The 144,179-nt window shown below is 46.4% G+C and overlaps 2 protein-coding genes and 1 non-coding gene across 3 annotated transcripts; 1 reads left to right on the top strand and 2 right to left on the bottom strand.

Annotated features, from left to right (window-relative positions):
- The first annotated feature begins 56,412 nt into the window (after positions 1 to 56,412).
- WASF3 (WASP family member 3) lies at positions 56,413 to 96,767 on the top strand. The gene is made up of 9 exons (XM_068984310.1): positions 56,413 to 56,477; positions 64,903 to 65,045; positions 76,301 to 76,435; positions 78,475 to 78,628; positions 82,280 to 82,397; positions 89,767 to 89,933; positions 90,742 to 91,005; positions 92,546 to 92,913; positions 93,721 to 96,767. The coding sequence occupies exons 2-9, from the start codon at positions 64,913 to 64,915 to the stop codon at positions 93,876 to 93,878; spliced, it is 1,497 nt and encodes a 498-aa protein (XP_068840411.1). The 5' UTR covers positions 56,413 to 56,477; positions 64,903 to 64,912; the 3' UTR covers positions 93,879 to 96,767.
- A 37,264-nt stretch (positions 96,768 to 134,031) lies between these two features.
- GPR12 (G protein-coupled receptor 12) lies at positions 134,032 to 135,036 on the bottom strand. The gene has a single exon (XM_068984727.1). It carries the CDS (start codon positions 135,034 to 135,036, stop codon positions 134,032 to 134,034), a length of 1,005 nt encoding a protein of 334 aa, XP_068840828.1.
- A 4,431-nt stretch (positions 135,037 to 139,467) lies between these two features.
- On the bottom strand, positions 139,468 to 139,540 carry TRNAG-CCC (transfer RNA glycine (anticodon CCC)). Its single transcript has one exon. It is a non-coding gene; the product is annotated as a tRNA-Gly (tRNA).
- Positions 139,541 to 144,179: the final 4,639 nt, after the last annotated feature.

The following is a 144,179-nucleotide window of genomic DNA, read 5'->3' as shown; positions in this document are numbered from 1 at the left end:
CTGGAGGAGTTGCAGTTTCTCAGTTTCTCCCTCTGTACAATAGGGAGAGTAGTCCCTACAAAATGAGGACTCTCGGGAGCCCGGACCTTGTGGGAGGTGCTCAGTCTGTGGGAACTGAACTTGACATCTATGGTGAAAGAGACCCTGACTTAACCCACCAATAGGAATTCAGAGGTGGGTACTCCAGACAGCACACCTCTCCCTTCTGTCTCTTAAAAAAACAAAACCAAACCAAAAATAAACCCCAAAAATTTCCATTCAGAGCCTGCTCTGTGCAAAATTTCAAAACAGACATTTCTTTTTCTCTTTCACTACCCTTATTTAAAAGAAAACCCATAGCATAAAATTTCCCTTCCTAACCATTTTAAAGTGTGTTGTTCAATAGCGGTAAGTGCTTTCACACTGTGGTAGAACCAGTCTCCAGTACTTTTCCATCTTGCAAAACAGCAACTCCATATCAATTAAACACCGAGGCTCCACCCCCTGCCCCCAGCCCCTGGCAACCACCATCCTACTCTCTGTCTCTACGAGCTTGACCACACTCGGTACCTCATGCAAGGGGAATCGTGCAGTGTTTGTCTTTCTGTGACTGGCTTATTTCACTGAACACAATGTCCTCCAGGTTTATCTCTGTGTGGTGCGTCAGGATTTCCTTCCTTTTAAAAGCCGAGTGGTATTCCACTGTATGGATGGACCACTTATCCTTTATCCGCTCACGCCCTACAGGAAACTTGGGTTGCTTCCACTTTTTGGTTGCTGGGAATAATGCCGCTCTGGACATTGGTATACAAATACCTCTCTTTTTCTCTTCTCCCTCCCTCTGTCTCCCTCTCCTTCTTTTTGATTTGTAATCCAAGTTTCTGGCATTTCACCCTTTACTCTACACTCTGTCATCAGGAAAAGAGATCTGAGAAATCATTAACACCTTGGTGCAAATGTACTTAATGTGTTACCTCTAAAAGTGAGTGTCTGAATTTTAACAAGAGGACTAAATGGGAAGGCACACGAGGAAATGAATATCAAACTGCTGGGTTTCAGGGCTGAGGTCCCTGGGTGGGGACTGTGTGGGCCCGTGGATGGCCCCCGCACCCCTCCCCCAGCCCCTCGCAGAATGTCTCAGAGCTGACTTGAGTTCTCCCGCAGTGAATACACCGCTCTGTTCCAATCAGGCCAGAATTTCCTTGTCTTATGAGCCAGTTCCAAACTGAGTCCTTATGAACCATCACACTCACAGAGGACATCTAAAAATTAAGCATGCACCCTCTTAATCATTTCATTTTATACCAGGAGGGAAAATCCTTACAATGGACTCCTTCCGCTCAAATCATGGCTCAGGTCAAAGCCTGAAACCCTTCTCCACGCCGAACCTCGGCCTCGCTCTGCCGTCTCAGGAGTGGGAGCCCCCGCCTGCTTCTAATCCCCGCACTGCGGCTTTACTAATCTTCTATCATCTTTTCTCCTGATGGGCTCCAGCTCGGCTCTCCACACCTGTCAATTCACCCGCCTCCCGTTGTCAACCACCACGCCTGTGTTGCTGCCGGAAACACACACCCTCCCACAGCCCAAGACGTGCGACGTAGGAGATATTTTTCCTCCTACAGACTTTAAACTCTGTGTTCTCAGCAAATGTTAATCAGCTGCAGGAATTCATGGCTGTTCAATGAAATCTTGCTCTTCTCTCTTCAATTGTAGCCTGTCAGCTTCAATCAGCTGCAGAGCCCTGAGTGTTTCCTTTTGTAATGCCTCTCACATATACCACCCCCTACACACACACACACACACACACTCCTATCTGCTGTACATGGTCAGGGCGTGCGGGCTTGCTGGGAAAATAATGGCCGATTATATCAACTGTGGAGGCAAACACAGAATCTAGAAGCATAGCCTGGCCTAGCTACTGAGCGTCAGGGTGGCCTACCCAGCGTCAGGCGAGTGCGGACTGGTTAGCAGAGGTGAGGGTGGCAGGGCCTGAGGGTGGCTACCAGATTCAGGAACTAATGCAAAAGTGAGACCAGGAACCAGGACCCAGGGAGGAACGCGTTCCCGGAAATAACTTTCTGCCGGCTGCTTTTGGAAAAAAATGAGTAGGCCACTCAGCTGTGTTTTGGGGATCACGTCCTTTCTTTAAGACTCCCCATTCCCAGTTAAACCACTCACGGTATTTAACAAATACCTCCCTGGGACGACTTACGTTAGAGTCTCTGAAGATGGGCAGCCCAGCAACTGCCCAGGTGATGCTGGAGAAGTCAGAATTAAGCACTGCTTGGTCATCTCCTCCATCATCCATCCTCCATGCAACTGACAGATGAACCTTTCAGGGCCGATGCTCTGGAACCTTCTGTGGCTCTCCTTTTACTTCTGAGGTGAACAGGTTCCTTGTCCCGCTATTCAAGACGTGGTGGGGCATCCTTGCCTAGCCCGCCTGCACTCTGGCATTCTCCTGCAATGTCCTTGGATGTGGTGGGTCAGCCTGGCTGACTCCAGCTGTGCAGAGGCCCTGGGAGGGATGGATGGGTCCAGGTAAGGTACAGGTGTGGAAAGGACAGCTCCCCGGCAGGCAGAGCACGGTGTCTGACGCCTTGTGAGTGAACACACTGAGGCCTGGAGCAGGCTTGGAGGGGTCCCATGAGAGGGTGTGTGGAAATGTTCAAGTTGCAGCAGACAGGAAGTCTGCAGACCAGAGCGGGCTCCCAACCATGGATCTGTGGGCTTCCAGCCCTGGCAGGACTACCTGTCAAGCCCAGATGGGTGCCGAGAATAAGGTGGAACGTCGGTCCTGGCCCCAGTCCTGCTCCATCTCGGTGTTTCGTAATCAGCACTCAGAAGTCTGCCAGCCGCACCTGCTCCCAGGGCAGCTCTGAATCAGGCTGAATTTACCATGTCCTCTGTCCTCTCTGGACGAAGTCGATAGTCCTGAGCCCCTGACCACCTCTGCTGCCTCTTCATCATGCGTTCCATCGGTTCCAGGGCCTTCTTCCCTGCTTCAGACCCCAAACAACCCCTTCCCCCCACCCATGTGCTTTACACCCAGCTCCCAATTAGGAGATGATAAATCAGGCTAGAGATAAATATTTATTGATCCAGACAGATGTTTGTGTTGGTGCTAAGTGATAAAAAGCAGATTGCAAGGGAGTTTGTATCTGTGCAATAACCCCAGGGGTGTGGTATGTATGTAGAGAGAGAGTCTTTCAGGAAACTCAGCCATATGTTATGAGTGACTGTCTTGGGGTGGGAGGTGGTGATAGTCTGGAAGTCTTTTACTTTTCTTCTTTCTCTCTATCATCTGATTATTTTTCAGTAAAGAAGTATTGTGTTTTTAGTAAGAAAAACAACCAAAAGACAGTATTTTTATAAATTAAAAATGTAAGGTATTTCCAAGAGTCCCGATTCTCTGATGCAAGGGTAAGGTCAGCTGTGAGCCCTGGCCCCAGAGCAGAGTCAAGCCAAGTCCCCAAGTGTGGGGCCCAAGCTCCCTAGGGCAGGGGAAGGGGTGCTTAAGACTGTGACTGTTAGCAGCTAGCCTGGTTTTTATTCAGCCCATCATCTGACAGCTGTGCAATCCTGGGCCAGCTGCTTAACCTCTCTGTGCCTTGTTTGTCTGATAGAAAAAATGGGGTAAGATTATCTTATGGATAATCTTAGGAGTATTTTGAGGATTAAATGAATTATTTATGTAACACGTACTTTGCATGGTGTCTGGTATGTAGTAAGTATGCAACCAATGTTAACTCCTATGGGGAGAAGGCAGATAGGATTGGGTGGGGGTGTGTGTCTCACCTGGCACTACAACACCATTTGGGTTCCTATTTTTTATATCTCCAAAGTCCCGCCTAGCCTTTCTTTCTCTTTTAAAAAAGAAATTTAGTTCATTTTATCTATTTTTTTTTTTTTTTGGCCAAGCTGCCCTGCATGCAGGATTTTAGTTCCCTGACCAGTGATTGAACCCGTGCCCTCAGTGGTCAAAGCACAAAATCCTAACCATACAGGACTGCCCGGAAAGTCCTCCATCTAGCCTTTCAACTCCATCTCAAACCTCACATCCTTTACTCAAGATTTCCTTTTCTGAGCCTCTGACCTGGAGTGGCTCCACTCTCCCCTGTCACTCTGAACCAGGTTCCCTGAACATGCCTCCCTTCTGTCGGTTAATCGGGCAGTTGTTTCACTCCTTTCGGGAACCATATGTCACAAAACTATGCCATGCCTTCCACGAATTATCTGAGTTGAATCACACGTTTTGAAGACAATCAGTTTGCCCTACAAAAATGCTACTTGGAATCTCCCGGCTGGGCACCTTCACTGCTTCGTGGCAACTGTCCTTCACTTGTTGCTTCACACCTGTGAGGAAGATTGATTGCACATTCAAAACATGATCTTTTGGGGAAAAATATGACCTTTGGTTATGTGTAAAGTCTCACCGTTTCAAAAAGTTCCACCATTAACTTTGTTTTCTGCAAGGTCAGTTGTAAGTAAGATTGCAGGTTGTCTGAAGAAGCCAGTATCTGGCACAAACTCACAAATGACTGGGATGGCGTCTCATTGCTGAGCACTGATGGTTGCCGTTCCAGGCACATTTTAACATGAGGAAGTGTGCTGATCAGTGTGAGGCTATATTGTTGGCCCAGAGTCAGCCACATTATATTTGGAGACGGAAAATGCTAAACTTGGTAGGGTTTTGTTTTAGACTCACCTCTACACATCTTGGCAAATAAACTGTAAATCATCTCCATCTAGACCATACTTGCTTCTCTAATGTTTTTGTCTTCTGTTTGCTGGGGAGCCACAGAATCTTAATTGGAGGATGGCATTGAAACCTGCCAGCAAGCTGGTGGGAATGCAAATTGGTGCAACCACTATGGAGAACAGTATGGAGGACCCTCAAAAAGCTAAAAATAGAATTATTGTATGATCCAGCAATCCCACTGCTGGGCGTATATCCATACAAAACTATGATTTGAAAAGATGCATGCACCCCTATGTCCATAGCAGCACTATTCACAGTAACCAAGACATGGTAGCAACCTAAATGTCCATTGACAGACGAAGGAAGAAAATGTAGAACATATATATACAGTGGAATACTACTAAGCCATAAGAAAGAACGGAGTAATGCCATTTGCAGCAACATGGATGGACCCAGGGATTATCATACTAAGTGAAGTCAGAAAGAGAAAGACCATATGATATCACTTACAGGTGAAATCTCAAATGTGAAACAAATGCACGTATCTACAAAACAGAAACAGATAGGTATGAAAAGAGACTTGTGGTTGCCAAGGGGGAGGGATGGGTTGGGAGTTTGGGATTAGCACATACAAGCTATTACATGTAGGGCGAGTAAACAACGAGGTCCTACTGTATATCCTGGATATAGTGCTGCACCGTCATGGAAAAGAACATGAACAAGGAGCTATATACATGTACAACTTCTCACTTTGCTATACAGTAGAAGCTAACACATTACTATAAATCATCTATACTTCAATAAAATAAAAAGCAAAAAACAAAACCTGCCAGCGAGAAGTGGTTGTCGAGGTGGGCACCTCTTTGCCCAAGGCTGTGTTAACCTCACACACTGATGTGAAGATGAGGGTTCAAGGCCTCATATCAAGGGTGTTTCATCTGGGGTAACCAGCCCTCCCCACCTCCTCCTGCCCAAAGCCCATCGAAGGCTAAAACCCAACAGCAACGGGTGTTGTTGCCCTGGGCGTAGACCAGGTGCTCAGCAAATGCTTATAGATTGGTGGCCTGTGACATTTATTTAGTGTCACTTTAGGGAAGGCAGAGAGTAGAGTACAGCATGAGGAGCCTACAGATTTAACGGGATAAAGAATTTCTGAATTGGGCTAAAAGACTGGAGTCTGTAAAGCAGGCAAAGAAAATGAAGACATGAAGGGGAATAGCACAGGGCTTTGGGGCATTATGGCCCATGGGTCCCTGTGTTGAGGCCTGAGCCCCACTTCTCTGAGTCACGTCCAGGCAGTGGCATGCTGGGGTGATACCGAGGTGGTGGGAAGGGATCTGCCCTGACTTTGACCTGGGTCTTTGTTTTTCTGGAAGCATTCCGCCTGGGCTCTTGGGACCCCTCTGTGCATGTGGGAGGAAGTAAAGCATGGATGAGTGGACAGACGGATGGACATTTGCTTAGTTTGAAAGCAAATCTGGAAAACTATGTGGGTCAAATGGGAAAAGTTGTTGGAAATGAGGGTGGATTATTTATTGATTCAGAAGACCTTTAGCTTCCAGATAGAATTGAAAAAATATAATAGAGATCATTCAAAGAGACAATGACTTCATTTTGAATCTGGTCCAGAGTTGGTCCATAAAGAAAACTGAGCACCAAAAAATTGATGCTTTTGAACTGTGGTGTTGGACAAGATTCTTGAGAGTCCCTTGGACTGCAAGGAGATCCAACCAGTCAATCCTAAAGGAAATCAGTCCTGAATATTCATTGGAAGGACTGATGCTGAAGCTGAAGTTCTAATACTTTGGCCACGTGATGCAAAGAGCTGACTCATTAGAAAAGACCCTGATGCTGGGCAAGATGGAAGGCAGGAGGAGAAGGGGATGACAGAGGACGAGATGGTTGGATGGCATCACTGACTCAATGGACATGAGTGTGAGCAAGCTCCAGGAGATGGTGAAGGACCGGGAAGCCTGGCTTGCTGCAGTTCATGGGGTCGCACAGAGTTGGACACAACTGGATGACTAAACAACAACAAGAACTATCCCTAATGCATGGGGGCTGAGGAGCGGGGAGTAATAGATTCATGCAGTTGTAAATGTCAGATCTAAACACCCAATTCTAGGACAAGGAGGAGAAGCGGTGTGTGGACTCCAGGTGGAATGACGGGGAAGCACTGAACAAAGAGAGCCCACAGTCCCAGAGCCTTGGGGCCTCAAGTCCTCTGTCCTGGTATCAGAACCATGTTTAACAGCACCTGCCTGACAATTCTCTCTATTTCAAAAAACCTGGAATTACAGAAAGACTGTGTGGCACTGTTGGTTTCCCCAGCCTGGCTGAGCCTGACCTCTTCTCCTGGTTTCCACTGACAATTGAGTGAGAAACAGCTTTTACAGGGCTGTTATACTGCAATAATCTATAAGTCATTAACTGTAGCTATATTTAAGCCTGCCAGAATCAATCTCTAAGATCCCAGCAATTGTTATTGACATAAAGGCTAGTTCTGCAACAAATCCTTAAAAAACGATTCTAGATCTGGGACTGGGGATTGGCACTGCCCTCACCCTCCAATTCTACTTTGTTTCCTGGGGCTGGATGTAAACCGCACCCCTCCCCTTAATATCCTTCTTAAAAGACTCTGCCATTGGAGGGTGTTACAAGCAAGCCTGTGGTAGATCTTAGATATTTCGTATATACTTGGGCAGATATGAGATTAGAAACTGCTGAATACAGTATAAGCTGAAGCCAATGTTTTCCAGTTAGACTTTATGAATGATGCTGTGATGTGCTAAACTGTGTCTCCCCCAGTTTCAGGTATTGGAGTCCCAAACCCCAGTACTTCAAAATGTGTCTGTATCGGAAGATGCAGTCACTAAAGAGAGGGTTAAGTTGAATGAGCCCGTTGGGGTGGGACTCTAATCCAAGATGACCCGTGTCTTTGTAAGAAGAGGATGAGACACCAGGGGGCTGGTGTATTTGTCACTGGAGCTAATATCCAGGATAAAAAGCAGGTGTGAATAGTGCTCATTTCTGATCAAGATTATAGTTTTTTTGTTTCCTGTATTTTATATAGAAAATATATTTCTATATCTTAAAATTTTACAAATGAATTGGTTTGGTGATAGTGGGAGAAGAGTTAAAACAAAAGGCAGCGATAACGAAAACACAACGCTGGCCAGCCAGAACACCTCTGCTGGGTGTATGTGGGTGTCCGGCTCCCATGCTGAGTTAATCCCAGATGGCAGGAGAGGAGCCCGGATGGCAAAGAGGGGGCGGGAGGCCTGGCTCCTGACGCAGCCGCCCCCTCAGCCTCTCCTCCCGCTTGGTGCCTTGCAAGGATGGTTGTCCTCAGATCTTTACTTATCTAGCTCCATGTTCCTATCAGCAAAACATCTACCCTGTGAACCTTCAGGAACCCTCTCTACATTCCAGGCGCCACTGTTTCTTCTGAGCCACTGAATTCTTTTTATTTAATCAACTTTGTGAGTCATTCTTCTTTAGGTTGGCAGCTAGGAAACTCAGAACCAAATAAATGGTCCACCTTTAGCTACTCTTTGTGATTTCACCCTCATCTCACGATCTCCAGGCCTCATGTGTTCGTTCTTCAATTTCCTCGTTAGTTTTTTTTTTTAAGATTTATTTATTTATTTGTTTCTGGTTGCACTGGCTCTTTGCTGCTGCATGTGGTTTTTCTCCGGCTGCGGCTTGCAGGGCCTACTCTTCGTTGTGGTGTGCAGGCTTCTCATTGTGGTGGCTTCTCTTGGTGCTGAGAATGGGCTCCAGGCACTCGGGTTTCAGTAGCTGTGGCACGTGGACTCAGTAGTTGCAGCTCCTGGGCTCTAGAGCACAGGGTTAGTTACTCTAAGGGCTTAGTTGCTCCAAGGCATGTGGAATCTTCTCGAATCAGGGAACAAACCAGTGTCCCTTGCATTGCGAAGCAGATTCTTAACCGCTGAACCACCAGGGAAGCCCTCCTCATTAGTCTTTTTACCTTGTTTTGTGGAATATTTGTTATGACATCCTTTAAACCTTCTTTGCCATCATATAATGTGTAAGTAAATAATTTGGCTACATGAATAGGACCTGCCTTAGTTTGCCTCCTGCCTCATTTCTGTATAACCTTTCCACACCTCTCTCCTATACCTACACTGATATGGGTGTGCACACATACACACACTTTATGTACATCAGCTTTCTGGGTCTGTCCGGTGTTAACAGTAATATTTACCTGAATTCACCATACACCCTGGTACCTTTGCTTTTGCATCAACTTTGCCTACTGGTGGCTCTTTGCTTGAGCTTACTGATTCCTGCTAATCCTGAGTCTCCTCCTCAAGAAGACTTCTTGCATCAGTTTCCCTTTTTCAGCCTCTCTGCTTAAGATGCTTCTCATAGAACCTTCTGGAAGTATGTGCACACTAACTGCCATAGTCCGCTTGCTTCTCCTGATATTCTCAACTAAACTGCAAATTCCTCAGCAGCTGAGACTTTTAATTTTTTGAACATTTTCATAAAGTGCAAGTAAAATGCTCCCGACTCTTGTCCACATTGGAAAGAGTGACAAAATAGAAACCAGCAAGGACACCTCAGAGAACGGGCCTTTGTTTGGGTGAATTAAGATAGTCTGTGTAGGTTTGGTGAAGTCACTCAGTCTTTCGTCAGTGTCAATCAATGACGCTATCTAAAATTGCTTGATTTCCCCCGGAGAGAAAGGTTTCACTCTATTAATAGCTGTCATAATAGATCACTTGGTTTAACACACACTGACCTCATATTCAGTTTTGCAGAGAGATGGGTCAGGTTTTCAGATTCTAAAAAGTCAACTTCTGTGCCTATATATAATATATACATACATATGCTGCTGCTGCTAAGTCGCTTCAGTCGTGTCCGACTCTGTGTGACCCCGTAGACGGCGGCCCACCAGGCTCCGCTGTCCCTGGGATTCTCCAGGCAAGAACACTGGAGTGGGTTGTCATTTCCTTCAATGCATGAAAGTGAAAAGCGAAAGTGAAGTTGTTCAATCGTGCCCGACTCTTAGCGACCTCATGGACTGCAGCCTACCAGGGTCCTTCATCCATGGGATTTTCCGGGCAAGCGTACTGGAGTGGGGTGCCATTGCCTTCTCCAATACATACATATATATATGTTTAATTGAAGTATAGTTGATTTACAATGCTGTGTTAGTCTCTGGTGTACAGCAAAGTCATTCAGTTACACATATACAAGTTCCCTGTGCTGTATAGGAGGACTTCATTGTTCATCTATGCACCAATGTATTTTTTTAAAATTGCCTTTTTTTCTGTTTTTCCTCTTGCAGAAAGGAACTACTGAGTAAATGGTATAGATAGGTTTTATTTGTTATTTATTTTTTTGGCCTCACCGCGAGGCATGCAGTTTCCTTATTTCACAACCAGGGACCCAACCTGCAGCCCCTGCAGGGGAAGCCCATTGTTAACCATTGGACCTCCAGGGAGTCCTTACACCAGTGTATTTTTGATTGTAGATTTCTATCTTTTCGATCTATACAGGACCCAGTGAATTTCCTTAGTGTTCACCGTGAAACTCCAGATATGTCTTCTAGCCTGCCCTTTCTCCAGCCTCCTCGGTTTATAATAACATCCTCCTGGCTTCCCCAGAAACTTGAAACCTTGACTCAATCCCTGACATCTTAACCTCTTCTCTTCCTCCTTCCAGACCAGGGCTAAACGCTGAGGGCCAGACCACTGTCCACACCCCACACCTGCCATTCCTCTCTGTTCCCTCTGCTGTGCAACCTCTGAATCCCTGTTACCTGTCACAGCTGTGAGAACTCAATAACTCACCTCCGACCCCTCCTCTCCAACCCACCTCCCCTCCACAGGACAGAAGTCCTCCCAAAGCGCAAGTCCTTTCAACCCTTCCCTGGGTTGCTGGCCAGTTTGCTCACTCGCACATGTGGCTAGACAGACCGACTGCCTCCAGTGGGTCCTCGCCATCTATGCAGTGATGTCTGAATTTCTTAGCAAGACCTTAATGACCCAATGGAGATAAGGCCTAATCTTTTCCTCTGGCTTCTCCACTACTTCTGCCCATTTCTTCCCAACTCTGCCATTTCCAAAATGACATCTACCCTTGAAGGATCAACTTGAACGTTATCTCTTACATGCTTCCACTTGAATGAATCTATATACCCTTCTACAATGTTCCAATGGAATTTAATTTATAACTGACATCTCCCCTAGAACTAACAACCTTTCCTCCTTGACTTTCAAGGTTTGAAGTTGATAACACGCCTGGGTTTCCCTCCCGAGATGCCGCTCGTGGGCAGGAAGGAACATGACTCTTGGCTTGCCATCCTTCAGAACACCTTGCAACTTACATCTCCTTTTAGGAAGGTTGTTGAATATCTTTAGTGCTTTGCAGTAACTAAGAAGACTTGATGATTGTTTATGAGTAGTGAGGGCTAGTGAACGTGATGTGGGAATCACAAAGAGGGGGAAAAACACAGCCTTTCCACCTAGGATGACTCAGACTGGCAGCTAAGGCAATTAGGACATCTTCTGAGGTTTATTAAAATAAAAATCCTCTATAACCCCAGGCAAGATATTTAACTTCCCTGAGCCTCCCATGCCTCATCTGTCAAATATCTTACCTTCAAGGGCTTTTCTAGGGAAAAATATATTTTTTAAAACACCCAAATCTGTTAAGATCTTTTGGGTCTCCTGCATTGCAGGCAGATTCTTTACCATCTGAGCCACCAAGGAAGCCCTTAAATTTTATAGGAAAAGCTATTGCATCATAACACACATATAAATGGGTTTGCAATGGTTAACTGGCAAAACTCCCAGCTCTGATGGTCAAAGGGAGCATCTGGAAATGAAGGCACGTCCCTCAGGTAGCATCCACCTGGGAGCCAGTTACTTCCTGTTAAGGACCCAATGTCTTATTTAACTCGACCTCACAGATTTGGAAATGGCCCCAGCAGCTCTAGCTGGTCACTGTGCAGTCTGCAGCGCACGAGAGAGCTGTAAACTTGTTTCAGGAGCAAATTAGGCACAGTAATAACCTGAGCAGTAAAATGAAGACTGTCGTTTAATAACTGAATTTGAAACAAGCGCTCTTCAGTTTTTGTGATGATACGAAAATACGGTGCACGTGGATCTATTAATAAAAGAAGCACCCATCCCAGCTAGGGATTAACACATTCCCTATGAGTCTAATTGGACCAGCCTGTACCCTCAGCAATATCAACTACAGGGTTGATAAAAGAAAAAAAAAAAAAAAACACCTCCTTATTGCAATATCCAGGTCCATCCTGTACCCTACTTCCTGCTTGTTTAAATACTTGCCATTAACTTGAGTCCACATCATAGGTTTGGCTCAGGCATTTCCAAGTAACTCTTTTGCATTGTTTGTAAAATACTGACTTAAGACAGGATTCCTTCAGGTCGCGAGGGGAATAGAGCTGATAAATCGAGTGTCGTCTGGACATAGAGAGGGTGGAGAAGAGGAATAATTAACATTTCCTGAGCACTGGCAAAGGTACAACCACTTTTTAAAAATTTATTTTTATTTTATGCTTTAAGTTTTCTTGAGTCAGCTGTGAGTATACGTAGGGGAAGCAGGTTCAAGAGGGAGGGGACATATGTATACTTAGGGTACAATCATTTTTTTAAGTTATTCATTTTTGGTTGCACTGAGTGTGTGCTTTCTCTAGTTGCAGAGATCTGGGGCTACTCTTTTGTTGAGGTGTGTGGGCTTCTCATTGCACGGGCTTCTCTCCGTGCAGAACACAGACTCTAGCGTGCATGGGCTTCACTAGTTGGGGCTCCAGAGTACAGGACAGGCTCAGTAACCATGGTGCATAGGCTCAGTTGCCCCTTGGCTTGTGGGATCTTCCTGGACCAGGGATCAAACCAGAGTCCTTTGCCTTGCAAGGCAGATTCTTAACCACTGGACCACCAGGGAAGCCGGTACAACCACTTTTATGCACATTTTATATGAGGCAACTGGGGCTCAGAAGCATGGTTACTGCCCTGAGTGAATGGGGTTCAGGAGTGCAGGTCCCGAGTGGTTAATTCCGGAGCTCACACCCTTTGCAGCCCATCCCTGCTGCCTCTGCAGGCTTCAGGGCCCAGAGTGAGCCCACAACAAATGGCTTCTAGTTATGGCCTGTGCTTCTCTTTCGGGAAAGCATTTGGCAGCCAGGTAACTTCAGATCCACGTACTTTCCCTGCAGCATTGTCAGACTGTGAGGCTAGCAGACGAGGGTCAGGAGAAGGTGACCAGGGCCATGGGGCTGGGGCAGCGCTGGAGCAGGCGGGAGCCCCAGGCCATGCGTGGCCAGGCTGCCCACCACCCAGACACCTTCACCCTCCCTGCTCCACTGCCGTCAGCTTCATGGCCTTCATGGGGGATGGAAGCCTGCTTTCCACCCACTCACCATGGAAATGTCTAAGCCCATTGCCTCGGAGCCCTCTGCCCTTAAGTGCTCCGTGGATCTCTAGGATGTGAGTTACTCCTCTGCTGTCATGAAATCCATTCAACAAGCATTAGTTCAATGCCTAGCATGTGGAGGGGCCTGGGATTCAAGACATAAGAATGAGCTGCTGCCCTCTAGGGATTCCCTGGTGGGGGTCAGTGAAGTAGCTGTGGGAGGAAAGGAAGGGGAAGGGGTACACAGGTGAGCACAGAGGCGGAGGTGAATAAGCGCCAGAAGGATCCAGAGAGGGTGACATCAAGCTGCCTGTGAAAGGCGAGCTTCCCAGGGGCAGAAGGGAAGGGCACCACGGGTATCAGACAGCCCGGGCATGCAGGCGAGTGCAGGATGCTTTAGGAAAACCAGTTGGAGCCAGAAAATGATTTGACTTAATCTTGTAGACAGTTGGCGCCTCAGAAGGTTTGTGAGCAGTGAAGAGATACAATCAGATTCATAGGAATTTTAAAAACCACCCACAAAATTGTGTGAAGACAGAAAGGGACTGAAGCCAGGGGACCAGTATCAGAAATACTTCTGTCACACTACAGAAGGCGGTGGCAGTGACCTCAGCTTGCATAGTGGCACTTGGAAAGAAGGGCAGGGGACAGATGGCAGAAGTACTGGATGTGGTCTTGGGAGAGTGTGTGCACGTGGCAGTTTTCACCATTGTCCTGGCTCACTGGAAAAACAGCTTTAGCACTAAAATATCACCCCAGGTAAATGACATAATTTCTCCATGATCATCTGTAAAATGGACATAATTCCATGTACTGAACAAGATGTTATAAATGTTAAGGATAACAGGCACATCACACTGCAAATAATGAATTGTCAATACATGTTAGTTATTATTACCGTACGTAATTCCCCTCACTTGAAAATAAGGTTGATATCAATATACCACCCTGTTCTCACAAGATAATTGAGCTAATATTCCAATGTAAGATAAAGTGCTTCATTTTTCTGGGGGTAGATTTTATTCTTGTGAGATATGGGCACGTAGATATGTGTATTTATCTCACTGTAGTGTCAAGATAAAAATAGATACTATCCTTCAACAGAAAGCTAGTGTAAGTGAAGCATGTTTATAAAGATTTATGTATGGAGCTACATTAACTCTTGAGAACTGAGGTATTTATAGTCATTATTACACTTCATTCTGAGAACAAGGACAGATGAACATGTCAAAAGTGTTGACAATCATTGCGCTCTTCTAATTTGATTTCTTACATATTCTAATCATGTTCTTTTAATTAGTAACCACTCTCATTCCTTGGCTTTGCACAAAGAGAGACTGAACTCACTTCCTAATGCAAAACAGTTTGTAATTTTTATGTAAGATGACATACTCTTAAGTAAAAAGAATGACAATTGTTTTTTCACTAAGGACTTAATAATCATAAAGAGAACTTAAGCACATCACCAAGCAAGTATCTCATTTATAAAGAGTCTCACAAAATCACGGTGTTATCACTCTCAGATTCGTCTGATTCAAAGTAAAGAGGACACTAAAACTGCCTACATTTAACTTTGGGAATTTATCCAAGAATTTGACCAGCAAGGGTAAAGAGAAACGAAGATGGCACATTTCAAAAACTTTGAAGAATATAGCTGTGAGGATCTCATTAGGAATATACTTGAGAGCTTGTTTGGCTGTCCTGATAATAACACTGGGCAGCGTGTATTCGGCTCACTGGTGGGCACAGCCCTGGCTGCACCACGTGCTCCACACACATCGTTTCATGGAACGTGAACGGCTGATCGCCTCACATCACCAGGATTCTCTTCAGCACAATGCTTTATCATCACCTCCAGTGCTCCCAAACTTAATTTTACTGCTTCAGCAGCATTTCAGTTCCTCGGGATAAGGGCACTGTAGATCCGGTTGGACAAATATTTACAGGGGAAGAAAAAAGAAATGATGAAGTCTTGAGTAGTTAGTGGTGCCTAGTCTCCATGAGCCCATCTTGTAGAACAATCAAGATGTTTTTGTTCCTGGAGATACATGCTGAAGTATTAAGGGTAGAGTGTCTGGGTGTCTGCAATTCACTTTCGGTGGTTGAATGGAAAAAAAGTCACGCATGCTGAGAGAGAGACAGAGATAGAGATAGATAAAACTGGAGGCAGTTCAGGGAGGGAGAGAGAAACTGATAAAGATTGAAAAAAAAATGTGGCAGTGGGCAGACAATCGGTGAATCTTTTACCCAGAACTAAATCTAAAAAAACAAAAAACTATATGTGAAGAATTTTTTAAGATCCAGCAGTAGTTGAAGGGCAATAGAATTTGTCTGTGAATGCATTCAAAGTCCATAAATAAAACAGAGGTGACTCCTTCAAAGCAAATTTTTTCTTTTATTATGTTGACATCATTATATTAACTATGGTTCCCTCTTTTTTTAATGATTAATAGACTTTATTCTTTAGCACAGTTTTAGATTCCCATGATAAGTGGGCGACAGTACACAGAGAACCGTAGATAGAGGGCCAGACATCCACCACCCACACCCCTCCCCACCCGACCCCCCACATGATTTCTACTACTAATAATATCTTTTAGCATGGTTACAATGAATGAACCAATACTGATATATTTTTATTAATTAAAGTGTGTGGTTTACAGGATATTTCACTTTTGTGTTATGCATTGGGTTGTACATTCTATAATGTACATTATATATATATATATAATGTGTCTACCAAACTATAATATACAGAACAGTCTCACTATCCTAAAAATCCTGTGTTCTGCCTATACATCCCATCCTCCTCCTAACCCCTGGCAACCACTGATCTTTTTTACTGTCTCTATAGTTTTGCCTTTTCCAGAATGTCATATAGTTGGAATCATGCAGTATATAGCCTGGCTTCTCTCATTTAGCAATACTGTATGTATTTCAGATTTGTCTGCATCTTTTCATGGCTTGAAAGCTCATTTCTTTTTTATCACTGAATAACATCCCATTGTCTGGATGTGCCACTTTGTTTATCCATTAACCTACAGAAGGACATCTTGGTTGTTTCCAGTGTTTGTGAATGTAAACAAACGTGTGGATGCAGGTTCTTTGTCTCGACTTATCTAGGTAAATACTAATGGGCTCAAATGCTGGATCATGCGGTGAGACTCTGCTTGAGTGAGTGAGTGAGTGAGTGAAGTCGCGCAGTCGTGTCCGACTCTTTGCGACCCCGTGGACTGTAGCCTACCAGGCACCTATGTCCTTAGCTTTGTGGAAAATTACCATGCTGTCTTCCAAGATGGCTTCACCATTCTGCATTCCCACCAGCAGGGAATGAGCGTTCCTGGTGCTCTGCATCCTTTCCAGGTTTGGTATTATTAGTTTTTTGGATTTTAGCCATTCTAGAGGATATGCTGTAGTATTTCATTGTTTAACTTACAGGTCTCTGACATGTAATGAATATTGCCCTCTCTGTTTTGATGAGGAGTCTCTTCAGACCTTTTGCTCACTATTACACTGGGCTGTTTGTTTTCTTATTGAGATTTGAATGACTTTTTTAGAAAAGTGGGTCATCTCATGAATAAATAAAGAAGAGTGAGGAAAGAGACTGGGTAACCATGGCAGAAACTACATTCGCCTTTTCCCTCACTATCAGAGCCCTAACACTGGTGCAGACAAGGTCCGCGGCTTACATTACTTAGCATTTTAGATTCTTTGGCATCCAGGGGCGGTCAGTGAGACACGTCTGGCCAATCAGAAGCAGGCAGAAGGTGGTGGTTGGCACCTCCCAGAAAGATCGTTAAGGGGAAGATTCAGTTGGCAGTCATCTCTTTGCTCTTGCGTCCTTTGCTCGTCCCCCTACCATTTTCCCGAGTACGAGACAACGTCCAGAAGGGAGCAGGCACATGTGAGACGAAGACAGAGTCACGTGTCAAGGACAGCAGAGACAAGGGGAGAAGGAGGCTGACGCTCACTGACCCCCTGGAGCTGAGGCAGAAGCCCCAGGCTGACTCCAGACTTGCTACTACGTGGTTAAGAAACACTCCCTCTCCCCTCTCCCTCTTATACACTTGACTCAAGTTTCTGTTACAGGCAACCAATTGACTCCTGATTTGGCAACATTTTTCAAGCTCTGTTAAGTGTGAGGCATTAGCTCCTTACTGAAAGTGCTCTGAGAAATTTTATCTGAAGGACTGGTTCACAGAAGTACTATATTTGAAGAAAATTTTCTGCATTATGGACACAGCACTAGGGTAGGGTTATATTTACTGAATGTTCCAGCACTGCTCTAGACATTATTCAGTGAGGAAACAGGAGTAGAAAGTAAGTGCCTTTCCCTCATGGGATTTACCATCTAATTTGAGATCAGACCAACTTCTAGGAGACAACCCTGCACATATCAGTTCAGTTCAGTTCAGTCACTCAGTCGTGTCCGACTCTTTGTGACCCCATGAATCGCAGCATGCCAGGCCTCCCTGTCCATCGCCAACTCCCAGAGTTCACTCAGACTCACATCCATCGAGTCCGTGATGCCATCCAGCCATCTCATCCTCTGTCGTCCCCTTCTCCTCCTGCCCCCAATCCCTCCCAGCATCAGAGTCTTTTCCAATGAGTCAACTCTTCGCATGAGGTGGCCAAAGTACTGGAGTTTCAGCTTTAGCGTCATTCCTTCCAAAGAAATCCCAGGGTTGATCTCCTTCAGAATGGACTGGTTGGATCTCCTTGCAGTCCAAGGGACTCTCAAGAGTCTTCTCCAACAGCACAGTTCAAAAGCATCAATTCTTCGACAATTAAGGGCTAAGAGAAGGTGTAAATTAAGTGTAGCAGCACTTTATATACGGTGGTGGGGGGTGGTCACTGAAGCCAGGAGGAGAAAGGCAAATGCGATTAGCAGCCCTGAAAACACACTCTGGGTAATCTATGCCTTCATGTTTTTGAATTCTAAATCAATGACCTAAATATAGACATGGAAGCTACTCCCCTGTGTAAGTGAAGACAGAATGAAGAAAAAACATTTTAACTTGAATGCCAATTCAGCTTTGAATTGAGCAGAAATTTATCACTCGGGTATTAATACTTCAAATACAGAGCACTGTGATAACTCACTAATATCCTGTTTACCTTATGAATGACCAGAATATTTCATGTTGCCATCATATGGAAACTAAATATACGTCACCTTAAAACGGAGCTTCAAAAACCCTTCCTTTGGAAATAATGTAGGTTAATAGATTACACATAAAGAGGGGTGCATGCTTTTTCTTCTGCATTTCCAGTGCTGCAAACATTGCTAAAATTGTTATCGACTATTATGCATTTTTCCTAGCATGTAGTTGCTGTTACCAGCAAGATGAGATGTGGGTAGTTACCACATGTCTGTAAAGACAACCTGAGTTAGTTTTTCTAGAACTCTTTACTGGGATTTGAGCTTGGGATTTAGTGATCCTACTGGTAAATCAAAAGAATAAAGCTGTTGTTCAGTTGCCAGGTCATGTCTGGGTCTTTGCAACCCCATGGGCTGTAGGCACGCCAGGCTTCCCTGCTGCTGCTGCTGCTAAGTCGCTTCAGTCGTGTCCGACTCTGTGCGATCCCATAGACGGCAGTGCACCAGGCTCCTCTGTCCCTGGGATTCTCCAGGCAAGAATACTGGAGTGGGTTGCCATTTCCTTCTCCAATGCATGCATGCATGCCAAGTCGCTTCAGTTGTGTCTGACTCTGTCAGACTTCATGGACAGCAGCCCACCAGGCTCCTCCATCCACAGGATTCTCCAGGCAAGAATACTGGAGTGAGTTGCCATTTCCTTCTCCCAGGCCACCCTGTCCCCTACCATCTCCTGGATTTTGCCCAAGTTCATGTCCATTGCATTGGTACTGCCATCCAACCATCCCATCCTCTGTCGCCCTGTTCTCCTCCTGCCTTCAATCTTCCCCAGCATCAGGGTCTTTTCCAATGAGTCAGCTCTTTGCATCAGGTGGCCCAAGTATTGGAGCTTGAGCTTCAGCTGAAGCTCCCCTTAACGATGAGTATTCAGGGTTGATTTCTTTTAAAATTGACTGGTTTGATCTCCTTGCTATCCAGGGACTCTCAAGAGTCTTCTCCAGCACCACAGTTCAAAAGCATCAATTCTTTGGCGCTCTGCCTTCTTTATGGTCCAGCTCTCACAGCTGTATGTGACTACCTGAAAGACCATAGCCTTGACTATAGGGACTTTTGTCGGCAAAGTGATGTCTTTGCTTTTTAACACACTGTCTAGGTTTGTCATAGCTTTCCTGCCAAGAAGCAATCGTCTTCTAATTTCATGGCTGCAGCCACCATCCGCAGTGGTTTTAGAGCCCAAGCAGAGGAAATCTGTCACTGCTTCCACTTTTCCCCCTTTTATTTGCCATGAAATGATGGGGCCAGATGCTACGATCTTAGTTTTTTTAATATTTAGTTTTAAGCCTCCTTTTTCAGTTTCCTTCACCCTCATCAAGAGGTTCTTTAGTTCCTTTCGCTTTCTGCCATTAGAGTGGTATCATCCATATATCTGAAGCTGTTGCTCTCTCTCCCTGCGAGCTTGATTCCATCTTTTAACTCATCCAGCCCTGCATTTCTCATGATGTGCTCAGTTTATAAGTTAAAAAACAGGGTGACAATAAACAGTCTATCATACTCCTTTCTGAGTCAGTTGTTCCATACAAGGTTTTAACTATTGCTTCTTGACCGGCATACAGGTTTCTCAGGAGGCAGGTAAGATGGTCTGATATTCCCATCTCTTTAAGAGTTTTCCACTGTTTGTTATGATCCACACATCCTTCAAGACCTGGGAGAACATAATTAGCTCTCTCTCTCTCTCTCTTTTTTTTGTCTTTCTTTCCTCCCTTTTCCTCCCCTCTTCTTTCCTTTCCTTTCCTTAGGTTTACCCCTAAGTCATTAAGTCCCACTGCCAGGGGGCTTGGCTGAGTACCCCGCGTTTAATCGATATTGTGGATTCTCTCACATTTGGAAAGAGGGAGACTGGAGTTGGGGGAATAAGAAGGGAAAACATCTGCAGAGGGAGATGAGAAGGCTCTGCAGGGAGGCCGGTAAAGGATTTGAGAAGGGCATAAGACCAACCGCGGGCACGGCTCTAATCCTCTCAGGGCGGGCAGCCCTCAACTCTGCAGCACGCAGGTACATGCATCTCTGTCTGCAAGATCCCTCCAAGCCCGACAAGGTTCGGGTAGGGGAGGACACCCGAAGGGACTGCAGTGCGCCCATCATAAGCGGAAAGGATGCGCGGCCCCCACACTAAACTCTGCCCGAAGCGTCCTCACCTGTCCACCCCACAGCGGGAGGGACTCAGGTCAGAGCCTCATCCCCAAGCTCGGGGCGGAGGACCAAGGCTGAGAGCCACCTCCTCCGCAATGCCCCTCCCCTCGGCGCAGACACGCCGCGCTCCTGCTGCACCCCCATTGGCCGAAGCACCCGCCAATCCAAGAGCCGCGGCCGGTGAGCGGGCTCTGGTTGGTGGAGCCGGCGCTGGGCCCCACCCCGCTCCGCCGGGCCCCCCGCAGGGAGGGGGCGTGGCCGCGGCCGTGGCCGGGCCGGAGGCGGCGTCGCCGGCGCCGCTGCGCGCGGGGCGGTGCGGGCGGCGCGGGAGGTGCGGGGCGGCGGCGGTGGGACCATGGAGCTGGGGGCGCGGACCGGTGAGTGCGCGCTGCGGCCGGCCGGCTGTCTGTCCCCGGCCTCGATCCCTGCCGGCTCCGGGCCGGGCGGAGGCGGGCCCCCGCAGCCCCGCGGCCAAGTGAACTTGCTGCATTGCCCGGGCGCCTGGGCGATCGGCGGGGCCCAGTGCGGCCCGGCGCATCCTCCCCGCCGACTTCCCGCGGTCGCTCTGCGGCCCTTGGCCCCGGTACGCGCTTCCCGGCCGCAGGGCGGGCGCCCGGGCCTCGGCCCGCGCCGCACACAGGAGCGCGGGGCTGCCCAGCGCCCGGGAACCTCGCGTCCCTCCGGGCTGCGCGCGCCCTCGCCGCACCTTGGCCCGGTCCCCGCGTGCCCGCCGCCCGCGGTCCGGCCCTCTCCGCTCGGCTCGGCCCTCCCCCTGTGCTGCGGGAACCCGAGGTCAGGGTCCCGGCCTTGGCCTTCGGGCTGGGCTCCGAGAAGGGGTCGGCAGCCCACGAGCGGCGCGCTGCGGGCCCGCGGGGCTGCGGGGTCGCTGGGCAGGGATGCGTCCTCCAGGCAGACTCTCCCGGCGGGGCCCGGGGCTTCGGCCGGGGGGGGAAAGCCTTTGCCTCTCTCGGTGTGCCGGCTCACGGGCAATGGCGATTTCTTCTTGGTTCAGTCTCTGCAAGGGAGAGTTCCCTGGTGGAGAGCAGAGTTCTTAATTATTAAGAAACTCAGCCGTGGGCTTAAGGGATGAATGGAACATCTCATTTCTTAGCTGCTATTGGGCGGAATAGGAATTCTTTCTCATTTGGGGGTGAATTTTAAATACCCAGTCACTACTAGCAATAATTACTAAGTTTTTAAAAGCTGACACTTTAAAAGGTCTGCTTTAGCTTTTGAAGTGCTTCAAATCAAGTGTCTCCTGGGGCAGGAGATACTAACTTAAGAACTGGAATCCACATTTTTTTAAGGGGAGGAGCCAGCCATTAGAAGTGTTTTGCATCTTAAAAAGAAAAAAAATGAGGTTTCCCAAAAGTTGAAAATGTCTGCTTCTTTATCGAAATTAGGTTCAAAGTGTTATAATTGACTTACATTTCTTTTGCCTCTAGGGCAAATTCCGTTGAAGGTTGGTTGCTTCTTTTTGTATCTGCTTCACCCAACTTTCTTTTTCTAGCCGTGAAACAATGCGGAGATTCTTGAAAGCTAGTTCTTTTTATCTGCTGGAGAGGTTAAACAAAAGGAAGCCGGCCTGGTCTTTCCCATAGGCAGCTCTCATTGTGTGTCTGGGCTCCTTTCTAAGAACAGCCACAGTCAGACTCATTTTTCTTCATTTTTAAAGACCTTCTTAATTTATATTCATGAGAGTTGTGTCTTTTCAGACGTTTCGAGCTCACTAGGTTGGAAAGTTTGGTTGGCTTTATGTAGTTACCATCTGACCTGTAGTCTCTGTTTTCTTACCACAGTGAAAAGCTTGTTCTAGAACTATCTACTTGTAAAAATTGTTCCTGCCCTTCTGGTTGCTGACCTGAAGTTGCATTATAGCATCGTTTTCTCTGTCTGTCTCAGATTTATTGACCAAATAGTCAATGATGTTCTACACTATTTTTACAGATTCTGAATATAAAGGTAGAAAAACACACTTTGCTGAGCAGTCCTGCCAGCATTAGCACATCCCTCCTCTTAAGTGTGCGCATCCCTCTTCTACAAGTGTGTCCTTGTAGGTGGGCTTTACCCTTCTTCCTGTGGGGACCTGCATGTGACAAGGAACTTTTTGGTTATTGGAACATTTTGATTGAAACAGTTGCCTGTTTCAAGTGTTACAGAGTTATCTGAGCTCCTGGGCCACTGCTGCTGATCTTTCAGAGTGCCCAGAACTGTCTCGGAAGGATAGCTATTTGAGATTGTGTTTTCCAGGCATAGGTGACTGTCATTCCTTATATTTTCTTGGGAGCACCTCCACATGGCTGGACAGACCGCAAATGCTCAACTTCTCTTTTCCATCCGTGTTTCTCAGCACCTGGTTTTTCCAAATCCTCTTGGCATTTGGACCTCTGCATTCCTCTTCAGGGCCGGTTCTTTACCCCCAACTCATTTTAGGTAGGTAATACTGGAATATCATAGACCAGCAGGGCATAAATAATGCATATTGTATAATAAATGTAACATCACTCTAGAGATCAGTGGAGTGGAAAGTCTGCAGTCTCCTCTCCTCCTCTTACTGGCGCCCTGGTCCTGTCCTGTTTCCTTCTCCATGGTCAGGTGTGTCCTTGGAGAACGGGCAGCGGGGCAAGGCTGGAGGGAGGGGCGGTTGAGGAGTAGGACAAGGTGGTGTGTGTGTTGGGAGAGGGAGGGGACAGGGCCATGCAGGGTGTTGGTTGGTGGGTCTCTGCTGTCCCTAGACACCAGGTCAGGCAATAGCAACCATTCCCTTGGGGGAAGATGCTGACCATGTCACATTCAAGGTGCCTGCAGGGCGCATCGGTCAGTGGCTGCACTGGGATCCGGATATTGGGAGGTGTCTGGACTAGGAGACACACACTCGGGAGTTCTCAGCACTGGCTCCCAAACTGCTTGCCACAGTGAACTCGCAGGGAGACAGTGGGGATTAAATTGTTGAAGGACCCTCAGCGGTGCAAACACCTGTCCTCCCTGAGCACCCAGGGACAGCTTCCACCAGGGTTTCTACCAAATTCCTTCTGATGGTGTCTTTGCAAAGCTGTGACTTCCCTGCTGCGAGGGAAGGTGTTGGGGGAGTGGTATCCAGTCTGACTCCAGGTGTGAGAAATTGTGAGGTGTTCCACACAGGCACGTGGGCTGTTCATGGTTTATTTAACAGTGAAGTAAAATACCCGGTTTCTCTCAATAGAAGTGCACTGTTTTCAAATGGGTACTAAGTTGCTAGTAGATACTTGTTACTTGCATGTAGCTAAAGGTTTCATTACTCCCTGGCCATTTTCTGGTTGCAGTCAAGAGGGTGCAGTGAGCAGAGAAAGTTCTGGAACCTCTGCCTTTGTTAACAGCAGAGGCTGTGGAGTAGAGCGGGTTATTCAGGAAGCATGTGTAGAGCGAGAAGAGAAGTGAGGAGAATGGACTCTGTGGGGTCTCGTATTTAAAAGGCAGGCTGCCACGTCGAGACTGAAAGAATGGGAGTTGGGGACATGTGTGGTGTCTGGGAAACCATGATACAGCGCAGTGTCATTCCGGGGGGCTGGTAGCAGCCAGGTCATCACAGAGGTGATGGTCGTGGTGGCACAGTGACGGAAACAGGAGCGAGACCGCTGGTTGTGAGTGGGCTTCCTTGTAAGCGGGGGCCAGGGTGTGGTGCTGAAGGGTGATGGAGGAGGGTAGGCGAAGGGGGGCAGTTACTTCTTTTCCACTGGAGGGCTTTGAGCATACTGAAGGACCAAGGGGCAGAAGGTGCTAGACAGGCATGCTGCTGGATGGTGGTTTCAAGGTTTCTGTTGGATTTAGCCCTAGGATGTATTTACTAATTTTGGCAGGAGGCATCTCAAAGGAGCCTCACTGCTGTGGATTGGGGGGTGATGGAGCTAAGGGGGTGAAGCCAGTCAGGGAAGGCTAGATTTTGAAGGTGAGAGAAGGAAGGGCCTTTGCTTAGAGAGGAACCCTAGTGCAGGGTGAGTTTTGTGTTTTGTGACAAGTACAAAACGGGGACCGGCACTCGGGGAGAGGATTATTATGAAATGAACTAAAATGGAACTGTTGCAGTAGATAGTGAAATCTTTGGACTGGGACTTCCGTGCTGGTCCAGTGGCTAAGACTCTGTGCTCCTAGTGCAGGGCCTCAGGTTTAATTCCTGGTCGAGGAACTAGAACCCACATACTGCAACTAAAGACTATGCCTGCCACAACAGAGATCAAAGACCCTACATGCTGCAACTAAGACCCGGCACAGCCAAAATAAATAAATAAAAATAAATATTTAAAAAAAAACTTTGGATTGCACTGTAGCACAGCTTTTAAGGTCCAATACTGTCAGAAGTTTCTCTTGTTAAAAGCAGTCTTAAGATGCTGTTTTCCTCTTAAGGCACGCTTTTCCTGCAGCAGATGGTTCTTCTAAGGGTGGGTATTTGTGTGCACAGCCTTGTCATTTTCCCGGGTCCTGGTGTCCTCGGAGGGTCACATTGTGACGTCCTCTCTCTGGCTGCCCTTTCCTGGCGGTGCTTCCCTGCCCACTGACCTCAAGGCCAGTCTTGTTTGTTTCCGATCAGAGCCCCTCCCCCTTAACTTAATAGATGTCCTTGGATTAGAATATTCTCCATACTCAGATTTCACTCCAGATCTTTGGAGTCACCCTGATCTGTTTTTTTCCCTGGACCATGCCTCTTGTCTCTGAGGTTAGCTCTTCTTCACCTCTGTTGACTTTTTATTTTTAAAAAATTTTAAATATCCCAAACACCCCAGGGTATTTTCTCACTTTTTCAGTTCTGCTAGAGCCTCTGAGCCTTAATTCTGAGCTCAGCATCTGGGATCATTTCTCAGACTTTTTACAAATGAGATTTTTTTCCCCCTCTTATGCCTGTTGTTGGGGTGTTCTCTGACCTTCTGGAACAGTGGTCTTGAAATTGATGTCAAGATGTTTTCAGTTGTGTTCCATATTCTTGAACCTTTTCGGTGTTTTGTTTATTTTAATTTCTTTCTTTTAGTCTTTGCTTTCTGGTTCTATTCAGGAGGTCCCCTTGTGTTTGGGTGCCTGCCATGTATCATGATAGTTACTGGTGGTGACAGGATTGATACAGCCAAACTCCTGTCCTCTAAAGCCAGAGAGGTGAGGCAGAGGGTTATTTGTTTCATTCATCATCTATAAACTCCTAATGGGCAGGAACCGGACAGGTGGTGCCTGTCTTGGTAGATGTGTCTGGCTTTGTCAGATGCCCTCAGGTAAAGACCTTGATAGCTCATAGCCTTAGCTCAAAGGGGTAACACTCATTTGTCTTCCACCAGCCAACTTGACCTTTGGTCTCTGAGTACTTCTGACAGTATTGGACATTAAAAGTTGTGTTCCAGTACTATCCAAAGTTTTTTTTTTTATGTTTATTTTTATTATTTTGGCTGTCCTGGGTCTTAGTTGCAGCATGTAGGGTCTTTGATATTTGTTGTGGCAGGTGGAGTCTTTAGTTGTGGCGTATGGGATCTAGTTCCCTGACCAGGGCTTGAACCTAGCCCGCTGCATTGGGAGCACGGAGTCTCTGCCACTGGACCACGACGGAAGTCCCAATCCAAAGATTTTATTATCTACGGCAACAGTTCCATTTTAGTTCATCTCCTACCATCCTCTCCCTGAGTGCCGGTCCCCGCTTTGTGCTTGTCAACAGTTCAGTGAAATTCTGTTGGCAGTGTAAAGGTATGGATGTGATTGACTGTGAACCAGAGCCCATGTGGCCATATTTTATCCACTAAATGAATGAAATAGTGTATTCCTTGCACATAGAAGAGCCTCAACAAATATTTTTTCATTGACTGAATGTCATAAGTTTTGATTCATGACCTAAGCAGAGCACTACCCCTACTGTGTAATTTAAAAACTTGATTGGAGTCATTTTGTCCTGCAGGCATCACACTTATTTTCTTTCAGCGTCTCCAAATTGTATATGACACCATGGTTTTTGGTTTTCACCTGTTCCTTTATGTAGTGCTGGGTTAGGGAATTACCTGGGCAGATTTCCGCTTTGGCCTGACATTGTAACTCTTTCCTCAGGCTAGAATGAATGCTTCTGGAGAGGCTCAGGGATTTACATTACTCCTTGTGGTGCCTGGAAGGAATAGTGCCTAAACAGAGAGCCAAGCGTCCAGTCCAAAGTGGGATGGCATTAACCAGGAAGTTGCAAGGAGGGAGATGAAGCAGCATGTGCTCCTATTGGTCTCGTCCTGTGAGCGGCTGTCCGTAGCCTGGAAAGGGAGCCACAGAGTCACCTTCCATTCCTGCAGAGTAACATCTTAACTTTGGTGCCATGATTGTAATTTTCTAATATAAGACATTCATCTATTTCAATAGTAATAGAAAACTAATTTGTTTTATAACCAACCTGTAGATTTAGAACATATCTTCGTTCTTGGTTTTCCATAGGATTTGTCTCCCATTTTTGTACACCCTTTAGAGTTAACGACCTTGATTATTGATTTAAAAAACAGCAATACACAGAATCCCCCAAACTCCCCAGTCACCTGTCTTTGGATTTCAATTACACATGGCAAACAGCTTTGTTTCCAAAGGCTTGACTGAAGTGGAAATTGTTCTTTGAGATATCCCAGGGAGGAAGATTATTAAAACATTCCTTCTTTATACAAATTGGCATTGTAATTTTGAATGGTTACAGGCTTGTCAACCTTAGTGAAGTCCCTACCTGAGCCTAATTAAAAATGCATATCTTCTGCACTGTTTGTCCATTGCAATCACATAGGTTAGTTAAAAACTTCTTCCATTTCCAGGATGTCCAGGAACATCCTGGACATTCTATTCCTCCAAAAAAAAAATTATGGACCTGACAAAACCTTAAGGCATCATTTGAAAGAATTGTATTAGGGATTAGACATTAAAGGGTTTAGAAGAGAATTTCTTTTAAGCCACATCTGTGACCACTATTTCCTGCTACACAATTTGGAAGTTTGTGGCTTTATTTCTTCAGCTATTTGGTTGCTAATGATTGTCAAATTTCATTTGAAACAAATGATATTGTGATATTGCCCTGTATTTTAATATTTACTCAGCATTTTTTTTCTTTTTTTTTTTTTTGGACACAGAAATAACTTAGATCCACTGTGTATACGTGAAAATTCCAAGTACAGTTTTGTTTAAATGGAATGTGTACTCTCTCCAAATACTTATTGGGATACTTGATTTTATTGAACAGAAACAGTGGGGGCGTATCTCTCTTGTTCCCCCATTACATAAAGGCTTGAATTAACTTATAGGAGATACTCATAATAATAAAGCTGTTATAAATAATGAGAATCAAAACTCTGTGAAGATCAGAAATTAAAATAACAATACCTGTACTGTCAGTGGCATTCGAGCCTCCCAGGTTGTTGTTTTAGATGCGATGGACTTTTTTGAATAATGCAAGATGTCAGTGACTCAACACGAGAAGCACCTTGGCTTGAGGTGGTGTGTGTTGGAAGCTCTGTTGGAATTCAGTTTATTCCTCTACTTACAAGTAATTTGAAGGCCGTTGTATTCTTCCTTCTCTATTAATGCTGGAAGGCATGGTCATAGGTGGATTTTTCACTCTTCTTATGGATGGTTTGGAGGGAGAATGGGGAGATTTGGAATTAGGTAGACAAAAATCCTCTGAGCCTGGAAGACCTGCCAGGCCAGCATAATTTTAATATCTAATATTGTCAAGGATGTTACAAGGAAAAAAATCAAAGGGCAGTCTCATTCATGAACATGCTTGCTAAATCCTAAAAAATAATAGTTAGATCTGTCACTATAAAAGGACAATACATCATGTGCTATTTGTGTTTATTTTAGAATGCAGTGCTGGTTTAGCATTCAGAATCCAGTGTATATCACCTTATTAATGAAGGAAAAAAAGCTAGACAATCACCATTAGATGCAGGAAACACTAAATTTAATATCTATTTGTGATGAAAAACTTTCAAGCAAACTAGGAAGAGTATCTGTAAGAAAGTGTGCAGCAGATGTCATATTGGTGGCGAAATAATAAAAAGTGACCTTCTGAAATTGGAAATGAGATACAGATGCTTATTATTATCACATTTATTCAGCATTATGTTGTAGGTTCTTGCCAGTGCGGTAAAATAAGAAAAAGAAATGAAAGACACGAGTTGGAAGAGGAGAAAATTTAGTACATGCAGGCAAAACTATTTTGTATGTATAAACATCCAAAAGATTATGTGTAAGCTATTAGACTTAAGATGTGTGTTTAGCCCGCTTGCTAGATTCTCTGTAGCCATAAACAATTAGAAATGGAGTTAATAAAGCTCCTGTTTATAATAACAGTAAGTATCTGAATATACAGGAGTAGAACTTGCAAGTAATTTGCAATACCTTTACGTAGAAAACCATAAAATATTTAGAAAATTCAAGGAACAGGTAAGTAAAGAAGGAATATACTATGTTCATGGAATGAAAGACTAATATTACAGAGATGTCCATTCTCCCTAAATTGATATGGTTCCTTTCAACTCTAGTCCATAGCCTGAAAAAATCTGGGGGTGTGGAAATTGGCTATGTGTTTATGTGTTTCTAGGATTTATGCAAATGTAGAGAGCAAAGAATTTCAAGACATCCTTGAATAAGAACAGATGGCAGGACTTATCCGATGTCAAGAGTTTACAAAGTCATATATTCTAGACAGCGCAATATTGGCACAAGTGTAGGCAAACAGATTAATGAAACTGCATAGAAAGCCCTGAAACAGAACCAGAAATGTGTAGACATTTGATTGTATGACATACAGAAAGTTTGGAAAGTATGGTCTTTTTGAGAATTGATGTGTGATCCAAAAGAAAAATGGGTAAGAGATTTGAATAAGTATTTTACAGATGTACAGGTATGGCCATACAGATGGCCAGTGACCACATGAAAAGAAGCTTAAGTTCATTAGGAATCAGGAAGCACAGATAGAAATAATCCTGAGATGCCACCGTAGAGTCATCAGCTTGGCTTACATGGAAAAGGCCAGACAGAGGCCTGTAGTGTGCAGAGCAGTGGGGCAGTGGGCACCAGTATCCCTGACCCATGGGTGTGCAAACTGTCACAAATATGGAGAATCGTCAGGCGTTATTTACTAAAGCTGACTATCCACGTACCGTGTGAGCTAGAATCTCTGTTCTAGGTGTGCATACATCCAGCAGAAATGCTTGACCCTACCAGGATGCAGGTATGGTGGTGTTCACAGCAGCATTACTATAATAGCCCGTTTGGAAACAGCCTAGATGTTCATCAGCAGTAGAGTGACTGAGTAAATTGTGAATTCACATATTGTTCCGTGATAGAAATGGAAAACGTTATGTTGCATGCAATAACAATGATAATCTCATACATTTAATGTTGGGCAGAAGATGCTAAACAGCAGAATTCATAACTGTGAGATTTCACTTAAATAAAATTAAAAAGAGGTGTTAGTGAGGGAAGTGATTCCCTTTGGGAAGGAGAACGGATTAACACCTGAGCAGGCATAGAGGGCACATCTGAGGGTGCTGGCAGTGCCCTGCTTCATGATCTCTGTGAATTACCTGAGTTTGTCTACTTCATGGTAATTCTGTATAAGTTGTAGGTTTAGGGGGCTGTGAACCTTTTTGTAGATGTGAAATATTTCCAAGAAAAAAAGTTTTAAACATTTAAGTAGAAAAAGAAAAGGAAGACTCCATTTGAGTCTGTTTTAAATGTTTTTAATGTAATCAGAAAGGACCTTTGTTTTCACCTTGTTGTTGTTCAGTCACCCAGTCGTGTCCGACTCTTTGCGACCCCATGGACTGCAGCATGCCAGGCCTCCCTGTCCCTCACCATCTCCTGGAGTTTGCCCAAGTTCATGTTCATTGCATGGATGATGCCTTCCAGCCATCTCATCCTCTGACACCCTCTTCTCCTTCTGCCCTTAATCTTTCCCAACATCTGGGACTTTTCTAATGAGTCGTCTGTTCACATCAGATGACCAAAATACTGAAACCTCAGCTTCAGCGTCAGTCCTTTCAGTGAATATTCAGGGTTGATCTCTCTTAAGATTTACTGGTTTGATCTTCTTGCAGTCCAAGGGACTTTCAGGAGTCTTCTCCAGCACCACAGTTCAAAGTCATCAATTCTTTGGCGTTCTGCCTTTTATACGGTCCGATTCTCACAACCACTGGGAAGATCATAGCTTTGACTGTATGGACCTTTGTTGGCAGAGTAATGTCTCTGCTTTTCAACACACTGTCTAGGTTTGTCATTGCTTTCTGGCCAGGAAGCAGTCATCTTCTGGTTTCATGGTGCCACAGTTGCTTTGTGCTGGTTTGTGTCCTGTGACTTTGTAGAACCTGTCTTTTGGTTTTAGCAATGTCACTGTGGATTCCCTGGGACTTTCTACATATAGGATCATGACATGCTCTAGTCATGAAATTGACTGCTGCTGCTGCTAAGTCGCTTCAGTTGTGTCTGACTCTGTGCGACCCCAGAGATGGCAGCCCACCAGGCTCCCCCATCCCTGGGATTCTCCAGGCAAGGACACTGGAGTGGGTTGCCATCTCCTTCTCCAATGCATGAAAGTGAAAAGTGAAAGTGAAGTTGCTCAGTCGTGTCCGACTCTTAGCGACCCCATGGACTGCAGCCTACCAGGCTCCTCCGTCCATGGGATCTTCCAGGCAAGAGTACTGGAGTGGGGTGCCATTGCCTTCTCTGTATTAATATGACGTGTTGTGCTAATTGATTTTGTGGGGTTAAGCTAACTTTCCATTCCTGGGATAAGTCCAATTTGTTCATGATATGTAACTCTTTATATGTTTCTAGATTTGATTTGTTAATATTTTGTTGAGGGTTTTTGCATCTAATTCACAAGGGGTATTGATGTATAGTTTCCTTGTACTTTGGCTTTGGTGTCAGCATAAAACTGGTTCATAGAATGAATTAGGAAGTGTTTGTTCTTGTAGCAGAATTTGTGAAAGATTGGTATTTATTTCTTTTTAGATATTCACCTGTGAAGTCATTTCAACCTGAGCTTTTCTCTGTGGGAAGATTTTTAATTACTAATTCAGTCTCTTAACTTGCTGTCCATTTATTCAGCTTTTTTCTTTCTAAGTAAGTTTTGTTAATTTATATGTTTCTAGGAATTTCCCTTTTCATCTAAATTGTCTAGTTCAGTGGCAGAAGCTTCTTCAGAGTAGTCCCTTGTAATCCTTAGTAGTGATCAATGTCTGTTCTTTCCTTCCTGACTACCGATTTGTGATTCCTCTCCTTGTTTCATGGGCAGTCTAAAGGTGTATCGGTTTTGTTAATCTTCTACCAGCTAGGTGGAACTTAACTTCAAAACTGTTGAAAAATGATCTATGAATGTGTTTTAGACTATAGAATTTTAGAATGACAGTTGTCTGGAACTGTCTTTTTACTGTGAAACTGTTGTACAGCAAGATGAGAGAAACTAGATTAAAACACAAAAGTAAATAAAATATGCAAGCTAGAGAAGGAGAAAGATGGTGATGATCCATGATAAGTAAATTATTTAATTATAATTTTTTGCTTCCCTTTTATTGAGTAATTTTGGAAATAGGCAAGTAAAATTCAAGTATTTTAATGTTTCGTGGATTCCAGACAAACATTAAATCAAAATACGAAAGATAGGAAATACGTTGAAAATAATAGTTCTTCTTTATGAGGGAACATTTGTATTTTCGTTTGTTTTCCAGATATAACAGAATCTCATATATATTATCACCTATTTACTATTTTTCTTTTGTCTCTGAACTTTTTGGGGGGAAATGAAAAAAAGAAAAACGTGACTCTCTTTGCATCCTGGTCATCCTGCATCCATCCCTCACTATGATCTTTAGAGATGGTGTGTACCCTTGTGAGGAGCTTCCCCAGTGGCTCAGCGGTAGAGTCTGCCTGCAATGCAGAAGACTTGGGTTCAGTCCCTGGGTTGGGAAAATCCCCTGGAGGAGGGCATAGCAACCCACTCTAGTATTCTTAGCTGGGAAATCCCATGGACAGAGGAGCCTGGCAGGCTGCAGTCCATGGGGTCGTACAGAGTCGGACACAACTGAGCACATGTTCTTGTGATGACCCGTTCCAGCAGGAGACGCCGTTCTAACAGTTAGCATGCCTACTGATTATGCATGGTCATCAGAAGCAAATGAATGAGCCCAGAGGAAAATGAAACTGAATCTTGCCCGAAAAACACGATTTCTGGATTGACTGCCTTTCGGAAGCCTTAGCTGTTGAAAATTAGAGATGCATGTATTTCCAGTTACTTCTTATTGTGTATTTTTGGGTTTCCAGTATTTTCAAGGCAATTGAAAATAACCTCTTCAGTTTTTCCTTTTAGAGCAGTTATTAGGATAGGTTCTTATTAATATGAATGTGTCCAAAAGTTGGCTTTCATGTTTTTTTCCCCCCTCAGAAGTGCTATAGCATAATGTATTTTAAAAATATGTGCAGTTTCTATTAGGAACATCTCAAAAAACCTCAGTGAATGGAATCCCTTTCAATGGGCTTTGTATAAAAGCAGCCAAGCATTAGATTCATATGCTTTTGTAGGTCTAGTTAGCTTTGAAATATTATTTCTGAAGTGTTGGATTTCATATAATACATTTCGGCACCTTGTTGACTTTTTTCTGTTCCGTAATTCTAGCGTCAGCCTCAAATTATTTCTGGTAATTTCAGATTTTTTTTTTAAAGATTATATTTGTTTTACAAGCATTGGTTTGTTGGTGAAATGAGAAACCCTTCCTTATCTGGATGGATGGAATATGAATTCTTTTCCTGAATTGAGTGAAATTTGATATATCTCAAGTACTAAAATATATAAGAAAGTACTAAAATATATAAGATTCAGCAAGTTTTATTTAAATTTAAGTTCCCAGAAGTTCTGAAGTGCTGGGGATATGAACAGTAATGAGTTAAGCCACATTTTAGGAAAGTTGAATAAATGTAAACCCAGAGAGGTTTGAGTTGACCGCAACTTTTTGATCTGTTGTCCTTCCTTCTCCCCCGTTGCAGAAACAGTAAATGTTACATCCTAAGGGTATGTTTGTAGCCCAGTTGGTAAAGAATCTGCCTGCAATGCAGGCAGAGAAACATTTATTTCTGCTTTATTGACTACGCCAAAGCCTTTGACTGTGTGGATCACAATAAACTGTGGAAAATTCTGAAAGAGGTGGGAATACCAGACCACCTGACCTGCCTCTTGAGAAATCTGTATGCAGGTCAGGAAGCAACAGTTGGAACTGGACATGGAACAACAGACTGGTTCCAAATAGGAAAAGGAGTACGTCAAGGCTGTATATTGTCACCCTGCTTATTTAACTTATATGCAGAGTACATCATGAGAAACGCTGGGCTGGAAGAAGCACAAGCTGGAATCAAGATTGCCAGGAGAAATATCAATCACCTCAGATATGCAGATGACACCACCCTTATGGCAGAAAGTGAAGAGGAATTAAAAAGCCTCTTGATGAAAGTGAAAGAGGAGAGTGAAAAAGTTGGCTTTAATTTCAACATTCAGAAAAGGAAGATCATGGCATCCGGTCCCATCACTTCATGGCAAATAGATGGGGAAACAGTGAAAACAGTGTCAGACTTTATTTTGGGGGGCTCCAAAATCACTGCAGATGGTGATTGCAGCCATGAAATTAAGACAGTTACTCCTTGGAAGAAAAGCTATGACCAACCTAGATAGCATATTCAAAAGCAGAGACATTACTTTGCCAACTAACGTCCGTCTAGTCAAGGCTATAGTTTTTCCTGTGGTCATGTGTGGATGTGAGAGTTGGACTGTGAAGAAGGCTGAGTGCCGAAGAATTGATGCTTTTGAACTGTGGTGTTGGAGAAGACTCTTGAGAGTCCCTTGGACTGCAAGGAGATCCAACCAATGCATCCTGAAGGAGATCAGCCCTGGGATTTCTTTGGACGGAATGATGCTAAAGCTGAAACTCCAGTACTCTGGCCACCTCATGGGAAGAGTTAACTCATTGGAAAAGACTCTGATGCTGGGAGGGATTGGGGGCAGAAGGAGAAGGGGACGACCGAGGATGAGATGGCTGGATGGCATCACTGACTTGATGGATGTGAGTCTGAGTCAACTCCGGGAGATGGTGATGAACAGGGAGGCCTGGCGTGCTGCAATTCATGGGGTCACAAAGAGTCGGACACGACTGAGTGACTGAACTGAACTGAACTGCCTACAGTGCAGGAGACCCGGGTGATTCCTGGGTCGGAAAGATGCACTGGAGAAGGAAATGGCAATCCACTCCAGTATTCTTGCCTGGAAAATTCCATGGACAGAGGAACCTGGCAGGCTGCCGTCCATGGGGTTGCAAGAGTCGGACACAACTTAGTGACTAAACCACCACTACCACCAAGGCTATGTTTTAACCCTCTCTCGCTGTTTTGTTGTGTTGTTCAGTTGCTAAGTTGTGTCCGACACTGCGACCCCGTGAACAGCAGCATGCGAGGCTTCTCTGTCCATGGGATTCTCCAGGCAAGAATTCTGGAGTGGGTTGCCATGCCCTTCCTTAGGGGATCTTCCTGACCCAAGGATACAACCCATATCTCTTGCATTGCAGGCAGATTCTTTATTGTCTGAGCCACCAGGGAGGCCCATTCTATTAAAAAATATTTGTATTTGCTTTTTAAATTGTGAATTTGTTATTTCCTGCTTTTGTTGTTTCTTTGAGCAGTTTTTCGGGGAAATGGCCCCGAACACACTGTCCTGTGGCTTTGGGCCGCCTCTCCATTCCTCGTCTGTATCACATCTGTAGGATGTCCCTTCTTAGAGCCATGACCGTCTGTTGGAGCTTCTCTTGCTTTCTTCAAGTTTGCCTTTGTGGTTGGGCAGCTAGCTGTGTCAGGACCATTTCAGTCTCCGCAGGTAGTAACAGGCATCAGGAGGATGGCTGTCCCCTCAGTAGCCAGGAAAGGTTGGGTGTGCAGAAGCCACGGCTCACCAGAAAGAGATCTGAGAAAGGTCCTGAGAACTCAGTTCAGTGCAGTTCATTTTGGGCTCAGGACAGTGAATCTCTGACCTCCTGGTCCATGTGCTCAGTCATGTCTGACTCTTTGCAGTAGCCCACCAGGCTTCTCTGTCCATGGGATTCTCCAGGCAAGAATACTGGAGTGGGTTGCCATTCCCTTCCCCAAGGGATCTTCCCCACACAGGGATCAAACCTTGTCTCCTGCACTGCAGGCGGGTTCTTTACTGATGAACCACCAGGGAAGCCCCTGACCTCCTGTAAGATAATGCATCTTTGCCTCCTGATTCCTTACATCTCTAACTTTTAAGTGATACCTCTGGTGCTCTCCTGTCATTCCCCTCCCTTCCAGAAAAGCAAAGCAAAGACACCCTTGGTTTTTCAGGATTATGGAGGTCCATTGAGCATGATAAGAAAGGCACTTCGTCATGGCTGAATGACAGGGGACCCATACATTAACAGACTGGGAGTTCAGTTCAGTTCAGTCGCTCTGTCGTGTCCGACTCTTTGCGACCCCATGAACTGCAGCAAGCCAGGCCTCCCTGTCCATCACCATCTCCTGGAGTCCACCCAAACCCATGTCCATCGAGTCAGTGATGCCATCCAACCATCTCATCCTCTGTCGTCCCCTTCTCCTCCTGCCCTCAATCTTTCCCAGCATCGGGGCCTTTTCAAATGAGTCAGCTCTTTGCATCAGGTGGACAAAGTATTGGAGTTTCAGCTTCAACATCAGTCCTTCCAATGAACACCCAGGACTGATCTCCTTTAGGATGGACTGGTTGGATCTCCTTGCAGTCCAAGGGACTCTCAAGAGTATTCTCCAACACCACAGTCAAAAGCATCAATTCTTCAGCATTCAGCTTTCTTTATAGTCCAACTCTCACATCCATACATGACTACTGGAGAAACCATAGTCTTGACTAGACAGACCTTTGTTGGCAAAGTAATGTCTCTGCTTTTGAATATGCTATCTACGTTGGTTATAACTTTCCTTCCAAGGAGTAAGTGTCTTTTAATTTCATGGCTGCAATCACCATCCACAGTGATTTTGGAGCCCAGAAAAATAAAGTCAGCCACTGTTTCCACTGTTTCCCCATCTATTTGCCATGGGAAGGCTTCCCCTAGTCCTTTTTCTTGAGGGCTGGATGGTTTCTGCTGGAATACAAATGAAACACTCAGGATTTTAAAGATATTTACTATGAAAATCCCTGACTGTGGCAAATGAAGGTGTCTTATAATTCACAAGAAATATTTGCTAAGAGTGCTTCTCTGGAGCACTTATTTTTGGAGTAGAAGTGTGACTTTAATTTCCAGTTCTAGGCAGTGAACATAATTTTTATGAAACTAGTCATGGGGTCTGAAATTAAGACTATAGGGCTTCTGTTAACCTAATCTACATTTAATATATTCACTGCAGTATATTGAGAGTCCTGGTTGTTAACCAAAGAATTACTTATTGCAGAAATTATTAAGGATGGCTTAATGGAATTGACTTATAATTTCATTCATCTCTTCATAACTACCAGATTAAAGGATGCTTTGTCTTGAGTTCAGTCATTTCCTCAAATTAAAATAAGGAACCTATAAAATCTTTTTCAGCTTTATGGGGAATGTTCATGGGCAGTGAAGAAACACATGAAATAATTATCCAGGAATCTTTTTAGACTCTGTATGCTGAAGGTACACATAGGATAAGAGATTTGGGAATCTCTTGCAAAGTCAGAATTGCCCTGCAGATGACCTTACAGAAAGTCAGAACTGTTTCAAAGACTTTGTAAACGAAAAAGATGAAAAGAGTTTCTCCTTTGATAGTTCCGATGGCTGGTGCATTTGGCCAAGGACGCGAAGGAGAAATGTCTCCCGTTCTCTGGGGAGTGATGGTGGGGTGGGGGAGGAGCAAATTCCCTCTGAATCAGAGCTTCCATCATGAAATACATTAATATCCTCCAAAGTGATAGCATGGGAAGCACAAAAGGAAGAAAACTTGGCAAAAATGGACAGAAGTGAGCCAATATGTAATTGCAGCAAATGCTATGTTCATGTCCAAGAGAGTGAATGGATGAAAACTTGGAGGAAAACAGGATATGGATAAAGGGGAAAGAATCCACGAGAAGTAAAAATGTCATCGTTTCAGGACCTACGTGATATTGAATAACGGTTGAGTTTAAATACTAATAGCAGCTGCAGTGCAGGAGACCTGGGTTCAATCCCGTAGACAGAGGAGCCTGGTGGGTCACAGTCCATGGGGTCACAGAGTCGGACATGACTGAGTGACTGACACACACACACACACGAAATAGCTGTTTACATTACCCTGCAAAGAGTCAGACACAACTGAGTCACACACACACACACACACACACACACACACAGCAGCTGCTTACTTTACCATGCCAGGGGAGCCCCCACTCAGCTAAGAGGCTATTCTGTGGTGCCTTCTAGTTTGGGGCCGAGGCACTTAGGTAACCCCTGAACTGGTTTAAAAAAAACACATGGTTAGAAGTGATTTGCTTATAACTAATACATTAGATAACAGTTGTTTGGCTTTATTTGGTCACATGGGGAAGTGAGAAGATTGAAACATGACACACGTTGCTCCTGTTGATGCGTATGGTTTGTTTGGCTAATAAGTTAGACGGTAAGCTTCTCAAAGGCAGAGGGCTGGTTCTTCTCCGTCTTAAGAGTTTGGTGTCACAACTTACATACAGCAGGTACCCAGTCGTGTCTGTGGACATCATAAATCAGTAAGCGTTCACTGCTGAGTCTGCATGCGGACAGTCAGACCATACACCCCAGAGCAGGCACATTCTGGAAAAAATGCTTGTTGCTTTGCCATGTGTATGTTTTGTTAAGTTCAGCTGTGGTCCCAGATGCCTAATGAAAGATTTACTGTGTGGCTGATGGTTTCCAGTGTGAGTGGAGGTTGTAGCTGAGGACGGTGCTCTAGAAACCTCACTTCCCAGGCCCAGGCAAGAGAGAAAGGTTTGATGTTGTTGACATGGATTCTGTGAGATTTAGGTTTTTTGTTTTTTGTTTTAAGGCTGTCTATCTTCTGAGTGATCTGGGGTTGTATAGCAGACAGGAGTGCTGTGCACCAGTGGCAGAGAACCTGGGTGTGTTTGCTGGTTGGAATCCTTGTGTTCTGAAGGAGGCCTCGTCTAGTGCATAATTCTGGCTTTGTTTATAGGATTTTAGTAATGAAATAATATTTGATTTCTCCAAGTAGTTTAACATTTAGCTTCTGTTGTTCAATCATGTTTCAAATGATTGTGGCTCAGTGGTGAAAAATCTGCCTGCTAGTGCAGGAGATGCAGGAGGCATGAGGTTTGACCCTGGGTCAGGAAGATCCCCTGGAGGAGGAAATGGCAGCCCTCTCCAGTAGTCTTCCCTGGAGAATCCCATGGATAGAGGAACCTGGTGGGCTACAGTCCATGGGCTAGCAAAGAGTTGGACATGACTGACAGTGCATGCATAGGATTTTCGGTAATGATGTAATATTTGATTTTTTTCAAGTAATTTAACATTTGACTTCTTGTTCAATCATGTTTTGAAAGACCTTCTCCACTGCAAGATACATATTAAAAAAAAATCTTCTGTTTCTTTCAGTCCTTTGTTGGCTCTATTTGAAATTTCTTTTGCTATAAAGGATGGGTTCAGACTCTGGATTTTTAACCCCCTAATGGATTGTTACAGTAGCATTTAATAATAATCTTTACTCCAGTGGTTTGAAATGCCACATCCATTTTAGACTGAGTTCCTAGATGAGTATGTATTTGTCATTTTCTGCATTTTCTAATCTGCTCCATCATGGATGTATTTACTCAGAAGTCAGCACCACACTGATTAATTACTGTAGCTTTAGTATCTTTGTGTCTGATGGGGATGCTATCAGCTCTTTGGTCTTCTTTTTCAGAATTTCACATCTCTGCTTTTATTCCCATGAGAACTTTAAAATCGGCTTGTTTTGTTCCTAAGAGGATTGTTGGGCATGCTTACCGAAAACCTTCCTCTGTGATGAGTGACACTCTGGGTTCTTAGGGCCCCATCTGTGTTGGTAGCCTATAGACTTGATTTTAAACCTAGTTCTGACATTAACTGGCTTTGTAATAAAAATCAGATTCATGTTTTACTATTTTACACTTGTTTGCGGGTGCTTTTAAAGAATTGCTGTGTGCTCACTTTTTTTTTTTTAACTTTCTCAATCTCTAGACACAACTATTATAAGAACCCTTAACATTTTTTAGCATCGAAGTGGGGTGCTCGTCCTTCCAAAAGCTGGAACCAACTGAATTAGAGTCCTGTTAGCTCTCTTTTGTTCTAAAATTCAGTTCTAGATAAACGAGAGGTGGTATATCATCAACCCCATCAAGGATTGAATTTACATCTTTGTCGTTGCTGAAAGGGCTACTCCAACAAGAGAAACTGCAGAAGTGGTTCTTGGCAAGATCATTTGTCTGTTTCTTTCTTTTCCTCTGTAAGCAGTTGGTGTTTTGAAAGGAAGCATATTGTCTAGATTTTCAAAGTTCTCTAAAAACAGGATGGGGGAGTGCGTTATTTTCGAAGCATGTAACGCGACTGCATCCTCAGCAGAATTAAGTGCTTTGAAAGCTTGCATTCTTTGTGTTGTCACAGTTGACTATTATGATTGAAATAAGTATGTATATGTCTTCTTCCCTTTCTGAGTGTTCGTTGTTAGGGCCGGGGAAGGCCTTGGATGGAATGATTATGGGAGGAGACAGTCAAGGCTGTGTTAATTCTCAGATGAGCCAGAGTTTACATTTTGAAGGGCACATCACATCTGTACTCTGTAGGATTCTGTAACAGATTGGAAAATAATGGAACAAATGATGGGAGAAGATTGGCCTTCATCTGTCGGTGAATAGCAGTTACCATTAACGTGAGTTTTAAAAGTGAGGAGACGACAATTTCTTTTTTTTGCCCCCTCTGGAAAATTTCTTTCAGGATTCATGGATTTTAAAATTGTTATGGGACTTAAAGAAAAAAAACCTAAAAAAGGAGCCACAAAAAATCCTATAATTCTACCAGAATGGTATTCTGAAGTGGAGGGTGAGGTTTGGGATGTGTTGACTCTAGTTACAGCAGACACAGTCTTTTTAAGAAACGGGAATCATAGGGATCAATATAGTCATCAGAAAGAAGGGAGTTTAGGAAAAACAAGAGCATAAGAAAATAATCTCAGAGTATGGCTTCCCTGGGGGCTCAGTGATAAAGAATCCGCCTGCCTTTAAAGAGACTGAGGGTTCAGTCCCTGGGTCAGGAAAATCCCCTGGAGAAAGAAATTGGCAACCCACTCCAGGATTCTTGCCTGGAGAATCCCATGGACAGAGGAGCCTGGCGGGCTACAGTCCATGAGGTTGCAAAGAGTCAGGCATGACAGGGCAGCTGAAAAACAGCAACAACAATCCTACATTTGGAAGATTCAAACTGGGAGTCAGTTGACTGGATCCAGATGCTGTTTGTGTGCTAAGTAGGAAGAGGACATGCCAGGAACGTGGGACTTCAGTCAGTAAAGCCCTTGACGTGAGTTTCCTTCATTGGCGCACACATGACGGGGGTCAACCAGAATCAGAGTCTCAGATCCCAGGTCCTGGGAGGAAAGCCAACCAGCCCATTTTGGGTCATGTCCGTCCTGGTCACACTGCGGCCGGGGAGCGTGTGTGTGTGCATGGGTTCGGGGCGGAGGGGAGGGGTGTCAAATTAACCCTGTGTGTTTCTGTCCAAATTGACTTCTGTGTCTGTTGTCAATCACAGATTGCCTTCTGGGAAATATGTAATTTTTAAATAATTGTTTATTTATTTATATTTGGTTGTGCTCAGTTTTCATTGTTACACAAAGGCTTTCACTAGTTGGAGTGAGCGGGCTACTCTTGTTGGGGTGTGCTGGCTTCTCCTTGCAGAGGCTTCTCTTGGTTTGGAGCATGGGTTCTAGGTGTGGGAGTTTCAGTAGTTGTGGGCTTCCGTAGTTGCGGCTCTGGCTCAGGCGTTGTGGTACATGGGCTTAGTTGCCCCAAGGCACGTGGGATCTCCCTGGACAAGGGGTCAAACAGGTTCCCTGCATCGCAAAGCAGATTCTTAATCACCAAACCACCAGGGAAACCCGGGAAATACATATTTTTTCCTTAGATTCTAATTTGACCTTGGTCACCCTTTGCTATCTGAAAAAGCTTCCTTTATAGTTAATATGTGTGCCAGTAGAGTGTCAGGGTGTCTGTTCCTCAACCCTGGCCAGCATGTAGATTTTTGTGTCTTAACCTTTGCTAATATAATAAGTGAAAATAGCGTATGGCACAGTGGCTCTTCTCTGCATTTATGGATGTCACTTGAAGTTAGGCACTTCTTCATGCCTAGTGTTAGTTGCTCATTCTTGTCTGACTCTTTGCAACCCCATGGACTATAGCCTGCCAGGTTCCTCTGTCCATGGAATTCTCCAGGCAAGAACACTGGAGTCAATTACCATTCCCTTCTCCAGAGGGTCTTACCAACCCAGGGATCGAACCAGGTCTCCTGCATTGCAGGCAGATTCTTTACTGTCTGAGCCACAGGAAAGTCCTCTTCGCACCTGCTCTTCTGTTAATCTCTGGATGGAGCGTGACTTAGTTCCCTTAGTTCCCTGTTTTTGTTCAGACGAATCCCTGGGCCGCAGGGAGTCTTCTGTTTTGTGAGAGGATTTGTTTGGGAAGAGTTTCAATTTGTTCTGTCAGGCATCAGATATAGCACTAAGAGTGGTTCATCTTGGGACCGGTTTGGGCAGCGGGAGCCTGCAGGTGCCAGCAGAGCACAGAAGGAAGTGAGTGTGCCTGGCGGGAACCGCCAGGACCAGCAGGTCGATCGCGATTAGTAGGACTGTGGCCATGACCACGCAGCAGGCATTGGGGACTGTATGGTCTGGCCAGTTACCTATGTCGCAAGTGACCAAGTTCCATGAAAGTTAGAGACCTTGACCTGGTGTGGGGGTGTCCATAGATGCCTGTGTAGGAGGCGTCTTGCTGATTGAACATTGGTTGAATGCCGAGAGTAAAAATCCTTTCGGAATGATTTTGCATATATCTGGTGTTTAAATCTCCCCTTTGGTTATTTCTTCAAAGCACCACGGAGCTGGGCAGATGTGTATGTGCGCTTCTCTTGCAGTTACATTAAAAGCAGTCCCGTTGGTGAAGGTTGTGGTGGAGTGGACCGTCTTCTTCTCAGTGTTAGACCTCGTGCTCTGTGTGATCTTGGATGCGGTTAGACTTGCGCTGCTTGGCTAGATGATTCTTTAGATTTTAGCCTTGGTGAACAAACACCCTTGTCATGCGTCTCACGCTGAACTGGAGCAGGGCAGCATCCTGTCCCCATGTTGGTTCCTTGACTGACCACCACCACCTCTTCCTGGATTTCTGCCAGCGCGGGTGAAGGTGGCCTCATAAGCTCAGGTTACAGCAGTGAATGGGGAATGTAAACACGCCTTTGTTCTCGTGTGTGTAACTTTCCCTCCCCTGTGAATGAAACCCATTCCGTTTGGGCAAGCTGGTGCTGAGCCCACATCTGAATAGCGTTAACAACAGGATTTCTCATTAATATGCTTTGTCCATCCTCACCAGCAAGACACCGTCCGGATGTTCTTGGCTGGAGGCTGGAATGCTCGGGTTTCTACCCTGCTCTTTTCTTATCTGTGATCCTCTGCTGAGAAGATCTCTCTTCCCCATTTAATCAGACTCAGAAAAAAAAACGGGTGAATCTTCTGACTACTGTTTTTAATTGTAAGATTGCCATCTCTCACTCTGTAAAAAGATGTAACGTGATGTTTACTTTCACTTCAGTCATTTTTAAAAAAAATTTTGACCTTTCTTATTTGAGTGGAAAACTAAAAGGAGGCATAACTTGATAAGTTGATGATTTTTATAAAATGTCTTTCTTCCTACAGATCTCATCTTTAAATGTAGCTCTTAAACCAGAAATATCCCCTGAAAATCTACTTGTAGAAAGTAATCTGGCTGAGACCTAAGTACAAGGCAGATCTAGATGAGCTCACTGAGGAAAAGTTCAAAATAAATACATCTAAAATCTGATAGTCTCATAATTCTCTAGTTTTTTTCTGTATAAAAAGTAGGGATGAAACGCCACATGGACTTAAAGCAGGCTGGCTATTGGCTCCCAAGTTATGTGTTGTGGGCTGTCTGGGCACCAGGGATTCATCAGTGAACCAGACAGTGAAAAAACTTTGCGCCACCCCTGCTGAGCTGTCATTAATGGGAGAAGTGGGCAGCAGAGGAGGAAACTTAGTTACACACACGTGCGCATTGGAAGGGGGCAGGTGGGCTGGGGGAAGAGGAATCCCTGCAGGACAGGGAGGTGGCCAGAGTCCGAAGGGAGAGAGGAGCGCAGAGTGGTGAAGGGAGGGGAGGCCAGGGGCCAGGTGCCTCTCCCAGGCCATTGCAAGGCTTGTGGCTTTTACCTGAGTGAGGTGACCAGCCCGTAGAGAGTTTCAGACCAGGAGAGGCGGAGATCCAGTTCCCCTGCTGACAGAATTGCTCTGCCTTCTGAGTGGGGAACAGGCTGTTGGGAGCCATAGGTGGAGCCCCGGCCTCCCTGGGCAGGTTGCCTTCCTGCACTTCCTGAGTTTTATGTTTGAGGCTGAAAGAGGTGAGAGCTTGTAAGTTCGCCTCCTGGGGATACTGAAGGGTAAACCATAAAGGACCCAGACACTTTTTCAGTTGTCTTAATGCCACCTTTATTTTTCTAGACCTGAAATTAAGTCACCTGAAATTCACTCTTGGTTTTTATTTTACATTTTGGCTTTTGCTTTACATTTTAAGTCAACTTCAGATTTTTTTTTTATTATAGTTGATATTCTTTTTATATCATCTGTTAATGTTTGCCTCGTTAGCATTTATTTCACATGAGATTCTCTTGCAGATTTATTTATTTACCCTTTCTGGGACGCTTACCAGTAGAATCCATGCTCCACAAAAACAAGGAATTATATCTTTTACTGCATTTTTTACTAGGTCCCTAGTACCTAGGCACTAGTACATAGTAGATACCCAAGAAATAATTTTTTCGTAAGTTAATACTGTAGATACTGTTTTGTATGCTTTCCCATGTAATCTCTTGTCATAAGACTTTTTACCATGTAATTTGGAAGTCTTCTAAAATGCAACATAGGTGGTTGCCTAATAATTTATTTTACAAACCTAACATAATTTGCTTTAAATTGTTTGTCCTATTTCTCCAGTGTTTTATTATTTTAAATAACACTAAGGGGAGCATCTTAATGGACAAATCTTTGCCCACATTTGTGTTTACTCCTTTAGAATATATTTATATATATAGTGTGGAGAAGGCGATGGCACCCCACTCCAGTACTCTTGCCTGGAAAATCCCATGGACAGAGAAGCCTGGTAGGCTGCAGTCCATGGCGTCGCTAAGAGTCGGGCACGACTGAGCGACTTCACTTTCACGCATTGGAGAAGGTGATGGCACCCCACTCCAGTACTCTTGCCTGGAAAATCCCATGGACAGAGGAGCCTGGTAGGCTGCAGTCCATGGGGTCATTAGGAGTCAGACACGACTGAGCGACTTCACTTTCACTTTTCACTTTCACGCATTGGAGAAGGAAATGGCAACCCACTCCAGTGTTCTTGCCTGGAGAATCCCAGGGATGGGGGAGCCTGGCGGGCTTCCGTCTATGGGGTTGCACAGAGTCGGACGTGACTGAAGTGACTTAGCTGCAGCAGCAGCATATATATAGTGACACATTGTAACTCAGATGGTAAAGAATCCGCCTCCACTGCAGGAGATCTGGGTTGGTTTCCTGAGTCGGGAAGATCCCCTGGAGGAGGGCATGGCAACCCACTCCAATATTCTTCCCTGGAGAATCTCATGGACAGAGGAGCCCGGTGGGCTGTACAGTCCGTGGGGTCACAGAGTCTGACAAGGCTGAGTGACTTTCACTGTCACTTCCATATATATAAAGAATTGCTAGTTGAAATCATTTGAATAATTTAAGGCTCTTAACATACACTGACAACAGAAGTATAACAGTTTCTACCTCCACTGGCATTCTGGGGGAGCGCCTTTCCGCTGGCGCTTGCTCTCAGAGGCTGTTTCTTCTCATCCGTGTTCATCCCCTTGGCCTCCCGCCTGCCAGGTCTCTCTTCTGCCTGCCCAGTTACTGCCGTGCTGGCGGACCCTGACATTCTTACTCTGGGCTCAGCTCTGTTCACTGGGGCTCTGGGGGTCTCCCTGCACCTCGGGTCCCCTCCTCCAGGCTGGTAAGTGTTCCCTTTCCGTCACGACCTGCTCCTCCTGCCCTGTTCCCTGTGGAGACAAGTGAAGGTTGGGGGTGTGGGAGCCATTCTCAGTTCCTTCCCATTTCCTCTTTAGCGATGAGCTACTTTCCAGGCGACTGAAATTTCACCTGTCTTTCTAGGCGGTTATCATTCCCCCCTATTTCTGTCTCCTCCCATGGGCTGTGTTTTTCTTCCTCAGTGTGTTTCTGACGTGGCTACTGCAGGGTGTGACCGGGGGCTCCGGAGACTTGAATGCGGACATATCATAGACTGTGATAGCTGCGTGTATCTGTCTCGTTTGCATGAATAGGTCCCCTTTGGGAGAGGGGGCAGCGTTTATGGACCCCTTTGTTACAGCGGCTGTGACTATACTCTGTCCCCAGGGAGAACAAGAACTGACGTTACTTGTTGAATTGCTCGTGAAATCTTTATGTCAGGTTTAGTGGTAGACAGAAAGCTTTGAAATAGATTTTCATTCTGGAATACATAAAAATTGTCATGGTGATGGGAAAAACCCAGTCCTCTGCTGTGCATTTATATCCACTATTTCCATCTGATAAGGTGCAGATTTCTTAAGTATTTTTGTGCATTTACGTGATATTTTTGGTCCAAATTTAAGATTCAGCATATTGAGTGAAACTAAACAGTAGTCCTAATCTGGTTATGGTCTGTTTGGTGTCTGGCAGTATGCTGATTGCTGACTGTGTGGTACTTTGGGAGGCTGTAATATTGTTTAGTCCGAGTTTGAAGAGGAAGGATATTGTTGTGGGGAGGCCAGAGTGACTGCCCTCATATCTGAGTTACATCTGTCCTTCTCTTGAAGGAGCTTGGACTTGCAGGACTCAAGGTATAAGTTAAGAAGTAGCCACGCTTTCCGGCAGTTGTAGAAACTCTGTGGGTCCCTGTAGGGGCCGACTGTGGTCCATGTGAGGGTCAGGGTTGAGAGAAAGTCAGGGTGAGAGAATCAGGTGGGACTGGAAGTTAAAGGAATGGACAGAAGCCAGGGGCATATGGGAATCAAGGCGGGTCATAGCAAGGAAATAGACACCATGGAGACACCCAGTGGGTCAGGTTCCCAGGTTCTCAAGAACCAACACACAGTCAGAAGCCAGGGACCATTTATAAAGGTGAAAGCAACTTGAATCATTGCTAAGGAAACCTCCTTGATATTTACTAATGATGGCCTGGGATGGACTTTCTAACAGCTGCAGCGAGGAAGGTGAGGCCAAAGCCAAGAGCCACGCCAGGGTTGGGATGTGAAGTCGGACCTTGGTCTCCGTGATGGTTTCTTGATAGGAGATGTCGTAACACTGGCCCAGCGTCCCCCTGTGGTGTGCATGGTGTTATTATAGACAGCATGAAGTGTAAGCTGCTGTTTTTACCCTCCAGAGCTTCTCACTGAGGTGAGAAGACAGAGCCTCTGCATCCAGAGGGAAACCTCAGTAGGAAGAAGAGGAGTTGGGTGTTTATTTGGGTGCTTATCCTGAGTTCTGTTGAAGCCGGAGGAGGTGGTGAGCGGGCTTGCCTGGGGGTGCTTAGGAAATGTTATACTAGGTGGGACTTCAGTGAGGAGGATGTAGGGAGGGCCCTTCCCCCTCCCACCTTTCCATGCTGTGCACCCCTGGAGCCCAATTCCTCAATGGTAAGCTAGTTAATTTCTGTCTTGCTTGTTGGCATCATGCTCGTTGTAGAGATTAAACGGGACGATTTATGTGAGAGCCCTTTGTAAATGGCACCATGGATTCAGATGTAAGGTGTTATTAATAATTTGCCATTTGCAGCAGGGGCCTGTTGGATCACAGCTCCGTTTTAATTCATTCATCATATGTAAATGAGGTTGTATTTTTGCAATCAGGTGTTTGATGAAGGTCATGATTAGACATTGAGGTAAGGAGTCAGAGAGACTGTTTTTTAGTAAAGTTAGTGTATGTCTGAGATCTTAAGTTACAAACTTATAAATACATAATTAGTACTGAAAATTAATGTTTAATGTGAATCTGGAGGGTTTTACGTTTTTGGTTAATAAAAAGAGGAAATATATCTGAAGAGTAAGTTACTGAGTTGTGAAAAAACAGAGTCCATTTAGTAGCAAAATCACACGATGCTTCTCATTCCACATTCTAGAACAGACTATTTTTAGCATCTGTTTGAATCAGTGATGAATCCCAGTTACAGGATTCAGTAATTAAAGCAGAGAAAAATATAACATTATGTAGGCAAGAAAATCTTTTTACTTGAGTTGACTGTCTCAGGGTTCAGATTGCTGTCGTTGGGGTCTGCCCAGAATTGTCGGTCTGTCATCCCCGAGGGGTCACAAACAAGAAGAGTGCCAGGACCTCAGCCAAGGACACAGTGTCCTCTTTTTAAGAAGGGAAGTTTAAAAAAAAAAAAAAACGCTTGGGATGGCTTTAATGGGTAAGCTTGTGATAACTGTGTCATCTGCAGGGTTCTGGAAGAAGTGCTCAGGGGTCCCCGGGCGGCCCCCTGTTTGCCTGTCCTCGGGCCCTCCGCGACGGTCAGGCCTGCCCCTCTGTGTCCTGCCTCGGTCCTGCTGCTTGGTTGTTTTTTCCGTTCTCCGGCTGCCTGTGAGTATTGTGAAAGCACGGGGCGCACAGCTGCCAGTTGGTCCCGGTCCACATTTGTATCTAATGGTTGTGGATTGTTCCACAACGTTGCTAAACAGCTCTCTGAAAACTTGCTCCCAGTCAGCAATCTCTCCTTGAGCTGGGAGCCTTATTTTATCCTGTGCAAGTTATTATTACTTTGTCTTTTATGCCCCTTCTGCAAAAGCTCATTAACTGTTGGGCTGCATTGAATCGGGGGTTCTGTTGACCCAGATTCTCCTGCCGCTCCCCTGGGTGGAGCCCCGCCCTTGGGGTGGTGACCACGGGACTGACACCAGGGCACGAGGCACCTGGCTGAAGTAGGCCACGAAGATGCAGTATGATTTTCTTTTTTTTAAACCAAGGCATTTGGGAAAGTTCACTTATTTGACAAATGCCTTTTGATCATTGCTTGCGTGCCAAGCATTGAGCCAGGTACTAGGAATTAGAAGATCTTTGGGAGTGAAGAGTGCAGTTTTAGGACTCAGGTGGCTGCCCACTGCCAGACCTCTCTGCTGTGTGTTAAAAATGTTATATGTGTATGTGCTAAGTCGCTTCAGTCGTGTCTGACTCTGTGCAACCCTATGGACTGTAGCCTGCCAGGCTCCTCTGTCCATTGGATTCTCCAGTACTTGAGTGGGTTGCCGTGCCCTCCTCCAGGGGATCTGCCCGACCCAGGGATCAGACTCGTGTCTTTTACGGCTCCTGCATTGGCAGGCAGATTGTTTACCACTAGCGCCACCTGGGAAGCCCTAAAAACATTATATATATATTTACAAACGCTTAACAGTCATAGTTGGCAGAAGCAACAAATAATTAGAAAATCCACTTTTCCTTTGAAAACTCATTGTTTACTGTGAATTTCCAAACTTTTGCAGCCTCTGAGTTCTCTGGTCTCCCAGTAGCTCAGGTGTCTTGTGCTGTGGTGATGAGTAACCAGGCAGACGTAAGACCAGACCTAATCTGGGCTTCTTCGATCGTCTTGGTTTTAGACTCTTGTGTGCTCATTTACTGGTTCACTGTTTGTTTTGTTCTGGACCCAGGATGGTTGAGGAGGTCTCTGAGCTCCTTTCTGTGTGAAACCCTGGGGATATAAGGATGAGGCGATCCTCCTGCAGCCCAGGGGGCAGTCACAGTGCCCAGGGGCCAGGCAGGGCCAGCGCCGGGTCAGCGATGGAGGCTCTCGCGGCGATGTTACCAGCTGGGAGGCCAGCTTGTCCCAGGGATCATTCCTTTGATTCTTGGTCTCATTTTTGTATTCCAGGGAATTTAAGCTTAAATAACCTGCCTTAGAGGGTGTAAGTGGGAGCCCGGTCTGAGCTGGATTCTGGCTCCAGAGCCCACCACACCATGCCGTCCTGCATTGCCCCTCTGGTTTGGTGGGCACAGAGGACGGGGCGGGCTCCACCTGCAGCTAGCAGTGTACGTGATCATTCATTGGTCAGAGGGCGGCCAAGGGCGTACAGGTGGGAGGGCAGGTGTGGGAGATGCAGGTGGGGAGGAGGGGCAGGTGGGGAAACCTGTGGAGCCTGCCCAGGAATTGGCTGTGCCGCCCCGTGGGGTGGGGTGGGGTGGGGTGGTGCTTGTTGTGCGGGGACCCCAAGGAAAAGCCGGCGGAGCAGGCAGGCTGGCTGTGTTAATGGGAGGGTGCCCTGCGGCCCCCAGTGCCTCTGATGCACCTGCATCTGTGAAGGGCAAACCGGAGCACCTGGGGAAGGCCAGAGGGGCTGGGAGCCCTCCCCTGCCTTCAGATCCTTGGAAGCCTGCAGAGGTGGGGGGTGGCTGAGGTGGATTCTTTGGTTTCCAAGGGCAGACAGAGAGCATGGGTTTGAAGTGATAAAGATGCAGGTACAGCGCTGGTGTTCACAACGAGAGGGTACAGTGTCCCCTGCCTGAGCAGTGTTCAGGAGAAGCACCCAGGGGTGGGGCAACCCAGAGGGGAGCCTGCACTGAGCAGTGGGTGGCTCTCTGGCCCTTCCCGCTGCGGCCACTGCATTTCCTGTAGCTGCCCAGACCTCAGCAGAGAGGACAGACACTTTATTTTGTGAGCAGGCTCTGGACCTGGGAACTTTCTGACCCCCTCATGATGCCTTCATCTTTAGTTGGTGGCGGAGCACTTGTCTATATTGACCTCGCATCGTCCCTGTGCCTCTGAGGACAGGAATCAGTCTTGTGGTGTCACTTTATTCTGCACGCACATCTAAGTCTTGTCTTGTTTGTCGCAGCTGGTCCTCTCCTCCCAGGACACTGTGCGGGTCGCTCTGGCCACGTAGCGCTTTCAGGCCTCGTTTCCGCCTGATTCGTGACTGTGTTTCTTATGTGTCATAGGAAGATGCTCAGTGGTTGAATGGATTGTGAGGCGTTGATGTGGCCCAGATCTCCATCTGGGTTATTTTGAGTCTCTGGTTGGGGATTCTTAGCCCAGAGGTATGGGCCAGCCGTGGCTCTCTGCACAGCCACGTTGTATCAAGAATTGATCATTTTGTCTTCCTGTTATACTGGGTAGTTATTGATCATGTACTCTTGCCTGGCAAATCCCATGGACGGAGGAGCCTGGTAGGCTGCAGTCCATGGGGTCACTAGGAGTCGGACTCGACTGAGCGACTTCACTTTCACTTTTCACTTTCATGCATTGGAGAAGGAAATGGCAACCCACTCCAGTGTTCTTGCCTGGAGAATCTCAGGGGCGGGGGAGCCTGGTGGGCTGCCGTCTCTGGGGTCGCACAGAGTCGGACATGGCTGAAATGACTTAGCAGCAGCAGCATTGATCATGAAATGAAGGGGGAGAAACCATTGTTTTCATGATCCTAGCATATAAATCTGTGATACATACTTTTTAAATGGACAAATACTTAAAACTGGGAGGATTTTTCTCCATCTGTGTCCTCGTAAGATTATTAATGTGGTTGTGTTCATTGTTAAATGAGTGTGCCTGGTTGGAGTGGGCTCTGAATGTCAGCCGACGTTATTCTTGTGTTTTACACCGCAGTGCCTCTCCCGCTGCTTGTTTTATGTGTACACACACTAGGACTCTGTGTGTGTGTGTGTGTGTGTGTCCCTCAGGGCACCAGGACTGTGGTCTGTGTGTGTGTGTCCCTCAGGGCACCAGGACCGTGGTGTGTGTGTATGTCTGTGTGTTTGTGTGTGTCTGTGTGTGTGTGTCTGTGTGTCCCTCAGGGCACCAGGACTGTGTGTGTGTGTGTATGTGTCTCTCTCTCTCTCACACACACACACCCTGTTCCTCCCCAGGGGAAGCTCTCAGGGCACCGAGACCATGTCTCGCACACACACAGGGCGCCAGGACCGTGTGTACCCCTCGGCACTTCCACACAGGAGCTCCCTACGTGTTGAGCTGGGCTGTGGGGCCAGCTAAGTGTGTCCCTAGCGGCCCTGACCTGAGAGGTGTAAAATGACTCCAGCCATGGGAGCTGAAGCTCAGATAACCAACCTGAGTGAGAGGCCAGGCGGAGCAACACAGAGGTCGCTGTTTTATCATATTGTTAGACACACACTTCTAGCTAAAACCATTCCTGTTAGACATGCTGACGAAACGTTTCTCTGAAGATGGTGGAGTCTGCGTGTTCCAGGGTGCTCACCATCTCGTAAGTAGAGCTTGCTCTGTGTAGAGTGAAGATGGTTGATGCTGTGATCTCCTGGAGGGAGAGGAACTTAGACTCTGAGTCTGAGGAGGAAGGTGGCCCCGGAATGAAGTGCAAAACCCACCGTCCTGGACCATGTGTGCATGTCATGTGTACGCAGCTCCCCATTTCCGGAAAACTGGAATTCAGAAGCTTAGGCGGGATGGCAGGGACCAAAATAGTAAACAAATCCTGATACAATCAGATTAGGTTAATTATTGGCAGATTACCAGTGAGTTATTTAGACACAACCTGTTCTCAGGTTAGATGTTTTCACATCACAGAGTTCCTTCTTTTGTGTTGACTTTGGATGTTGTAGGAACTAAGAGGAAAGGGCAAAATCCCGGGGACTGCTTTATTATCACTGACCTTTTAAAAGTGCTGTTTAGAACAAAATGTGTTATTTCGTAAGTAAATTCAATCATTTCTTTCACAGAAGAGTGTAGACCAAGTTCGGCTGAACCGCTTAGAAGCTGAGTGGCCTGTAATCTATCTGAAATAACCTGAACTCAGGATCAAGCCACTCTCCTCTCCCTTCTCTGCCCCTTTTTTTTAGAAAAAGACATATTTTTCTAGACAGATATTTATCCTGGCTCCGTTGATTTTCCTTTATCTACATTATGACTTATTATAGTTTCAAAATAATAGTTTTTCCTTATTCTTTATTTCCCCCCCCCCTTTTTTTTTTTGTACTTCACAGGGTAAGGGATTTTAAGTTAATAGCAGTGTTTTAAGGATTAGGCTGTGATCTGGTGCCAGCATGAGTGCACTCTGATGCCCCCATGTTGAGGACTTTACTGGAGACCTGACCGGACAAGGACAGCCACGTCTTGGTGGGATTTTAAAGGGAGGAGTCCTTAAGCTCACTCAGTTTGTTCCTCTGTCCTTTGACTTCTTCATCCATCTATTCAACAAATAATTGCATGTCTGCGTGCCTTTCTCTTGGTGTTCCCTCTGCCAGATCTGGTGACCACCCCTCAGCTCAGAATCACAAGCCTGCAGCGTTAAGAGCTGCACTGTTCCATATCTTAGCCACTAGCCACGCATTGCTGTGCATGTGAGTGTGTGCATGCTAAGTCGCTTCAGTTGTGTCTACTCTTCGCGACCCCATGGACTATAGCCCCTCTGTCCATGGGATTCTCCAGGCAAGAATACGGGAGTGGGTTGCCATGCCCTCCTGCAGGGGATCTTCCCCACCCAGGGATCGAACCCTCATCTCTTATGTCTCCTGCATTGGCAGGCGGATTCTTTATCGCTAGCACCACCTGGAAGGCCCCATGCATTGCTGTTTAATGTTAATTAAGAAATAAAATGGAAAACTCAGCTCCTCAGTAACACTTGTCAAGGTCAAGCAATCACTCAAGTGCCGTCTGTGGCTCAGGCTGTACGTGGACCAGTGTCCATCTGTGGAGCACGTCCATTGGTGTGGGGTGGGGGTGTGTATGGAGGAGCGGAGCCAGGAAGTGCTGCCTCTGCCCCAGGCCCAGCCCTACCCCTGAGACAGCCCAGTGCCCATCTGCTCCATCACCCAGCGCCATGCCTCTCAAGTTCATTCCCGTTAAAAACTTCTCCCCTGTCTCATTGTAGGTCTTGGTCACCTGTCATCTGAATTAAGGCTGCAGTGTTGCCAAGGTTGTGAATTCCTCCCCCATCCCCCATGGCTGTCACTCTGCCCCTGTGCACTCGATACCACACACATACCATCGTCACATTGAATGCTGATTCCTTGTCGATAGGACTTTTCTTCTGGGGTACCAGGAGGTTCTTGTGGGTGCAGTATGGGCTTTGACTTGACAGGGTAGGGACATACACATGAAGCCTGACACATCACCCCAGCAGGTAAGTGTCTTTGAGTAGACAAAGGGAGGAATGGGTGGGTGAAGGAGGCCACTCTAGGTTGCACTGTGAAGGCTGGAGCCAATTTGGATGCACGGAAATCAGAAGAAAAGAGGCATTCGTGGTGGGGACCATCACAGACCCACACCTGTTGGCAGGAAGTGAAGGGCGCTGTGCTCCCAGGAGTAGCCACATGTTCAGCTACCATGGAGGAGCGGCGTGTTCAGCACCATGGCCAGGGCTTCACCAGGGGACGTAGACCTTTGAGTTACACTTTGATGGTGTGGCATGTAACCGTGTTTCCCTGAGCTGGTGTGACACCTCTCTGTAGAGGCGCTATATTTCACACTTCACAGCCTTCACCTGTAACTTCCAAGGAGTTAAAGATTCACATTCCCCTGTAAAGTGAGGCAGCACATTCACAGAGCCGAGTTAATTCTTCAAGCCCTTCACAGCTCCTGACTTAGCTTAGACGTGTTGGCCAGTCAGTAGGAAGGAAGAGTGCACCTGTGCACATCCCGAGGAGGTCCTGTGATGCACATTGTGTGATGTGGTAACTAAGAGAACGGTGGTGGCCAGGCAGCCTGTCCGGACTCTGCCACTCCAAAGCTGTGTCATCTGGACAAGACACCTTCCGATCCCCAGTTTCTTCTTTTTTTTAATGAGGGTGTTTACCTGTGTCAACCAAAGAAAACCACGCAGCCTGAAAGTTGGGAGTTATGTTTCATTTGGGAGGGTGGCCCTACTGAGGACTAGAGCCTGGAAGATAGCCTCGCAGTTTCTCTGAGGAACTGCTCCAAATGAACAGACATGTAGTTGAGCATCAGAAGGTCACTAGCAATCATAAAAGACAGACGTCTCAAGTTAATGATTTTAGTGCTTTTCTGTGTGCGGGAGGATGCAGGGATCTGGGCTCATGGAACGTAGTCCTTCATCCTCTGTCTTAACTGCTTAGGACCGGTATCCTGTTTTTCTCCATTCTGAATCCCCTCAGGGCTGACTTGCTGCTGCCGTGGCTGCTGGTTGGATGGTGGGCAGCGCTCTTTGTTTATTGAAATGGCAGGGAGCATGGTTCTGTCCTGCCTTGCGAAGGTTGAGTTAGATGTCAGTGACATATTAGCATTCTGCTTAGGCTGCAGTGAGACATTTACCACTCGATAACTAATAACAGAATATTAGTTGCATAGCCTTTCACATGAATGGGGAAATCCACACTTGTGTTTCCCGAAGGAAGAGGTAACCCAGGGCTGTAAATACAAAGCGCCACCCAGGACACATGTTTGTGGACACTGGCCTTGCCCTTATGCACGGCTAGCAGATATATATAATAACCTTATCCAAAGTGAAACATACATGCTGGTTACTTTCAGAGTCATGTAGATGAGGTGATCTGGTTCAGGGGCAATTTGGCCCAGATCGTCTAAAACCCAGAGATACTTCTCTGTCTTTGAAAATAGGATGATCACTTATGCAAATGACTTAGGGAAAAGTCATTTTTAATTTTGCATAATCAAGCGCCCGCCGTACAGCTGCTCCTGAGAAAGGGGAAGGAAGTCATGTGCTGCCGTTAATTTTAAGTGAGCAGACTAGGACATGTGTGGATCAGAGTGTCATTGAACGATCTATTTTTTTTTTTTTTTCACACTTTCGAAAGGATGGTGATGATCCTAACTCTGGGTGTTCATTATCTGCCGGCCCACATACAGCTCACAACACAGCCCTTTCTAGACTTTGGGCTGCTCGCCTTCCCTAAGGACATTGCATCCTGTCCTTTGCTGGGCCTCCTTTCCTAGCTTCACCCCTCCCCACCCGGCCTTGATCTCCCGGGGAGCTTTTGCTCTACTCCACCCACTTCCGGGTGCTCTGCCCTTTCCTGCATCTACTGTGTTGTGTTGTATCTGCCAGCATCCGCCACCCTCACAGGGTTGAGCAGGCGTCTTCTCAGTGATTTTTGTGTCCACAATGTTGGAAAGGGGGGGCCAACTTAGGCCAGGTACTTGGAAAATTTTGTTAGATGAATGAATGCTTGTTCACTATACCTTTCTTAACTGTATTCTCCACAGTGAACCATAACTCTGAGTAGGAAGCTATACTGTTTTTTTGGTACCACATAGCTTCTCACTGGTGAACAGTATTTAACTTCAGGTGACTCTGTAGACTTGCTGTTACTGTCAGTCATCCTGGAAACACTAGGGTCAGTTCGGCCCACATGGAGTCTTTGTCACTGTTTTATCCCCATATGTACTATTGAAATATTTTTGAAGTGATCACCAAAATTTTTATGGACTTGAAGTAAGAGTTCTTGTGCAAAGGATTGGTATTCCATTCTTTGAGGGCGGTCACAAGCCTGCAGTGTGTGTGAGCAGTTCCATTGAACAGACCTGTGATTTACTGGGCTTTTGTGTCTCTTCCCTTTGGCTGTTATTTACTCGACTCCCTGAAGTTACTTGCGGAGCTCATTCCAAGAAAAGGAGTGAGAGTCATACCGGAATGTGCATTCCTGATTAGCTCCCTGCTAATTAAAAAAGAACTGGTTCTGGGACTGGAGCTCCCTTGATGAAATAATCAAAATGTGAAATTTGAATTTTAAACTTTCTTGGAGACTCGAATGCATTTTGCTTGCCGGTATTTAATTTTACTTTTTCCTTTTTAGCTTTAATTTTGATTGCTGTTACTACTGATACCTGAGCCAGTGGTGATGCTACCTAGGGGACATTTCTGCAACCCATAAGTCAACAGCTACATGGTAAGAGTGTGTGCATTTCATCATTAAAGCCATTTATTTTCCACAGCATTGTAGTTCAAAATGTTAATTTGAAATAGAATAGGAGAAAGTATGTTAATGTTCCTAAATATTAATATAGTTTAATATATAAATATTAATAGCCAGGTATTATATCAAGCTTTTGTTCCTAGTTAACAGTAAGAATTTGAAAGAGGAAAACTGAAATTTGACATATTCATTTCCTGTTAATTTTTATGTGAACCACGAATGTGGCTATGAAGTTTCTGACTCATTAAACTGGGTCTCATATTCTCCCCTGTATATTTTGCACATTTACTTCAGAATTGTCCTAGTCATTGAAAGAAAGCAAGAAAAAGAAATATAAGGTATATGGATAGGGAAAGAGGCAAAAGCAAATTCAGGGCTCCCCTCGCCAGGGGCCTCTGAAATGTGGGTTCGCCTGCTAGCCTCTGATGTGGCAGGGAGGGTAGGGGCTGGGAGTCCCTGCTGAATACCAGCCCGTACTATCCACTACATTTTAGTTTCTGTGGTTGTGATCTGAAACTCATGAAAGCAAGGCAACACATTTATATCACTTGTGGGTTTAAATTACTGTTTTCTTTTAAGTTCAAAGGTAAAAGTCAGCATCATCTATTGGGAGGTCTTATTTTGGCATTTTCTTCTTTCTGTTAATGTAACTGGAAAGCTGTGTATAGTACTTAAAAGTTATGCATTGGTTTCAACTTCATTAAATAGCCTTTGTTTTTTTAAAGAAAAAGGCTATCTGAAACAATGTTTAGATGTCCTCTCAAATTCTACGAGTATAACAACATTATTTGTTAACTCTGTTATAACTGTCACTTAGCTTTGGTGGAGTTAACAGTTGTTTTGTATGCTTGCTGTCATGTCTTGGAATATACCGACATATTTTGTGTAATAATATAAGATATACTGGAGGAGGGCACAGCAACCCACTACAGTGTTCTTGCCTGGAGAATCCCATGGACAGAGGAGCCTGGTGGGCTACAATCCATGGGGTTGCAAAGACTGGGACACAAATGAAGCAATTTAGCACACACACACAATCTTGATAAGCTGCTGAAAACATTGAAAAACATTCCTAAGAGCACCTCGGAGACCATGGACCCTCACTTGGTGATGCTGACGGAGGATTTAGTTGTAGAAACATACTAAGACTTTGGCACCTGCCACAGCTGGTTTGGAGTTGAAGTTCTTGCACTTACTAGTCACGTCACTCTGGATAAGTTACATGTTTGAGCCCTGAGTTCTTAATCTATTAAGTTTATCTTTATCTGCCAGCCTATAAAGTTGTAGTGGGTGTCAATGACATATAAAATGCTTACATATGTATTGATAACATGTTCCCATTTATCATGTGTAACCAGTTTACCATCATCAGCTTTATGATTTTGTTTCTTTGGTTGATTTTCTGTAAAATGACCTGTCCGAACGCAGTTGGAAAAGAAGTTCCAGGCACAGATCATTTCAGAAAGGAGTGAGTTTATTGAGAACAAAGAGCAGAGATCATGTGGGCACTGTGAGTGTAGTGGGCTGACCTCCTGACCGACCAGGGAGAATCAGTGCTTTTGGGGGGTTAATTGAATGCTTTTGAACTGTGGTGTTGGAGAACTCTTAAGAGTCCCTTGGACTTCAAGGAGATCCACCCAGTCCATCCTAAAGGAGATCAGTCCTGAGTGTTTATTGGAAGGACTGATGTTGAAGGTGAAACTCCAATAATTTAGCCACCTGATGCAAAGAAACGACTCATTGGAAAAGACCCTGATGCTGGGAAAGATTGAAGGCGGGAGGAAAAGGGGGATGACAGAGGATGAGATGCTTGGGTGGCATCGCCGACGCTATGGACATGAGTTTGAGTAGGCTCCGGGAGTTGGTGATGGACAGAGAAGCCTGGCGTGCTACAGTCCATGGGATTGCAAAGAGTTGGACACAGCTGAGCGACTGAACTGAGCCAGTTTGTATAGCTTCAAGACAAAGAAAATTTGTGCTGAAAGGGTGGCATTAAGTGATTGGTTAGGGTGCTGTAGGGAGAGAACCGGGATGGGCATTTTTGCCTAATTTGGGGTCAGGAAAACTGGCTGGTAAGGATCAGGGGGGCTCTTTGGCAACAGTTACAAGGGGCCCAGTCAGTTCTGGAGATGACCTTAGTACTGGGCTCAGCTTCTGTGGCCTTGAGGCAGGACTCTGCATCACCTGGAAACCCGAATGATCCTTTTGGAGTTGATCATAACCCACCTTGCGTACTGTGTTGGAACCAACAAGATGCCAGGTGTGCTCTTTGAGACCAAGTGTTGCAAATTTTAGATATTTCACTAGTACATCTCTTCCTGCTTTCACAGTGCAAACAATTGAGTGTAGTTAACTAAAATAACCGTTCAGTTTATCTTAACTTTCTTTCATGAGCACAGCTTCTAGTTGCCAAAAATACTGCCATCAGGATGCTTTTGGTTTCTAAAAATACAGAGACTCCACAGATTCGTAGCACGTGTGCTAGGGAACAGTTGATAGGTTCTACAGATTTATTGCTATTTTGACCTTACTTTATGTCATTCCTATAAATCAGCAAGATTTGGCTATTTTTGACCAACGAAAGTGGTAATTTTGTATGGTTCAAGTTGATATTTCAGGCTATGTCGATAGTGTTTTCTTTACACAACTGGCAAATGATCTGCTTTTGCATCTTATAGTTCATTTCCTCCAGGACCTTAAATTTATTTTTAATGCATTTTGGACTTCCGTTAATTTCTTTGGCAAATGTCATTCTCAGATGGTTGCTGTAAAGGAGTAGGGTGGAGAAAAAGGAGAGCTGCATCTTTCTTAACAAGAAGAGGAGATGCTGACTTATCTCCAGGAAGACTCTCAATTTATGGTCAAGTGAGTGAACACAAACAAAAACTGGAGCCTTTTGAGAATTAAACCTTGAGGTCATAGGTCATATAGTAGAATCTGAGTCCCTGAGAATTCTTTGAGATTCATGTTTTTCAGAAAGCCCTGTCTCCCTCACAAGTCTTAAAGCACTCTCGATGGTTTCATGTGTTCTTCATGTGTTCTTAGGAAAATAATGCAGTGGCCACTCAACTTAATCTTGTGCTTGTCAAGTGTGTGTAGGTCACATGTTTATTATACTTTGAATCAGAAGTTTACTATTTTAGTTTTATTTAAAAGGGCATTCACATAACAGATGCTTAGTGTGGATCCTAATGAATACTGCAGTAATAATACGGCAGAAGGCAGCTCGTGAGCCTGGCCTGCTTATCACAGTGTGATCACAGCCCGGTCGTGGTGCTGATAAACCGTCCTCCCCTTCCTGTCCAATTGAATAGGAGAGGGAGGGATGGGGCTAGTTCTTTCATTGTCAAGTAAGCCTCGATTCCTTCATAGGAGTAGTGTCTGGGGGTTTGGGATCCACTTTTCAGCATTCCTGGCCTTGCTGGTGTGCAGTCTCATCGCAGCCCTTGGAGGTGAGCAGCAGGCATTGTTGCTTCCGTGTTGTAGGTGAGGACTGGGGTTTAGTGGAAGAACTCGGATTCGGCTCAGAGGTCCGGCTTGTCCAGCTGCGGTGCAGGAGGGAGGCAGGGCCAGGCAGAGCAGCTGTCTCTGCTTGGCGCTCACCCTCTTTGCAGTACTGACTTTGGGCCCGGTGAGGGGGGATCGCATCCCCTGAGAAGGAGGGAGCTCTGCAGGAGGAAACTCTTCCTCGGACTGAGCTAGCTTTTCTGTCTGCCAGATTCACCGAGCCGTTAACCGTGGCTGTTTGTGTTACTCTTCTGGAGCCATGCCCGATGAGTTGCTAAATTTATCTTTTTTCTGTGTGTGTGTGTATTTTATTTATTTCTTTTTGGTCTGTTGTAGTCTTTTGTCCCTTGTCTGTGGCTGACAGTAATTCTTTCTACCTGACCATCATGTCAGAATCTAAATAGGGAATACATTTCCAGGCACTTCCCAATTTGTATTCTGCTCTGCGTCTCTCGTCCACCCCCACGGGTCCAGTTTTAAGCAGTTATATTGGGCGTAACTGACCAACGGTAAAGGATGCGTGTTTGAGATGTACCGTCTGATGAACTCTGACCTGTGCACACGGCCACGAAACCACCAGCACAGACCAGATGTGAGCTCGCACACCGTCACCACGGATGGTTCCTCTGGCCTTGGTCAACCCTCCCCGGTCGCTCCCCGACCTCCAGGCAGCCTCTGATCTTCCCTGTGTCTCTGGAGATGGGTTTGTGTTTCCAGAACGTGACTGTAAAGGAAGCACTCATGTGTGTCTGCGCTTCTTCGTCTGACACCAGACGTGTAGATTTTCCAATGGCAGGCAGTTTGGCGACACCAGCCTCCGGGCATGCAGTTCTGACATGTGTCTGGTGGAGGGCAGTCACCCCACAGGTGAAGGGTCCATCCTCCACGACCCCCTGCCCGCGCCCCACCAGCTTCCTTTGTCACCTGCACTCTGGCTGACTAGCTGTAAATTTAAGGTTCCCACAGCCCCATCTGAGCTTCATGGTTCCCAGAGCCCAGGAAGCCAGTTTTCCCACCAGACTCGTGGCAGGCCTGTTAGAAGGACCTTCAAGGATATGATGAGCAGTTCGATGATGAAAACAAAGGGTGAAGTCTTGCGGGTCCTGAGCCCCTGGAGCTTCTGTCCCTGTGAGTTTGGGGCACACCACCCTCCTGGCATGTAAATGCATCTGGTGCATGAAGCTGGGAGCCCTTGAACCCCATCCTTTTGGGAGTATGGAGGCTTCATGACGGACATGATGCATTAGGACATCAGCCGTGGGTGACGGAATTCAGCCTCCAGCCCCTGTCCTCTCTTCGGGGATTTGGGGGTGGGACTGAAGCTTCAAGCCTCCTATTCACTGGGTTGGTTCCCTTGGTAACCAGCCCCCCATCCTTAGGGAGGGTCCAGAGTCACTTCACTAACATCCACAGGTATAGTTCAACAGGGTTGGCTTGTTTGTTGCAAGCACAGCCTTATAGCTCTTATCACTTAGGAATTCTGAGAGTTTTTGGAGCTCTGTGCCGTCGATGGAGGTGAAGACCAAATACATATATCTGTTATTGCAAATCACAGTATCGTAGTTACGCAGGTGGAGCCCTTCTGGCTGTGCTGTGTTTGGTCTGACTTTGGTTCAGCGTGATCATCCCAGGTTCGTCCACGTTGTTTCCCGGATCAGTGATTCATTCTTCGCTGCTGCTGAGAAGTGCCGTTTGTTTATCTGCTCTCTTATTGATGAATTTGGGCTTGTTTCTATTCTGGGGTGGTTTTTGGCTTTTACAGATGAAGGTGTATGATCGTTCGTGTACACGTCTTTTTTAGGGACGTGTGCTTTTACTTTTGCCTGAGTTCCAAGGCATGGAGTAGATCCTAGGGTCATCCTGAGAAGTGTGTGTTTAATCCTTTAAGAACCTGCCAGACTGCCATAGTGACTGGGTCGTTTTCCATTCCCTTCAGCAGAGAACTCTGCTCTGCCTACATCCTTACCAATCGTTCAGTGTGGCCAGTGGTTTTGCCTTCGTCCATTCTAACGGGTGTGCCCACTACCTCCTAGTGGTTCCAGCTTGCGTCTCCTTCGTGAGTAATGACTGATGGCTCTGGGGCTGCTTCTTACAGCAGACAAGCAATGAGACAGAAGCCAGTGATGAATGCATAAGGGGCAGAGGAATGTCAGCCTTGACTTCCATTCTCTGCCTTTTCAGTTACAGCTGGGTGTTAGCATCGACCTGAAGGGTCCACGTGTCAAGGAAAGGTGAACGACCGTTTCACATGTATCACTGTGTTAGTCCATAGACAGAACTCTGCTTTCCCCACCCAGAGGTACTTATTATTTAGTTATAGAGGGTTTTGAGCAAAGACTGGATGATTTTTTAAAAATAATAGGATGCTGCTTCTAAGGCTTGGAAGGCAGCTCTGCTCACCACTATACCTCTGATCTGCTTCTGAGCCATGGCTGTGAACTGCACTCCACCACCCTGCTGATGTTTACTGAGTGGCCTCCATGTGCCGCGCATGGGGTTGGCGATGCAGTGTGACCCTGACCCTACCCCCTCTTCCCCATCAGTGAAGTCTTTCCAGTTGTGTTTTAACTTCCCAGGAAATGAGAAATACCTTAAACTAGTGCTTGTCACCCTGGATTGTAACTTCATTGAAGACACTGAAGACAACTTTCAGTGTCTCTCTCAGTGAACCTTTAATTCCTTGAGGAAAGGGATTTTTGTCTTATTTTTTGATGTTTATTCTCTGCATTTCCACTGGCTGAAGTATCATCAAAATGCAGATATTTGTTGTGCAGGCGAATCCAATGTGAATGTTTCTGGAGGCCAGCGAAGTATATCTAACTGCGAGGAAGGAAAGCCTGTGAGAGCTCAGGACCCGGCAAGAATAGCAGCTCTGTCGATCAGGAGAGGAACCTGAGGCCCATCTCAGTTAAGACTGTGTGGTGTTAGTGGCAGGACCCCGGTGCCTTTCTTTCTCATCCTGCAGAAGTGGACGCACCATGTTCTAGTAGCAAAGCCTGGACGTTGATCCCAGTGAACCATGACTGGTGAACTGTCCATGGTCCTTTCCCCACCTCGCCCCTCACTTCATCATGACTTTCATCTGAAGCTTAACTAGGAAGAGGCCAGGCGGTATTGCTCTAGAAGATGATGGAATGGGCTGGGCCTTGGGGAAGCCCAGGTTTCCCCTCTGACTGCGGACACGTGACTTCCTGGGGACATCAGCCAGCAGGCGGAGTGCTGTAAAACCCGGAAGCAGCTGCATGCAACCTTGCCCTTCACAGTGGACAGTACAGCGGAGTCACAGCACAGGCTCTGTGTGGCCACTTCTGCTGGGATCATGTTTATTCTGAGGACAGAATTCCTGCATACCTGTCAGTGTGATCACAGATCCAAACACGGGCAGCCAGCCCAGCGATCTCCCAGAAAAAGTGGAGCATCACTGAAGGATAATGAGGTCATTTCACTGAGAATATACAGTGGGGACTTCCCTGATGGTCCAGGGGTTAAGAATCCTCCTGCCGGTGCAGGGGACGCAGGTCTGATCCCTGGTTGAGGGACTAAGACCCCCACGTGCTGCAGAGCCACTAAGCCCAGGCGCTACAACTGCTGAGCCTGTGAGCTGCAACTGCTGAAGCCCGTGCCCCTGGAGCCCATGCTCTGCAACAGGAAAAGCCGCTGCGGTGAGAAGCCCACACACCACAACTAGAGAGTGGCTCCCATTTGCCACAGCTAGAGAAAGCCCATGAGCAGCAATGTAGGCCCGGGGCAACCAAAGGCAGTAAATTAAAAAAGAAGACACAGGAATCTTAAATGTCGTGTATATGCTCAACAGCAGACCTTCAAAATACATAAACACAAACTGATGGAGCTCAAGAGGGAAATTGGCAGATCCGCAGTGATCACTGACAACTTCAACACCCCTCTCAGTAATTCATGAAACGAGTGTATTAAAAATCAGCTAAGGATACAGAACATCTCAGCAGCAGCGTCAGTCATTGCAGCTGATACACAGCCTTTTGAGGCACGTGTGAGGCATTCACCAAGACACACCGTTTCCTGGGCTGTAAAACAAAACAGATTTAAAAGAATTAAAATCAGACAAAGCATGCCCTCTGATCACAACAAAATTCATCTGAAAACCACCAGCAGTGAGATATCTGGAAAAACTGACTAATTGTGTTTGTCTCACTCAGTTGGCTGCTCACCCAAAAGACCATCTTCCAGATGATTCACGTGGACCAGGATGGTCACGGAAAGATGTTCTGAGAGCTTCATACTGTTTTAAACATCTGTGGAGTTGCTTCTGTAATTTCTTTTTTTCTTTCTTTTCTTTCTTTCTTTTTTCTTTAAGAAAAAAGGTATTCCACTTAATCATGCTATGGGATAACTGAAGAGCTTCACTGTATGGAATTTTAAAAAGAGATTAGATGAGTTATTAGAAGATAGGAAAGTTGCCTGAAAGTAGAAAGCATATTTATACGATTCTGAAATTCTTTAGTCATTTGACTTGAATTGTAATGAAGAGTACTGCTGGAAGTTAAATGCCAATGTGCAGGCATCTTCTTGCATAATGAGTAAAATCACAGGAAAAATTCGGGTTTAGATTAATTGTACAGTAAGCAAAATTAGATGGGAAATAATTTCAAGTATTTTATTTTTGCCATGCTTAACTAGAAGTCGTGCATACATCATTTTTCTATAAAAGTAGGATGTGCTGTCCGTATATCTTTGAAACCTGTAACGTTTATGTAAGTAGTTCGACATCTGTTGCGTGTTTAGCCAGTTTGCTCACATAGAAGCGATAGGATAAAGTGGATTCCTGGGCAAGAGTCGATTTTCCAGGGGGTCGAAGTTCCAGGCGTGTTACACTGGGACTGTGAGCTTCTGAAACCATCTTTTTCATTTTCAGATCGTGAGCCATGCCCTTAGTGAAGAGGAACATCGAGCCCCGGCACCTGTGCCGGGGGGCCCTCCCCGAGGGCATCACCAGCGAGCTCGAGTGTGTGACCAACAGCACCCTGGCTGCCATCATCCGCCAGCTGAGCAGTCTGAGTGAGTCCCCTCGCCTCGGGCTCCCTCCTTTCTGATGACCAGTGGCATGTTAATTTTAATGACTTTAGCCAAGTGATTTCAGTTCAGTAGTTCTGGGATTGTCCAAAGAAGAGGTTTTGGAGGAAAGAGCCTTTCTCCCTTCTGAAAATTTCACGGCATGAAATGAGCTATCTGCCCTCTCTGGTCTGCTGACACCGGCTTGGTGTGATCAAGTTGGAATTGACGGGTTTACAGATGACTAGATAAGACCAACGGAGAAGGCAATGGCAACCCACTCCAGTACTGTGGCCTGGAAAATCCCATGGATGGAGGAGCCTGGTAGGCTGCAGTCCATGGGGTCGCTAAGGGTCAGACACTACTGAACGACTTCACTTTCACTTCTCACCTTCACGCATTGGAGAAGGAAATGGCAACCCACTCCAGTGTTCTTGCCTGGAGAATCCCAGGGACAGGGGAGCCTGGTGGGCTGCCGTCTATGGGGTCGCACAGAGTCGTACATGACTGAAGTGACTAACCAGCAGCAGCAGCAGATAAGACCAAGGAGAAGACAATGGCAGCCCACTCCAGTACTCTTGCTGGAAAATCCCATGGACGGAGGAACCCGGTAGGCTGCAGTCCATGGGGTCGCACAGAGTCAGCCGCAACTGAAGCGACTTAGCAGTAGCAGCACAGCAGATAAGACCAAATGTGTAGTTTAAAGTAGTGTTCATTTTTAAAAGCTTATTATACATAAGGATAAAATAATTGGTAGTTGTTTTTTTTTAAGTGAGTTATTTATTACACTTGGACAGGACTAATCTTTTTTTTTTAATGTAGTGAATTGAGAACTGTGCTATGACTGGCATAGAATAGAAGCTTGATACATGTCTGTTGATTGAATAAGATTTCAAATGAATTAAAGGATCCAGCCTGAGGATCCAGTGAGACTTGCTGATTTTAACCTTCTAAAGGTTAAAGTGCAGATATTGACTTCCAGATGGAGGTCAGCAATGAGCTGCTGGTGACACATATGCAGTGCCATGTACGCGTCACACGCGTGGGTTACAGACATGTAAGCAAACACAGGCATAAGGAGGAGAGGGCTTCCTTTTTTTCCAATTTTGAACATGAGATACACACAAGGAATACTCCATTTCTTAAGACTCGTACGTGCGTGAAAATGCTTTTCCTCCAAAGCTTTTGAAGTTACAGTCTTTCTGCCTAACTTTTACATTCACGTCGTGATCTTATTTTCTCACTTCATCCCACTCCTTTTCGGTTTAGATGGTTCACACTGCATTTTGGGTGACAGGTTTTCACAGTTAAATTTTCAGAACCTCTGTTAATAATGAGAAAATCCTCCATGAAATTTCACATCCTGGTTGCCTCAAGCACAGGAGAGCAGTTTAAAAAACCACACAACAACTCAAGTACTTTTATTTGTTTTGAAGAAGAAACACAACAGATGAGTTTTTTTTTTTTTTCTTTAAAAGAATTGTACTGTGTTGTTATGGATATATTTTTGATATATGATACCTGTAATCATTGGCTGAGGCCAGAGTAACCTGGAAATGACTTAAAATGTGTTTCAGAATAGACTTCTTCTGGAGTCTGAACTAATTATAATTGATTTTTGGTCGGGGTTGTTGATAAAATGTGTAGATTCGTGTTACCAGAGGACGCCATGCAGATTATTGAGGGTGGACGTGTTTCTGTGTGCCTTCATGTGCTTCTGTAAGGACGCTTTTCAGTCTCTTGTTTTTATGCCTGAAACGTCTATGGGCATGGGGTCTAAGTGAGGGAAACCGACGTGAACCATTACGGTTTTTAATAACCGTGCCGTGTTCCAGGTACAGCGTTGTGTCAGTCGAGTCTGTGGGGCCCTTTAGTAAGCGGAGCTGCCCACACGGTCTGGTCTGTTCCATGGAGTCCCCTTTGGGCAGACTGAGGGCAGCCCCTCCGAGGGTATCTGAATCTTCACCCTTGGGACCCACGGGTGTGCCGAATCACTCAGCAGGCCCAGGGTTGAGGCTGCTTGTCAGCTCACCTCACAAGAAGCAGGTTACCCTGGGCTGTCCAGGTGGGCCCAGTGAAAACCAGGGTTCCTTAAATGGGCAGTCCGGACTCACTGCTTCTCTTGTGCGGCGGTCCCCAAGCCCTGGGCCGCAGACCACCGCCTCCCGTCAGGTCAGTGGTGACGTTAGATTAGAGGTGAAGAGCAAAGAAACTGTAGTGTGTTGGATCATCTGGAAACCAGCCCCTGCCCCTGATCCGTGGAAAAAGCGTCTGCCACAAGATCGGTCCCCTGGTGTCTGAAAGGCTGAGGAGCACTGCTCTCATGGATCTAGGGGAGGAAGAACAGCGCCGGGGCCAGAAGGCGTCTCTTTGGCCTTTTCCAGAAGGAAGACTAGCAGTAGAGGGGCTGGTGCGCCTCTGGTGTCTCTCCGGTTCTCTTCACATCTGTGGGGGGACACTTCAGCATCCTGAGGGGATAATAGATACCAAATAGTCCCTCAGAATGCAAACAGAACTACCATATGACCCAGCGATTCCACTCCAGGATGTATATCCAGAAGAAAATGTAAATACTAACTTGAAAACGTGTTTCAACAACCCCAGGGTTCATAGCAGCACTGTTTACAACAACTGAGCCTGGAAGCAGCCTGAATGTCCATTGACAACCGACGGATAGAGACAATGGGCTATAGACACACACGTACACACAGTAGAATATTACTCTGCCGTAAAAAAGAACGAAAGTCTGCAGCGATGTGGATGGACTGAGAGAATATTATACTTGGTGAAATAAGTGTCAGAGAAAGGCATACTGTGTATCCCTTATATGTGGAATCTAGAAAATAAATGAATGTATATTGCAAAACAGAAACAGACTCACAGATACAGAAAACAAGCTAGTGGTTACCGGTGGGCAGAGGGAGGGGCAAGATAGGGGTGTGGATTAAGAGATGCAAACTACTGTGGATAAAGCAGGTAAGCAACAAGAATCTACATATATACAGCACAGGGAACTATAGCCATTATCTTGTAATAGCTTTTCGTGCAGTATATAACCTGTAAAAATATTGAATCACTGTGTAATATAACTGAAATGAAAATAATATGTAAATCAACTTTACTTCGGTGAGGTGGAAAAAAAAATTAGTGTGTTACTTGGTCTTCCAGTAGTGGAGTATTGATATCTTTTTCCTCAAATGATGACAGTTTAGCGTAGCAATTAACATTGAATTGGGAGTGCTTCTTCATCATTTTCCTTGATTAATTATCTGAGTGCTCTTGTTCTTATCACCTAGTTGCTCAATTAAAATTAGTGTCTTGCAATCAAATTCCTTCTAACATTATAATGTAATTCTAATAGAATTTGCTTTAAAAAGGAGACAGAGCATTTGTGTCAAATCCATTTCTGTGCCTCCCAAGCCAGTTTCTACTTCTCTCTCTACGTTCTTGCAGTAATAGCTTTCTTTTCCTTTCTCATGAAGGCCTCCAGGATGGCACAAGGAGGGGAATTAGACCTTAGGTGCCCCCTGCCCAGAGGTTTTGGTTATATTTGATGGTACTAATAAGATAGTATAGAAAACTTAGCACAGGATAACATGGAAGGAAAAAATTACAATTGTTTAAAATTAATCACAGGAAGTCATTGATAATGGTTCATATATATCTTTCTAAAAGTGATTTCTCATACATCTGGTTTTGTAGCCTATACTCAGTTGGTATATATTCAGCATCCAAGATACATTTTTAATATCTAGAGATTACTGTATTACATTGGTATACCATGAATAACCATTATCTTGCTGTTGGGCATACATATGTTTCTTTGTTTGAGGAGACACTGTCATAATTCTTGTATAAAACTAATACACCTCAAATCTTTTTTTGGCATCTCTCTCTTTTTTTTTTTAAGATTTCTTTCATCTTATATGTCATCAAGCTTCCTCCCACAGAGCTAAGATCATCCTTACCAATGGTATAAAATTCTGAGACTCTATCAGTTTTAAACATGAGTCTCTTTAAAAAAAACTATTACAAAACCTATTTTCCATTTAATTTCTACATTGAGTACTTGTATAAATGAGAAGGAAAGTCTGTTTTCTTCTCAGTTTTTAAATTAGTGATTAATATTTTTATTAATACTCTTTATGTTTTATGTCTCATATCAAACCAAATGCTAAATTGAATGAAAATACTTCCTTGATGGCTTGCAGCGTAATACATTTGCTTTATGTAATTGGATCTGAAATTCAGGGTTGTGTTAATTGATTATACCAAGTGCAGTTCTAGTCAGAAGAGAGATTTTAAGTGTTTTGAAGGCATGCACTGAATAGATTTCTTGGATGTTTTTAGCCAAATGGAATATTTGAGGGGAAAAAGGGAAGATTAAACATAATATATTCAAGAGATAGATCACAAGTTCATCACCATGCAGGTTCAGGCTAGGTTAAGGGTGCTTTAAGAGAAGAAGTGTTTATGTACTAGACAGAGTTGACTGGAAGAAACAGCATGGATTTTTAAAAATTTACTGCCTCAGACCATTTTTTGCATTTCTTGTGGATAAAAATAGAAAGCCAGTGAAGGAGGTAAGTAGCCCTGTGTACTTGTACATGTAAAGTAAGGCTCTGTCAGCCACAGAATTGGAGGCAAGTAGAAGAATCCCCGGAGAAGGAAATGGCAACCCACTCCAGTGTTCTTGCCTGGAGAATCCCAATGACGGTGGAGCCTGGTGAACTACCGTCTCTGGGGTCGCACAGAGTCGGACACGACTGAAGCGACTTAGCAGCAGCAGCGGAAGAATCCCCTCCTCACAAAGACGGGGCTGTTGGAAACTGAAGCGTTTTCCCTAACCCATCACTCACCTGGAGCATCAGAAGTGTTTGCTCAATAAAAGTAATGACATCAGGGTTGTTTCTCAGCTCTCCTTGCCCTGGGCCAACTGCAGTGTGGCAGGGTTTAAACACAGACTAATTCTTCCTAGCTCACGTGGAGAGCCAGCCATCAAACCTCTCTGCCTTTATCAGCTGTGTTCTTCCCATCTCGTGAGTTCATAGGGTTATAGTAACATAAGTGTCTTACAGGTGTCTCTCTGATCATTGCGATCTGCACTGTTATTATCACCTAAAAACATTGAGGGAAGATTTTAATGTTTTTTTCTAAGATTGTCCAAACCATGACACCACTCTCCTATCAGTCCATGACTGTGATGCTCAGCAGTCTCAGCTGTGTTCCTCCTTGACACAGGGCCTTTTGTAAGGGTAGGTCTGCTGTGTCTGCTTCATTCTCTACCAGCCTTCTACACACGTGGTCCAGCCAAAAATAGGAGACTCATGGGAAGGGAGAATAGCGTGACACTCAATCAAGAAAGAGGGAAGTTACAGAAAGAAGCAGGAACCACAGATGACCCCAGCCTGGCATTCCAGACGTGGAACTCACACCCACCTGCACAAGAAAAGATCTCAGCAGCTTCTTTTAGCTCATCAGAAAACTGAGGTCACAGGACAAACCACTGCCCCAGAACTGGGAAAGGCAGATTCCAAGGATCACAACTTACCAGGATATGGGAGGTTTGAACGACACTGCCAGCCAGGCTGACTTCATCCATGTTTGTAGAACACAAAACTCCCACCTGCAGAATATACGTTCTTTTAATGCTCCCTCTCTAAGATGGGGCATGCGCTTGGCCATAAAATAATACATTTGAAGAGACTCATACCACCAGGAGCACAATGTTAATGAGAAAATAATTCTAGTAATCTTTCTAGATAGTTCTCACATATTGGAAAATCAAACCCACAGGCAGCTTCTAAATTAACCCTTGGGTCAAAGAAGAACTCAAAAAGGAAATTGCAAACTCTCACTGCGCCGGTAATGAACACACAGAATCACCAATGTATTTGTGGGATTTATGTAAAGAGGTGCTCGGAGGGAAGTTTGTGTCTTTAAGTGCTTGTGTCAGAAAAGGAGAGGGACATGAAATCGGCAGCCTTCCTCAGGTGGGGGCATTCAGGGCCACTCGGCAGCCACACTGTAATTCCTGCACTAATTAGCTTCCTGCCTGTTTCACATCTTTTCTCCCCGCAGCCCCCGATCCCAGATGGTGAGCAAATGATTTGCTTATTTCACTGGGAAAATAAAAGCTTTTAGGGGAGAGCCAGACATCCCCCTTCTGCCATCTCAGCCCTCTGCTTTGCCTCTGCACTGGCACGTCCTGCCCCGCCCGCTTACGGTGGTGATTCCAGGACTGGGTTTACCCCCTTCTTGCCTGCCTCATGCACTCCTGACTCCCGTCTGCGTCCTTCCTACCAAATACTCATTTATTGAGAGATCACCCTCCGCCCGTTGCCCCATTCCTTGTTCCCTTCCTTCCCAACAAGATTTTTTGAGCTTGGACTCAAACTTGTGTGGTACAGATAAATCCCTAATTGGTTCTTTGTCAGTTAAGAATGAATCAGTGGCTCTTACCTCTTCGTGGTCTTTAATTCAGAATTAGTTCAGTTCAGCTATTACCGGACTTGCCATTGGAAGAGTGAGTCAAATTAAGCTCTTTGAATGAGTTACTGTTCATAGAACTGAGTGCTGTGGTTGCAAATACACAACCACACCTATTTTCTTCTCTTTAGTCACTTGTCAGCTTTCAGCAGCTAGTAGAAGATTAAGTTTGCAAGTCTTTAATTTCTGTTTGTTTTTATAAATCAAGAACTTCCAAGGGGAGTAGAGTGTCCGTTGTGTTTTTTCAAATAGGATTAAGCAGTGAAGGTAGAGGGTCCGTTGTATTGATCCTTTTTGGCCTGTTCAGCATCTGCAGAGTGTGTTTTGAGAACATTCAAGTCACTTCAGGAAGAGGCTGTGCAGTCCATGCCCGAGTTGTCAGTGGTACACACTGTTGCTATTAATTAGATTTCTGCAGCACTGAAGAGAAAGGGGTTTTCTTGGAGTTGCACTGGAATTTTTTTTTTTTAAACCATGAATGGTCAAGTAGAAAAAAATTAGTTGGTTCCATTTTGATTACATCTGGCATTCCAAAAAACTGCTGCTAGACTTGAATCCAAACCATTTGGAACACAATGCTTTGTCTACAGGTCATCCAGCTGAATGGGCAGGCATTTTCCCAAATGGGCTTTAGAAAACAGTCTGAAAGGCGTTACTGGTATTTCAAAAACCAGTCAGTTTGAAAATGTGGTGTGCACAGTGCTTGTCCTGCGGAACAAGCATGTTAAAGATTTTGAGATGCCTGAGGCATATACATGTTTAATCTTTCTGGTCCAGCATTTCCCAAGTGTACCTGAGCAGGGAGCCTTTGTTGGTTGTGTCCTTGTGAATGAGAAAACAATGGTACAGGTTATGTGTCTTTATTCAAGAGATGCTGAGCATTGGCTAGCACAATCAGTGCAGAGACCACGGGTGTGGCCCACGCCCTTACAGGACTTGTGTAAAAAAGCCACGAGGAGGGGTGTAGGTTGCGTCCTGTGACTGAGATGTCCTCTGGGTATCTGAGGACACAGGGAGGGGCCTGTGATCTCACAGACCCCAGTCTGCTTCCCGAAGGATGGGTTTTAAATGTGTGCATTTTTGTTTGTTTCTTCAAATCTCTTTTTGAGTACTTCAGTAAGCCAGACATGCTCTAGACCTTGGCGATTGATGCCATAGCGATGCATAGAGTCCTCCTTTCCTGAATCGTGTGTTCTTGTGGAAGGAGGCAGGCCGGAAACAGGATCACTGAATACAAGTGTATAACTTACTATGTGGCGGTGACTGCTCAGAGAACAACATAGCAGGGAGGGGAAGGGGAGGGTGTGGGGGTTTGTTTACATCTGTGAGCGTGTATACAGAGAGGCGATTGCTATTTAGCTAGAGAACGTCTCCCTTGGAAGATGACATTTGGGTCTAGAGCTGGGTGACAGAAGTGGTCCAGGCGGGAGGTACAGGAGATGGGAAAGCCTGGGCGGGAGCAGGCGTGTCTGAGTATCCGCGGGGCCCGTGTGGTTGGCGAGGAACGTGAGAGGGAGATGGCAGCAGGGGATAGGCCGGGAGGTCCCTGAGCTGGACCCGGCAGAACCTTCTGAGTCACTGCCGGCCTTCATTTCTTTTTCTGAGTGAGGTGACAGCATGGAAGGGGTTTGAACACTCAGAGGACTAATGGCATCTGTGAGCAAGTGGGGAGGGTTTAGGCAGTGTGTCCTGCCGGAGCCCAGAAAAAAGACAGAGCAAAAGTGCACGGGGCCCCCGTGCTTGCTCAGAGCCTTGGGTTTGGTCTTGAGATGATGGGAGCAGTGAAGGGTCGGAATAGCTGCATCCTGACGTGCAGATCTAAGGATGGAAGGCGAATCTGGACCCAGGAAAACAAAGCTGTTGATGTAATTCAGGAGAGAAACAGGAAGGGCTGGAGCCCAGGGGGTGGGGGACAGGAGAGGTTTGGTGTCTGCCCGTGGAGGGAGGGAGCAGTCACGAGCGAATCTGTTCTTTCCGGGGCTTCATCGCAGGTGGAACATGCCTTTCCACGTAGTGGTGTGGGTTTGAGTTAATGGGAACATGAGCTCCTATGAGAACGTGTCCAGGGATTGCGATTCTTATAGGACACCAGCATGGAGATGTCTGTTAGGTAATTAGACACACAAGGCTTGCTCAGGAAGTTCATAATAAAGGCAGCAAACAGACATTACCGTTGGATGCCGCATCTAGTTACAGCGTTTAAAAGCATCCATAATTCGTCTGAAGACTCTTTTTTTAAAAAAATTGGTTCGCCTTTTGGAACCATTTTGTATATTGCGTGAGTGGGGACTGTCGGCAGGATTTCAAGTGATGAGAGAGCCGCACCGTGGATTTTCAGCTTCAGGAGAAACGATTTACTGCTCAACTGAGATACGTAGTTCAGAGTCCCCACCCCCATTTTTTGTGGTGTTCATTGATTCCTTTCTTAATCTTATTTCCTCAGACAGTGTTCCTGTTATTAAAACAGTTACACTGTTAGAATTCATGAAATTATACAAATTTTGAATTTTTAAGAGATGCTTATCCAGTATCTAGGAGTAACCACTGAAGCAGCAGAATATTTCAGTCCATTTTATTAAGTAAACAGGAAATTTCCAAGTGTCTCATGACCTGAGATAATTCATGGGAAGTTGCTGATTTCTAGCCAAGAAAGCTGAGGGAAGGTGTGCGCTAAGGCAGGGAATCGGAAGATAGGCGACCCAAGCTGTCATTTCATCTGTTTGTCCCACTTTCTCGGCACGGTGTCTGGACGGACCGCCTGGGGCTCAGCTTAGTCACCTGGAAGGTAGGAGCAGTGGCTCCATGTCCTCGTGAGTTCTCAGTCATCATACAGATGGTGCCAGAAGGCTTTGTCCCAGGTGGGGACAGTTGGGGACACCCACTGGACACAGGTGGTTCTTCACTCTCGTGGAGGTGATAGTCTTGGGGTTCAGAGCAGAGACAAAGGTGAGTGAGTGTGAGAGCACCGTGTAAACTGTAACACGCGGTGAAAGCATTACAGTTCTTCTTGCTCCAGGTGACTTTTCTTCCGGGAAGGTTCAGGCTCTCTTCCCTTTTGAGTGATAAATTGATAGAATATGCAGATTAAAAACAATGCATCTTATACCCCCTCACAAAAATTAAGTCAAAATGGATCCTAGACCTAGATTCAAAACAATGAAATTCCTCAAAGATAGCAAAGGAGAAAATCTAGATGACTTCGGATACGACTGTAACTGTTTAGATACAGTGAAAGACTTTTTACATGACAGTGTAAAGAAATCATTGACAAGCTGGACTTTATCCAAATTAAAAACTTACGTTCTATAAAAGATATTGTGGAGAAGAAGACAGGCCAATGAATGGGAGAAGATGTTTCCAAAAGACATAATCTGATAAAGGACCATTATCCAAAATATATCCAAAGAACTCTTAAAACTCAGCAATGAAAAAAAGAAGAACTGGTTTGAAAAATGGGCAAAAGACCAGAACAGACCTCTCACCGGAGAAGATGTGCAGATGGCAAACAAGCACATGAAAAGATGCTCCACGTCAGTCTTCAGGGAAATGCAGCTTAAAACAAGATGCTGCTGCTAAGTTGCTTCAATCTTGTCCAACTCTGTGCGACCCCATAGATGGCAGCCCGCCAGGCTCCCCCATCCCTGGGATTCTCTAGGCAAGAACACTGGAGTGGGTTGCCATTTCCTTCTCCAGTGCATGAAAGTGAAAGTGAAGTCGCTCAGTCGTGTCCGACTCTTAGCAACCCCATGGACTGCAGCCTACCAGGCTCCTCCATACATGGGATCTTCCAGGCAAGAGTACTGGAGTGGGGTGCCATTGCCTTCTCCTAAAACAAGATAAAACGCACCTATTAGAATGGCCAAAACATAAAACACTGACCGAACCAGGTGCTAACGAGAGGGTAGAGCAACAGAAACTCTCGTTCATTGCTGGTAGGAATGCAGAATGGTCCAGCCACCCTGGAAGACAGTGTAGCTGTTTCTTAAAGAACTAAACATACTCATACCATAGCATCTAGCAGTCATGCTCCTTCCATGCTTAGTAGGCAGCTATTAAATGTTTGTTGAGTGAGTAAAGGAATGGTGTTAGGATTTGGAAATTGAGTGAAAGCAGATACTGATTCTGATCCTGTGAAATTTTCAGAAGTGTTGTTACTTACACTTTAAGGAAGATGGGAGGTATGTCTCTCACTCACAGGAAAGAAGAGATGATCTGTACAGAAAACTTTAACTCAGAATTCAACATATTGATTTTTAGGGAGGGCCAGAGTTAGCATTGTATACCTAGATTTTGAAATATGAATTAGAAGAATTCAATGCCATTGGAAGTGTGAGGCACCGTGTAAGATACCTGACATTGCTGATTGTGAATGAGGTTAAAATCCTGAATTTAGAAGCCAACATGATTTGTTGAATCAAATTTGTTTACTTGGGAAGTAAAAGGAAAGTTCAGGTCCTGAACCGTGTATGCGCAAAGCATGCAAAATGAGAGCTAATTTTTTCCCAAAGAAGCTTAATTTAATGGGAAGCTACTTGGTGGGCGCAGAAAGCTCATAGTAAAAAATCTGTATTGTCTGGTCATTTAAAAATCCTACAACTTTGGGTCACTTTCAGATACGTGTGAGTATTCCTAATAAATTTGGAAAAATCCTACAGGCCTTTGATAGTGATGCATTTTGTGTTTACACAAAATCACACGTGCGGAGGTTGACGCTGGGCTTGGGTGAGAGTGTGGCCTCTAACTAAGCGGCCTTCTGTTGGTGCCTTCTGCAGGCAAACATGCTGAGGACATATTTGGAGAGCTGTTTAATGAGGCCAACAACTTCTACATCCGTGCGAACTCTCTGCAGGACAGGATTGATCGCCTTGCTGTCAAGGTCACCCAGCTGGATTCCACGGTGGAAGAGGGTAGGTCATCCCTGGAGAGTCCAGAGCCAGAAGTGATGCTGAAGGAGGGGAGGGAATCACCCTGCTGCCTCCTCGGGGTCATGTGCTCATCCTTCATCTCGTCTTTTCCTAGAAGAAAAAAGAAAAGCCGAGGGGCAAACCCACAGCGCGGGGTTACTTAGTAATTGAGTCACATCTGGTCTACCTTGTGAACCACACTCAATTTTTAAATAAACGACACATGCAGTATTTGTTTTAAAGGACTCGCTGAATGCATTCAGTGTTAGAAGTCCTAATGGAGGTTACTGGTAGTTGTTGGAAAGATACTTTCTTACCGGAAGAATCACAGGCTCACTCCAAAGATAGTGTCCAGCTAAGAGCCCTGTACCCTCTGCTCCCCTTAGGACTGATTGTAAGTAATTGAGCGGATCCTGCTGACCTAATTGCCCGGAAATGAAGGGCTTCAGGCCTCTAAGACAAAGTTAATATCCACAGGTGCTGTGTAGTTAACTGATGGTCATTTTGATGATGTTCCCTGAAATTGGGATAGTTTAAAAAAAAATTAAGATTCAACAATCCCTTAAAAAAATTTTTCACTTTTTGTCTCTTTCAAATAAGAGACTGAAATTAGACTGAAAAAAACTATCCCCCCCAATCAAAATGTGCCATTTTATATTTACTTTGAAGAAAACACTCAGATTAAAAATTATTTTTCCCTTTATATAGGTAGTTACAGTTTCCCTCCTGGCATTAAAATGATCCTAGCATCTTATTTTTCTATTAGGCCTTTAATAGCAGTATTAATAAAACGTGAAAGTTTTTTTTAATGTAGTTATTTATGAAATTCATCCGTCATCATTCAAAAAAACATGTTTTGTCTTCAGATCTGTTTCAAAGGTCAAAATTAAATTAGTGAACTAAAAATTTAACAAGCGTAAAACATTGAGATTTTAATATTTGTTATGAACATTCTTACTTTTCCAACAGTAATTAGGAAGCTAGAGATGTGCTCTTTTTAATTTGATTTTTAAATGTATCTTTTATTTAAAAGGAAAAGTTTGAATAGCTACTGGGTCTATTCAGACAAGGAGTTTTAACATTTTAAATCAATCATATACTTTTCAAATGGTATCAGAATGATTTTAAAAATACTTACTTGTCTTTATTCAGCTTTTTGTTGACTCTTGCAGTTGTGGTGCTTGTGATAAACCTTACCCTGGAAAAGGTTCGCATCGTGAGATTCTACAGCACATTTGATAGCCTTACATTCCCTTCCCAATCAGCATTCTCCCTTATGACTTTCCTTGGTGGGTATTCCTATAGAAGCATCCTTGACCAAGTCAGGAAATCTATGCTCCATGTGATCCTGCCACTCTTCCTTTGGGCAGTCTTGGAAAGGTCATTTAACACCCCTGACCGTCACCCACCTCAAAAAGTCATGTCAAGGTCAGATGAATTGATACCTGAGATGCAGCATACCATTCAGACTCAAGAAATGAGGGTAATTAGCCTGCTTCTCTCAGACTCCTTAGTGTAGATTTGTATCATGCTGCTTAATTTCCAGGACTCTAGGTGTGCTGAAAAGCTTTACCATTTCTCCTTACTATTACTGTCAGAAAAACTTAATGCACTTTCTACATTCATGTATGTTTTGCAGACGTATTAACTGGTTGAATGGTTCCCCTCCCACTGGATACCCCGAATCTTTGTGCTTACATAACCTATTACACTCATAACGTTATTCCTGTGTGGTTTCTGAGAAATGCTATTTAAGTAAAGAATGGTGCACTCATAATTAGGCTCAATGAAATCATTATATTGCCACAAAAGAAGGAAAGACATGATTTATAGAGATAACTATTGTTTATCAGAGGGAGGGGTTGTGCATACTAGTAAGCATGATTTTAAATGAACAATAATAGATATTATTCTGCTAGCATACATGTTATATATTCGGCTATTCTAGGAGATGTTTATGATTGTGAATCAAATTATACTTGTTTCTAAATGGTTCAAAATATTTCCACGTAACCCGACTTGGGGGACTTTTCTCTAAACAGTGTCACTACAGGATATCAACATGAAAAAAGCTTTCAAAAGTTCCACAGTCCAAGACCAGCAGGTGGTTTCAAAGAACAGCATTCCTAATCCTGTTGCTGATATTTACAACCAGAGCGATAAACCACCTCCTCTGAACATCCTTACACCGTACAGGTAGGTCTTCCACGTCCAGGTGCGTCCCCAGAGCTTCTCAGGTAAGTAAGTTGAGAGAGGTGGGCAGTGTGGTGAAAACATCTTTTCAGACTTTGAGAATAATCACTGCAGTGTTATCCAGGATGAAATTGGGCTTCCCAGGTGGCACAGATGGTAAAGAACCCGCCTGCCAATGCAGGAGATGCAGGAGACACAGGTTCGATCTCGAGGTCAGGAAGATGGTCTGGAGAAGGAAAAGACAACCCACTGCAGTGGGTTCTCGCCTGGAGAATTACATGGACAGAGGAGCCTGGCGGGCTACAGTCCTTGGGGTCACAAAAAAGTCGACTCTTAGCGACTCAACAACAAAAACAACCACGATGACATTAGTGATTTACAGAATTGCTAAAGTTTGAGTGTTTCAAAATGCAGATGAGCTTACTAAGGGAAGTGTGAGCTCTGATGTTAGCTTTCAGATGCAGATACCTTGAGTAGAAGATGGCACATTACATGGTAATGGTGTGTGATTGTGTTGATCCTCACGTTCAAAGTCAAGTTTAAAGGAGTTGCATAATTCATCTCTAATGCAGCCAAGTACATGTCTCAGCATTTCAGCCCTGCAGACATGTGTTATTTAATTCAGAAATGTGTGTTCTGCAGCGTTGGGGTTTCTAAGAGTGAGTATAGAATCAAGAAGGTAACCTTTCATTTGAGTTGGTAGGATACACTATCAGGACCAAACTTCCTAGAAAAAGAGCGAAAAATAAATTGTACAAAAATTATTATGAAGACACTGAAAATGCTCTTTAGAACTCCTCTCCGACCTGCTGCTGAGTCACTGAGTTCTTTCCTGTTTCCATGTATTGGGTTGGCTGAAAGGTTCATTTGGGTTTTTTGGAACAGTTACAGGAAAACCCAAATGAACTTTTTGGCCTACCCAGTAATTCTCTGTTCATCCCGTCTCTCACCCCCTGTAGAGCTCGCTCCTCAGCCTCTGATGAGCTCAGACTGGTGGGGGTGGTCCTCGCGGCCCCCAGGATTAGCTCCCCTGGGTGGTGCCCCCGCCTTCCTGAATTCACTGAGTCCCCCACATCCGTTACTGCTCTCCTGGGTCTGGTGGCCCTTCTCAGGCAGCGCCCAGGGGTTTCCTTGGTCTGAATTCCTGTCCTTTCTCAGGATCCAAAAGGAGATGTTTGGACCTGTCCTTTATTGCAGCCCTGCTAGGAAAGCAATCATTCAGACTGCATCCCTTTCTTCAGCATGGACAGAAAGATGCTCCAGAAAATGGAACAGGGATTCCATGGAAGCTGTGATGGGAGAGGATCAGGATACCACATTTTTCTGTGAAACATATATATGTTTCTGGAGTCTTTAGATACTCAACTTAAAGATTAATAGTAGTATTGTAAACCTAATTTTTTTTAACCTTTTAAAAATTTATTTTTAATTGAAGGATAATTGCTTTATAATACTGCATTGGTTTCTGCTGTACATCAACATGAATCTATCATAGGGGTACACATTTCCCCTCCCTCTTGAACCTCCCTCCTGCCTCCCACTCTACTGTATGTAAAATAGATAGCCAGTGGGAATTTGTCATGTGACTCTGGGAACTCAAACCGTGGCTCTTTGACAAGCTAGAGAGGGGAGATGAGGTGGGAAGCCTAATGTTTTAACTTGTGAATTTGCTTTTGTTCAGCAGATATTTTTCTGGGGGCAATTTCAGCTTTATTTATTCCAGAGCGATGAGGACTTACTAAAATTTTCCTAAGAAACCTCACTAAATATCTTGTTATAAAGGAAAAAAGAAACCCAGAAAACTCAGTGAACCACTCATATTTGACTAATCAATATTATGATTAAATATTTGTGGTAGTTAAAATTTTTAATTGCATAAAGATAAATTGATGCTCATATATATTGTGTATATTCAGTTTTAGGGAAAAGAAAAATGTGTTTTAATAGTGTGTTTAAAAATAGTCATGCCAACTCAAATCTACTTTTTATTAATACAGAAATATTTGGGGTAGGAAAAAACACAAACTTTTGCAATTGGATTTAAATATGACAGTGACAACACAGTTTTAAATAAGTACAGTGTGACTGAAAAGTGTTTAGTTGCGATAAACAGAATATTTCTGCTTATATTCTGGTCTCAAGGTTAACGTTTGCTAAGTTATTGTACATATTTGTTCCATTAAGTAGTAACTTCTCATCAAAGTATTAACTCCCCTTTTGAAAAAAGAAGATGCATTTTATACATTTTAAAATTGCAGCAAGTTGCTGCTCAGTTTTTCTATGTCCTCACCTATATTGATGACCTATATATTCCCTAGTATCTTAGGGGAGTTTATATTTTTCACAACAATTTTTTCATTAAAATCCCAGTAATGCAGGTTGCTTGGCACTTAGGAAATTGGGAAGAGAGAGGATTTTAAATGACTAGAGATTGAAGTACACAGTGAATTGTGCTGGTTTGTTAGCGACTTTTAGGCAGAGATCTGCCAGACCACCCTCCTGAGAGACTGGCTTATCATTTGATCCTGAGAAGCTTAGAGAACCCGGCATAGCAGGGACTTCAAGACCAGTTTCCCGCGAGTAATTCATGTCACTTTGTTTGACTACTGGGCCACAAACTCTTCCCTATACTTATTTCTCTGATTTTTTTTTTCTTTCTCTGTATGCCTCAAATGACTAATTGAAATGCTCTCTTTAAGTGAAAATGTTTTTCTTCCTCTTGAAGGTAATATATAGGTCACATACTCTTTTTAAAGCATTAGCAGATAGAGTGTTCACGTCTTGACATGATTATTTTGAGCTTTGCTGTCTATTGATGTATATTACAACTTTGGGTCCATGTTGGCTGCATTTTATTGACTTTGTGATGAATGAGTAGCATATAAGGACTTGAAATATTTTTTAATATATAGTAATTATAGCAGTTCTTGAAAACTAAATAGCTGCAAGTGAATTTTCTTTGTGAGTTACTTCCATTTAAAACCCTGGAGATGGGAATGGCAACCCGCTCCAGTATTCTTGCCTGGTGAGTTCCATGGACAGAGGAACCTGGCAGGTTACAGTCCCAGGGGTCACAACGTGACGTGACTGAGTGACTAACACTTTCACTTTCCATTTGGAAAGTATCTAGGTCATCACTTTCTATCCTAGTTACGTTTATGCACCGTGAATATTCTGCTTCTTTCCTAATTGAATTATAGATGTTGGGCAAACCTGATTTTGAAAAAGACAGAGTACTTGCTAATTTTTATCCAAATAGCCTTGTCACTGCAGAAAAGAAGTGAACATATATGTGCTAAGAAATCCATCCATCTCTATATATAGCCCCCATTGGAGTAAGCAGAACATACCTTGAAATGATTGTGGTATTAAATATTGCTGTTTATGAGCCATATTGTGATTTTGGGTAGCATTTTTCTAAATCTAAATATGCAAGAGTAGTTTTTACTTAATTATTCTAGAAAAAACTGCTGTTACTGCATGTTCACATATTTTTTTCAAGTAAGGAAAATTGGGAGACTTCAGAGAGTATAGGATAGAACAGATTCCTCATGCAGATGTTATCTCATGAGTTTAAATGAACATTAATAAATACTCCATATGAAAATATACAACCTTTTTTTCCCACCTGACTTGTAATACATTGATTTACAGAGATGATAAGAAGGATGGGCTGAAGTTCTATACTGATCCTTCCTATTTCTTTGACCTCTGGAAAGAAAAAATGCTACAGGACACGGAAGACAAAAGGAAAGAGAAAAGACGTCAAAAGGTAAAGAATTCAAGTATGGGAAGTGTTCATATAAACGTATAATTGAGATGCTTGCTTAGAAATTAGAGATTTGAAAATCAGTACATTTTTTAAACAGTAGAGATGCTGGGTTTTGTGCTGAAGTTTTTTAGAGGTTGCATTCTTCACGTGAAGATACCGTTCAATCTAACACAGTAATACAGTACTACTGTCAATAAATTCTATTGATTTATTCTCTAAAATTTGCTTTGCTTTCATAAAAGTAGTGGCAAAAATTTCAGTTTTGTTTGTCACTGCGTTTTATAACTTTTCTCTTGCACTTTCAAATTTCATAAAGCAGTCAACCTTCCATATCAGTTAGAATTATCTGCTTTTGGCATTTTTAACATTATTAATTACTGGCCTGCCACCTAACTGTAATTAAGACCTTGGTGAGAGAGGTTCGTATTGGATGGAGAAGCATGTGTGGTCAGCACACTGAGAGGATAGTGTTTCCTGAAAATGAGCTGCTTCCCTTTGGTGGGGTGGTCGTAGGCAGGAGAACTGAGGCCCCTGCCTTGCAAACACTCTTAGAGGGACAAACCCACCCTCGGCTTCAGGAACTTCTATTTTGAAAATTGTCCCTTTGGGGCCCAGAAAATTAGACTTAAATGACTGAAAATCAGTTAATTCTCCAAAGGCAGTTAGTTGCCAAGCCTTTTATATATGAATGATGTTTTAAAAAATGACCACCTAGTTTGTGAGTTAAGAGCTTGTTAGCATTTTGGGGGCTGGCTCCCTGGAGGTTTGAGACAACTCATAGGTGTACTGGCGCAGTAGGAGTGACAGTTCAGGATGGAAGAGGACTTGAGATTTGAAAACAGCATTTCAGAAAGGGAGCATGGCAGTCGGTTCCAGACTGCAGGTGTGAAATGTTACCTCAAATCCTGGGAGGGAATTTCTCAGATTGTTATCTGTGTGCTCTTCTCGGAGCTTCCCAGGGGGCTCAGGTGGTAAAGAATCCGCCTGCAATGCAGGAGACCCAGGTTCGATCCCTGGGTCAGGAAGATCGGAAAACAGCATGGCAAGCTGCTCCAGTATTCTTGCCTGGAGAATCCCGCTGGGGCAATTTAATGGGGAATCTTGGAAGGGTTGCTGGGTGTTCAAGTGGAGAAATATCCAAGCAGAGACACCGCTAAGGACTGAAGTGCAGAATGGGAAGATGCTGATCTCTCTAAAGAAGAAACAGAGATTTGAAGGCCTGTGGCTCTGAATCCCCAAACTTCCTCATGGCAACAGGGCAGAACCCCAAGACTTTATAAGTCCTCTCCTTTAAAGCATGCCTCATTTCAAATGGCCTCCCAGAATTCCCTCGAAGCAACAGTGTTCGTTTTGGCAAAAATATTTAACTTTTCTGCCACTGTACTTTAGGGGAAAGCAGTCTTAGTCGACTGTGTGTGATTACCCTCTGTACAGAATTATTTGTCATTTCCTTGGTAGTTTAGTCTCATCCCGCGTGCCTCAAACACATAAAATTCTGATGAGAATTTCTCCTTCATTCATTTGTATAATGGCTCTTTCTTGAATGCCTTCTAAAGGCTGTGATGTAAAAGAAAGGACTATCACCCTCGTGGAGACAAGAGTTGAGTGGGGGAAACAAACATTAAAAAAAAGTCATGCCATCCTCTGGAACTCATAAAGAGGGAAAGAAATTTGAAATTTTTAATACAAAATCTGCTTTCTATAGGAACAGAAAACGAGGCAAGGTAGCCTTCATTTCCCAGGATTCTAGAAACCCCAGGAGTCACACTCTTATTTGGAATGGATAAGTCCATCTGAAGGAAGAATTAGTTTAGAAAATTTGGGTAGAAGACATCTGTTGTTTCTGAACATGAACTTTACTTCGTTTGCTGGTGTAAAAACATTTTTTTAAGTCATGCAGATAACGACGCTGGTGTCAGGCTGAAGTTGCAGAGCTGGAAAGTGAGGGATCGGGTGGCTTTGGGGGAGGTGGCAGCAGGAGGCGAGGTGACTGTGCAGGAGGATGTGGAGAGTGGAGGAGGTCTGTCCCTGAGATATGGGGTCGGATAGAAGAGGCTGGCTGAGCGGAGTGAGTGTGTGCGTGGGGCTGGTGGGGTTTCAGGATGGAGGAGCATGCTAAATAGCAGCAGCTGAGATCATCCAGGGGTGAAAAGGAGCTGGGGACAGCCTTGGGGTCTTCATGTAGGCGGTGTAGTCAGGTGCAGATGTCTCAGGGTCAGTGTTACGTCATAGGCAGCTTGTGTGTGTGTGTGTGTGTATGTCGTGCATTGATGGGTAGATTGGAGGCTGAGCCATTGTAAAGAGAGTGGCAGGTACCACCACACTTGTCCCTACCCATGTCAGCATTCACCTCTTAAAAGTAAGGGTGATAGCTATTAATTAGTCGAAGACAGTGACTCTCAAGCAGGAGGTATGTTGGAATGCAGAGAAATCTCCCTCCTTTTCTTTCTCTTGATTGTAAAAGCATTCAGACAATACACGCCAGTTGTAAAATGCCCAACCCATCCTGAAGTAAACACATGTGTTTAGAACATTTGGAGGTGAGTTTCTCCCTTTCCCAGGTATTACTGTTCTCTGGTAACAGCTGTGCATTCATAATACAGGTGTACACATTTCACAAAGTATTTTTTATCCCTGGAATTGACCTGCAGACACAGACACAGACATATCCATATCGTGATATAATAAAGATGTACTTTGGGACTTCCCTGGTGGCTCAGACATCTGTCTACAATGCGAGAGACCCGGGTTCAATCCCTGGGTCAGGAAGATCCCCTGGAGAAGGAAATGGCAATCCACTCCAGTACTATTGCCTGGAAAATCCCATGGACAGAGGAGCCTGGTAGGCTACAGTCCATGGCGTCACAAAGAGTGGGACATGACTGAGCGACTTCACTTCACTTCACTTTGTTCTTCTTAATAGTTGTATCATATTCCAAAGTTTAGATGCTTCATGAGCTATTTACCAATTAATGAATTAATGAGTATTTAGGTTGCCTCTAAACTGTCACTGATACAGCACTGTAGGGGGTACCTGTACTCAGGTACATGTATTTCTTCAGGGTCAGTTTCCAGCAGTGCAGTGTGGGCTTAAAATTTTGAAAGGTGCCACCCTCTTGCTCTTGACCCTCTCAGGACTGGACCAGTTTATGCCCCAACAGGACTCCTCCAATTGTGAAAATTATCGCTATTGTTATTAGGCATCATCTTCATTTATTTAAAATTTTAAAATGTAGTTTTTAATGGTTCCTTTCCGCTGACAGGAGCTCAGCTTGGGTGAGATCGAAAGCCCCATGAGGGCAGGCACCTGTCCTCTTTTGTTTGCCGTTCATACCTTCCGGGCTTGGCAGGTGCCCCGGCCATAGTGAACATCTTGTTACCTGGATTTGTTCATTGCAGAGCCACGTGTGGAGGGGTTGTGCGGGGGGCGTAGGACTTACAGGCTCATAGATCAGTTTCCCGAAGATCATCAGTTTCACGAGGGGAGCAGGAAGGACATACAAACACTCATGGAAGTAGTGTCCTCACCTTTAAAAAAGCACTTGCCTAGGACCCAAGTTATTTATTGAAGACATTTTTACTGGCAAAGTAGATCTGGAGCAGGAGTGAGAGCGAAGGTCAGTTCTTAACTTGTTTTTAGTTTGTGTTAAGCTAGTTGCAGGGTTCGCTCAAATATTCTGAAATAATCCTTTTGAAACTGAACACTTAAAATTATTTTGTGACAGATAATTATACATGAACAAGTCAGAGCAGTAAAAGGGTGGGAAACGATGTCTCTGTATGGAGCAGGTATTTCGTGTGTATAAAATAGATCTAGAAGTATCGTACACTGAAAAGAAGCTACATCTTAGTGAGGTGAGAATTCTTGACCAGAAATGATGGTAAGCAACCCTTGAAACCGCAGCGCAGTAACTTATCCGTGTTGGTGTTCAGTCAGTAAGTGTCTGTTCTCTTGGTGGGGTCTGAGTTGGGCAAGGGTGTTAGGAGGCTCTCGAGCCGGGAGTGATGGAAAGGGGCCCCCCTGTCTGCGCCTCAGGCTCACTGCTGCCATGGCAACCACACTAACCTGCTCTTTTCCTTCCCTCTGTCTCGGCACGCTTGCCTTCCTCCTTGGACGTCAGGAGCAAAAGCGTATAGATGGCACAACCCGGGAGGTGAAAAAGGTTAGAAAAGCCAGAAACAGGCGCCAAGAATGGAATATGATGGCATATGACAAAGAGCTTAGACCCGACACCAGGTTATCACAGAGTGCACACCACGGAGCGTCTTCTGAAGGATCCTTGTCCCCAGACACTAGGTGTGTGTGCGTGTCTGTGTGTGCGCGCACGAGTGCATGCATGCATTGTGAGGGTGAGTGGGGCTTGGCTTCCCTGTAAGTGGAAACGTGGCGCAGCTTTGTGTTTACATCGTCCACAGTGTGTTTCCAAACTTTCCTTAAAGATGAGTGTTGTATATGTTTTGAGTTTGAATTACTACTTTAGTTTTGTTTGATGTTGGGTTACTTTGCATCATTTTCCGTCTGTGACTTCACTTAATCATCCTGTTAATCTAGATGTACTGTTTTAACCTCGATTCTGAATTTGGGCTTAGTGCCTGCCCGCGACTGGCATTTTCATTTTGATAATCATTTCATTCTTTCTCTGCCTCTTTTGCTTAGAATTTTGCTTTTCCCTTGCCACTTGGTATCTGAAACGATTGGTAGTGATTGATGTGATCGAGGAATAACTGCATTGTTCTTTTTGATAACCTTTCCAAAAGGGATGAACAAAGTTTCCCCTCCCCCCGCCTTCAGTTTGCTAATCTTACGTATTCTAATTGCAGGAGGAGAATTCTCTTAGGAATTTATTTTTAAAAATTGTTAGCAATTCAGTAAAACTGTTTTCTTGCAGATGTGAAAGACATGGTCACTAAGCAGCATTTATCCCGAAAGGGCTTCACTGGACAGGAAGAACTGACCAGTAATTGTAATTTACAGTTAATTTCGTATTTCTGCTTCTGTAAAGGTGGGCTCTTCCATCGGCATTTAAAACTGTGAATAGAGGATTCTTACATCAGCAGTAACCTGGACCTTGCAATAAATCTGTGTTTTAAGAAATGTGTATTAATCTCCATGTTTAGCTCAGACTAATGTACAGAAGATGTCTAGTGCTTGGTGGGTACAGTTCCCATAAATACACTTCCCCACAAGGGCTGCCAGTCACTGACTGATGCAGGGTCTAGACTCTTCTGTACAAGCGGTTATCAGGTGATGATCTGACAATTCCTGGAGCTTTAACTGAGCTGTAGCCTCAAGTTTTAGTCTTTGTGTCAGTTTATCTCTGTAGAAAGTAAGGCTGAAGATATACTTCTGCTCATAGTTCTTTGGGTGAAAAGTACGTGAACTCAGCAGCTCCCAGGATGTCATATCTGCTGCTCCGTTTTCTCCAGCTAAGCTGTGACTGTTTATTCGTGCAAAACGTATACTTTGTAATATTCCATGCCTAAGTCTTTCCATAGGTACAGATGGAAAAATGAATTTTTAAAAATCTCTCTGAATTAATCGATATTCATTCTGGAATCTGAGATTAGACTGTGCCATGTTGGGTATAAAATTGATGGATTATAGCCTTTAAATTATTTTGAATACTTTTATTTTATGAAAGTATAACAGTTTTCTTATTATGAAATAAAATTAAATTTTTATATTTGGAAAAAATTATTCATAATTCTGTTACCAGAGAAACCACTGTTTTCGTATTTTAGTGTGTTTCTTTTTTTGGTCTTTTTTCTGTACATGTGTATATTCAGACTTAATGAAATTGAAATCTGCCCCGTGTTATTTACCTTTTGATTTTATGTCTCATATTCATGGGCTTCTCTGGCGGCTCACAGAATAAAGAATCGCCTGCAGTGTGGGAGACCTGGGCCAATCCCTGGGTTGGGAAGAGCCCCTGGGGACGGGAATGGCTACCCACTCCAGTATTCTTGCCGGGAGAATCCCATGGACAGAGGAGCCTGGTGGGCTACAGTCCATGGGATTGCAAACGGTCAAACACAACTGAGTGACTTTCACACATTCCCGTTTTAAGTGTTATTTTGAAACATGATTTGTAATGGATGTACTCAGGGTAACTGAGGGAAATTTGAGCATTAAGTTTGATGGTATGTATATAATTTGTTCTTGTAAGTAATACATTTTCAGCTCATCACACAAACTAATGCTAAGTTGTCACGCTCTCTGTAGATCATCAGGAATGGTTTGATTCTAAGCATACGTTTAGGACGAGCCTTGATGAAATGCTTGTCCCTGACTCCCCACATCGATCAGGAAGCAGGGTGCACCCCGGCCCCTGTGCTGTCCCCTTCCTCACCCTGTTCTGGGTGTTGCAGCTGCCTGACCCTTCATCGTAGCCACTTGACCCTGCCCTCCCGCAGAACCCTGAGGGCTTCATTTGCTTCTTCCACTGAGTCTCCACTGCTGACACTTCCTCCTGTCCCATCTTTTCTTCACTCTTCCACATTCTCTTTCCCCTGACAGATAACTCCTGGTGCCCCTGCAGCTTCAGGACCACCCGCCCGGGCCCACACGGGTGCCATCTCTCCTGGGGCTGATTCTGCCTTCCTGTTGGGGGGTCCTTTTCACTCAGCCATCACCCTCCTCCTCATCTCTTGTCCAGCCCGCCGGTATCCCCTGAACGGGGGCAGTGACACCTCGAGTGACCAGTCAGCCCCCTCTCCACTCCACCCCACCACCGTCACAGAGCCCTGCCCCCCAGGCTCCTGCTGTAATCCCCGACATTGGGCACGCCCTGCTGCTTCTGTCCTCCTTCCAGTTTTCTCCTCCATTGCCTCCATTCGGCCCTGTATCACCCCGAACCTTACAGAACAGAGCTCTGAATGGTGCCAGGATATTTCCGACCCCGGCTCCTTGCCCCATAGAAGCACTCCGTAGCCTGTAGATAAGTTTGTTTCCATTAGACAGTTGTACCCTAGCTATGACAGTTACCCACACAGGGCCACGCCCCCATCATCAGGGAATCCAGTTTCAGGTATTTACATTTTTAAAATACGCTAAAACTAAAAACAGGTCAGATTCTTCCCCCACTGACAGTATTTTTAACTCCTTTGCCAACAGTTGGGCAAATTGCCAACAGTTGGCTTTGTTCAAAAGACAGTCGTACGCACACCGTAATGTACAGTTCATACTGCAGTTAGGGAAAAAGGAAGTGAGTTACAAACTATGTTTATACTGCAATTAGAGAAGAAAAAAGGAAAAAAAAAAAAAACAGTAGTCTTTTGCCATTTAGAGAACTTTTCTACGCAGTGATGTCCCAGGGAAGCTGCTATCTGAATTCCAAAGACCCGACGTGTGTTTGCCTCTTCCCTTCAGAGAGAGAGACACAAGCTGAATCCCAACAGAAGCCAGCAGATAAGTGTGAGAAAAGTCAGGACCAGAAGAGAAGAGTGGGAGAGAAGGAAGATGGGCATTGAGTTCATGAGTGACGCGAGGAAGCTGCAGCAGGCGGGGGGCGCGGCAGAGCACCGGACGCCCGCCGGGTTTGTGGTTCCGCTTGCTCCGGGTCCCAGCCCCCACGGCCCCCTGCTTCGGCGTCACGAGAGGATGCTCTGCCCTGTACTGACCACACGTCCCATAACCCGGGCGACTAACGCCCTGCAGCGCTGCCCAGCCCTCCCTGCCCCCAGCGGTATCTCCAAGGTCCCAGCATTCTTCTGAACTCTGCCAACTAACACGGAGATGCGTGCATCCTTTCAGAGTCTCTCTCTCCCGCGAGCCTTGGAGGCAGCAAGAGGGCTTCTGCCTGCGGCACTGTGTTCCTTCTCTCTCTTTTGGCCATAAATACATCTCTCCTGTTCAAGAAAACTACCACTCACCTCATTCTTGACTTCTTTCTCTGTTCTTACCGTTCATTTTTTTTTTTCCGATTCATCTGCCATTTGTTAAGGTCTAGTTATACGCTGTCAGTTTAATCACCACTGAAATCTTCCACCTTGGATGCTGTTTTCAAGTTCAGCGCCCTGTCTTGGAGGCTCCTGTTTTACAAACGTGTCCGCTGCGATGCTGTGAAGGGGGCTGTGCTGTCTGTCGCTTGTCCGTCTGTCTGACCACGCACTTCACAGCTGTGGCTCTGAAACTACATAACCCTGGAGCTTTGCCGCTAAAGTCATGATTGCATTGTGCTTGGAAGCTCTTGTGGGCCTTGACCTTGTCGATAGTACAGGGAATAAGCGTGTGATTTCTATGCCTTGGCCGTGTTCTGATTTAAATGTACGCTGATGCCTGGTGGCGGCGGGGAGGTCTTCTTAACTGAGGCCACTTTCTCCCACCTCTGGCTCTGGCCTGCAGGTCCCACGCATCGGATGTCACGGATTACTCGTACCCGGCCACCCCCAACCACTCTCTGCACCCGCAGCCCGGAACCCCTTCCTACGGAGCAGGTGACGCGCCGCCCCACGGGCCGGCAGCCCAGGCCCCCGAGCACGAGTTCCGGCCCCCGTCAGCCTCGGCCCGGCACCTGGCCCTGAACAGGCCCCAGCAGCCCCCACCGCCCCCACCGCAGGCCTCGGAGGGCCCCCAGGCCCCCGCACCCATGGCCCCAGCCGACTACGGGTAAATACCCCATCCTGGGCTCACTCTGGGGCTCGCCATTGCATGGGGGTCTTGCGGGTGGGTGATGAGGAATTGTCACTGAATAACCTGGAGAAGGAAGTGGCAACCCTCTCCAGTATTCTTGCCTGGGGAAGTCTGTAGACAGAGAAGCCTGGTGGGCTACAGTCCATGGGGGTCACAAAGAGTCGGACGTGACTGAGGGACTAAGCCAAACTGAGCCAAACTCTGGAGGCTAGGATGCAGCCAGGAATGAGCGGTTGCAGATACCATCCGTTATGAGAAACTCTTGTGTTAGGAAAGGCAGGGTCACACCGCTCCCCTTTTATTACACATAAGCCTCAGGTTTAGGTTTGTGTCTGTGTCCGTGAACACACATTACCTTTATGTTTGAATGACTGAGCCAGGGCCTTGGCAAAGGATGACGTGCCAGTTTTGTGAGCGGGTCCCAAACACTCCAGAGAATCCGAATCTCAAAGGAGACAACAATAATATGCAACACAGGACTTCTTAGACTTGGATGCATGTAACCTTGGCTGCTGCTGCTGCTAAGTCACTTCAGTCGTGTCCGACTCTGTGCGACCCCATAGACGGCAGCCCACCAGGCTCAACCTTGGCCTCTGGGCACCCAAATATCATTTTGCCACCAAGTCCTGTTGTTTTGTGTCATTTGGGAAAAGTTCAAACATCTCCTAAAAAAGATCCTCATGTTAGGGGCTTATTAAGTTAAGCACCACCTATATTTTGGTAAGCGGTCTTTTTGGCTTAAGCTCAGTCCTTCAAGAGTTTAGTCCCTCCCAGTCAGCGCCCAGGCAAGTTGAACACGTGTTTCCACGGACAGGGTTTTCTCCACCGTGGAGCAGCGAGGGTGGCGCTCTAAACGAACGTCCCTCAGCCTCCAGAGGTTTTCTCTCCGACCGCAGGGTCTTAGACAGTCCCTGCAATTTGGTTCTCTGTAACTCAGGGTTCCCACAGAGTGTTCCAAGGCTCTGAGTGTCAGGTAGAGAGAGTTTGTGGTCCAGTTGGTTTGGAAAACCCTCGGCTAAATAGAACCCTGCAGATTTCTTGGCTGGAGGGGTTTTCGAAACTTTGGATGTTCTGATGGGCTTTGTGGGCTTTGGGGAATTTCTATGGGGACTGGATGTAAAATACAGAATTTGCCAATCTGATTGGCCCAGAACCCTCCTAAGACAGATTTCCAAGCACCTTTTCTGAGATGCCCCGTGTAACGATGCCTTGTCCTGCCTTCTTCGCGCTGCAGTCAGCTGTCCAGCGCTCCGCAGACGTCACCTTTTCCAGTGGTTATCATTTGGTGCACGTCAGCAGACCATCCTGAATCCCATCACAGTGACTTGTGATGACCTGTGGTCCAAAGCATGTTTTGTTTGCGTCCTGCAGTGTTTCACATGACAGCGTGGGCGTTGTCTGGGGCGGGGGCGGGGTGGGCCGGAGGGGGGTGGTCTGTCCCTGAAGTGGGGGAGACCCTCCGAGGATGGGACCACCCGTTGGTCTCTAGTGATTCTTTGCTTCCTGTCTTCGCCAGGATGCTGCCGGCTCAGATCACGGAGTATTACAGCCCCTCAGGACCCCCGCCGCCCCCGCCCCCACCTGTGATCCCCTCCGCACAAACTGCTTTCGTCTGCCCCCTCCAGATGCCCCTGCAGCCCCCCTTCCCGGCCTCCGCCGGCTCCGCCTACGCTGGCCCTCCCCACCCTCCCTCCAGTGGGCTTGTGGTCACAGCCCCGCCGCCCCCGGGCCCCCCGCCACCCCCACCTGGCCCTCCAGGTGCCGGCTCGTCGCTCTCCTCCTCCCCAATGCACGCCCCCCCGGGGGCCGAGGCCAAGAGGCAGGAGGCGGTGCAGCCGCCGGTCAGCGACGCCCGCAGCGACCTGCTCGCCGCCATCCGGATGGGTGAGTGCCCGTCCCAGGACAGTGGCCCACCAGCCATGGCCTCCTTGGCTTCCAGCAGCTCCAACCTCCACCAGATGGCCTTTAGGAGAGGGTGACAGGAGCCTCGTTTGGTTTTCTTTTCTTTTTTTTTTTTTAACAGCAGATGTGTTTTTTCAGCGCCAAGTAAACACGGTGATAAAGCACTGAGAATTCAGGAAAGCTTTACTTGACTAGGAATAGATTATAAAAACAGTCATCAATTAATTGGATCTTCTTTTGTTCACTGCATCTTACTCTAAGGTCAAAAGTATAAGTTAAAGAAAATGAGCTCCTGTCAGTGATCTAGTTTTTCAGACTAATTTTTCATATCTAGGGTATGTCTTAGACTTTTCGTATTTTTAGTTTGATGTGCCAGTGAGCTGCAGGCCGACCAGGAGTATGATCTTCACGATGGAAACACTCATGTTGGCACAATTGTCCCAGTACAGGGGGCCACCGGAAACCTTGAAACAGCCTCTGGTGGCCGGTGGCTACCTGGTTGGGCTGTGCTGCTCTAGAATGTTCTTTCTCGGTGCTCATGTGCACTGGAATCGTAACTGACTATCTTATATTTCAACACATCACTAAAGGAATGTCACGACTTCTATACATTTTATTTTTTTTCTTGGTCCTGTAACATCTATTTCCCAAGCATTTCCTGTCCAGTTTCTAAAACGTTTTATGCCAGCATCAGTAGGCCAAAAAAAGTCTAATAGGCTTATTGGTCCATCTCTCTTTAATTGGAGCGAGCAGAGGGATTGCATTCTGAGCCGCGTCTCATGTCTCTAGGGATTCAGCTGAAGAAGGTGCAGGAACAGCGGGAGCAGGAGGCCAAGCGCGAGCCGGTGGGCAACGACGTGGCCACCATCCTGTCCCGGCGCATCGCCGTCGAGTACAGCGACTCGGACGACGACTCCGAGTTCGATGAGAACGACTGGTCCGACTGAGACGGGCGCCCAACGGGCGGGGCCCGGCCGGGGGGTGGGGCGTGTCGACGATGTCAGTGGTCCCAGCACCCAGATAGTGGAATTATAATCCCGTAGCTTAGCCACTTTTGTATCAATAATGTGAGATTGCTTTTGCACATCCAAAACTTCTGGGTTTTTTCAGTATTTACTGTGTAATACTTAAGTGCCACTAAACATAGCAAACCGTGCTGCACCCGAGGAAATAACGCTGTAACTATCGCATCGTCCTGAAAACAGACGCTTGCTTCTTTCTCTCGGCCACTAAACGTGTTTAGTGCCGTTTGGGTTCACGCTCCTTGATCATGAAAATCCTGCAGACTTGCTGTGTGTTTGTGAAGCTGCCTGTTGTCAGGTCTCTGCGAGATTCACGACTGTGCGACAGACCAGTGTCTTCCAATCAGTAACTTTTTTTTTTTTTTTTAATGTGTTCCAGAAGAAGTTGGTTCTCAAGAGAAAGATTTGACAAGTAGGAGACTCAGCTGTCTGAGCTTGCACTGTCATGGCCCAGCGGCCTCTGTCTTATCTGGAGGCTCTGTTGAAGAACCTCATTTTCTCTGCTGACCTTGTGAAACGTGAACTTGGCCCTTCCCAGGCAGGATCCCTCACGGGCGTTCATGGAGTCAGTGCTTGCTGGTGGTTTCTGTAGGGGGTTTCAGCAGCACAGTAGGAAGGAAAGTGGAGAACGGCCCTTTTTCCTTTGGGGTCGTCGGGGACGGGGGTTGCACTCAGCACCCTCGGCGGCCCCTGGAGCTGGGGAACCAGCCCACATGGACCTGGGAACAGAGCCCGTACAACCTCTCCCCCAGAACCACATCCCAGGTGGGCCCATATGGAGGCCTTGGAGCCACAGAGAAGGCTCCAGGTGGCACCAGGCCCCCCCTGATCTTGAGTTCTGAGAGCTTCATTTAGGTGAAAGGAGACTGTCGCATCTTTTTTGCCTTCCCTGGTGCTGTGGTCAGTTAGGGACCCAGCCCTCGAAGCACACATGTTCCTCTCCCACTCGGTCGTCGGCACACCACCCTTGACCAGGTACCCCGGGGGAGGGTCGACCCTTCCTTGTCCCTTCCCACATGATGACAGGTGAGCCTGAGCAGGTCTTCCTGTTCAAGACAAACTGCTAGGAAATTCGTGAATGAGAACTTAGATTCTGTAATGCTGGGTGAAGGTGAACTGTTTGTTTGAAAGAAAAAAACACCCCAGGCTTTGATCTCAGGTGTAACTTCACAGATGTACAAAGACACTTCACCCCCGAGCAGTTCTGACTTCTCTGCCATGTAAAACTCGGGTCCTAGTGATGCTCAGTTGTGACCAAGGAACCTGTGGCTAAAACAGAGATGTTTGGGTGGACGGTAGGATGTCAGCAGGACCCTGACTGCCGCGGGTGGGGGTGTGGTTGCTGAGTTCTCCCCAGGAAGCTGCTGCTCCACCATCACATCTCTGTCCCTGAGGGACACCTACGGGCTGTGGAAGGTCCCGGTCATCCTGTGAGGGCTGCCTGACGGGCCTTGAGTCACCTAGGCTGGAACTCGAGACGAGCCTCAGATCTGTGTGACCCTTGTTTCCAAGCGCCCAGGCCAGGTTGTCTGAGTCTTTTCAGCCAGAACCAGCTGTTCAGGCACATGCTTGCTGGCCCTCCTCACCATGCTGTGTTGCCTCAGAGTACTTAGAATGAACTCCTCAGTTCCTCTCTTTTAAATTCTCTTTTTCTCCAGTGCAGAGGCCAGCTGTGTTGGCATTTTTCTTGGGACTTTTACCAATTGTGGTCATATTTTGTCTTTCTTGACAGTATTTTGTCTTTAGTGTTACTTTTGGATACGGAAGCACCTGTGTCCTTCTAGAACCTATGTTTGGTAAAACTTCTATTTTTTTTTTTTTTTTTTGTAATGTCCCTTCTGTCCTCAGGATGGAGAGAATGCATAAAGCTACTATCTGTGTCAGGATTTCTTCTATTTATATCTTATCACAGTAAAATTAGTGGCACTTTATACATATTCATGAGCCTGTTAAATATTGGTTGTCTTCCTGTAGTTTAATCAACAAGTTATTTTCAACTTGATGTTCTGACCAGTGAAAACGCTTTTGCCCTGATGTGTTACGTAGCCTCTAAGAGAATGGAAAAGGACTAAAATCCACTTTAGATTATTTTTTGCAGTATTTTTCTCAGCACTGATTTATTCTAAAAATGAAATCCAGACTTTTTCTAATACGATAGCACATGAAAAGGAAAAAGTGACTATTTTGAACTGTCCACTTTCATTTTCAAGAAATATTTACGAGATAAATGGAGAAAAACATTTAAACACATACTTCCTATCTATGGATTTTACATTTTAAAGTAAGCGCTATGTTGTAAGGTTATTTTTTTGTTTAGTCTAATTTCTTACAAGCTTTTTCTCATGTCATGGATCAGGCAGAGGGATGAGAAGAAGACTCAGAACCACCCATTAACTGCACGCGTATGACGTAGTCAATTTTCTGTTGTTTAGCCCTAAAACCATAAGATTTGATCACTTCTGTTTTTCTTCAGTAAAAGTATACTGTTGGAGAATTAGCATTTTCAATTCAGTAAATTTTTAGAATGTCGAAATCTTTTCTGAGCACCACGTGGCTAGATTGTGAAAGTTTTGTAATAATTTGCAGCTGAAATTCATGATACATTTTCATCCATTGAAGACTCATGGGAATGTATCAGCCAGAGTAGCAAGTAATTTTTGTTTTCTAAACCAGAGTCTGTCACCTTGCAGTATTACCAATGCTGTTGTACACTGAATTTAAAGTGGTATTAAAAAAAAAAAACTCCTGGTAAACAATTTTTATCTGTTTGTATATCTTACTATAGATTATGTACAAGTAACATCTAAATAAAATTACACTTTTAACCCTAAACAGTTTTGCTTATTATGGCAGTCTTGTATGGTTAACTTTTTGGGGTGGGGGTAGAAATTGGGGCTTGGTGGGGTTTTTAATTAGCCTTTCCATTATTCTCTGGTGGCTCAGATGGTAAAGTGTCTGACTGCGATGCGGGAGACCTAGGTTTGATTCCTGGGTTGGGAAGATCCCCTGGAGAAGGAAATAGCAACCCACTCCAGTACTCTTGCCTGGAAAATTCCATGGATGGAGGAGCCTGGTACAGTCCATGGGGTCGCAAAGAGTTGGACACGACTGAGCGACTTCACTTTCACTTTCCATTATTAGATAATAAAAGATACTGCTCGGATGCCATTTAAATTTCTACACAGTTTTTGTGTAGACAAGAATTGAGGTTGGTTCTGCGAGTGACTTGGGAAAGGACTGCTATCGTTTGAAAATGCCATTCCCGGAGCAGGAAACAACCTGCCCAGGAGACTTTGGCATCTTAACCACATCTAGTCTCAATCGTAGTGACTGATATTCTGGAGCATTGGTAGCTTCTGAGATGCTTCCGTCTTACTCCTTAAAATGATCCTTTGAAAGGGGGCCTTCTCCCTGTTTCCTGTGTGAGAGAACAGAGTGAAGCTAAGCTGCTGGCTGGGGAAAGTTTCTGATGGACCTGCACTGCACGTGGGGGCAGTGCTGCAGGGGATTGTGGCATTTGAGGTCGGGGGGCAAGAGCAGCCACCTTAGGGGGAGCAGGCTGGCATCCGGCTCCTGTGGCCGCTGCTCTGAGCTGGCTCTCCACACGCTGTGTTCTGCGAGGACTCTGGTCATCCATGTGTCTGAGCCCCAGCACGGCCCTGAGTCTTCCACAACAAGCAGCTCTTTGTGGAGTGATTGGATAGATGGTGGATTTCCAAGTTACTTTCTTACCAAAAGTTAGCTGTGTGCAATTTTTAAAATACAAAGCATTTTGCCAGGTACTCCATATTTCCTCTTTATTAGCACTTGTCCCTAGATGCCTGACTTCCACTCTATTTATGTTGCGTCCTCCAGCAGCTGGGCCTCAGCAGGGCAGACGGGGGGCATCATATTTACTGTTACAGCCTGTTTGTCAAGCAACAGTGCCTGGCACTTCATAAGGGTCCATACATATTTATTGACTGACGGTCATTTACAGAGCTTCATCAGAAAGGGAGTCTTCATCAACACATATTTGAGGGCTTAAGAAGAAGGTAAATGTAATAACCCATGTAAAACACAGAACTGTGCTGGACGCCCAGCTGACAGAGGGGACTGTTAGCCATCGGCGTCTGCAGGCCACTTGCTAGAGGTGGAAACAGGCCAGTCTCTGCCCTCCATTCCCAGGGGCCTCATTCTGTAAATATCTCATGCAATGTTTAATTTTAAAATATTTTTAATGTAATTTTAAAAAATGCAGACCATTTAAAAATACCAAAATATAACAGAAGACCAGTGGTTCAATTTTTCTATCAAGCAAACTTGTTTTTGCAAGAACCCTGCAGTGAGACTTGCGATCTCTTTACATGGTAGAGAAGAATTGCATGCATGGTGTGCTTGCCTGGTGGCACAGTGGTAAAGAATCTGCCTGCCAATGCAGAAGATGCAAGTTTGATCCCTGGGTAGGGAAGATCCCCTGGAGATGGAAATGGCAACCCACTCCAGTATTCTTGCCTGGAGAAGCCCATGGATGGAGAAGCCTGGTGGGCTGCAGTCCATGGGGTCACAAAGAGTCAGACATGGCTGTGACTAAGGAACAACATGCTCTAAAACACTCGCTGTTTGCATCTCTTTATGTCTGTGAATCAGGATAGTCTCTAAGCTGTAAGCAAAACACCGTACATAAATAATGTGGAAATTGAGATTCCTTTAATAAATTGCCAACCCTAACCCCAGTCTCAAATTTTTATGCTCCCCAAAGCACTTAAATGTTTTCACTGTTAGAAATGTAAATTCTGTTACTAGGGGTTCATTTGAAACACTGGTTTTCCTACTCAGAATTTGGAGAACCACTGCGTGACATCATCACTCTGATTTTCTTACCTTTAGACCAAGAAGGTTTCACACTGTTATTCCACTTTGTACTGTGCTCTCATTGTATGTTCAGCAAAGGCAGTGCTAACACCGATTCGCCAAAGCCTGAGAAGTCTAACGTATTTGCAGTAACTTGTAGTGGTGTCTTGACAAGGACTTAGATGAGAAAGATTTGCTTTCAAAGCACACTTCCTTCACAGAGCTGACACCTGCTGGACGTGTATGTGCCAAAACACAGCAGCTCCGTGGTGAATATTTGCATACGTCATCTTTGTAAGTCCCCCACTACATTCATCTGCCTGCTTGTGATTTGAGTAATTAGCTTCAAACACAGCACCGTGATTAGAGGTGGTGAGCTGGTGGATGATTCACCATGAAGAAAATAGGCCTCCTGAGAGTAATTTAAAACCTACCAAGTGGTGGTACTTTCCATGAAGTGACATTTCAAAGCATTTAGTATTCTAGGGTGCATTCTGGCAGTTCTGGCCCCAAACCGGTTTAAATCAAAGTCAAGCAATTTGAGAGGATGCAGCCTTCCCATCCTGCAGACGGGAGTGGTAACTCGGCATTTATGTGGATCATACGTTGCCTTTTGTGGGCGCAGGTGATGGTGGCTTGAAATGGACCCTCTTGGAATCAAGACTGCGATCTTGGATAATTAAATTAGGGTGTTACCTCTCAGCTTCTTTGAAACGTCTTTGAACCCTTCAGGAACCTAGGCATTCGTTTGACTTGCATGTTAGAGACTTTCAATGGCAGCTACGTTGAGGCCGAGCTGAGCAATGAGTCACTACTGAGCCCCTGGATTCCTCCAGAGCACTGCCCCCACCCCCAGCTTGCAGCTCCCTGCTCTCCTCCCCTCTGTGTCCAGACCCTGCCACACCACCGGGTCTTGAGGCAATACTGGGGGCGCTGAGGCCCAAAACAGTTCATAAAGGAGTCAGTGGGTCTGAGCCAGGATGTCCCTGGATGCTGCCGGAGGAGCCCGGTGGTCATGGCCCCTTCAGGGTCTTACCAGCCAAGAGTCTGAGTTTTCTCCCAGCGTTGTTCCACCCCACCCACACCACAGTTACCTGGGGATGCATGTTAAAAACACAGGTTTCTGGGCTCCATCCCAAACCTCGAGCAGGAGACCCTGGAATTGCAGTTCACCCCACCAGGTGAGTGATTCTTCGGGACACCAGAGTTCAAGAAACACAAGCTCAGCACCTGCCCTTACAGGACTGATCAGACCCCAAACATTCTGACAGTGACCCAGGCCAGCCCACTGAGGCACCAAGTGGACTTGAGGTGGGGCTCAGACCCCCCATAGTCCGGAGCTGTCTGCCACTAGTGCCCGATGGAGGGAAGTGTGCAGCCCTGGTGTGCATGGGGAAGCAGAGTCCCCCGCCAAGCAACTTCATCTTGGACCCCAGGGCTGGGGTGCAGAGTGGCCATCCTAACTTCACATCCGGTGGCCCAGCCCCATGTTCCTGCAGGATGGCTGTCCCCTCATCTCCAAACCTGCTTGCTGATCGCCCCCCACCCCCAAGCTTCTTGCTTGTTTGTATCGATGGGTCTTGGCTGCACACAGCACCTGGGAGAGTTTATGGTTCTGGGCAGAGCAGGTAATTTAGGAGCCCCTCTGAACTCTTGGCTTCAGTACCTGGGACGACGAAATCCCGGGGCCTGACTCTTGTCTGGGGGCTGTCCCCATTGACACCACTCACTGGACAGAGCTTCGTCCTGCCCTGGCTAGACTGGGAGGCAAGTCTGATCCTCCGCTCCATTTCTGCCACTGTAGGGTCCTTGGGGTGGGGACAGGGCTGGTGTGATACGCTCAGGGGTGTGAATTGGCCCCAAGCTCCCAGGACTTCTCTCTTGGAGGTGTGAGCACCCTCCTCTTAAAAGTTCCCTTAGGACTTCCCTGGCGGTCCACCGCAGGGGGCCTGGGTTCAAACTGTGGTCAGGGAACTAAGACCCTGCACGGTGGAGACAAAAGATAAAGGTGTATTAAAAAATATATATATATATATATATATTTTTTAAGTTCCCCCACCCCCTTTCACAGCCCTTAGAACTGGTATGTGAGGCAAGTTTATGATGAGAGGCACGGGGCCCTAACCCCCAGCTCTGGGGGGACGGCAACAGGAATGGAAGCCAAGCACTGCCTTGGTTTTCTAGAGTCACGTGTTTTACAAAAGATGCTTCTGTGTGGGCTGGTGGACGTCTGTCATGCGGGGTGGGAAGTGGGGAAAGCGGCTTCGTCTCCCTAAGTCCAGTTGGACTGCAGGTGCAGGACTGACCCAAGAAGGTGGGTCCCCTAGCTGGTCCCAGGGTGGGGGGTGCCCTAGGGTGTCCCTTTCCATTTGGTAACTGACTTTAAATGGGAAAGAGCTTCCCTGGTGGCCGCGACGGTAAAGAATCTGCCTGCAGTGCAGGAGACCCAGGTTCAATCCTTGGGTCAGGAAGTTCCCCTGGAGAAGGGAATGGCTACCCACTCCAGTATTGCCTGGAGAAGCTCATAGACAAGAGGAGCCTGGTGGAGTACACAGTCCATGGGGTTGCAAAGAGTCAGACAAGCGAGCAACTAACACTTTAGATGGGAAACAGTAAAGATTCTCAGCTGGATCCCACACCTGATGACATGGTCATCTGCCCTCTGCTAAGACGAGTGGCCAAAGAGACTCATCTACATACTGGTGGGCCCTCCAGCTCATCAGGAATACTGGGCGCCTGTGTTCAGCCTGAGGGCCCAGGGAGCCTGGGGCTGAGCCAGCTGGAGCCCGCCCACCCCGGCCCGGCCTGGCCGAGGAACTCATTCCAGCCTCTCCCGGAAGGAGGGAGCAAAACCGTCTATCCTAAGGCCACGGAGCCATCCTAAAAGGAGGTTGGACAGAGGCCTCCTCGGAGCAGGGAGACCGGAGGCGGGGCTTCCTGCACTTTCACTTTTCACTTTCATGCCTTGGAGAAGGAAATGGCAACCCACTCCAGTGTTCTTGCCTGGAGAATCCCAGGGACGGGGGAGCCTGGTGGGCTGCCATCTATGGGGTCACACAGATCGGACACGACTGAAGCAACTCAGCAACAGCAGCAGCAGCAGTGGATGCTAATAGAGGGCAGTGAGAGGCCTGCTAGGGTGTGAAAAGGACGCCCCCCCACCCCACACCATGGCCTGGGGCCACTGGCACGGGGGTTGGGATGAGGTCAAGCGTCCCCTGTAGTCCAGCGGGGTGGGGCCCCGGGGAGCGGCCACTCGGGGCCTCGAAAGCAGATTGCTCCCCTCCCCCCCTGCAGGGTGATACAGGGGAAGCAATCAAGTGTCCCCGAGGGCCCGTCCACCTCAGCTGGAGAAACCAGGTGGACAGGGTGGCTAGAGGGACACCCGTGACCCCCTGTCCCCGTGGCCTGAGTCTCAGCCTGACCCCTCTCTGCTCTGACTGTGGCCAGAACACCTGCCGCTCTTGCTGGGATGAAGGCGCTGGGCAGGGAGCTATAAGAGCAGGACAGAACCAGGGTGATGGGAACAGGCCCCTCCTGCCCCTGGCTTCCCCATGCCCGGCCCCACGCTAGGACAACTGTGTGAGCCGTCGGGTTGAACACGGCAGTTCTCTGCAGTGGGGTGTGACCATTTCACAGGTGAGAAAAGTGAGGCCGCCTGTTTTCCCCAGGGGTCCCAGGACCGCGGTTCAAACCAGGCCTCCCATTGGGACTCTGCTCTCTTGGCCAGGCGAACTGGCAGGAATTTGCAGGACTTGGTGGGCACCTGGTAGACCCCACTGCTTTCGCTGCTCTGCCAGGAAGCCGAGGCAGGACTGCAAGGTGGGAAGTGAGAGTCAGGGCCCCAGTGCACCCCAGAGGTGGACGAGTCCACCCAGGCAAAGTGACAACACGGCCTCTTCATGGTGGGCGGCAGGCCTGCTGGTCCCCTTGTTGCTTAGTCACTCAATTGTGTCCAACTCTGTGACCCTGTGGACTGTGACTAACCAGGCTCCTCTGTCCATGGGATTGTCCAGGCGATGATTCTGGAGTGGGTTGTCATGCCCTTCTCCAGGGGATTTTCCTGACCCAGAGATTGAAACCGAGTCTCTTGCGTCTCCTGCATTGGCAGGCAGATTTTTACTAGCACCACCTGGGAAGCCCTGCTGGTTCACCTGCTGGTCGCCTGCTTGGACTGCAAGCAATTTGACTCCACCAGCTCCAGAGCCCTGGTGGAGAGGGAAATGGTGTGGGGAGGGGAGGGTGATGAGTAGGGGGTCCATGCACCCATTTCATTGGTTTTTGGAAGGTTTATGCACAATGGAACCATCCTGGCATCAAAGCTTCATGGTCAAGACATCCTGCTTTGGGCCCCACTGACGTCTGAAGAGTGGTGTGTAGGCAGGGAGCTGGCCTAGACCTCCCTGGGGATTGGTGCGGGTGCCTAGCCTGACCCCTCCCTCTCACGGGTGGCCTTCGCTTGCTGAGAGACGCACACAGCTGGTGGACAGGCCCCCTCGGTGCTCTAGGCCAGGCAGGGAGATGGGAAGGTGGGCGTTTTGGGGTCAGACTCATGGGCACTGGAGGCGGGAGTGGGTCTGTGTGAATGATGACCCCAAGGCGGCCTGCATCTCATACCTCCTGTACAGAGAGCTGCTGAGCAGGGGCTGCTACCAGCGCCCTCCCCCCCCGCCCCCGCCCCCATGCCACACCCGGGGCCTCACAGCGCTGTGGAGGAGGCTCAGTCCCAGGGGCTGTGGTCTTGGGGTCCCTGGAAGTGACTGAGGGTTCAGCAAGGTGGAATCTGAGACAATCACCCCTGGAGTCATCTAGGCAGGAGCGCGGCTTGGGGCTCAGCATAGGCACGACCTCTGACCCCCAGCAGCATCTCCTCTTCCCCTGGGGACTGAGTGAGCCGGGCGCTGGCACTTAACCCTGAGGCCGTCTGGAAACCTGCCTTGAATGGAACTGCATCACGCCAGAGTCCTGTGGAGGATGGTGTGGCCGGAGTCCCTGGATGGACTCTCCAGGGAGACCAGACAGCGCTGTACTGAAAGAGCTCGGGAGACCGACGGCTCTGACCCACCTCTCCTATTCCGTCCACCGAGGCACCCACGCGATGTACGCCCGCAGAACGGACCGGATGCAGAGAGCGTCTGGCCTCGCTCTTAAAGCGCCTTGTGTCACTAGGGGTTTCCGGGCCTCTGAGGGCACCGCCCTGCGCTTCTCCGGGGAAGCGCCGCCCCCCAGCGGCCGCGTGGTGGGACAGCTGGGCCTCTGAGGCCCCTCTTCTCAACCCCTTCTTTGCTTCCGTCTCTCATTCCTCCATCAAACAGGTGAGTGTTTCTCACTCACCATGGTTGGGAGGAAACTGGGACATATTCCCCCAAGGGCGATTAGCAAACATCTATCAAGACTGCACATGCCTGTGATCCAGCAAGTCCATCTCTGTGCAGGACTTCCCCAGAAGTAGTATTTCTGGGCCCACGTTCCCTTCCCGTGTCAGGAGCGGATTCTATTTCCCTCCTGTCGGAGCCGGGTGGGGTTTTGGGGGCTGCTTCTCTGCAAGCCAGATTTCCCAGCCGAGGTCACAAAGACAAGGAAGCCTGGCTCAGAACCCACCTCTGGGGTTAGCCTCCAAGTTGTGAGGAAGCCCACTAGCGGGCCACATTAAGGTCTGGTCCCAGCTGGCACCCAGCATCGCCTGCCAGGCCTGGGAGTGGGAGAGACCCCTGCCGAGGACTGGGGTCCCCACAGCCCACCATTGCTGGGGCAATGACATCCATCCCCATTGAGTTCTGCCAGCTGAAACTGCAGATTTGTGAGCAAAAATAAATGTCCCCTTAGGTTACTCAGACTTGGGATAATTTGTTACACACCGTTAGGAACTGAAATATACTCCATTCGCTGGTAGAGAGGTGTTTCCAGCTTATTTGCACACTGCAAAATGACATCTTCCCCCACAGCATGGTTTGAAATAACGGAATATTGGAGACAGCCTCCTGTTCCAGCGACAGAATACAAATTAAATTATAGAATTTAATGTATACACAATGGAATACTCTGCCACTGTACAAAATATGAGGGTGTTTTAAATGAATTAATATGATTTTCAAGATAAATCATTAAAGTGAAAAAACAAAGGTTGGAAAAATGTGCATATATGCCATTCATTAAATAAAAAAGAAAAAACATGTCTTTAACAGTTACAACTGGACATGGAACAACAGACTGGTTCCAAATAGGAAAAGGAGTACGTCAAGGCTGTATATTGTCACCCTGCTTATTTAACTTATATGCAGAGTACATCATGAGAAACGCTGGACTGGAAGAAACACAAGCTGGAATCAAGATTGCTGGGAGAAATATCAATAACCTCAGATATGCAGATGACACCACCCTTATGGCAGAAAGTGAAGAGGAGCTAAAGAGCCTCTTGATGAAAGTGAAAGAGGAGAGTGAAAAGGTTGGATTTAAGCTCAACATTCAGAAAACGAAGATCATGGCATCCAGTCCCATCACTTTATGGGAAATAGATGGGGAAACAGTGTCAGATTTTATTTTGGGGGGCTCCAAAATCACTGCAGATGGTGATTGCAGCCATGAAATGGCTTACTCCTTGGAAGAAAAGTTGTGACCAACCTAGATAGCATATTCAAAAGCAGAGACATTACTTTGCCGACTAAGGTCCGTCTAGTCAAGGCTATGGTTTTTCCTGTGGTCATGTATGGATGTGAGAGTTGGACTGTGAAGAAGGCTGAGTGCCGAAGAATTGATGCTTTTGAACTGTGGTGTTGGAGAAGACTCTTGAGAGTCCCTTGGACTGCAAGGAGATCCAACCAGTCCATTCTGAAGATTAACCCTGGGATTTCTTTGGACGGAATGATGCTGAAGCTGAAACTCCAGTACTTTGGCCACCTCATGAGAAGAGTTGACTCATTGGAAAAGACTCTGATGCTAGGAGGGATTGGGGGCAGGAGGAGAACGGGACAACCAAGGATGAGATGGCTGGATGGCATCACGGACTCAATGGACGTGAGTCTGAGTGAACTCCGGGAGTTAGTGATGGACAGGGAGGCCTGGCGTGCTGCAATTCATGGGGTTGCAAAGAGTTGGACATGACTGAGCGACTGAACTGAACTGAACTTATTTCTATGTGCATAAAATATTTCTGAAAGGATCCACAGACAGTGACATTAGTACACCTCAGGAGCATACGTGTGTCTCCAGGTGGGGAAGAGGAAGCTCGCCTGCTTCCCTTTTCATACCTGTCACTTTTATAGCCAAGAAAATGTTCACCTGGGGGACCTCCCTGGTGGCTCAGTGGTAAAGAATCCACCTGCTAAACAGGAACAGTGGGTTGGATCCCTGGGTCGGGAAGATCCCCTGGAAAATACCCACTCCAGTATTCTTGCCTGGGAAATCCCATGGAGGAGGCTGGTGGGCTATGCAGTCCATAGGGTGGCAAAAGAGCTGGACACAACTTGCCAGTTGAACAATAACAAATGTTCACCAGCCTAAAAAACATTGACCGATTATTTTTAAATATATAAAGTCCTTTCAATATGCTGCACATGTGATATAGAGACGAAAGACTCCTGTTCATCATAAAATTCACCTTATTTTTCTACAAGTAAGACAAACAGCAAAGAATGAGGCCCTAGAATTGGGCTTCTGGAATTCCAATCCTGCCTCTGCCCCATGACCTTGGGCAGGTTACTCAAATAGCTTTTGGCCAATCCAATACTTAGAAATGTTAATTTCCAAACATAGGAAGACTTTCTAGGGTTTTTTGGTTTTTTATTTCTAGCTTTGTTGCATCTAGTTCTAGAATATGTTTTTCATGATTTCATGCAGTCTTTGTATGAAATTGGCTAACATTTACTTTATGATGCAGTATATGTCAAATTTTGGAAAATAATGCATAGGAGGTCATTAGAAGCAGTGTTTTATAAGTGTTCATTGATTTAAGGTTTTTGTACTGTCAACTTTTCCATATTGTTACTGAATTGTTTAAGTCACTGAGAGGATGTGTCTAGAATAGCCCACTGAGAATCAGGACTGGTGTCTCTTATATTTTGTAGTTCTAGTAAACTTATCTTCACATATGTTGATTCATGTTATTAGGGTTTGTAATTTCAAGTCCTATGGATGGAATGCCTACTATATACATACATGCCTGGCATTGTTCTAATCGCTTTAAATATATGCTAACTTGTTTATCCTCTTAACCATTCTATGTTGTTTAGCCACTAAGTTGCGTCTGACTCCATGACCCCATGGACTGCACCTTGCCAGGCTCCTCTGTCCATGGAATTTCCCAGGCAAGAATACTGAATGGGGTGCCATTTCCTTCTCCAAGGATCTTCCCGACCCACGGATAGAACCCGAGTCTCCTACATTGTTAGGCAGATTCTTTATAGCACTGAGCCACCAGAGAAGCCCAACAGTCCTATGAGTTAGTTACTATTAGTAGCCCACTTACGTATGGAAACTGAAAAATGCCGAGGCTAAGTAATTTGCTGTAGACTCCACAAGTAATAAGTAGCCATGCTAGGATTTGGACAGACTGTCCCTGGAATCTGTTCTTTTAACCAGATCTTACATCGTTCTAGTGAGTGAGCTTTTGTCATTATGACACGAGCCTCTGATGATTGTCTTTACCTTAAATCTGTTCTATCTAATGTTTATAATGCTCCAGTAGCATTTTTTAAAAGGAACATCTTGCTGTATCTTTTTCTGTCCTTTTACTTTCAATCTTGTGTATTCTTATGTTTTAGATATGCCTTTTGTTAGCAAATATTTGGAATTTTTTTCCTCCTTCTGACAATTTTTGTGTTTTAATTGGAAAATTTTTAATGGGTCATTACTCTCAGCATTATAATATGAAAGCTTAATTTATCAAAGTCTAAAAATGGTCAATAATTTCCCCAGAGGTAATGAATTTATTTGTTTTATGATACACACAGGCCAATCAGAACCCTAGTGGCCAGTCCACTCGGGAAGATGTGCAAGTCCAAGCTGCCTGGCGGCCAGCCCTGTCTGCTTACTCCTTCAGGACAAGATGAGGGCTTTGCTGCATCTCCAGTGTAAAACAACTTCCCTGGTGTAGCTCAGCTGCCATAACGAAGTACCGCAGCCTGGGTGGTTTAGACAGCAGAAATGTATTTTCTCAAGGTTCTAAAGGCTGGAAGTCCAACATCAGGGTACCAGTATGTCTAGATCCTGGTGGGGAGCACCTCCTCCCGGCTTGCAGACAGCCGCCTTCCTGCTGTGCCCTCACGGGGCAGGGTGGAGGAGAACTCTCGGGGGTCTCTTCTTATAAGAGCACCCATCCCATCCCAAAGGTCTCCTCTTATAACTTAATCACATCTGAACACCATCACAGTGGGATTAGGGCTTCTCCGTGTGAATTTTGGGGACGCAGTTCGGTCCATAGCATCCCCATCTGACTTATGGATTCTTTTTTTCAGCCTCATAAGATAGCATTGTTTCATGTCCGTTTAGATCTACCCCCAAAAGTCATCATTATTTTTGCTCCTCCTTTCTTCCTGTATTTCAGACCTTCCTTTTGGGATCACTTCATTCTTTCCTGAAGTACGTTGCTTAAAAATGTTCTTCAGTGAGGGTTTGCTGATGGAAACACTCATTATTTTCATCTGAAATTATCTTTATTTCACCCTTGGTTTAGTTGTTGAGTGATTGACTGTTTTCTTCACAAGCATCCCCCAACTGTAGCCCCCTGCTCCCACTCCCCTTTGTGCCCTGGGATGAGGGGGGGGGTGTCTGCCAGAGATCTGCCTCTTGTCTTGAGTCTTGAGCTCTGCCAGCAGGCTATGAGGGTTCAACTGGAAACAGTAACTACACTGGTTATTTGAACAGGGATATCTGGTGGCTCAGGAGGCAAAGAATCTGCCTGCAAAGCGGGAGACCTGGGTTCGATCCCTGGTTCGGGAAGATCCCTTGGAGGAGGAAACGGCAACCCACTCCAATATTCTTGCCTGCAGAATCCCATGGACAGAGGAGCCTGGTGGGCTACAGTCCTTGGGGTTGCAAAGAGTCAGACATGACCGAGCGACTAACGCTTTCTTTTTTTATTTATTTTTTACTATGTTGTATTGGTTGCATTGTACTATGTTTACATATTTTACTAAATTGGTTTCTGGTGTACAACAACACAAATCAGTGATTATAACAAGTAATTATACATATATGGCCTCCCTCTTGAGCCTCCCTCCCCTCTTCCCACACCCCACCCCTCTAGGTCGTCACAGAGCGCAGGTCTGGGCTCCCCGTGTTATACAGCAGCTTCGCCAAAGCTAGCGTTTTCACACATGGTAGCGTATATAGGTCAGTGCTACTCTCTCGATTGACCCCGCCTTCCCCTGAACAGGTGACTTCCCTGGTGGCTCAGACGGTAAAGCGTCTGCCTACAGTTCAGGAGACCCAGGTTCGATCCCTGGGTCAGAAATATCCTCTGGAGAAGGAAGTGGCAACCCACTCCAGTATTCTTGCCTGGAAAATCCCATGGACGGAGGAACATGGTAGGCTACAGTCCATGGGGTCGCAAAGAATCGGACACGACTGAGCAACTTCACTTTCACTTTCCCCTGAACAAGGGCATTTTGATATAAAGAATTACTCCTAGCAGAGGTTCAGAGGCCCCCGGGGAATGAGGAGGGAGGAGGTATGACAGAAGGGCAGTGAAGGAGCGCAGGTCTAGGACAGGGACCCCTCCCCCAGGGCCGCCCCGGCGGACCAAACCTCGCCAGTGTGTGCGCTGGCGCTGGCCTGCACAGCGCCCACCGCTGCGGGAGGAGGAGGCTGGGGGCCTGGCCTGTCCGAGTCTGGGGCACCGGTGGGGCTGGTCTGGCGGAGGGTGTGGATGGGCCAGTGGCCCGAGAGGCGGGCTAAGAGGCTAGAGACAGCCGCCTGCACACTGCTGAAGGAGGCAGCTGAGTCAGAGGTTGGAGGATCCTGCTTGAGTTGCGGCGGTCAGTCGGGAGTGGGGACGGGGAGGAGCAAGCCCACAGGGCACAGGGCTCCCAGGCCCCTGTCGGCCCGTCACGGGCTGCATGGCCCGGGGTAGATCGCGGGTGGCTTCTGAGTGTTGGGTTCCTCACCCAGAACGTGGTGAGAATGGTGCCTGCCCCGCAATGGGGGCATCGGTGGACCAGAATCCAGCGACCATGCGGACCGGTCCAAGGCGGCTGCCCCGCGGGCTTTGGGCGGCCAGGTGGCTGCGGTGCAGGGACCGTCCACAGGGGGGCAGTGCTGCCTCGGCTCCGGGACCAGGATGAGGCGTCACCGGGTGAAGGATCCCTCGCCACCCCCAGGGGGAGTCCTCCCACCTGCCTAGTCACCCCCGCCGTCAGGTGACCCGCTGCCCAATCCAGGAGGGCACTGCTGCAGAGCTGGTCCCCCCTAACCCCGGACCCAGAGCCAAGGGCTTCCCAGCCCGTCAGCTCAGCTTCTAAGAGCAGGTAGTCAGGGTGACCCGGCCTAAAACGTGTGCTTTCCTCAGGCTATTTCCGCCTGGAAAGGGGTTTTTCCTTCCACGTGGGAAGTGCCCTGGATGGAGCTGGGGAGAGGAGAGTGGTGTGGGCTTCCTGCCCGGGTCCTCACTCCTGCTGGAAGAATCCTGGTCAGTCCTGGACGTGGACAGGTCCCCGGAGGCGGGATGCTGAGTCACGAGGTGGCCCTGTCTGCTCTCTGATGGGCCTGAAGGATCCTTCAGGAGTCCTGGGGGGCAGTGGGGTTTGGACCTAGCTGCGTGGTAAGTGGAGGTGGCTGTCACATCAAACCAGACAGCCGAGGCGGGGGTTGGGGGGTGCACCTCTTCGGCCTGGAAGCTTTCTCCTCAGCATCCTCTCTGCTCCAGGGAGCTGGGGGAGAGCCACTGACTCAGAAAAATTAGTTGCAAAAAGTACAGTAAGTTCCATGTTTGGAGCTGCCAGGCCAAAGAGAAACATGGTTTCTCTTTGTAACAGAGAAACCAAAGCCAGAGGAGGCTGGACCAGCCTGCTCAGGCTGCCTCCGCTCATGGACCAGGCTGGGTTGGAGGCTGGGTGCAAGAGATGGAAATCACTTCACTGCATCTGTGCTCTGAGACCCTGAAGGCCCTCCTGGGAGCCAGAGAGGAAGGGAGAGAGAGCTGGAAGTGGCACAGGGAGATAGGTTACACTGTGGAAGAGAGGGCACCCTGAGCATGGCACCCCTGGGCTCACCTGGACTCCTACTGTTGAGTGACCCAAGGCAGTTCAAGTAAAATAAGAAATTGGTTCCCACCCTCGCATGTTATGGATTTAGGTCTAAGAAGCCTCTTCATTCACCATAATCTTCCTGAGCCTCACATCAGTGGAATCTATGGGCAGGTCTATTTCAATTGGCATGATGCCTTCAAGTCTAAACTGGCTTTTTATCTCAGTCAGAATTATTAGACCAGAGTGGCGTAGACAGAAAGATTTTGTGCCTAGATTCAATAATGTATTATACACTTAAAAATTTTACTGTTATTTTATCTCATCTTTATGATAATTAAATAAAGCAAATATAGTCTGTTTCTACATTTCTTTCATTCCTAGATAGTTTTACATTGCTAGATAATGCAATTTTTTTTTTTTTTGCTTACATTACCTTGCATGTGCGTGCTCAGTTGCTCAGTCATGTCTGACTGTTTACTACCCCATGGGCTGTAGCCCGCCAGTCTCCTCTGTCCATGGGATTCTCCAGGCAAGAATACTGAAGTGGGTTGCGATGCTCTCCTCCAGGGGATCTTCCTGACCCAGGGATCGAACCTGTCTTCTGCATTGACAGATGGGTTCTTTACCACTGCTTACTAAGCATTACCTGGGAAGCCCAAATGTTGTGTGTTTCTATATGTTAAAAAAAAAAAAAAAAAGAAAGAAGACTTTGGACTCAGAGGTACCGAGTTTTTTGAATCCTGTCTCTGCCTCTCCTGGTTGTGTAATTTTGGACAATGCGTGTGCTTGGGTCTCTGTTTTGCCTGAGTTAAGAAAGTCTCATCATTTATCTCATCAAGTTGCAAACACAGGCACCTGACCCAGTTCCTTGCCACACACAGGTAGTGAGAGTGGTTTCTTCTCTTTCAGATCCAAGGACGCAGGCTCACAGGGCTCGGGTTGCCGGGGCAGGAGCGTGTCTCCTGATGGGGCAGGTCGTGGTCCGAGTCACGCTGCTTCCTGGGTGGCTGTACTGTGTCCTGCAGGTGGAAGCCTCGTTTCTGTTCTACAGCACGAGCTGGGGCTGAATTCACGTCTGCAGCGCTGGTGTGTGCCAGGACTGCTTTCGCCTTTTAGAGTATTTTAAAATGAGCTATCTGCTCTGTTCTTTTCCCACCGCCCCCCACACTCTTTCTCTCATACTTAAAATGCAGTGCTAACAAAATATTTCTGACTTAGTAAGCATAATATATTGAGAGATTTTTATAAAGAATTAATGTAACTTGGAATCCAATTAAGATGAAGAAAACAGTTCTCATTAAGATTCCAAATTATGCCAATGCACTACAATTTTATGATGATTAGGATGGCAACATGGCAAGGGAGCTGACTGTTCTTAGCATCATGCAAAGTTGATATTATGATCATTTAAAGCCGCCTGCTCATCAGGCCTCGGTCGGTGGCTCGGGGGTGCCTCAGTGGCCTGGGGCCAGGATTCCCAACATTGGCTGCATGTAAAAAACATATGGAGGCGATTTTGAAAGTCCCAATGTCCAGGTTGTTCTGGCAAATAGGAAAGTGGTTGACTTGGTCTGTTAACCTTGTATCCTGCTACCGTTGCTGATAGTTTCGGAAGTGAGCCCAATTAATTTCAAGTGTCATCCTTAGACAGCGGCCAGTTTTTGAATAACTACCGTTTATATTGGACTCTCTGCATGTGGAGCCATCTAAGTTCTCTGTGTGTGTCCACTTCTTGATGACTTGGTTTTCTCATCCATAGTACGGGGCAGAGGACATTGTTTTGAGGCCTGAGTTCACCTGCCTGTGTCACAGGGTGGGAGGTGGATGAGAACCTCAGCGTTGTGACTCCTGGGGCCATGTGAGAAGGTGGCCCCCTCAACAGCAGTGTCAATGGAATAAGACTCTTCTTCGGAGAGCCTGGCCCCTCCTTGGTCCTAAACCCTGGTGTTCTTTTAAACCACATCACTGTGTTTTGTCTCTTCTTTACAAAGACTGGCTATACTGAGATCTTACTCTCTTATGAAAGCTGAGCTTTGGTCATTTTTCAAAACATCATTCGTGTGTTTGTGCCAATCACATTTTATAGAGAGAAGAATCGCAATATTATAGAGAGAAGAATATACCTGCAGGGGAAGGGAATCCATCGTCGTCAGAGAATGACCAGCATCCCAGGGCTCCCAGGGCCCCGGCGTCATGAATCCATTGCAGGAGAGGGTCAACTGTTGCTTTTAAAGAAGCAGAGCTTTAATAGCCGACGAAATTATGTTAGATATTGATCATGAGCAATGAACTCAACTTTGGAAGGAATGATCAAGATATCGGATATTAGATTCCCTGGCCCTCTGGCTCAAAATATAAATGTTCAAATTATTGATAAAAACACTAGAATGAGGGATTTGCCCACATCTTACAGGCACTGGCTCTAGTTGGCACTGGGGCCAAAAGGGACATGGTAATGATGCCTCTAAGAATGCTGCTAAGAAATCCTGTGAGATTAGGACAATCCCCTATAGTCCTGTTTCCTAAATGTTTTATCAAGAATGAATACTGAATTCTTAAAAGTGCTTTTTCTGCATGTGTTTGGCTGATCATTCATGTTTCTCCATATTCTATCAGTGCGGTGAATTACATCTTTTGATATCTTAGTGTTAAACCACTTCATATTGCTAATTGTGCTAATACCACATTACCAACTTGTGGTATCATATTCACTGACTTTCAGTTAGTGAAAGTCGCTCAGTCATGTCTGACTCTTTACGACTCCATGAACTATACAGTCCATGGAATTTTCCAGGCCAGATTAGTGGAGTGCATAGCCTTTCCCTCCTCCAGGGGATCTTCCCAACCCAGAGACTGAACCCAGGTCTCCCACATTACAGGCAGATTCTTTACCAGCTGAGCCACAGGGAAGCCCTTAAGGACCCCTTTAAAATGTTTTACTGGATTTTAAAATCTTTTTTAAAAATAATGAAATTGGTACAATATTCCTCTCATAATATTGCAAAAAAGTCATGGGCCTTCAATGTTTTTATCAAGGGCAGGAAGTTTGTGTTCACCAAATAAGTCATGAAGAGGTGATGGGAAAGAAAATTAAGTAGCCTTTTAATCACACACACACAAATAATACTACTAATAATGCTGGGCTTCCCCTGTGGCTCAGTGGGGTAAAGAATCCTCCTGCAATACAGGTGGCTTGAATTTAGGTTCAGTCCCTGGGTCAGACAGATCCCCTGGAGGAGGAAGTGGTAATCCACTCCAGTATTCTTGCCTGGAGAATCCCCTGGACAGAGGAGCCTGGGGGGTCAGAGTTCATGGGTTTGCAAAGAATCGGACATAACTAAGCAGCTAAACACACACACAATAAAGCTGCTAATAATGCCACTAAGGGGTGTGGGCAAATACTTATGTGCAACACACATGGTGGCTCAGATGGTGAAGAATCCGCCTGCAATGCAGGAGACATGGGTTCCATCCCTGGGTCGGGAAGATCCCCTGGGGGAGGGAATGGCAACCCACTCCAGTATCCTTGCCTGGAGAATCCCATGGACAGAGGAGCCTTGCAGGCTTCAGTCCATGGGGTCACAAAGAGTCGGGTACACCTGAGGGACTAACTTACTCTATTTTCACATAAGATGAAGGAAATGGCCAAGGCTCCTTTCTCGATGCTCGGGAGTATGTGGGTCGGTGGGGGACGCTGCAAACACATCTGACATCATCCCCTTCTGCCCACTCTTGGGACCACCCCGCTTATCCAGGTAAATGCTCTCCCTCCCTCTTTGTCAAGCGAGACAGCCCCTTCCCACCATCTCTCCTTGTCACCCTGCACCCTGAATCTGCCTCTCGCAGAGCAGCCAAGCGACTTCCTAACTGCCTTCCAGCAGATTCTAATGCAAACCACAGATGTGAACCACAGGTATAACTTTCTGTTTCTCGTAGCCATACTGCAAATTTTGAAAAACAGAAATTAATTTTAATAATATATTTTGAGCTTAGTTGCTCAGTGGTGTCCGACTGTTTGTGACCCCAGGGACCAAAGTCTGCCAAGCTCCTCTGTCCATGGGGATTCTCCAGGCAAGAATACTGGAGTAGGTAGCTTTTCCCTTCTCCAGGAATAATATATTTTAGTTAACCCAATACAGAATATTCAACATAATATCATTTCAAAATGAAATTAACATAAAATGTTGCTGAGTTAGTTGACATGGTTATTTTCCCCTAAGTCTCAGAAATCCTAGTATATTTTCCATGTGGGACACATCTCAGTACACGTCTCAGCGCTCAAGGGCACCCGTGACTGTGGCTCCCTCCCTGGGCAGGGCGCCCCTGCAGCCCATGGTCACTGGTCACCTGCAGTGTCTGCCAGGCTCCCTGCCCTCGGGCCCACTGGCATTTGGTTTTCAGCCTTGAGCTCCTGGAATTCTCTCTGAAGGTCTTTGTGCACAGAGCTCCCTCTGCCTGGAGAGCACTCTCACTGCCCACTTCCTCCAAGTCATTCCGTCCTCCTGCTCTTTCCTCTCACAGCCCTTGATACGATTCACAGTTATAAATGTCCTTGTTCACTGAGCACCCATAGGCTTGTAACATGTGTACTTCCCCAGGCCAAGCATTACCTCCTTAGCTCAGCACTACATATTAGGTGTCCAGCCCGCTCGCCACCGGGGAGGGACTCAAAATTATTCACTGAAAGAATGAACAGGTTCCTGATGTATGGGTTCCTTAATCTACTCTTTTCAAAATGTGCGTTGGAAATCGATTCGAAGACATGAAATCAATTTGCTGGGTCATAAACAGCACTGGCAAAAAGAAATGGAATTTTAGCGTGTGGAGGGTGGTGGCGTGTCACGTTTCCTACCATAGTCGTGTTCAGAAGCCTCTGGAAGCCTCACTGTCGTCAGCGCTGAGATGCAGGAGGAGGGTTCCAGGTCCTTAAGGTCCCACCGGCCCCGAGTAGCTAGGCGTGCGGGACCAGAGCTGGGGTTCCGCTGTGCTGTTCCCTAAAGCCGGGGTCAGATTCAGTGGAGAAGCCTGCACACTGGCAGCTTTCTTGGAGGGTCCTGGCAGGTCTTCTCTCCGTCCTGGAGCCCCTGGTGCCCAGCAGAGCCGGGGAGTGCCAAGGGCAGGCCTTCCCGTCAGACCTCCTCAGAGATGAGGATGGACGCCCTGCAGAGCACGGGGTGGCCTGGCTGCAAACTCTTTCACTCAGTGGAGCAGGGGACGCACGCTCCACGAGGGCCTCCCTGCACCCCCGGCTCCACACCCTCTGCAGTTGTGTTTCGTTTAGGTAACAATCACGGGCTGCTGGATGCCTCTCGTCTGAAGCCCAGCTCGGGTGTCTGCAGTGGGCCCACAGGCCAAGGAAGTGGGGAAGTTTCTTCAGGCACACCGGCCAGCATCCTGGGGAGAGTGTGCAGGCTTCGCAAGCAGGCCCACCAGTGTCCTGAGCTTGCAGAGGCTGGTGGGTGGGGCAGGAAGGGGGCCAGACCGAGGGTCCTGTGATCTGAAGGCCTAGAGGCAGCAGAGGTGAGATGGCCCTGGACAGAGGCCTGGGGGAGGCCCCAGGTCAGCCTGCGACCCCCACACCTGGGGTCCATTCACCCCCTCCCCTGGGGGGAAGGTCTCTCCTCCCAGCACCTGGGCTCGAACCCACAGGTTTCTCGTCCCCACACCCCAGGCTGGTGTGGCCTCTGGGAGGAGCTGGCGTCTCTGAGGTGCCGCAGACATGTACCCTGGGTCCCCAGGTCCCTCAGTGAGATTCCGGGGACAGCTGTGGGGCAGTCTGGGAGCGGATGACCTAGCAGCGGCGTAGGGGACCTTCTTCTCCAGAAACGGGCTTCACCAGGGCGACCACTACACAGGTGCGTGGAGAGCCGTTGCAGCTGAGCAAGAGGCAGAGACTTTCAGAAAAATGACCGAAGGGCGTTCAGCGTGGTCGTGATCAGATTCCCCGGAAGGTCTGGCTGGAACCTTACCGCATGTCTGTGGCATCAAGTGGAGGAGTTTAGACTTGGCGGTTTCCATGCTGTTATCTTGCAAACTTAGGGGACGAGCTCTCCCCACATGGGTTTTTCTTTTAGTTTAAATGATGATCTTTTTTTTAACAGACCGCGCAGGGATCTGGTGTCTCTGCTGGGGAGTAGGAAAGTGATCACACAAACGCTGACTCCAGGCCTCGGGCGGCGGCCCTGGGTGATTCTGGTACCGCACACAGGAGGCCGGGGGCTGCCTCCCTTCCGTGGAGCACTGGCAGGGTCTCCAGTGTTCCACCTGGTGGGTCAGACTCTCTTCTGTCTGCATGTCAGGCCCTACAATTTCCCCCCAGTCAGTGACACCTAGATAGAAAAGACCCCACCACCCTGGCGGCACCTCGGGGAGGGGACCCCCATCACAGAGTTCAGCAGTCCAGCTCTTCAGCCCGCACCCACCCAGGTGGGGCCGTGCATGTGGCCCGGTGTCTTGCAGGGGACCGGGGTCTAAGTGTCAGCTCCCTATGGAGGCCTGACCTGGAGCGGGGTGCTGTGTTCTGCCGCATCTCCTCCTCCCCGGGGTGCATTTCCTCTCCAGAGGCTTGATGTGACTCAGTGAACCCTGACCTCCACCTGCCACCCCCTCCATGCATGTCACATGGGCCTGCAGACGTCCGGGTGTCATTGTAAACAAAGCTAGTCTTGAGGAAACACAGACTCCATTTGCTAGACAAGTGGAGTCTGTGTTTTGAGCCTGAGCTCTGGCCCAGCCAGGACACCGGTAGAGACGTAGAGAACAAACATGGACACCAAGGGGAAGGGGCGGTGGGATGGGTTGGGAGATTGGGACGGACATACACACACTATTGGTACTATGTATAAAATAGCTAACTATTGGGAACCGACATAGAGCACAGGGAACTCTGCTCAGTGCTCTGTGGCGACCTAAATGGGAGGGAAATCCATAAAAAAGGCGTTATATGTACCCTTATAGCTGATTCACTTTGCTGTACAGAAGAAACTGACGCAACATTTTAAAGCAACTGTACTCTAATGAAAATTAATTTTAAAAATGCATTCAACAATCCCAGGCAGAAGAAGGGACAGAAAGCAGGACCCAGCAGAAAGAAGCAGACGACCAATTCATACTGGACTTTGACACGTCTGGAGTGGTGTCGTAATCTCCATGGTAACCACTAGAAGAATATGAAAAACTGTATAATGAGATAATAGAATGAAATAATAAAAGTAATCTATAACACACAACATCATTAACTGTAAACATGATAAATGTTCTAATTAATACCAAGTTTGCCAGATGGGATAAACACAACCCCAGCGATATGCCATTTACAAGAGACACATCTAAAATAGAAGGAAGATGAGAATATTTTTTCACTTCAATGCAACTAGGTTAAAAATCAATAACAAAAAGATAAGTGTATTTGATGGGTAATTAAGCAGTACTCTTTCTAAAGAACTATATGGGACAAAGAAGAAATCATAATAAAAATTAGAAAATATTTTTGAATTATTCTTAAACATTACATATCAAAATGTTTGGGGTACAGCCAAAGCCATGGCTGAAGGAAAATTTATGGCCTTCCGTGAATCTGTTGCTGTTGCTGCAGTTTAGTCCCTCAGTCGTGTCCAGCTCTTTGCGACCCCATGGACTGCAGCCCTCCAGGCTCCTCTGTCCGTGGGATTCTCCAGGCAAGGATACTGGAGTGGGTTGCCACTTCCTCCTCCAGGGGATCTTCCTGACTCAGGGATCGAACCCCCATCTCCTAGTTGGCAGGCAGATTCTTTACCACTGAGATACCTGGGAAGCCCAAATGAGTTTATTAGACAAGAATAAATGCTAAAAATTAAAGCACTATGAGTCTATCTCAGCAAGTTTGAGAACGAACAGGAAAATAAAGCCAAAGAAAGTATCATTTATAATCAGGATAAAAGCCAAGGAAAAGGCTTAGAAAAATAAGCATACAAAAGAGGACTGAGAAAGCCAAAGACTGGTTCTTTGAGAAGACAAAAATTACAACCCCACTTTAAAGAAAAAGGAAAGTAACAAAATCAACGTCAGGATGTATAAAGGGGATTTTTGCTAAAAGTCCCACCAATCATCAAAAAGATAATAAGCAATTACGCCAATACATTTGAAAATGCAGGTGAAATGGACCAAGTCCTGGAGCCAGGCCATGGGCCTTGCAGTATTTACTAAAGCCCAAGACCATGATGTGCTGCCCATGAGGGTCACTGGTCTGCAGCTACACTCCAGACCCAAGTGCTTTAGAGAGATCGGTCTTTGTACCAAATCCAGCTGGCGGGAGGGATGCAGTCTGACAGGGTCCTGGGAGTCTGAAAGGCTGGAGGAGCATCCTCACTCCTGAGCGGTCAAAAGTGGGCTCTGGAGCGTGGTGCCTCTGCATGCACCCCGCCCACACCAGCTTCTGCCTCAGTTTACCCGGCCAGGCCAGCCGCCTCGGCTGAACTACTGGGAAGGCCTGCTCGGGAGGCACCTGCTGGCTTTGGTCCCTTCAGCTGTTTGAGGGCTCTGTGCGCCTCCAGACTGTGTGCTGACTGCACACAGCCCCTGCCAGGGCCCCTCGTGGCGCTTCAGAAGGCCCCAGGGACTGGCTATTGGCCCCTAAGCAAGGCTGGCTGGTAGAGTGAAGGCACTGCAGAGTGTTTCCCTAGAGGGCACGTGTGAGGCAGCGACTGCTCCCTATTGTGCAAAAACAAACCTCAAAGCAGTCCCAGCTCCAAGGGATAGTAAGTGATTAGACTGAACAAGGCCCCACTCACCTGGGGCTATTGGGAGCTGGCCGTCAAGGAAGGGTGGGTGGCTGATTGCGCTGCCAGGGACCTGCTGGTGGAGGAGACTATTTTTGACTCCGCTTTATTTTCCCCTAAACAGAGCATCCAGCCTACCTTGGCTGCAGCTGGTCTGCCTGCACAGCCCTGCGCTTTTATTTTCATCTGAGTCAGGGATATTTGCTGTTTCCCAAATGCTCCTTCTATGCAGTTTTCTTTTCTCCCCCCATTCACATAACGCAGCACCATATTGAGCACCTCCTATTTGCAAGTCATCTCCAAATATCTGGCTTTGTGTATCGCCTTGCCCCTCAGCAGCTCTTCCATCAACAGAGGGTGGATTGTCAGTAGTCTAGGGAATCTGTATAATTGGTATAGTTGGTACAGACTGGAACAGGATGTCACATGTTGCGGATCCAGCTCCTTCCACCTTGATCCTCAGCACAAGGATTTCCTATTTCAGCTAAGATAACTGCTGTAGCTCCAGCCATCGCATATGCTTTCAGCCGGCTAGAAGAGAGAAGGTGGGGAAGGTGTATTTCTTACTTTCAATGACATTTCTAGGTAGTTGTGGACCCCAATCCTGCTTCTATCCCAGGGCCCACCCCGGGTGCAAGGAAAGTAAGTATAGTTTTTCTTCTGGGCAGGCTTGTATCGCAGAGAAAATTTGGGTGTAATACTAAGAGAAGGAGAAAACTGATACTGGAGGATAAATCTTGTCACAGCATCCCGAGCAGTTTTACTTTCACATGCACAGGACCTCACCAACAGTGCCTCAGTGCAAAGCGTCATCTCCCATCCTCCTGGACTTGGGGCTTGAGACAGCACAGGGGTCGACATCCACCATGATGAGCCCACACCTTTCCCGAAACTCCTCTCGCTTTTCCATCTCTGGGTCTGACCCGCAGGTGCCTGCCCCTCTGTCCTCAGCCTATTGCTCACCCGCCCACGTTTCATCCTGAAATGGTCTTGTTCCCACTGACATGTGGATTCTGTCCCTCTGAGTAGCTGAGAATCTTTCAGACATCCTTAGTCACAGCATAACATCCCCCTGTGTGTCCTCAGCCAAGTGTTACTGACAAGAAAGAGCTACAGCTGGAATTATTTACTCTTTCAAACCCTTTTAAAACAGAGTCAAGGTTATCTCCAGGGTGGCTATCATCCTTCTTTGCATCCTGGTGTGTTTCCTGGAGTGAAATGGACACGGAAGGAGTCGTAGCCTCCCTGTGGGTGGCAGGGCTCCAGAGTGCGTCCTACCCCAAGTATCAGCCACCCCAATTCCATCTCTTTTTCAAGACACGTCTCATATGGTGCTTCGTAGAAACCATAGAAAAAATATTACTCTTCGGCCCAGGCAACCTTGGTTTTGCCAGAGAAATTAAAGAAAGGAAAAGCAGTAACAAGTGTGGGCTGAGAGCCTCTGGGGGCCTGTGCACCCATGTCCTGTGTGATTTGGTGGCAGGGAGCTCCCCGAGTGTGTGTGTGTGTGTGTGTGTGCCTGTGTGTGCGTGTGCGTGTGTGTGTGCGTGTGCGTGTGCGTGTGTGTGTGTGTGTGTGTGTGTGTGTGTGTGTGTGTGTGTGTGTGTGTCCTCCCAAGGGAAATCTCCACTGGGAGATGCAAGGGCAGTGGGCGTGCCGTGTGCTACTCACCCACGTGCACTTCTGTGTGCCCAAGTTCTAGCCCGCACCCTCACCTGAATTTCAGCCAAAGCGGATGCCTTAGAAAATAGAACTGCTGGTCCTCACTGATGCAGAGGCCAGTTGTGATGTGACAGCTGCTTGCCCACCAGTCCTTTGCTTCCTCCCAAAACTGTTTGTAGTTCGTTGGCCTGTTTCTAGCCAAGGAGGCATTTCCTGAGCTTGGAGGGTCTCCCAGCCCCAGGCAGGCCACCATGTGTGCTTCTTGGACAAACTGGCAGATCGTCAGAGGCTAGAGGTCCAGGGCGCCTACTGGCCAGTGCTGGGCTGGTGGTTAGAGCTGTGCTGGGTGGAGGTGTGGATCTGGGGTCCCCGCAACTGTGGGAGGCCAGAGGTGCTTTGCCAGAAGGTTGGTGTGGGCTCATGGGAAGGAAATGTTCTTATATCTTCATACCAGGTGCATGCATGCGTGCTAAGTCACTTTAGCTGTGTCAGACTCTCTGTGACCCCACTGACCGTAGCCTGCCAGGCTCCTCTGTCCATGGGATTTTCCAGGCCAGAATACTGGAGTGGGTTGCCATGCCCTCCTCCACGGGATCTTCCCAACCCAGGGATCAAACCCGTGTCTATTACGTCTCCTGCATTGCCAGGAGGGTTCTTTACCATTAGTGCCTCCTGGGAAGCCTCATACCAAGTGGTACCTGTGATTAAATGAAATGACTGGGAGTACACATCACTGTCTCAGCAGTCGCTACGAGACTTTACCCTGCCTGAGACCTGCATGCATGAGGGTGGAATTTCCTTAAGCTCGTCAGGATCTGGGATACAGACCGGGCTCCCGGGCCTGCATGCCAGCTACTGCCTGTGACAGAGACACACTAGCAGAGCTGAGAGCTGCCAGGATGGAGGATGAGAGCAGGCCGTCTCTGGGGGAAGGGGCTGGGGAAGCCCCCTCTGTTGGGACAGGGGAGGACAGAGGTCAGGTTTGGAGAAGAAGCCTGTGCAAGGGGGACTTGGCGGTGAGATGGCACTCTTCATGATGGGGAAGCTGAATGCTTAGAAGAGAGCTGATGACGGGACCAAGATATCTGCACTACAGTGATGCTTTAGAGAGCATCACCTGTTGACTGTGCATCGGGGACCTTGTATCCCAGTGGTATCAGACAAGGGCTGTGGAATCCAGTAGGAGTGCGTTCAAGTACTCAAGTGAACGGTCAATAAATACAAATCCTTTTCCAGGCATACTGCTAGGGGCTTGGGCATCCACCAGAGAATGGAAGAGCACCTGTGGGGCTCTAGCAAGTTAAGTGATTTCTTCAAGCACCTTAATGTAGACTTGAGGTACCAATGATACCCGCAGAGATTTGCCCTCAGCCAAAGGTCATCATCAGATTCAGTGAGATGATGCATGGAAAGCATTTCCGTTGTATCCAACTGGAAAATATCCCACTTTAATGTGACCTATTCTCCTTATTCAATACTCTACCAATACTGAAAACAAAACAAAACAAAACACTCTCTTTCAAGTTCTTTATAACCTCAAGGTAGTAATTAGGTCATGAACTGGCCTCCTTTCCTCCAGGACAGAGAATCCAGTTCTTTTCTTCTTTCCTCATTGACTCCATTTCTTGACCCTTTAATCACATTGCAAACTGAATTTATTTCAATGTTATCTGTAACCATTTCCAAATATGATGTCCCCCGATGGGCGCACGGACTAATAGAAGTGCAACCAGCACAGGAGGGAGAGGAGGTGGTCCCAGCCCTCCTCCCACGGGGAGCCTGCCCCCTCGCGTCTCTCCTCTCTGTGCCTCTGGGTTGAGATGGAGCCCATTGTGCCATCAGGGTACACCTGCCAGGCCGTCCCTCACGGGGCAGAATCATCTGGTCAGCCTGCCTTCCCTCATCTGCGCAGACACACCTAGGACAGAGCCAAGTCTACTGAGGATGTTTGCATGCAATGCTGGTTGGATTGCGAATCACTACTGAGGGCTTCCCTGGTGGCTCAGACAGTAAGGAATCTGCCTGCAATCAAGGCGATGGATTCAATCCCTGGGTCAGGAAGGTCCCCCGAAGAAGAGAATGGCTATCCACTCCAGTATCCTTGCCTGGAGGATCCCATGGACAGAGGAGCCTAGCGGGCTACAATCTATGGGGTTACAAAGAGTCGGATGAAACTAAACGACTAACACTTTCACCTGGAGGGCAGTTTGGAACTTTGATGCAGTAATTCCTCTTCTAGAGTTTTTATTTTTAATTTAAGGCTGCAAATAGCATCATACTATATTTTGTACAAATGAAAGGAAAACAATACTAAGTTAGGTAGTGGTTATTTTTATTCATTTATTTATTTCTGGCCGTGCCATGTGGCTGTGGGATCTCAGCTTCCCATCCAGGGATTGAACCCAGGTCATGGTAGTGAAAGCACCAAGTCCTAACCACTGGACCAGGAGGGAACACCTATCTCCTAAGATTTTTAGAGAAAAATCGTAGGTGTGGGCAAACGTGTGTTCAGGGCTAATCCTTGAAGCATGTTTCCAGTAACAAAACTGGAAATTGGCCAGATAATTAATATAAAGAGGATTGGCTAAATAACAACTGTATTTTCATCTGATATAATCCTATAGTCATTAAAGAGTATGTACATAGTCATAGACCAGGCCCTGCCTGAGGAGATGTGTTTGCCATACATGAAATAACAACACAGCACATTAAAAAACCATGGTGTCAGACAGAATGCAGGCGAAGCTCTTAGCACCGTGCTGGCTCTGCAGGTTGGCAGTCATCACCGTTAGCAATATGAGTGAGGCCTTAGACAAGCATTCATGAATAATGGAGGAAAGTAAAGCGGGACTGGACCAGCCCACTCCATGTCCTGTGATCATGGACCCCTCCCCTCCCCTCGCTAGACTTGGTTTCCCTGTTTGGGAAATAATATCTGACTTTTATTAGGTGAAGTGACAACCCAAGGTGGGAGCCCCAGGATGCGGACACACATCCGCATCTGTAGGCACCGGCCCACCACCTTCGTACAGGACCTCTGGCCCAGGTGGTGTTTCCAGCAACCAGCTCAAGCTCCTGACATCCACCAACACAGTCTAAAGAGAAAGCTGAGGATGGGGTGGGATGGTGGACCTGGGCTGTGGCCTGAGATGGGGTGGCAGCCGGCAAACCTGGGGGCTCAGTTCTGACCCAGACCCCAGCGTCCACACCTGCAAAGGGGTGAGGTGGGAGGATGGCCCCGCATGGAGGGTCTGCAACGCTGCTATGTACAGCAACTGGATCACACGGGGCGGGAGGCTGGGGGCGGGGTTGGTGGTCTGGGGCTGGTGTGGGGTGTGCGTCTAGGCTCCGTGAGATGTGATCGGTCTCCTTGGGACTGACCCATAGGAAATAGTTCTCAGTAAAGCCGACCCCATGCCCCCAACACCCACTGCTCTAGGAAGCTTTCCAGGAGACCCTTCTCCACTTCCATCCTGGGATCCAGGGCATCTCCTACCCTGAGTTCTCAATCACACAGACCCACAGGAGCCAGTCTCTATTGTAGTTGTCTCCATGAAAAAAGCCGTGCATACCTAGGATATGTGCTGTGCAGTGCAGGAGCTGGCAGCAATAAATGGGTTTCAAAATTTAAATCAGTTGAAATGAAATGAAAAAAAAAAAAATCAGCTCCTCAGTCTCACTAGCCACATTTCCAATCTCAGTTGCCACACAAGGCTGCAAGTTCCTCTATCGAATAATAGCACACACACAACTTTCCCATCATCACAGAAAGTTCCCTCAGACAGCCCTGCTCCAGAGTTTTTCTATCAAAATAGATTTACATAGAAATAAACACAAGTAGAGTTGGTGTTATTTTATTTTACTTTTCTTAAGTAACCATTGACACAGCTTTTAATAGTAACTGTTTAGATTTGATAGTTTCATACTAAATATTTACCAAGCAAAATTATACAATCCAAAATATGTACCACTGACATTAAACATTGACATTAAGAATAACTCACTAATGACTGAATTGTATGCTTTTAAAAGTATATAAAAACATGTTTGGAAAAACTGAATATGTGTTGAAGGCTTCAGCTTTGTCCTATCCCATTTTATGTCATACTTCATGCAGAAAAATTAAGCTTGATTTTATATATCCTCAACTGTTTTTCAAACTGTTTCAAAACCTAAAATAAGAATACATAGGTTACAGTCCATCCTGATGCGCAAACACACATCCCACTGGATATACTTTTGTTAGATGCTGCTTGCTGTGGTGTGCTCACGTGCTCAGTTGAGTCCGATTCTTTGTGTCTCTATGGACTGTAGCCTGTCAGGCTCCTCTGTCCATGGGATTATCCTGGGAAGAAGACTGGAGTGGGTTGCTATTTCCTCCTCCAGGGGATCTTCCCAACCCAGTGACTATTTCCTACATCTCTTGCGCTGCAGGCAGATTATTTACCCCTGAGCCACCAGGAAGCCCAGTGTTGGTTGAGGCAAAGATTATTCTTGGATCTCAAGTTCTCTGAGGCAGCTGATTGCTATCCTGAAACGAACTACCAAATCCATCATTTTCAGTGAAACCTCTTATCCAATATATAAATCATCTTCTTAGAAAGCCTGTAAACTTCACAGACTGGAAAATAGCCAGTCTATGCCTTTCTCCCTCAGGAGAACTAAGAAAGCAGCTGTCCCAGTTTTTTTAAAAAAATCCTGTTTTTTATTGGCTAGCTTACTTTGAAGGTTTCTTCAGCTTACCTGTATTTCTGCAATTTCCAATTTGCAAATCCTTCTGAGCTTGCCAGCCCTGATGTGACAAAGCATCGCATTGCCCAGTTGTTTTGTGCTCATATCTGGGGCGTGCAAACATCATATAACCTGTGTTGAAAACGCAATGACTTCTGAAATGCAATGTTGCTTATTAAGCCAGTAAATCATCAGACAATTTGAGCTCAGAAGTGTGTTGAACTCCCAGACGTGCAGAGCAGAGCACCAGGGGCCATGGAAGAAGGAGGCTTATAGGCCTGGCTCTGAATCTGCCGGTGCAAACAGCACCCCCTCCCCGACCCCCGCTTTAAGGCTAGTTTTCAAATACTACCTTCAAGGGATGAAAAATGAGTGAGTCTCATTTTATTAGCAGCAGCGCTAATAAAAACACTAAGGCAAAGTAACACCTAAGTAGGTCTGTGCAAAGCGCTGTATGCTAGACCCTTCCAGTGTCCCATCTCCTGCAGCGCTGCGTGGTGGGTCCTTGGGTCATGCTCATTTCATAAAACCAGGAGATGGAGGTTCAGGGAGGTTAAGCAACACACCCCAAAGCCAGTAATCAGAAGTGACGTGAACCCAGGTGGCGTGTGTTCAGAGCCCATGTTCCCAATCATTTTATTCAGGAAGACTATATAACCATTGATTGACATCTTTCCCTCTTACAATCATACACTTATTTTTACTCCAATAGAAACGACATCTATGATGGCGCTGTTGACTCAGGCCCTGTCACTCTGGCAGGTCTGCAGGTAGAGGCGGGCACCCTGAGTGGTTTTCTTTCCCAAACCTCTGCAACCCAGGGGGGCTTCCTGGAGGAAATCAGTAGGAGCCTACTGGTAACTAGAGGAGAAGCCTAGTCTGAGAGATGGAAGAAGCCATCTTCACACAAACAGAAGGGCTGCGTACAGTGAAATAAGCTTTTCTGAAGCTTATTTCTGAACTGTGTGAGATTCCTCAGCGTTTGTCACCTGTTCCAGAACTAAAGCAATTACCTAATGAGGAGTGGCAGTTTTTTCTTTTTTTCTTTTTAAACTTGACCAGAGGAGCTCCTTTGGTCTTCCCAGGTGTTTCACTGGTAAAGAGTCCGCCTGCAAAGCAGGAGATGCAGGTTCGATCCCTGGGTCGGGAAGACTCCCTGGAGAAAGAAATGGCAACCCACTCCAGTATTCTTGCCTGGAGAATCCCATGGACAGAAGAGCCTGGCGGGCTGCAGTCCATGGGGTCACAGAGTCAGACACGACTAAAGCAACTTGTCACACATGCACCAAGCATGCATGTTTACAGGGCCAAGTTTGCTGGGGGCTGCGGGGGGAGAAGTGGGTGGTAGGGCAGAGAGGAAGCCCCTGGGCATGGGGGAGGACATCCAGAGGGAGGGAGGCCCCTGGGTTCCTAGAGTAGCACCTGGACTGCAAAGCTAGTGTTTTCAGTTAAGTCACGTGCATCAGGTGAGGGCGGGGCGGTGGGCTCGTTAAAGGTGAGACTGCAGGGTCTCATGCCCCAAGTGTCTGAGTCAGTAGGTGTGGAGTGAAGCCTGAGAGAGACTCTGCATTTTCAACAGGTTCCCAGGAGACGCTGAGGCTGCTGGCTGGGGTCTCTACTTGAAAGCCCACAGCTACACGGCCAGCAGACGCAGAGGGTAATTAATCACCCTGCCCCAGGAAGTTCCACATTTAGGGACACTGGAGCCCAGTTTTGATGACTCGAAGAGGCTGCAGAGAAATGGTAGATGATGTAGGGGAAAGGATCGGGAAAATGATCAAAAGGGTATAAAACAAAATCAACCAGGAAAAATGATTTAATTCTTTGGGATAACGTCATTTGAAGAAGAGAATACTGTTTAATCAGTATTTTCAATATATAAATGTCGACTGTGACAAAGGCATCCTCTACGTCTGCAGGGCTGGGCCGTGGTAAACAGAATTACAGCGTCATAAGGCAGACTGTGATTGGGAATAAACACTAAAACAGGCTAAGCTTTGCGGGAAAAGTGCGGGACTTCAGTTTCCAAAGCTGCCTTGACTTAGATGGTTTAGATTCCATACAGAAAATTCCACTCTGTAAATTTCCTTCCAGCTGTTAGACTCTATAGTACCCAAGAATAAATTTGTTCCTATTGCAAAAGGATTCTGGAAGGAGTAAGGATGTAGTTGGAACAAACCAATTTTCCCTTAGGTTTTTTCCTTTCAGTTTCCCGAGTCAGTAACCTTGACTTCTGTTACCTTTCAGAGGATGCTGTTAAGATGTTCTTTTTCCTTTTAAAATACACTCCTTGTAGTTGTCCGTTCAGGCAGTCAATTACCAGGGACTCTGTGCCCTAGTGTTTTCATTTCTGCTCCAAACTTTCAATGGAAAGTTTGTTCACTGGTGCTTTGATGCTATGTTTGAACTATTATGAGTAAAAAATTCCTAGGTTTCTTCTGTAAATATTTAATACAATATTTAATACAAATATTTAATACAATTTAAGTTATATAGTAAATTCCACTTCAACTGTGTACTTTAACACACTTCTGTTGATGTAAAAAAAATATGTTCTTACCTCCTCGGGCAGAAATATAGCACAGTGGATGTAAGGACCATCGTCACTATTAACATTAATAGAATTTTTGATATAAAAGATTACAGATAAATGCCAAAAATCACGGTGAGATATTTTTCAATTTCTCTGATTTATCTTGGCTGGAAAAGGGACGCCTTAGGATGAGTTTGGTTGAATTTTAGAACCCAGAGAACAAAAGTTTTCATCTCAGTTATTCCAAAATGAAATCATGCAAGCACCCACAGTCCCCCAAACACAAATCATATGCATCATGGGGAAAGCTGTCCTTGAATAAATGGCAGTGAAAACCTTGGTTGTGGTGTGTATAATCATATATATATATATATATATATATATATATATATATACACACACACACACACACACATATATGTACACACACACATTCCATTGTTATATAAGGATTGTGAAAGAATTACCTTAAGGTAATGATAATCTGAATTTTAAAATGAGAACATTAGCATGGAAAAAATATTTGTAGATCTTTACTAGGAACTGAGAAATTCTAGAAAAAGTTCAAAGTTCATATCCATTAAACACAGACTATTTAATTATTAACTTCTGACTATATTATTTAAAATATATTATGTACTTATACTTAATATTTTTATATTTTATTATATACATTTCTATAAATTATATATATTGTATTTAAGTATGTATATTTTATGCTTTTGAACTGTGGTGTTGGAGAAGACTCTTGAGAGTCCCTTGGACTGCAAACAGATCCAACCAGTCCATCCTAAAGGAGACCAGTCCTGGGTGTTCATTGGAAGGACTGATGCTGAGGCTGAAACTCCAATACTTTGGCCACCTCATGTGAAGAGCTGACTAATTGGGAAAGACCCTGATGCTGGGAAAGATTGGGGGCAGGAGGAGAAGGGGACGACAGAGGATGAGATGGCTGGATGGCATCACTGACTCATTGGACATGGGTTTGGGTGGACTCCAGGAGTTGGTGATGGACAGAGAGGCCTGGTGTGCTGTGGTTCATGGGGTTGCAAAGTTGGATACGACTGAACAACTGAACTGAACTGATGTATATTTTAAAGTGTTCATTCTTATCAGAAGTTTATAGGCTTTTTGAAAGGATGCTAGAGATGGGACAGTTATCCTTGTGACTCAAAGCATTGACTGCAGACCGTCAGCATCACCATCAGTATCACCTGGGAACTTGCTGGAAATTGGGTGATGGCCCAGACCTATTGAAGGAGACGTTGCATTTTAACAAGTCTCAGGTAATTTGTATGTCTTTCAAACATTTACATTTTGAAGATCCCTAGTCAAGATTGCGAGCGTGCTAAGTCGCTCAGTCGTGTCTGACTCTTTGTGACCCTATGGGTCGTAGCCCTCCAGGCTCCTCAGTCAATAGGATTCTCCAGGCAAGAATACTGGAGTGGGTTGCCATGCCCTCCTCCAGGGCATCTCCCTTACTCAGGGATTGAACCCACATCTCTTATGTCTCCTACATTGGCAGGTGGCTTCTTTACCACTAGCACCACCCTAGTCAAAATTATCAGGATTTTTTCTGCATTGTCTGCCAGAAGACAGTATATCTGTCTGCTAATTCAAACTATGTTTTTACTTTCTTGATGTATATAAACTAAATTTGATGATTCTAAAAGTTCTAATCAGATTTTAAGGTTTCAATCAGATAGCAAAACCATCTGATAATCATCCCATTCTTCAAAAGGGACAAGAAGGCCATCTGTTCCTTTATTACACTGGGCTTTGATCAAAGTGGAAACACAAATGTTCAATACAATGCCATCATAGTCACTTATTTAATATGTATTTTAAATTTGAAATGGTAAGTCATCCTAATAAATGATCTATATGGTATCAAGAAATAAAATCAATCATTATTTCAATAATGAATTCAGCAATTCTCTAAAAACAAAAAGTTTACTATGGCTCCAAAATACTTTTATTGGCACTGAAAGTGAAAGTCATGCCCAACTCTGCAGAATTCTGCAGGCCAGAATACTGGAGTGGGTAGCCTTTCTCTTCTCCGGGGATTTTCCCAACCCAGGAATTGAAACCAGGTCTCCCGTATTGCAGGCCGATTCTTTACCCACTGAGCCACAGGGGAAGCCTAAGAATACTGGAGTGGGTAGCCTATCCCTTCTCCAGCGGATCTTCCCAACCCAAGGATTGAACAAGGGTCTCCTGCATTGCAGGCAGATTCTTTACCAACTGAGCTATGAGGGACATTTTCCCTTTTAAACATGTTTAAATCCTGGTCTAAATTTTGCAGGACTCCAAGATCAATCCTGCCTGCCAAGTCAGCAGAGAAATTTTCCCTTCGTGAATGCGGCCATTCCATTTAGGTTTCTGAAAAAGGTCCTCTCCCCATCATCCCACCCCCTGCCTCCAGGTACCAGGAGGGAAGACGGCCCCCCACATAAACATCCAGAAATCTTCACAACTGAAAATAAATCGTAAGAACATGTTAACGGTTGACTGAAAAAAATCTTAGTTGAAATCAGGTGTTTTAAAAACAGGAGGTAAGAGCAGCCACTTAACTAGTATTTAGAAAACCATTACATACAGATGTAAGGGTATATATAATAGGAGGATTCAAATAGTAAATAAAGGGGAAATATTTGTATAATAAGAGTACCCTCATCTCTTTGCATTAAAACATTGCAGTGTGCCTCTGGGCAAGGGGTGGGGCTGGGAGTGGGGGAACTTGGCTCTAAATGGGAAAAAAGCTCAGGGAAGAAGAGACCTAGAGAAAAACAGGCCTCTTTCACCCAGGTAGGACCACACTGATAGTCCATCCCATGTAATTTCCCATAAAGGGAAGCTTTATGTCTTAACTACAGAACTAAAACTTTAGTGACAGTAACACAGGTGGCTTCCCTGGTGGCTCAGACGGTAAAGAATCCAGCTGCAATGCAGGAGACCCAGGTTTGATCCCTGGGTCAGGAAGATCCCCTTGAAGAAGGGCATGACAACCCACTCCAGTGTTCTTGCCTGGAGAATCCCCATGGACAGAGGAGCCTGGCGGGCTACAGTCCATGGGGTTGCAAAGAGTTATACACAACTGAGCAACTAAACAATGACACATGTTGTAAATCATTTCCCCCGTATTCAGGGCAGCATCAGGGTGGCCCCGTGCAGAAGGGAGACAGGCACGGACTCTGGAAAACCTGGGTTCAGATCCCAGCTTTACCCTTGAAGCTCTGTGGCCTTGGACAAATTTCTTCACCTCTCTGAGCCTCTGTTTTCTTAACTGTAATTGTGTTTTTGTGAAGCTAGCAGAGCAGGTAAAGCACCCAGCATGAGGCCCAGCACATTTGAATGTCGTGAAAAACAGTACTTATTATGATCGTTATAATTACTCTTAGAGATATGAAAATGGCAAACACTATTTCTACAAAAACATCATTTTTTGCTTTCAAACCCCTTTAGGGATATTTCCCAGCCCACGTCGAAACCAAGTTACCTTAGTCACTTCTCCCATGGAGATGCAATTAACTTTCAAGTGACAAAAAACAGACTCATCACATTCAACCTACCAACTCTGTCATGTGTTGATGAATTTTTAAAGGCTGAGATGGGTCATCCAGTGATGTGTATTGAAAATCCTTTCCCATTTCTGCAATGTTTCCACCCCTCTCCTTTACATGGACTCAGGCAGGATTGATCCACACCTGGGCTGCATTAGAAGGGGCCCTGGAGAGATGGTATCAGCCCTGCAGGCTGCCAGAAGGGCCTCAGACCACTGTGAACATAACATTTGGGACAGACCAAATAGGTTAATTTACTACAAATGATTCCCCAGGGACCCTGAAATACTGATCTTCCACCATCTGAATGGGCTACACTGATGGGCTGTCCAGAAATTGTCCCACTGGTTGTACAGCCACAGCTAAAAACACACTGCAACTGGAGGCAAGGTTTTCTGTGTCCAAAGTATCCTCTGTGCTAACAGAAGACAGTCAAACACAACGGTTTTATGATATATTTAAAATGAATCTTTCTGTGTCATTTCCTGGACTAAATCCTGGCTCTCTGAAAACAGGCAATATAGTTTTTATTGAATTTAAGTTGTTTTTCGGTGAAAAGAAAAGGAATTCAAATTCAACTTTTCATAAACAGCCACGTGGCCATTCTGCTTGTAAATGTACAGAATATAGCTGATACACATCACAATCAGATATGTATGTTATTTATTCACAAGCTTAATTGGTAAAATAGAAGACCATCTGTTTCAAATGCACTGACACCACAGACAGTGTATGAATCAGAAATACTTGGTCTACCGTATTTCATTCTATTTGGTTCAACCAATAAAAACTATTAATACATTCTTAGACAGGAAAAGTGATGCTTTTTATATTTTGTGATAGCTTCACATTGTTTCATTTTTTCAGAATATTCTAAAATCAATTTAATTTAATTTGAACATTTTACTAATTTTTTTCTTTTGTTTCCTGAACACAGACTGTAGCTTAGGAAACCACCGTGTTATACCTAATCAATCCTACTTTGTACGTAAATCACAACACATTTCATATTTCATTTTAGAAGGTCATATTGAAAAACTGTATTGAAAAATGACTCCTCTGGTTCTGGATTCACATGGCAACATTTGAAACTAGTGGTCTAGCTGACATAGGCAGCCATGCAGAAAGAGTTAACAGCAGTCATAGAAATACCAAAATAATTCTTGTGAGCAGCAACTGCTGAAAGTAAAGAAAGAATGAATAAAAATGAGTTTATCATTTCAGTGTTGGTTACTCACTACTGAGTTCACGTGAATAAAATCAGTTTGTGTTAATAAAATCCATAACATAATCACATAGACTATTGGCTTCAGAGTGTTTGTATTCTGTTAGATACATGCAGTATTTTAAAAAAATCTACCTTGACATTTTAAAAAAGGTCTGGAAAAAGTACTTTCTCCAATTTCCTCAATAATTCAGTTTTATTTTAAAGTCCAGGTAAAAACTCTGGGACCAGTTTACCTTTTATAATTTCATGGCCATGTTACATCCCTTCCTTTCCCCTGACAATATTAATCCTCCAAACAATAAAAAAGCATAAGCCCCACCTTCAAATAAAATACTTAAAAAAAAAAAACCCATCCCAAATAAAACAAAATAATATTGAGCAAAGAACTCAATTGCTTTTAAAAAGGTGAAAACACTGATGACATTATTTTCACTTCAATCACTTAACTCATCTAAGTGAATGCTTCAAAGTGCTCCTGTGGCTCGAGAGAGACTCCAGCAGAAAGGATGGAAGGAGTGCATCTCAACGGTCCGGCCAGGCAGTGGGAGTGCTTGGTAAATTCCCGCAGGCTCTCCTAGCGGGAGAGCCCGCTACACGTCGCTGGGCGACCGCGCTCTCTGGGACAGGCTGGGCGGGACGCAGCCACAGCACACGAGGCAGAGGGCCTTCTGGATCTCCTGGTTTCTGAAAGCATATATGACGGGGTTGATGATGGAGTTGTAGGTGGCGGGCAGGAGGGTGGCGTAGGTGTAGATGGAGGGGTAGGTGTAATCAGCAATCAAGGAGTAGAGGGTGAACGGCATCCAGCAAGCAGCGAAGGTCCCCAGGATGATGGCCAGGGTGGAGACCCCCTTCCGGGTGGTCACGTAGTGCGAGGTGGCCAGGAAATGGTGCTGCAGGGCGATCTGGTGGGCGTGCCGCATGACGATCTTACAGATCTGGATGTAGAGCTGCAGCATGAGTGCGAAGGTGAAGAGGAAGGACACGGACAGGACGGCAGCGTTGTTCTTGGTGAGAGGCCTGACCACGCTGCAGGTGGACTCGTCCCGCAGGCAGTTCCAGCCCAGGACCGGCAGCAGGCCCAGGCAGATGGAAGTCCCCCAGAGCATGAAGAGCATGACGTAGGTGAACGTGACCGTCCTCTCTGAGTGGTAGGTCAGGGCGTAATAGAGGGAGAGGTAGCGGTCAACCGTGATGGCCAGCAAGCTGCAGACGGAGGCAGAGAAGGAGGCCACGATGAGTCCGATGGTGACCAGCTTGGTGGCCTCTGACTGAAGCAGGTAGGCAAACACGAAATTGACAATGAGTCCAATGCCAGCCAGCAGGTCTGCAAGCGCCAGGCTGCCTATCAGCAGAAACATGGGTGCCCGCAGGCTGGGGTTATGGAAGATGATAAGGACCACGATGGCATTTTCGCAGGAGATGAGGGTTCCCGAGGTACATAAGACAATGTCCCAGGGGTTAACCACCAGCTCTGGCTCCGGCTGCAGGACAGGGACCTGGGAGGAGACCTCCTCGGAGATGTTCCCGGAGGCACCAGCATCTACAAACTCCCGAGGCAGCCCGCTTACATTGACCTTCGGGTCTTCATTCATTTTAACCCCTGTCCTCTTCAACGAAAAGACAGGCTGTTTAGAGATACGGCAGAGCGACAATCCCACATCACGCAAAAACCACACCAACAGCAAGCCAGCCCTACTTAGACACTGCCCCCAAATGCCACAAGCTTCCCAAATCACAACCTGGTAAGAAATACGACAAAAGCCAAAGTCTCCGTGGCTTAAAACCCACAAAAACAACAAAAATGCCGTTTTGGCGCTGGGGGACACCCGGGATGGGACTTGCACACAGGCGCGCGAGCGGGGCAGGCACACGCGGGACCGCGGCGGTCTGTTTGCTCAAGTGCTGGGGACACACGTGAAAATGTGTCTCGCGTGCCGCCAACGAGCGGCCGCCTGGCACCGGGGCTGTCGCGGGGGGCGGGGGGAGGGGGCGGCTGGGGACCGCGCCGCGGCAACAGCTCTCCAGCCGGGCCGGGCTGCCATCCTCGCTGGAACGTTCAAAACTCCCACCCGCCAGGCGCCCGGCGCGCGCGCACACTCACACCCCAGCCAGAACAAAGGGGGTCCTGGCCGCTCCCCCTCATACCGCCCCGCAGCCCCGTGCGCACGGGGCAGTCGCCGCAGAGCCACGAAAGGAGGGCGCGCGCGATGGAGGTGTGGACACGGACGGACAGACGGATGCCCAGGCACCGCGGCGGACGGGAGGGGACGCGAGGGGACCCACAGGGCGCGGGTACATCGCGGGGGTCACCTTGGCGCGCCCAGGCCGCGGGGGGAGGGCTCCTCCGCTGCTCCCGAAGCGCTACCCGGGTCGCATGTCGGCGCCGGACCCGCGGGGCGAGGGGCGGCGGCCGCGCGCGGGGCCTGGCCGGGAGGGCGGGGGCGCGCTCCGCGCCAGGTGAGCAGCGGCGGCAGGTGAGCGGCGGGCTCGGCTCGCGCGCCCGGCTCTCCCCGCCCTGCCGCTCGCTCTCCCCGCCCGCGCGCGCCGCCGCCCCCGCGCGCGCCGCCGCCGGAGCCCCGGGAGGCCGGCGCGCGCCCCACGGGTCGGGGCTGCGCTGGGCGCGCGGGCGGGGAGAGCCCCCCACCGCCGGGTGCGAGCGAGAGGAGCCGGACGCCTGGAACTGCAGCGTCACGGTGGCCGCCGCCGCCCCGCATCCCACCCGGGGCTCGCACGGCGCGGGGGCGGGACAGCGCCTCCCGGAGCCCCGTGACCCATTTCGTTCCCGAGGTCCCCCTGGGGCGGCCCGGTCTCCAGGGCCCGCTTCTCCACGCCTTTCCCTAAACTGCTACCTTCATGACCAAAAGAAATGCCTAGGGTGGTACTCAGGATGGTGAGGTGGGATGGGGCGGGGGTGAGCAGGTTTAGGGAAGCAGGGTCTTTGATCCAGCCAGCTGTTTTCGGAATTGCAGTTGACCACACTTCAGTCCTGATCCCCAAGGGACCCCTTTCCTTAGGTGAGTCCTGGACCTAGCTTTTTTTTTTTTTTAAATCACTATATTCCCTGGGAATATTTGCTTCACTGGATATAGGGTGCTGCTACGTGAATCATCATTATTATCATCAAATTGAACTTATTAAGTGTTCCCCGAGCTGCGTTTTCCAGTGGAAATCATTTACAGACTTCCTGCAGAAGCAGATGCCGGCCAAAACCCAATTCACTGGTGCACTGAAGTGGCAATGTTAGTTTATCTTTCCATTTGAACACATTCAATAGTTTCTAAGATTGAGACCCTGATGGCTATCTGCTTTTATGAGCCTGTCTCCTCTGGATGCAAAATTCAGAGCACCTGGGAGATCCTAAGTTTAAAGATGGTCTCTCTTTCAAGATGGGAGAAGAAAAAGGCGTGGTACTCTGGTCTTTCCCCCATCAGCAGTGAAGGTTTTCCCAGCTATCCTTCTCCACCCTGAGGTAGGGGAAATAGTTTCTGTGTGAATAAAGGTGGTCTGCAGGGCATAGGACTCTAGAACTAACTCCTTCCTGCAGACGCATCCTCCTCCGGGGGCCCCATCTTCCCTCTGAACTTACTGTCACTCCTCACTCCCACCCTTCAGGCTCACCCACCAGGATTCCCCCTCCTCCCCGCTCCTCCCCTCTCCTGTCAATCAGCCCCTGCCTCTGCAAGATCACCCCAGCTCTCTTTGCACCCCAGGTCTCAACTGCAAACCAGTGGTTCTGGGGCAGAGCCCAGATTCTGCATTGGCAGTCCTCTTTCCCAGTGATCTGGATACTGCTGGCCCACGGACCAAGAAGCAAGGTTCTATGGCATTTTAAGAATGGCTTACTGTACCTCATGGAGAAGCACGATGAGGGCTGGGCATGCAAATCCAGTAAGCCGTGGTCTCTGCTCACAGGCAGGTACAGTCTGGTGGTGACGGACACAAAAAGCAGAAGTAATACCAGGTAGCAAATGCGGTAATGTAGGGATATGCATCTTCCTCTCAACTGTTAGGCAGTGAATCAAAGCGTTTTTAGAATAAGGCGAGGAAAAACAGTCACTTCAACATACAGATAGCTGTTTTAGTATGACACAGTTCAAACCACCTGCCAACATTTTAGGAGCCTCGCTTCAGCAGAACGGTTTAGGGAAAGTGAGTGACAGCACCAGCCAGACACTGCTCTCATCAATAACACAGAGTCGGGCCCTGACCTACAGGGCTTACAGCCGTGGGATTTCACGCCCTCTTTAACGTGCTTAGGAAATAAGAAAAAAGAATGGAGGTTTGCAGGACTTCCCTGGCAGTCCAGTGGTTAAGATTCCATGCTCCCAATGCAGCTGATGTGGGTTCAGTTCCTGGTGGGGGAACTAGGATCCAGGATGCCATGTGGTACAGCAAAAATAAAAATAAAAAGTTTTTAAATAAATTAAAGAATGGAAGATTGAGAAGAGAAAGGGTAATAGATGGATGGCAGAGATGTGCAGGTTTATGCAGTTTTGAGATCTGGAAAGCGTTAAAGGAAGAAACTAAGAAAACTCACGTGGGGCTTGGATACAGCTCAATGGTGAAACCTGGGCGCCAGGGGCCAGGGCATCTCCTCCAATGACCAAGGTCAGCTGTGCATTCACTGTCCTGCTGTCACTCCTTCCCCTTGAAAGGCTGCTTGTAACACAAAAAAAGAATTTAAACATGACTCCATACTTCTATGTTTATCGGTGTATTTGTCAGGACTTCTGTTGCCAGGGGGCAGACATGCGATTCAGCCCAACTGATTTAAAATGGATGCTGCTGTCTGGCATGGCTGGGAAAGGTCCTGGAGAGACTCAGGGTGGAGGAGAAGTTCCAGAATAGGATCCGACCTGTGTGCCGAGGCCCTTCATCAGCCCATCTCTCCCAGCCTCAAACTGTCCTTTCCTAGACCAGCATCTCCCGCACAGCCATGAACGTGGCCTCAGGCAGCCCTGGGCTGGCACACTGAGACCGTCTTCCCAGCTGGCAAGAGAAATTGCCACACACTCTGGCCCAGCCTTCAGTGACGCTCAAGGCTGTGTTCTCAGTTCGCCTCACCCCCGTTACGGGACACTGCAGCAGATACCCTCAGTGTGTGACGTTTACTTTCTTCACGTTCCTTATCTTCTTGGTCATTTTTTTTTCTATAACTTCGGCAAGAGATTGTGTAGGAGGTAAAGCATCTTGCCTCTCCTTGACTCCTTCAGCAAGTCAAAGAGATGGGGGATGCTCATTTACACCCCAAAATCTGCAAGGTGTGTACACGGGATGTGACAACATGTGGCTGGAAGTGCCCTAGCAGTGGTCTTGCTAACAGTGAAGGAGGATAACCAGCTCTACGTTTTCGTCCCTGGACGATGCCTGTCTAATACACAGGCGTATATGGGCAGGCGATCAATGCTTACTTTGCTTGGCAGTAGACTTGACCTGTCCTAACCCTTGATTATCTAAGGCTCACGTTTCTGATTGCTTCATAGTCAACCGAGTTTACATCGATTATGTAAAATCAGTGACACCCAGAAACTGGCATTTCGTGGGTTGGTAAGTTTCCCCACCGGGTGAAGCAACAACAAAAAGGAGTGACTGACCTGGGGACTTCTATTTTGTTCCATAAGTTCATTTAGGCAAGCACACTTCTAACTACTTTCATTACTATTTCAAAAGGAAAGAGAGACAATTTTAGGCATTCAAAAAAGGACATATCTCAAACAAAAGGGTAGTGCTTTTTTATTTTTTCTTTTTAAGGATTGTGCTTTACATGAAATACATCTTGTTTTATGAAAACTCAACACAGTGTTCTAACTTTTCTCATTTCCATCAGCTGGATGGAAACTGCCAGAGCACAGATTTGGTTGGAGGGACTCTTTTTAAAAACACTTATATATTTATTTGGCTATGCTGGGTCTTCACTGTGGGCATGGGATCTTTGATCTTCCTTGCAGCATGCAAAATCTTTTCGTTGAGGCCTGTGAACTCAGTTGCAGCATGTGAACTCAGTTGCAGCATGTGGGATCTAGTTCCCTGACCAGGGATCGAACCCAGGCCCCCTGCATTGGGAGTGCAGAGTCTTAGCCACTGGACCACCAAGGAAGTCCCCTGAGGATAACTCTTGAGAACCACTGAGGGATGCGATGATTTTGTATCCACTCAAAGGGAGCCTAGAAGAGATTGAACACTTTTTGTCGACTCAGTAGGGAAAATGTACAGGTCAAGTTTCAGAAGGTACAAGTTTTTTTTTAGGCACCCAGGTTACCAAGCTTTGTTACTCTCCTCTCCAAGCTGATGACCTGTGCTTATGGAACACCCACTCTGTGCCGGGCTCTGAACCACGAGCTCTTCACAGGAAGTAGAGAACCCTGCTGCCAGCATGTTGGAGCTTGTCTTCACGGGAAATGACCAGCCAGCCATGAATCCTCAGAGAGTGACAGTCACTCCTCTGCAGATGCACCCTGCTTTGGGGAGATTTATATTAACCAGGGGGCTTCCCCGGTGGCTCAGCAGAAAAGAATCTGCCTGCACTGGAGGAGCTGCAGGAGACACAGGTTCGATCCCTGGGTCAGAAGATCCCCTGGAGACGGGCATGGCAACCCACTCCAGTATTCTTGCTTGGAGAAAGAATCCCATGGACAAAGGAGCCTGGTGGGCTACAATCCATGGGGTTGCAAAAAATCGGACATGACTGAAGCGACTTAGCACACATGTACATATTAACCAGGCTGATACATTGAAGTCAAAAGGCCAAGTATCGTAAAATAAATATTTACAGTCTCAGAAGCCAGGTGTGAGCAGACTTGTGCGCCCTGGAGCAGTAAACAACTTGCCTTTGTTCCCTATTTGTAAAACTGAGGGTGTTAACAGCAGCTATTCCTAGGGCTGGTGTAAACTGCACGGTATGCTTATCCCAGCCTGACAGAAAGCTACGGTCTATCAGTGACAGCTACCGTTACTAACAGTTGTGGCCACTGTTTTCCATCGTCTCCCTGACGCCCTTTGTGAATGGGGATCCACGGAAATCCTGTTCTTGCAGCCAGATTGGCCAAGTGCCTCAGCATTCTCTTTGGGGCCATCACTCACAAACACCCAGATTGTCAGGAAATTCTATTGACTCTCCCATCGAAATATACCCAGAATCCATAACTGCCCAAACTTGGAAGTAGCCAAGATCCCCTACCATGTGTGAATGGAAAAATAAACTGTGGACTATCCAGATAATGGAGTACCATCAGTGCTGAAAAGAAAGACGCTCTAGTGCTTCCCTGATGGTCTAGTGGTTAAGAGTCCACCTGCCAATGCAGGGGACACAGGTTCAACCCCTAGCTGGGGAAAATCCCACATGCCTCGCGGCAGCGAAGCCAGTAAACCTCAACTACTGAGCCCCTGCACCTGTGCTTTGCAACAAGAAAAGCCCGAGCACCACAACTAGAGAGGAGCCCCCACTCGCTGGAACCAGAGAAAGCCAATGAGGAGCAGCAGAGACCCAGTGCATGCAAAAATAAAGAAATGATTTTCTTAAAAATGAGGTTATTAGGGTGGACTCTAATCCAGCACAGCTGCTGCTGCTGCTGCTGCGTCACCTCAGTCATGTCCAACTCTGTGACCCCAGAGACAGCAGCCCACCAGGCTCCCCCGTCCCTGGGATTTTCCAGGCAAGAACACTGGAGTTGGTTGCCATTTCCTTCTCCAATGCATGAAAGTGAAAAGTAAAAGTGAAGTCACTCAGCCGTGTCCGACTCTTAGCGACCCCATGGACCGCAGCCTTCCAGGCCCCTCCGTCCGTGGGATTTTCCAGGCAAGAGTACTGGAGTGAGGTGCCACTGCCTTCTCCGCCAGTACAGCTAGTGTCCTTATAAGAAGAGGAGATGAGGGCACAGACTCACACAGCAAGAGGAAAAACCATGTGACAGCTGGGAGAAGGTAGGAATTGCTCTGGCCATGCCGCCCACTCAGTTTCAGGCATGCCGAGCCCTGCGGCATGCAAAGCTGGCTTTATATCCTCTTAGTGTTCAGAGGTGACAAACTCAGCCTCCCCGGTTTGTCCCCTTGTGGTTTATCCAAGTCTCCCGTGTATGTCTGTCTCTGAGTCTCAGCAGATTTAGGCTCAGTACTATCAGTGGGCGGAGAAGGCAATGCACCCCACTCCAGTACTCTTGCCTGGAAAATCCCATGGACTGAGAAGCCTGGTGGGCTGCAGTCCATGGAGTCCCTGAGAGTTGGACACAACTCAGTGACTTCAGTTTCACTTTTCAGTTTCATGCATTGGGGAAGGAAATGGCAACCCACTCCAGTGTTCCTGCCTGGAGAATCCCAGGGATGGTAGAGCCTGGTGGGCTGCCGTCTATAGGGTCTCACAGAGTTGGACACGACTGAAGTGACTTAGCAGCAGCAGCAGCAGCACTCTTGGTGGGAATGTAATACTATTAGCTCAGGTGGCCATGGACCAGGGGCCGAAACCGCAAAGTGTAATCTCTTGTCACCATAGTTCTGCCGGCTATGGTTAAGCTAAGATCAAGGTTCTGGCAGAGCTCACTTTCTGGTGAGGACCCTCTTTCTGGCTTTCGTGACCTTCTTACTAAACCCCCCATGGCTTTCCTCACCGGGTGCACCTGTGCAAGGGGAAAGAGCAAGCAGGCTCTCTGCTCTCTTTTTTATTTTTGTTTTAAACACTGTTCTCCACAGTGGCTGCACCAATTTACATTCCCACCAACAATGCAAAAGGAGTCACTTTTCTCCATACCTCCTCGAGCATTTATTGTCTCGACTTTGTGATGATGGCCTTTCCGACTGGTATGAAAGGTGATACCTAATTGTAGTTTTGATTTGCATTTCTCTGATTATTAGTGATGGTGAGTATCTTTTCACGTGCTTTCTGGTCATCTGTCTGTTGTCTTTGAAGAGATGGTGTTCAGGTCTTCTGTACATCTGATGTCTCTTCTTATAAGGACACTAATTCTACTGGATCAGGACCCCACCCTTGTGACCTCATTTAACCTTAATTACTTCCATAAAGTGGAGAAGGAAATGGCAACCCACTCCAGTATTCTTGCCTGGAAAATCCCAAGGACAGAAGAGCCTGGTAGGCTACAGTCCATGGGGTTGCAAAGAGTCGGACACAACTGAGTAACTTCACTTTCGCTTCCATAAAGGTCCTATCTCCTAACACAGCCACACAGGGGCTAGGGCTTCAAAAAAATACATTGTGGGATACAGATATCCAGTTCATTACAGGTAACTTGCTTTATTTTGTTATTTTAGAATTAGCTTGACTTTATTTGTTTAGTTGTGTCAGGTCTTAGTTGCAGTATGCAGGAGCTTTCATTGCTGTGGCATGTGGAATATTAGTTCCCCAAGCAGGGATTGAACCCATGCCCCCTGCACGAGTGCTAAGTCGCTTCAGTCATGTCCAACTCTTTGTGACCCCATGGACTGTAGCCCACTAGGCTCCTCTGTCCATGGGACTCTCCAGGCAAGAACACTGGAGTGGGTTGCCATGCCCTCCTCCAGGGGATCCTGCATTGGAAGCGAATCCTTAACCACTGGACCACCAGGGAGGTTCCCACCAGGGAAGCCCTATTTTCACTGCCTTCCTCTCTCTCCTATCTTGACTTCTCTATCCCCTCCAGTGTTCTCTGGGATCACATCCAGAATGAATTACCATATCTTTGTCTCAGAAAATCTTTGTCTGTATCCGGGGAACACAAACTAGGACAGAAAAGCTGAATGCCTTAAGTCCTTCTAGGAAAATTACAGCACTTGGTAGCATGTTAGAGGCTCCTAGAAGTCTTCCCTAAAGAAACATTTCACTGAGTTTAACCCAGGACTTCATAAACTTTCCTAACTACCTTGGAATGCCCTAGAACGCTTCTCAGAATTTATTTGGAAATGCTGTGTAGGGTTGGTGAAAGCTGGGTGTGTGTAGTTGGTTTATGCATAATTGTTGCTTGGGGCAGGAGGGTTGCAGGTGAGGTCTGGGCAGACCTGCAGGTTGATGGAGACTGGTGGAGGAATGTGTGTGAGGGCAGAGGCAGGGGCTGCACGTGGCAATACTGGCCATCAGCGTTAATAATTCATCCAAAGGCACTGGACAAGAGGCTACAAGACACCAGAGGATGTGGGGACGTGACTCCTGCCCTCACAGGGATCTTGGGGTAGTGAGGGAGAAAGCAGAGTGAGCTGTAATAGCAGCGAGGTGACCTATGGCAAGAACCCCATTATACATGCTCTGTGTCTGGCCCCAGGGACGTTAATGATGCAAAAGAGAAGGGGTCACATGCCTGCCTTGGGCTGAGCCTCTAGACACTTCAGAGATGCTTAAGTTCTGATTGTTGGTTTCCGGACAGTGTTTTATTCATCCATCCCCACGTTTATTAGACTTTCAGTCAGCCACGTCTGTGACAACTAAAAATGCCTTCTTCATTTTCCCTGAGATGAACCAGATTAAATGATGTTGAAATAATATCACCAGTTCAACATGGAATTGCACATATTCATAGTCCAGCCATTTAAAAGTGTTATTGATGGGCTAATATTCGTCCTATTAAAATTAAATGGCATAAAATCTGCATTAATTCAATTGAATTCATTTCCTTCTGGAATATATTTATCTATGACTCGAAGGAGTCTGGGCAAAGGCCGTCTTGGTTTCCTTCAGTGAGATGCATCCAGTTCCAGGCTCCCTAACTTGGAATTTGAAGGTCCCTCTGGGCCTGGAGGAACTGAAGACATGCCCCCT

This window comes from Capricornis sumatraensis, chromosome 12 (genome assembly GCF_032405125.1).
Source record: "Capricornis sumatraensis isolate serow.1 chromosome 12, serow.2, whole genome shotgun sequence".
NCBI lineage: Eukaryota > Metazoa > Chordata > Mammalia > Artiodactyla > Bovidae > Capricornis > Capricornis sumatraensis.
The sequence above is the reverse complement of the archived record's forward strand: the minus strand, read 5'-3'. Positions and strand labels throughout refer to the sequence as shown.

Bases quoted from the DNA above. Each gene is read 5' to 3' on its own strand.
- WASF3 (XM_068984310.1), top strand. From the start codon at position 64,913: ATGCCCTTAGTGAAGAGGAACATCGAGCCCCGGCACCTGTGCCGGGGG. The intron at 65,046-76,300 runs GTGAGTCCCCTC...TGCCTTCTGCAG, and splicing joins CCGCCAGCTGAGCAGTCTGA to GCAAACATGCTGAGGACATA. The intron at 76,436-78,474 runs GTAGGTCATCCC...TTCTCTAAACAG, and splicing joins GGATTCCACGGTGGAAGAGG to TGTCACTACAGGATATCAAC.
- GPR12 (XM_068984727.1), bottom strand. From the start codon at position 135,036: ATGAATGAAGACCCGAAGGTCAATGTAAGCGGGCTGCCTCGGGAGTTT.